This window comes from Malaclemys terrapin, chromosome 3 (assembly GCF_027887155.1).
Source record: "Malaclemys terrapin pileata isolate rMalTer1 chromosome 3, rMalTer1.hap1, whole genome shotgun sequence".
Lineage (NCBI taxonomy): Eukaryota > Metazoa > Chordata > Testudines > Emydidae > Malaclemys > Malaclemys terrapin.
The window spans coordinates 12170878-12283596 of NC_071507.1; the positions used below are offsets into that span (position 1 = coordinate 12170878).

The window sequence follows — 112719 nt, forward strand, 5'->3', positions numbered from 1 at the left end:
AACATTCATATCTAAAAACACATCCCTCACATGCCAAGTTTCCAGCTTCCCCCAACAACATGGATCCACTGATGGGAACTTGTGGGTGGCAGGCCTTGGTAAACCAGTGGCACAAGTTTCTTTGACATTTTCCACCTTTCCAGCATGACAACTTTCGTGGTCCGGGTTGTAATTATTCTGCTACTTTTCAAGAATCTTCTCTTTATTTTGTTTAAAATATTGAACCCTGACATACCAGTAGCTTCAACAGTTACCATCTGTGTTTTTTATTATATAACTTTAAATCAACTCCACTCTCTCAGTTTAGTATTTTGTAAATCCGAAGGCCACTGAACTGATGTTTGCCTTGTTACCACATTTTTACATTTCACTGACACTCTCCAACTCACCCATGCACTTGCCCAGAGACTGAGTACAGGTGGAGACAGCAAATAAGCCTGTTAGGTATGTAGTTAACCTAATTATGCATGAGTGATGGCACTTATGTAGAGTAGGAACACATGTAGTCTGAGCAAAAACTGGGATTCGGTGATTACTATTCATGTGGGCACTTAAGAAAGAAGCAAAGTCCACTCTGCTTATCTGGGGGCTTATGGTATCTGACACCAAGGCAAATATTTTGAAAAAATGTTAGAATCAAATGTTTTCTTGGACAAATTCTTTTGAGAAAGGGGCCTGATTCTGTTTGCTTACACTGATTTTATACCTTATAACGCCACTGACTTCCAGAATCATACTAGTGTTATTGAGAAGAGAATCTGGCCAAAAATGTTTAATTTAAAACATATCACTAGTTATGCTTCTTGGTATTTTTTTTTAATGTCCAAAATATGTGTTTGAAAAAAAAGCTACTTTTCATAGGTTTTTTAAATATAATGTGCTAGTTCTATACACTATTAGAATATCAATGCAATATTTCCAAGTATGACTGTTACATGTAAATGTGTCATGAATACATATGAACACAAGAAAGCATGTTAAAGTAATGTTATATGTGACTTCCCACGTGGTCTCCAAATCAAGGCAAATTTGAGAGAGACTATATCCATTCTGATCAGTGCACAGATATGCAGATCACATGTGCTGCAATACTGAGACACAATGAGATGTATTAATGGATAAAAATCCTTAAATCTGAACTTGTTAGAGTTTGTGGCTTTTAGTCACAGCCTCATTGTTATCTTAATAGAGTTATTTCAGGTCTAGTGTTATTTTATAATTATTCTAATCAGAAAAAAATTCTCAGTGGAAGGATATGAGACTCTTCTGATTCATTCTTTAATCTGTCCATTTACACAGATCTATAAAAGCCACCACATGTCCCGGCAGTTCATCTCACGCCAGTTTTTCATAGGTATGTGTCCTTTGGGCTGGCTGAGAAGGACTTGGTGTATGACTGATGGGGAGAGTGGATTCAGAGTGGTGTAAAGCATCCTAATGGTCTAAAAAACCCAGTCCATTCACTTCAGTGGAGTCACACCCAGTTTACAAGAGGAGATCAGTTTCCTACTATGAGTCTGCAGATTACTGACAAGGGGCCAGACGTTGCTTGCTTTTCTTACTTGAACCATTCTGCTGAGGTTAATGGGACAAATCATGTAAGGCAAAAAGGATTCGGCCATTAGCTCATAAAGACCCTGCTGATAAAATCAGTCAGACTGTAAACCAGTTTTACAAGGACAGGGAACTTCTCCTTGCCTTTCATACCAATAATGCAGTGTAATGAAATTCAGTCTCTCCGCCATTGTAAGCATTTTTTATTTTGTCACCAATGCTTAGAAATACCGATCACTGATATGGCCCACACCTTAACAATATTCTTACATAGGCTTTTTGAACTGCAGAGGAACAATGTCAGAGTCCAATACTTCCATTTTGTTTGGTAACTTTATAACTTCAAAACAAACAACTCACATATTGGGCCAGATCTTCACCTTGTGTAAATCAGCCTGCCTCAATAGGAGTCAATGCAGCTGCATTGATTGACACCACCCTTATTTTTTTGAAAAATGAAAATTAATTTTAACCCCAGGGACACATTTCCCATCAAGGGGAGTATTTTTCCAGGCTAATTATAAATTCCTGAGAACAGAGCAGGGAGTGAGGAATATACAGGGTTTGCAATCTGTTGCCCTACACTTCGCATAGTTATTTGCGCCAGTCCAAAGTGGATATTCTGTGTTGGTGGCGTTTAATACCCACTTTGCTCTGATATAAATGCCGACGCAAGGTGCAGGGAAAAGAGAGAATTGTGCTCACTGCCTCTTTTCCTAGAGCAGAGCAAGGCTGCACAGGGAATCACTGTGGAGCAACCAGCGGAGACACAGGCAGTGGAGAAAAGAGATCGGGCTGCAACAGGAGGCTTAAGAGGGGGAAGGTGGGAGGGGGAAAGGGGACAGCGGAGGGAGAGAGAGCGCAGTATAAAAGCATCACACCCACAGAGCTCACTCCTCTCCAAAGAGAAAGAGGGGGAGAGAAAGCTGGACTGGAAGAAGAGGAGGGCCAGCGGCTTGCAATCACACACACACACGGTGGCAGGAGAGAGTGAGAGGAGAGATGGAGCCAGGTATCCAGCGCGCAAGCAGAGCAGATCGCTAAAGCTCTCCAGTCCAGTCTCTCTGCTGCTGCGGCACCGGGAGTTTAGCTCCGAGGAGGAGGAGGGGACAGGCACCATCTACCCCGGATTAACCCAGCGGGGGAGAAATCAGCAGCGCCCGCCTGCCCACCGCTCGGCAGCGGGATGAAAGGGCAGCAGGAGCCCGCAGCAGCAGGAGGGCAAAGGGAAGTTGCCGCCGCCCTGCCGAGGAGATGAGTGTCCCCGAGGCTGCAGCCCGCAGCACCGGCAGGAAGAGGAGCGGGGCTCTAGCACCTCAAGCTCAGAGCTAACCTCAGCGCTGGGCGCGGAGGGGAGTCACCCCTGTCCGGGGCCGGCAGGGAGCCATTCGCCCTGGGAGCCGGCTGTCAGGCGCTGATCGGCAGGCAGAGGGCACGGGGCTAGCCCAGCCAGAGGCTGGGGGGAGAAAGCCGTGCCTAAGGGCGGCGTATAAGGGGGTCGGTAGGGCACTGCCTGGGAAGGGGGCGCAGCCCGTGGGGAAGACCGAGAGGTCGCGCAGCGGGTTCAGGGGCGTCCAGCCCGTGCAGTGTGAGGGCACCGGGGGACTAGGGCAGCCCGTGCAGTGAAGTGGGGCGGGGGGGGGGCTAGGGGCGCCCAGCCCCTGCAGTGTGAGGAGGGCAGGGGGCTAGGGCAGCCCGTGCAGTGAAGTGGGGCTAGGGGCGCCCCGCCCGTGCAGCGTGAGGGGGGCTAGGGAGACCCAAGCCCCGCAGCGGGGTGGGGAGGACAGCGCAGCAGCTCCCCTGCGCCGAGCCTGCAGCAATAGCCCCCGGCACTCGCCCGCGGTGTCCCGGCGCCGGCCCCAGCCATGTGAGGGAGCCCCGCGGCCGCTCCCCGTTCGCCTCCCCCTGGATGCGGAGCGCGGCCCGGGCTCCCGCCGGCTGCAGGCTGCCCCGCGCGCCTGGCTCCCCAGCCCCCCGCCCCGGAGACCCCCTGGCGAGCCCATGCGGACTCCGGAGCGCGGGGCTGCCAGCCGAGCCGCCGCCCCCTGCACCAGGCCCGGGCCCCGCGCCCTGCTGCCCCGCCGCCTGCTGCTGCCCCGGCGCCTCCCGGCCCGACGTGGCTCCGCCGTGGCCTGGCGGCGCCTCCGCCACCCCGGCCCGGCCCGACAGCGGGGCCGCTGCTCCGGCCGGGGCTGCTCCGGCGGCGGCGGCTCCTCCTCCTCCGCGGCTGCTGCCGCCGCTCCTGCGGGGCCCTAAAGCCGCCCGCTTCAAGAGGATGGTGCGGCTGGCGGCGGAGCTGCTGCTGTTACTGGGGCTCCTGCTGCTCACCTTGCACATCACCGTGCTGCGGGCCAAGCCCGACCCCGCGCCGGCCAACAGCACCCACGGCCAGCCGCAGGTGAGTCCCTCCCGGGGAGGTGCGCGCGGGGGGGGCGAGGCAGCGGCGTTTGCAGCCCTGGCGTGCGGCTCCGGCCCGGGGGTGGAGGGGGAGCCTGCTGGATGCGTTTGGGGGCGGGGCGTGGGTGGGCCGCCCCATTGCCTGACCCCCTCCTGAAGCCGGATTCCCCGCGAAGAGGCAGCCCTCGAAAAGTGCCCGCCTGGGTGGCAGGAAGCCGAGGCTGCACGATGCCCCCAGGGCCATGCTACACGTGCCGGGGTTGGGCCCCGGCCGGCCACACGCCCCCTTAAAGCCGCGTGTGCTGGTGTTGTTCACGTGCAGCGATGCCCCTAGGAACGGGGCGGGGGGAGAGGGAAGCTTGAATCCCCTCCTGCCTGGTTACCCCCACGCCCTATAAATGCCGCTGCCCTCAGGTGCCTGTCACGTCTCCGTCCGTACAGCGGAGGCGGCTTGTTTGAATTCGGGCGAAGTGGCAACCAGAGCCTCGTGTTTGTGCTGAGAAGGTGCGGATTCAGGCAAGCTCGGGGGCCGGCACCAGACCAAATGAGATGTGGGGGCGTCATGAAGCTACCAGGGCCAACTTGGGCTGAAATCTCTGCAACCGCATGCCCCCGTCTTCCCCACCCCATCTTTTCTCCTCCTTCCCAGCCGTCACCCTCCTGCTTGTCACAGCCATTCTCTCCCGACTTGCGACTTGTCCAGCGCTATTCCCAGACACGCTTTTATCAAACTCGGTTTTTAAACTGCTAGTTGCATTTATATTGCCTGGGGATGTGGGCGGGAGTGGGGTGGGGAGAAGTCGATAGAAGTAGCTCCCAGTTTGATTTCTCATATGATTTGGTAAAGTTGCAAGTATTTCAGAAACGTCTGGAGAGAGTTGCTGTACTTTTGCTGATTTATTAATGACATTTTTCATATAAATGATGAGAGCAGACCTCTCCATGTGCCAAGGCTCAAACGTGAGATGTGAGGAGTGGAAAAGACCCCAGTGAAAAACACCTAAAATAATTAAATTTCACCCTTCAGTGTAAATAACACTTTCTCTAGCCCAAGCTTCATGATTCTTTGCTGCTGATGGAAATAATTGTCATTTCAACAATAAAAGGACAAAATATGTGTGTAACACTAGTAACTTGGGACCAAAATGAGTGATGTCCCTGGAAACGATCTCAGTGAATTTTAGAGCACTGTTTCTTGTGCTTTCGTATTCTGTTGACTCTTCTTCTTAACAGTGTGTTACTGTTGCCAGCTATTTACAATGAGTTGAGACCAATAGTGGAAGATGTAAGATTAAATTGAATACATCTTAAATCTCTAATAAAGTGGGTTTTTATACTGATTGGTTAATTTTTTCTGTCTAAATGCAGGTATAGAAAAAGTGAAATATCTTATACATTGTGCAGAGAACTGACAGGAAATATATAACTAATAATAATAAATTTAGGTATAACTATATTAAAACCATTTCTTTCTTCTTCCTAGTTAATAGAGGACAGGGCTTCCTATTCAGCACTCCTTATTCCCCTTGGGTCCTTATTCTGTAATGCTCAATGTGAAATCACTAGCTTCAGTGGGTCTCTGCAAACATAGCAGTCCACCCATGCATTCTACATTGCAGGATCAGGCTGTTACTCAGAACATTTCCTGTTGAACTAAGTGGGAGTCAGAATTGAGCAAAGTGTCTTGAATAAGGTCCATGGTTGTATTCGGTCTTATACACTGAAATTTTATCACTAGACTGACATTCCAGTTTTTTAATATCTTTAAGATTTCTAGTAATAATATTTTGTAAATGATGCTTTCTTTCCGCATGGGTTCATGAAGCGCCTTAAAATTATATTTTGTGGAAAAGTAAATTTGGAGAGGTTTTTTTTTTTTTATGAGGTGTTTGCTATCATTAGAATTACCCTGTATATGCCTTTCCTGACAGGCTAATGAGGAAAACATCTGGGCAAATGGAAACCTTAGGTGATACCATTTCTCAAAGGAGTTCTTTTTAAAGTACTACACAGGGATAAGGGTGAAAGAAAGGAAAAGTCATCCTCTTCAGAAAATTGTAGTAAACGAGTATCTATTTAGTTGACCAGCTGCTGTTAAAATCTGTTGACTTCCAAGAAGTCCCTATATCCTGTTTTATAAAACTATCTGTTATAAAATAAGTCTGTGCCTTTAAGCACATGATGGGTTTAGCAGTTCAGTATTTTTCATAACGTTTTCCCATTTGTAGCATAAAACGTTTTATGTACTTCCCAACTGAATTGATTTTGCAGTTATGTATTTGGGAGAGCATCTCTGTAACAGACATTAAGGGCAGAGAGTATATCAGGCCGTGGTGAATATTTGAACAGATGGAAATTTATCTGTCTGTTGCTTTCATAACTTGCAGGGATTCATCCTCTAGCCAAAAAATATTGTAACCTGCTCTTTAAAAAATTGCATTTCAGAATGTTACTGGGCAGCTGTTTTCATACACGGTATTTTTATTCTTGAAAAGTTTGCTCTGGTATCAATTATTTTGTGCTGTTAAAGCACAAGATGTATGCTGCTCCCTCATTGAATTCCTATGTGAAAAGTGAATGTAGAAAGTAAAGAGAACCATAACAAATAGATCAGATGTTACAAATAAAAGGTAGTCAATCAGGTTGCTGTTAGTTTATAATTTTTTTTTTTCAACTGGTTGATAAAATCCATACATGATGTAACAGCGGTCAGCTTGATTATATGCATAGTTGTTTAGCTTGCTCAATATATACAGTTATCCAGGTTGTTCTGTGATCCTGTATAGTCAGGGGTTATGGAAAGGTGTTCTGAAATCATTCAGTGCTTACTCTTTCTTCTCTTATTGATTTTTGCTATTCTGTCTTTGCTGCTCTGCTAGTGCTGTGAAGAGAAAATAAAAGCTATTTAAGTAGTGGAGCTATATGATTAGATAAATTCTTCTTTTGATAAAATCTGTTGTATGCACGAACAACTTGCCATACCCAAGAAGGAACTTTCTGTGCCACAACCATTTTGAAATGTAACTGAGTAGGAAAATTGGCATCAAAACCTGCAGGTATACCAAAATGTTTAACACTTTAAACTCTGACCTAAATCTTTGGTATCACTAAGAGGGTAAATTAAAATGATATTGTCTACTTTGTTTATGACTAATATCTAAGATAGACTATGACACTTTGGAATGTCAGAACGATTTGAATGAGTCAGGTGAGCATAAATTTGACCCCATATGTGTGAGTGGGAATTCAGGACTAAAGGGAAATGATTCAGTACATTCTTACGTGCCTTTCCTGCATAAGGATGCCTTCTGAATCAGGCCCTATGGACTTCAAGTGTGGCTACAGATTTACAGACTATAAATGAAGGTATTTTATATTTATATGTAAAGGCCTTTTATTCAATCTCTTTGGGAGAATCTATTCCTTCCCTTACCCCTTGCTCTTTCAAATAACGGAAGAGATTCCAGCATTTTAGAAGTGAGGTTTTATGTCTGACTTCTTTTTGCCCTCCAATTAAGTTAACTCTCATCATTAATTAGGTTGGTAGATGAAAGAATTTCAGATAAAATTCTCACCCTAAAACAATTTGCTTCTCCCTCCATTCTTATTTTTACTCTTGCTGTTCTCCCTACATGTGTGTCCATTTCCCAGCCATCTGGTACGTGTTGTGCCTCTGTTGCTGACCACAATGCTCTGATAGCAGCAGCACTGGGGAGAAAACATTGATTCAACCCTAGTCATAGTCACTTCACTGCTCCTGCAAGGGATGTGCTATGTGTAGGAGCACAGGTGTTACTACTGCTGCAAAGAGACAATGGGCCTAACTCACCATTGTATTACTGTAGTTTTATGCCAGTTGGTTTATATTAACTGGAGAAACACACTGGTGATTCAAGCCCTCTTGTGTTCAGGGATGCACTCTTTTTATGGATTTATATTGTGCTTTCACTAACACTTAAGTGATTCATAGGTACAAATAGCTGATGAGTAGCTGTCAGAATTTTTCAAGCAAAGGTAGTTTCATCATACCAGAGACAGATGGGTTATAAGTATTTTATTCTATTCCCTAGCACACATTTTGCTGCTGCTAAACTTAGGACCCGATCCAGCAAAACCTTACTTCAGCGGATAGTTCTTATTTACGCAAGTATCCCCGTTGAAGTAATCTGAGCACTGTTTTACAGGACTGGCTCCCTATTGGCTCATGAATATTCTACAGCAAACTTGATGGAATACGGTGGCATGTTCCAATACCAGTTTCCTTTCCTGTTTCCTTTGGCAGTCCTTTAACATACAACTTATCCTACAACACATTATTAGAATTGCTGTAATTATTAACGGGTGTGTCCATAGATATATCTGCAAGACTGAGCTTGATAAATTTATGGAGGGGATGGTATGATGAGACTGCCTACAATGGCATATAGCCAATCTGTGACTGCTAGCAGCAAATATCTCCAATGGCCGGTAATGGAACACTAGATAGGGAGGGCACTGAGTTACTGCAGAGAATTCTTTCCCAGATATCTGCCTGGTGGGTCTTACCCATATGCTCAGGGTCTAACTGATTGCCATATTTGGCATTGGGAAGGAATTTTTCCCTGGGTCAGATTAGCAGAGACTCTAGGGGAGTTTTCACCTTCCTTTGCAGCCTGGGGCATGGGTCACTTGCAGGTTTAAACTAGTGTAAATGGTGAATTCTCTGTAATTTGAAGTCTTTAATCTGAGGACTTCAGTAACTCAACCAGAGATTAAGGGTGTATTTCAGGAGTGGTTGGGTGAGGTTCTGTGGCCTGTGATGTGCAGGACGTCAGACTAGATCATCATGATGGTCCCTTCTGGTCTATGTGACCGTGGTGCCTGGAGGGGCCATGCTCAGTCAAGGCAAACTGAAAATTATGGGATAGATGATTCCCAAAACTGGTGGTTTATTCTAATAATTAGATTCACCAAGCCAGCAACAAAATAGCTTCTACAACACCTTACTGGTTATGAAGAAACTAAAGCACAGATTTCCTGGGCTTCCTCCCAGATAGCCAAGTCAAATATGATGAGAATTACTTTCAATCTTGTTCACCATACATAAAGTTCTGCCAGTCTTAAGAGATCAGACACATCACCCACCAGATCCATGAGTTTTTACCCAAATATCCATGAGTTTTTACCCGATCTTACCCAAATACACGCTTATAGCCGATTCTTATAAACTAAACTAAGATTTACCTAAAAAGAGAAGAGAGAGAGTATTGTGGTTAAAAGATTGTTATATATACAGCTATGGAGAAAGTTCTTAGGTCAGTTTCATAACAGAGATGGTGAGATTGCTAATTTGTAGAAAGTATTACCAGAATCAGTTCCATAGGTTATAGTCCAGTGGTTCTCAAACTTTTGTACGGTGACCCCTTTCACATAGCAAGCTTCCAAGTGTGACCCCCCCCCCAATAAATTAAAAACACTTTTTATATATTTAACACCATTATAAATGCTGGAGGCAAAGCAGGGTTTGAGGTGGAGGCTGACAGCTCGCGACCCCCCCCCCATCTAATAACCTAACGAACCCTTGAAGGGTCCCGACCCTCAGTTTGAGACCCCCTGGCATAAGGGGTCAGCAGGGGAGGAGGAAGAGTTCTTAAAATGTTGGTGTGTTCTCTGCTGTCTGTTTCAGCTCTTTATAATGTGTATGTAAGCATGCAACTGGAAGGGATAGCTCAGTGGTTTGAGCATTGGCCTGCTAAACCCAGGGTTGTGAGCCCAATCCTTGAGGGGACCACTTAGGCATCGGGGCAAAAATCAGTATTTGGTGCTGCTAGTAAAGGCAGGGGGCTGAACTCAATGACCTTTCAAAGGTCCTTTCCAGTTCTATGAGATTGGTATTTCTCCATATATTGTCGTTTTTACTACTCTTTAGAAATATTTAATCAAAATGCAACAAGATATCCATTCAGATACACAGTAACATACCACAAAATTCTTCAATTGCTCTATCAATCTAAACAGGATTGCTGTGTATTTTTGGAGACTTTTAGGTGAGTTTTTCAAAGATGGCTGGGGATTTGAACCATAATTCCTATTAAATTTTAAAGAGGATTGGGCATCCAAATCATATAGGCAACTTTGAAAATCTTAGTGTTAGATTTTTCCATTGATGGCTTCCAGACAGCCATTGGCCTGTTAAATAAAATGAGTGACAAGCAAGCACTCATCATAAGTGATTTTAAGGCACTAAATCGTGACCTGCTCGATCAACAGTTTTAACACAACACAAATTACTTTTACTAGGCAGTTGGTTTATGAATGAAAGTAGATGATACTTTAAAGACTGAAATCTCTTAATGAAGATATGTGACTTCTTTCTAGTGGACATTGTTCACCTTAAAGCATATGGATTTGACTTGTGCTGTTTGACAATGACCGGCAAATTGCTATCTGTTTACAGAGGGCTTTTTCTATTCTATATAGGTTCTTATACTCGCTCTAATCACCGTAGTATCTGAGTGCCTTCCAGTAGTGCCTGAAGCAACATGACTGACTTCTGTCATGTGTGGTTCATTCTCTCATCCTCTCCACTTGCAAGTGGAGTGTACGTTTGTTTGTTTGTTTAGGTTGGGATTTTTAGTTTTTGTTTAAGAGTACATGCTGCTCTGTGTGTGTTAGGGAAGGCAGATTGAAGGAACGTACCCTACACTTGGAGGAGGCAGTGAGGTTTGTGAGGGTCCTTAGTTTCTGTGGGAGTTTGATGCGCAGATTCGGACTGGCCCTCAGATTGTGTCTCCTGCACAGATGAGCATTATCCATCTGATAGTGTTCCATTGTGCTGGAAGAGTGGAGTTGTTGACCCTGGTCTTCATCCTGGAGCTTTAGGTGATTTGTTAGATATGCCACCTTCAAGATAAATACTGAGACCTTGAACTTGATTTGATACTCTTGGGAAGTTAGTGTAGAGAGCGGGGACAGGTTTGACATGCTTGCCATAGCTTGTGTTGCTGAGGAGATGTGCTATGATGCTCTGTATTAGCTGGAGTTTCCGAAGAGCTGATGTCTTCATGCCCAGGTATAGCACAATATTTTATTCCAGGTAAGGAAGGTGAATATAACCAAGGCTAGGGTCAGTGTCTGCCAGAATAGGACAATCTCCTAGTCAACCTATGATGACCGGAAGTGTTGATTGTGAATGCTGCTTTGTAGAGAGTTTAGCATCAGCTAGGAATTGTGAGCACTCCTGAACTACAGGCAGAATTGACTAACTCTGGATGCATATCATCAGCCAAAGGAGGCTGCACCATGCAATTTTTTTTCCCAAGTGTTTTCCTCTGCCCACCAACATAACCTTTGTCTGGTTCACATTCCGCTTCAGTCAGTTGCCCTTTGTCCATGAGCTGATCTCACCCAACCACTTGGCCATCTTGGTGGTAGTTGCATGGTCATATATGTGGTGAAAGATTAAGTAGAGCTGCATTGTCTGCATAGTACTGGCATTTCAGTCAATATCATCTTGCCAGTTGATTTACTGGCTGCATGTAGATGTTGAAATATAACCAGAGAAAGAACTGGTCTTTTTGGAACTCCACAAGCGCGGGCTAAATCTTGCCATCCGTACTCAAGTTAGTGATCACTTATTCTCAGGAGCAAATGGGACTACTGGAAAGTACCTACCAGCACCAGTAAGGATTCCACAGCCTAGCCCAAAGAATTTTGTGAGCCCATCTGAACTCTGAAAGATAGTTGATGTACTTGTACAGCAATCTTTAAACTTTATTTTTAAAGTATTAATGCCAGAACCTTGGACTTCCTTGGGAATTGAGGGCCCTCAACACCATGTAGGGTCAGACCATTGCTTTTTCTTGTTTACTACATTTAACATACTAAGAATATTGAAGAATGATCACTAGATTAACTAGAACTGTGAAGTGGTTTTTATACAAAGAAAAAGCTTTTTACAGCAGTCCCTTGGAAAGTTTATCTCACTTGATGAAGTATATATACCTCAGTCATGCAAAGAGAAATAACGACTTGTCAATTCTTTCTTTAAGCAAAGTAATTTAGCTTTTTTAGCTTATAAAACATTGTAAGCAAGTTTAATATTCCTGGTGGTTTTCCAGAATAGTTTTGCCAGTGCAATTCATTTCTAAGTTTAAGAAATCCTGTAGTTCTGTTCTTGGGACAACTTTGAAGAGAGAAATAGCTGGCAATGGAGCAAATAAAGACAAGCCCTTATACAGAATCTTCACCAGTTTAACTTAAATCAGTTTTTAAAAATGAATTTAGTTAAACCAGTGCAAACCCTTGTGTAAATGCTCTAATAGGTTTAAACCTGGCATATGTGGATTTAAGCAGCATCTGTACGTTACAGGCATGCTTGGTGCCAGCTGACTCCATAGAAAACCGATTTAAACACCAAAAGTGAAATCCTGGCTCTACTGAATTAAATGAAAAGTTTTATCATTGATTTCAGTGGGGTAGGAGTTCATCCGAAGTTGCTCTGCTTTAACAATCGTTTAAAAACCACACCTTTAGTTAAACCAGTGCAACTTTGTGTGTAGACAAAATCAGCTGGGAGCGTGATTATGCCATTGCATCAAATACCAGCTTACTTCAAGCTAACCAAGAGACTGCCCATGAAGTGTCTCACTTTATACTGATTTTTTTTTTTTTTTTTAAGTGAACAAACATGGGCTTGGAAGAAACCATCACATTCACTTTCATTGAAGCTGTGACATCAGCAAGAATTTAAACAAGAGGTTCTAGAGCTAGAAAGGTAATATTAAAATACTTTGCTCTTCAAAAGGCATTTCCGATATGAAGATCTCAGGTTTTGTTTTTTTTTTTAAAAAAGGTCTAACTAAGCCTCACCTGATCCACATACCTTATATCCTAGAGATAGATTCATCTACCAGTGGAAAGTATCTGTAGTGGGATATGGCAACTGTTTTTAGGACCATGCAACACTCCAACAGTTTAGAATGGGAAGTTATCAAAGAATACTATATCCAATTGAAGCTACAGAGGGCAATGTGAGGTAGGCAGAATGTGATTTCTTGAGCTGGAATGTGGCCAGGACACTAAGATAAACACCCCACTCTTGTCAACCCTCCCTCCAACTCTGCTCTTACCTGTGTCCCGAGATTTACCATGAGATACTCCGTTACCATTGCTGGTCCGGCTTTTGGCTTTCCCTGTCATTAGAAGATCACACCTTCGGTTATAGGGACTTCAGTTCCACTCTGAAGCACTGGTTCAGTAATTAAGAAATGGGAAAGATAATCCAAAACAGGAAGGTATAGTACTTCCCACGTGCCCCCCCCCACCACCACCACCACCACCACCACTTTTTGAAAGAAACAGACTTGAATCTTCTGAAACTAGTTTAAGAAAGACTTTTAAAGTGTTGTAGCATCAGGGTTATCTGAATGAAGGAGAAGAATCAACTTAGCTTACAATCCTGTAGTCCATCCAGAGCCCTCGTATGGCAGGCAGTGCCTGTTTCCATAGGGCCAGCCCTAAAGCCCAATGAAGTATTTTGGAAGGTTTTCCATTAATTTCTGTGGGCTTTGAGCTTATCTTCTAGGACTTGCTACAGCACAGCAGCATTCAAAAACAACAACACAAAAGTTGGTGTTGGTCCTGCTTTGAGCAGGGGATTGGACTAGATGACCTCCTGAGGTCTCTTCCAACCCTAATATTCTATGATTCTAAGCCACAAAACAAAAACATACTTTCTCTTTCCATTTCCCGGAGGCTACATCTACACTTGGAGCCAGGGATGTTATTCCCAGATGGCGTAGATTTACCAGCATTGGCTCTGCTTGATCAAGTGCGCTAAATGTAGTAGTGTACTCAAGCCAATGTGCTACAAGTCGTTAATGCCACAGTAGCAGTGTCAGTGAAGAGCAGCGGCACGGGCTAGCCACCCCAAGTACATACCCATTGGGGTCAGGTGGGTTGCACTCGGGGCAACTAGCCCATGCCACCACTCCCACTGCCCGTGCTACCACAGTTATACTACTATTTTTAACATGCTAGCTTGAATGGTGCCAGTGCAAGTACATCCGTGCAAAGTAGGAATTACACCACTAGCTCCAACTGCCGGCATACCCCTAGTCTCTCTCAAATATATCTTTCTTCATCTGCGCTAATGGGGGAAGGGAAACTCGCTACAATGTTTCTAGGCCATGTAAATATTGTTAGGTGACCAGTGGTGTGTGACATGAGTGGTTGGGCTGAATCCAATTTCCCAGAGGGTAAATGTTCACAATACAGACCACTCTGTCAGTTGGCACTAATTGCCACCGTCAACAAGGGTGACAATGAGAGGCCAAGGATTGGCTTTTCTGTATCAGTGCACTTTTGTGGTATTTTTTTGGAGTAGGGTTTGTATTGCAAGCTCCTGTTCTATGGATAAACAGTTGTCTTCATTCTTCATGGCTGATAGTCTAGTACCAGCCATGAGCACTAAATTGACTGTTGAAAATTAAAAAAAAAAAAAAAACACTTCATCAGTGCACAAAGATCAATCTTTTAAAAAAAAAAATAAATTGTGATGGGTCCCAATACTTTCAAAGCTAATCTAATATTTTGCTTTTGCTACAGCATAATAGAGCATGTGGATTCTCAACCAAAAAATGCATTTTTAAACTATTAACTATTAGGTTTTTTAAATGTTTCTTTTGAAAACTTAAGGGAAACAAAGCAAAAAATGTTACCTCGTTTACAATATTGGTTTACCATCTTCATGTTTCTGTCTGTTTTCTTTCATGTTCAGTTGTCTTCAGTCATTGTGTTTTGATTTGATAAAATAGGGCAACCATTGTACTTTTTTCCTCTTAATGTTTGGTTGTCATTGTTTGTAATGTGGCCCCTGGGGACTCTGGAGACCAATGTTTTGTTTTGTTCATCCTTCACCATTACTTTGTATGTTTTTTTGCATTACCAATTTTGATTGGATAGTTTAGTCGTATGGGGGATTTTTTTCCAAATTCAAATTTTGGTTTTGAAGATTTTTACTAACAACTCAGTGACAAATTAAAAAGAAAAATAAGTCTAACTCAAACTGAAAATTCCTTTTTTTTTAAATATATTTTAATTTTATTTTTCAACCAGCTCAGTACCAACAAGTTAACTGAGGACTTATCACAGGGAATTAGCTCTTCCAATGACATCATGTGTCCTGTTACACAGATGAAGGGCAATGTATAAATAGATTCGAAAAATAATGGCTAGCTCCACAGTGACGTTCTCTAATCTCTTTTTGAGGTGGGTACGCCTAATTATTTTTCAGTAAGCAACCTCTTTCTTTCATGCAGGATCATGAACTTTGTTCTCAAGCTCCTTTAATTTGGTTTGCAAAAGTTAGCTATTCTACCTAAATAACATTATTTCAAGGTTTTATTAACTGGGCTTTTGCTCAGTCTCACGTTTGCTATTCCTTCTTATCCTCTTGGACTTATCTGTAGCAGTTGACTATATCTACCACCTTTCTTCACTATTTCTGCTCAGCTTTTGGGTAGTCAGGATTTTACATGTTTGCCTCTTATCTACAAGTACCTGGTGTCTACTCTGAATGTTGGGTAAGCTTGATAAGTCTTGCTCATATAACTTAACTGCTATTGCAGTGTAGTTGTAGCCTTGTTGGTCCCAGGATATTAGAGAGACAAGGTGGGTGAGGTAATATCTTTTGTTGGACCAACTTCTGTTGGTGAGAGAGACCAGCTTTCGAGACACACAGAGGTTCCTGAAGAAGAGCTCTGTGTGTCACAAAAGTTTGTCTCTGACCAACAGAAGTTGATCCAATAAAAGAGATTACCCCAGCCACCTTGTCTCTTTTAGCTGCTATTGTCAGTCAGGATTCAGTCTTGGCCTCGTCATTGTTCTCTTTCTTCTTGGTGAATGGCAGATAGAGATGAACGACAGATCTGTTTAAGTATCTCTACCTGCTCTTCATTTTCAAATTATTTGGTGCCCAAAATATCACATGCTGGATGCACCAGGATTCTGTCATGACTAACGTGGCCAAAATGGAAATCTTTCTATTGACCATGAACAGTATTATTTCCTTTCCCTAGATTCCACTTCATTGAATGAATAATACAGCCTGCAGTAGTTGTATCATTCATGGATCTGTCCATCCTTTTCAGTAGCAATCTTTTGTTTCTTAATCACACAATTTATGGTCTCTCTGATATCATTTACTCATTATTTCTAAAATAGAATTTTTGAACTTTCTTTGCTCTTCTTTACCACCATGTTGGTTCATGCACCAATTTTCTGTTGCACTGGTTATTGTCAAACTCATTGCTTCCTTTGAAAAAACAAAAAGATTTAAAAATTGCTGTACCTCTAGTTTTTTCAGTGTTTTGTACGGTCACATTACTTTATGTCCTTATTTACACTGACTGCCCATGAAAGTGAGAATCCAGGTTGAAGTTCTGCTGATGATCTTTGTGATTGCAGAGACCGCAACTCTATTTTACATTAGGGAGCTGATTTCAGTGTACTCCCATGGTGGTTTGAATATGCATATCATGACCTGCTACTAGATAATCTACATCTACCACTTGCATATTAAACACACCAAGCTTTTCAACACCTTGCTCCATTCTGGAATTCTTTTACCACAGAGAAATCTGGTTAACCAGCCCAATTGCTATTTTAAATATAAACTTAAGTATTTAACATTTGAGCTTTTGTCTTAATTTTAAGCACTTGTACTAAATGTATATATTTATCAATAAATTGGTGTGAAAAATTCCAGAATGAAAATATTATTCAAAAGTCTGAAAACTTCCTGTGTTTTGTGTTCTACCATCATGAAATTTAAGTACACAAATAACATGAGGTATACAATTTTCAACTATAGATTTAATAATGAATATGATTGACAGATTAATCTAGAAGTATGATGTTAGTATCTTGGCAGACTGCAGAGCAAATATAACTTTTGATGTAACAAGAACATAATGAAAATTGTGGTATGAGTATATATTTTATACATTTCCCCTGGGGAAAGAAAAGAGGAAAAATAAACTGACATTCAGACCAGACATTCAAAATTCTCTGGATAGTTAAATGTGTTATTTTATATATTACAATTTCTCATTGTTTTCTTAGTTTGAAAAAAGTTATTAGAATACAACTAATGGTAGGAAATAATTTTATTGTTATGGTTTAATACAGCACCTAGGAAAGGCTTTGGACTGTGAGGAAACTAAAGAAAACATTCTGCTTAGAAAATATCAGTTTACCCCTTTACCTGTGTAGCCTTTGATATCAGTGCTCAGATACTACAATGCCAGGTGCCAGTAGGAGTACTAGATACAACCCCCCGTAAGGGCGTTGATTGCTTTCCCTCTCTTAACAGTAGAGTTTCTGACAGAGTACAGCCCTGTTCTTAGTAACGACTACTTAAGTCCCAAGCCAATGTCCAGTGAAGCCAATAGAAAGGTTCCCATTGTCTTCAGTGAGTGTAGCATGGCCCTTTTAAAGCCCCATGCTCACTTATGTGCTATGTAAGATAACAAACCATGAGCCAAGCCCCACAAAATCATGAGGGGTTTTTTTTTGTTTGTTTGTTTTTTGTGTTTTTTTTTTTTTTTTTTTTTTTTTAAACTAAATTTGAGATCCTTTTTATGTGCATGATGGGTTTTTGAGCCTTTAGGCCATACTCTGGTGACATTTTTGAGCGTCTCAGCAATCACGTGGGCTAGAAACCTAAAACTGAAAATATCGTGTAAGAACTTGCTTCCAAGAGCTGGTGCTTAAAGAGCAGAAACTCTAAGATGAAGAGGAAGTAACAAACAGAGAGGTACTAGAGTGGAAGGAAGAGTAAAGAGGACACTTTGCTAACGCAGTCATATAGGATACTAACAATACCATTTGAGGATAGTGACTCAGGTTTAGTTCTTCTCTCCCCTTCTCTCTCTCTCCCACCCCCCTCAAAAAAGTCAGATCATTGGCAAATTCACTTTAACATGGACCAGTAATGGAAATGAATATTAATATTAAAACTGGATTCAATACAGTGCATGCATTCTTGTATGTATAAGCAGGGGAATATCAAGTAGGAGCAGGGAGGTTATATTACTTTGGTATTTGGCGCTGGTGTAACCACCAGCGTAATATTGTGGCCAATTTTGGCATCCACAATTCAAGAAGAATGTTGAAAAATTAGACAGGGCTCAGAGAAGAGTCACAAGAATGATTAAAGAATTGAAAAACATGACTTATAATGAAAGGATCAAGGAGCTCAATCTATTTATCTTTTCAAAGAGAAGGTTAAGGGGTGAACCGATTGCAGTTTAAGAACCTACAGGGGGACAGAAATTTGATAATAGAGGGCTCTTGGGTCTAGCCGACAAAGGTTGGAAGTTTAAGCTAACCACATTCAGACTAGAAATAAGGTGCAAATGTTTAATGGTGAGTTAATAGTAATTAACCATTGAAACAACTTACCATGGATTCTCCATCACTGGAAATTTTTAAATCAAGATGGATGTTTGTTTAAAAGATATGCTCTAGTTCAGCCACAGCTATTGGATTTAAAGCAAGAATTTATTCAGAGAAGTCCAATGGCCTGTATTATGTAGGTGGTCAAACTAGATAATCGCAATGATACCTTCTGGCCTTATCTACCAATCACACATCAGCTGTGTAAGGATAGGACACTATCAAGTGTATTCCTCTGATGAGATCTAGTTTGAAATGACAGAGACAGCTTGTTGGGCTAATGCTCTTGTGGGGGTTCCAGATTCAAAGCTTGTGAAATTTCAGTAAGCACTGTGGGGCTGAAACAGATAATAGTTTCTGGATTCTGAAAAATACATAAAAATAATGAGCCAGATTCTCACATCTGATCTGGCTCCTGGGCACTGCTGAGGTGGTGCAAAGGAAGCAAAATCTGTAATTAGCAAGCAGAGACCTCTACTGGCAGGGGGAGCTCTTAGCTTGCATAAAGCAGATGTCTCCTGCCTACTCTCCACCACAACACAGAGTGACGGACAGAGCTCTGTTTCACAAATTCTCAGGTAGCATAAGGTTCTTTAGGAACTACAGTAGAAACTCAGTTACGAACATCAGAGTTACGAGTTGACTGGTCAACCACACACCTCATTTGGAACCAGAAGTACACAATCAGGCAAAAAAGCAAATACTATACAGTACTGTATTAAACATAAACTACTAAAAATAAAGGGAAAGCAGCATTTTTCTTCTGAATAGTAAAGTTTCAAAGCTGTATTAAGTCAATGTTCAGTTGTAAACTTTCAAAAGAACAACCGTAAGGTTTTGTATAGAGTTACGAATGTTTCAGAGTTACGAACAACCTCCATTCCCGAGGTTCTGACGTTCTACTCTATATGCTGCTGGGTTAAACAAGAGCAGCCCCATGGCTGCTCTAACTCATGCTGAGGCTGAGCCAACCAACAATTTATTTGAAGAATAATGCTTTCTTATGGTAGTCAAGCAATATAAGCGTGGTAGCAGACAACCCATTTGTCATGTTTACATTCTAAGGGACTTCACTTTTTCAATCTGGGCTAGAATATTGAACGTTGAGGTGTCGGCCTCAAAAAAAATTCTGGACTAGGTTCCTGGACTGAGATACATTTGGAATTAGTATCTGTCCTATTCAGGTTCCTGTACAGCCCATATCACGGTAGTAATCTGTCACCAGTCCCTTCCCTCTACACATACACCCATTTTTTGGCAACTGTGAGTTCTGTCATACTGCCATGGGGGGAGAAGGGAAGGAATCCTCTGTCTGTACCATCCACTCCTCTGCTGAAGATGCATAGAAAATTCCTGACCCTGTGTTAACCAAAAACCTATTGTCTTTTTGCCTTGTTAAGAGGAAAGAGCTCTGTTAAGAGGGCACAAAACAGCCACAGCCTGACCAAAATAAATGTAAAATGTATTACATTGCTCGTTCGAAGAACTGTTCTACCATTTGGTTAGGAATATTCCTCTGTGCATTAAGAGGTTAATTTTCAGCCTGATGCATTGGATTTAGCTGTTCATCATACTAATGGTTAAATTCTGTATGTATCCTTGAAAATGTATCCTGTTCGTGGGCCAGAGTCTCATGTCACCTGTGTAATATTATTGGGATCCACCAGACAGCACAATTAAAGATAGTCCTAAAGTTCTGCTTAACAATGTGAAAAAGAACTAGATCTCGGTACAAAGGCATGTCAGTTGTGGTGTGGTTCTTTTATAAATTGAGCACACCACCAATAAAGTTGGCGGTATGCACTAGTGTCTTTGTCTGAAATCAGTCTTAATCCATAGCTGATGCCTACAGATACAGCTACTCAAGCAAAACCAAAAGTGCTAGTACGTGGCGTCAAAAACATTACAAGTTACCCCAGTGCAAAAACAGAATGATTCCGCTGAAATCAACAGGAGTTACATTGGATTAATATAGGTGCAACAGAGCATAATTTGAGTCTTTAGCTTTGCCTGTGAGTTACAGCAATGCAATTTTATTAAATCAATTTAAAGTTGATCTAGTTACAGCACAAACCACTAATACAGACATGGTTACATCAATTTAAACCTCACTTAGATCAATTCAATTTGTCAATATATTACACAGAGCTATTCTGAGTTGATTAAAGATAATATCTTTGATAGTTCGAGTTCTTTAATTTCCACTTTTACTTTTTGAATACACCATTTTCATTTAACAGATATTTTTCAAACCATGGACCAGTCTACTAAGAGGCCGTCCTTAAGAAAACTACGATCTCCTGTATGGGTGCATGCATACGTGCGCTCATGAAGGTTGCGACCCATCTGGGTTTTACCCAGACATTCCAGTTTTTGGCTTCTGTGTCTGGGTCCCCTTTAGGGTTGCCAGGTTGTGACGAGCTGGGACTGTTCTTAATGTGGTCTTTGAATGCTGAGTGTTGGCTGGGAAGGCAGGGGAGTGTGGCTAGGGTGGTCTGCATGGGGGGGATGGGAGACTGGCTGAGGGAAGATCCCTGGGCATGTAACATGAGAACCCAGGAAGGGGTTAGAGGCCAGGTGACACCTTTGCCCGGGAAACTGAACAAAGGGTGGGGGGAGAGTTTCAGAGCGGGCTGGTGGAATGGCTGGGAGGCAGACTGGGCTATGACCTCCCAAGGGGGCTGTGGTGCCCTGGGACCCCAAGATGGACCTAACTGAGGGGGTCCTGTTGTCTGTGCCTGCAAGATCTGTCTTGGACTGTGTCCCTGTTGTCTAAATAAACCTTCCGCTTTACTGGCTGGCTGAGAGTCATGGTGAATCGCAGGAAGCCGGGGGTGCAGGGCCTTGTGTCCCCCCACACTCCGTGACATAGGTGATGGGGTTTTCGACTGGAAAACCTGTTCGAAAAGGGGATCTGGCAACCTTAAATGGCACTCGAACCAAAATTCTGGTTACCACGGGATGCGGGGAGGTACCAGGTCATTAACCCATGCCAGCTCCTGCTCAGCTGGGGCCGCCTCCTACATGCAGGCAGGCTCCTTGAGACAACCTAGCAAGCGACAGGGTGGGGGAAAGGAGCAAATGATGGGGGTGGGGCGGGGCCTTGAGGGAAGAGGCGTGGCAGAGGGCAGTGCCTCAGAGTCCAGTTACCAGCAGTTAGAAAGGTGACACTCATGTTTTCAGGGCTGGGGAGAGAATTAAATCAAGATGGAAGCCATAACGTTAGTAACAAGGTATTCAGGGATTAACCATCTGTCAGAGAAGAGTGTATAAGGCAAATATCCATTACCAAAGGTATGTCTTCACTGCAAAGAAAAACCCATGACCCTGAGTCTCCAAGCCCGAGTCAGGTGATTTGGGTTTGTGGGGCTCAGGGGCTCAGGGCTAAAAAGAGCAGTGTAGATGTTCCCGCTTGTGCCAGAACATGGGCTCCGAGACCTATAAAATCGGGACATCTGATCACCCTACTGAATACATACACTGATATTTTTAGCTCTGCAAACTGAGCCTGAGTCAATTGACCTGGGCTCTGAAACATGGCACTGCAGGTTTTTCTTTGCAGTGTAGACAGTAAACCACAGAAATGTAGCCCCAGGTTACTATACAGTGATTACGGAATTATTTTATTGGTCGGGCCTTGATTTTACTGGCCTACATCCTTCAATTCTATATCAAATGTATCCCTTAGATTACATCTGATTCACTTACCTTGTATTTCCTGTGCAAGAGACTAAAATAATTCAGCAATACTACAGCAATGAAAGCCTTTTATAATTTCCCGTTTTTAAGATGACTATAGCATCTGCAAATGTTAGTCTCCTGAGAGTAGCCCAGTAACTAAGATGGATTACATTTCTTATTATATGAAGATGTGATGTAGATGTTGGTGGCATTATGTGTAACTGATTTTAAGATTGGTTTGGACTTAAGAGTTCTGTCAATGTTCACTACACAGATCAGACAGTAACAAAATAGTTAATGATTCATGGGACATGAATGCTGCCATTTCACTTTACCCATGCCCTTCAAATATTTATTTTAAATCTTTTTTTTTTTTTTAATGTTGTTTTCTTGAAACCAGTCAGATTCAAGTGTTAAGCCTAGCTAAAATATAATTCAGTTAGTTCAGTAAAATAGTTATGTATAGTAGAAGCCTTATGGACTATAGCTAGAATGCACGGAGTGTTTGAAAACCTGTAACCACAGTGATATTTTTATAAAGGAATGTTCACCTCAGGGGATTTTTTAAAGGTGTTCTGTTCCCCCCCCAAGTTACAGCTTCACAGTATTGTACGTGATGTCCTATAAAGAAGATATATGTCGTGACTGAGCTTTGAAAAAGGGCCATGGTGCCTATTCCATTTAAAGGGAATGAAGTCAAGCAGTAAATTTGCTGGTCGCCCTTTTCATATTGACTGCATCTCAGCCAGCAGTTGGTCTTTGATGTTGTAACAATAGAGAAGAGGCAGAGGAGGAGGATTATGACCTCCATAACATTGAAACAAGTCTGCATTCACTACAATTGTTATAGATGACAATCCATGTATATCACAGGTCTGTACCATACGCTCCATCTTAACTGTGTAGGGGAAAGAAGTGTAGCATCTTGGGACAAGTAAGTAGTTTGCAGTTTCTCTATTGTCAGAACTACCTTTTCATCATTTCCACCTCTCTCTGGGCTTTAAATATTTCTTTTTTCTTCCTTTTATTCTCTCCTATAACCTAAAGCAGGGGTGGGAAAACTACGGCCCGTGGGCCACGTCTGGCCTGTCAGACCTCTTAATCCAGCCCTCGAGCTCCTGATGAGGAACATGGTTGGGGGTTTGCCCCACTCCAGTGCTCCAGCAAGGGAGCGGGGTCAGGGGCTTGCCCCGCTCTGCGCATGCCGTGGCTCCGCACAGCTCCTGGAAGCAGCGGCATGTCCCTACTCCAGCTCCTACGCATTGGGGCAGCCAGGGGTCTCCACACGCTACCCCCACCCCAAGCGCCAGCTCTGCAGCTCCCGTTGGCCAGAAACCGCAGCCAATGGGAGCTGCAGGGGCAGCGCCTGCGGACGTAGCAGCGCGCAGAGCTGCCTGGCCGCCTCCGCATAGGAGATGGACATGCCACTGTTTCCGGGAGCTGCTTGAAGTAAGTGCCGCCCAGAGCCTGCACGCCTGACTTTCTCCTGAGCCCCAATCCCCTGCCACAGCCCTGATCCCCCTCCCACCCTCCAAACCCCTCAGTCCCAGCCCGGAGCACCCTCCTGCACTCCAAGTCCCTTATCCCCAGTCCCACCATGGAGCCAGCACCCCCAGCTGGAGCCCTCACCCCTCCCAGACCCCAACCCCAATTTCATGAGCATTCATGGCCTGCCATACAATTTCCATACCTAGATGTGGCCATCAGGCCACAAGATTTGCCCACCCCTGCCCTAAAGGAGGTGCATATGTCCAAGGAAAACTGTTATTGTCCCATTTTCCTTTACCGGGGAAGAATTGGGCTAGCTCATAACAGATGGCCACAGAAGGGGTAAGCTTCCCTCAGTCTAGAACTTAAACTTGAACTTTTATACTTGTGAAGAAAATCATCCAAATGGAAAGTGAGGGTAGTCAATGAATTGGCGTCTGCCCGAGTCTTCAAATAGACTGAAGCAATAACTCTAAAAGAAAGAGGTCCAACATTTCATTTACATCAACGGGATGTTAACTGTGAAGCTTACAGACAATTTATCAGCATTTATCAGGTGCAGAAGAGAGGGTCAGGCACATTATGAAGATATGCACAATGAGAAATAGCATCCAATATTGGTATGAATGGGTAAAACTTGAATTGTGGGCAGAGCTTGAGGAAATACGTCTGAATTATATACATTTGTTTCTCCCCCAATCTGACCCCTTTTCCTTCTGCCTGATGTAGGAGAGAATATTTTCTTTCTAGTGCAGTGTCTTGTCTTCAGATGGCCCAACTAGTACAATGTTAGGATGATCAGCAATGGAACTGTTAGTGTTGACATTTAGGTTTCTGTAATTAGGTTTCAGAATTAACACTCAGAAGTTCACAACCCCCAGAGCTATTACTTCAGTAAATCTATTTGCAGGTTCAGGAAGATAACACTGAATTTGTATACACTTGGAAGCTTGTTCCTTGGCCTAGGATTGAAGAATTTAATTTTTTTTTTTTAATTGAAGTTTGGATTTTGAAGTACACTTTGCAGGTACAAAAATCTGGCAAATCATCTAGCTGCAGAATCATTGAAAACAGAGTCCTGGTCATCATAAAAGTATTGCCCTTGCCACGCCTTTAAAAACAAACAAACCATGAGCCAAGCCCCACAAAATCATGAGGGTTGTTTTGTTTTTGTTTTTGTTTTTTAAACTAAATTTGAGATCCTTTTTATGTGCATGATGGGTTTTGAGCCTAAAGGCTCATACTCTGGTGCCATTTTTGAGCGTCTCAGCAATCACGTGGGCTAGAAACCTAAAACTGAAAATCTCGTGTAAGAACTTGCTTCCAGGAGCTGGTGCTTAAAGAAAAAAAGGAGTTGGCAACAGATTTGTTTTTCATACAAGCGTTAGTATTCTAGCACAGTGGTCACCAATCCTGTAGACTCTCCCAGGCAATTGCAATCTCCAGTGCAGTGGGGCGGCTGCTAAGGCAGGCTCCCTGCCTGCCCCAGCCTCACGCCATTCCCAGAAGTAGCCAGCATGTCCCCCTGTCCCCAGGAGAGTGGGGGCAGAGGTCTCCGGGCACTGCTCCTGCCTGCAAGCACCTCCCCCGCAGCTCCCATTGGACAGGAGCGGCGTGGGGCCAGGGCAGGCAGCGAACCTGCCTTAGCCCTGCTGCACCTCCGACCGGGAGCCGAAGTAAGTGCCGCCTGGCAGGATCCTGCACCCCAACCCCACCTCCCGGAGCCAGTGCCCCATACCCTATTCTGCCCCAGCTCGGAGCCCCCTCCTGCACCCAAACTTCCTCCCAGAGCTTGCACCTCTCACCCCCTCCTGCATCCCAACCCCCTGTCCCAGGCTCAACCTGCAGCCCTCTCCCACACTTCAAACCCCTCAGCCCCAGCACAGAGCCCACATCGCCTCCCGAACCCCAACCCCCTGCACCAGCCCGGTGAAAGTGAGTTTGTGTGGGGGAGAGCGAGCAACAGAGAGATGGCGGGGGATGGAGTGAGCAGGGGAAGGGGCGGGGTCAATCCTGGGTTGCCCTTAAATTCAGAAAGTGATCTTGGGCATAAAATGTTTGGAGACCACTGTTCTAGCATGTAGAGCGATAGACATAGAAACCAAACTTTTGGTGTCTGCCATGGGTGTCCGCAACATTTGCTTCCGGATGAGTATCTGGAATTACATTTATAAACATGAATACAAGCAAAAAATATTTGGATCCAGACCCCAAGCACAAAGTTAACAGAACTGCCTTAGCTGAGCATGTGGGGATACTCCTTGAAAAGCAGAATCCCAGCTGATTTAGAGCCAGTTACATTGGGTTTACTCCACCCATTTCCAGCTGCCCTAGCATAGAGCACAATCCTGAATTGCTCTAAAGGGAGGGAGGGGTGCATGGAAGTATGGCTCACTTGAGCATCTAGCCTTTGGCCTGGGGATAGACTCGGCAGCATCCTGGGTGTACTACCTGGAGCTCAGTTAGTTCTAATTGGTCTTATAAAATAATGGACACACCCTTCAATGCTTTCAGTAATTAATAAATAAGTAAGTCTTTACGTGTAAGAAGTGAGTAGGGCTACTCAAGTGATCTTGGTCTCTTTGCATGATTAAGTGTTGGAGGACTGGACCCCTTCTGCTTGTGGAGATTATAAATAATGTGTAGTTAATACTATAATTGGGGTTACATACAGAGTAATATTATAATCCCACTCTTGTTTGCATGTATACTTGCTCACATCTTTCTGACAAAGATCTTCATTTGTGTGTGGTCTCAGCCTGAAGAGAATTAAAAAAAAAAAAATTCAGTCTTCCGACAGTATTTGTGTAAGGGGCAACATATTCCTTCAGTTTAAAACCTTTTCCTCTTAGTAATGGTTCAGAGGACTGAATTCTCAGTTGGCACATGACTGCACCTCGACAATGAATAGTCTCTGCCAAATTTGGAAAGCCGTTATTCAATAAAAGTTGATAAACAATTGGGTGAAATTACAATGGTTGGTGAATGCCATCAGCTGGAAACATAACTATTGCTCATGTCCCAATTTTTGACCTCTTTTGCAAATACGATCACTCATTCATATGGGATTTTTTGCATCCCTTTGGTTGAGTTGACTGGTTCATTTTACAGAATTTCCAAAGTTGCTGGGAGAACTTGGGGACTTTACCTGCAAGTTGGCCTCATGATCCACCTGGCTAGTAAAATGAAGGGATGAGGTAATGGCCAAGATCCTCTTCTACTTCCAGACCATGCCCAGTGCAGCTCAGTAGGGACATATGAAAGTGGTGCTTATGCTTATCTGATCTTGGGCTGGTTTCTGATCCGTAATTTAGAGCCACCGAAAGGCAGCTTTAAATTGCATCAATAGTTCCAAAGGTCAACCAGTCTGGCAGCTGGGGACCAGCAGGGGGTAGGGGGCATAGCTGGGGCAGCACCGGAGCTGCAACACTAACTCTGCATCACTGTGAGGATGCCCTGATCCTGGAGAGAGCCTCATGTGGCTGCAGCACAGGTGTCTTGTACTCAGAAGACCTGGGCTATAGATGGAGATACTAACACTGCCCCAACATCTCTCAAATGAGCAGTCATTAAGCCTGATCATTAACTTGTCCTATCTCTAGCTGCCCGTCTAGTCCAGGCTGCTGAGCGGGCAGGAGTGCCAGGATAAGATGCTATCGAGTCACTAGGTTTCTTGTTGATGTGGTGGATGGTCCCCTGGTTATGTTCCGCAAAGGTCAGGTGACCATACATCTGTCAGCCACAACTACCTCTGACCACCAGGCTTTGTTGACTCAGCTGTGGATGCTGGCAGGTGTGGAGAGCATGTAGAAATACCAGAAGGCCGTGTTGTGCAGTTACTCATCTACCCTGACACCTCTCTTGTGCAGAAATCAGCCAGGTTCAAATCTGCCACCACTCTGATTCAGTCTAGGTTGATGACCATTTAAGAAAAAGGAAACTTTTAGCAGCAATTCACACACACTGTTCCCAACCAAAGCTCTGACTCCTTTATCAGGCCCAGATGACGCACGGTCTTTGGTTTCCCAAGATGCAGACTGATGAAAGCAAACTGGCCAAAGCTCAGCTCAGTTAAGGCAGAGGTATAACTGGCTGGTTAAAGGTAGTAACTAGAGTGCTTAAAGAGGTTTGCTCCAGGGAAACCATTAGATCCCATAGTGCTCCCGAAGTCACAGGTACCTCTAAGGGCCAAAAATACCTTTCTCCATCTTGTTTGTTGTGCACTTGTGACCATTTCTCTTGGATGCAGATGCTGCCATAGTTACTCATGCCTTTGTCCCCCTCCAGGAATAAGATTGTTTTGTTTTGCTGTATCTTTTTTTTTTTATTTTTTTAAATAGCACATTAAAAGTGAGTCAAAAATAGGGCTTTGTATGGAATGACTGTTACACTGAAATAAGATTTGCTTGGCACTTTATATATGGTCAGAGTAAGGTTGAGTTTAACGTTATCCGTGTGATTGCTTTGGGTATTGCCATTTTAATTCTTCCCACTGTCCATTATGGGAGGAATTTACAACTGAAGTCAGTGCTTGAGTTTTTGCATACATGAGTGGGGAGGGGGACTTAAGGGGATACGCCAGGGGTCCCCACTACTCACTTCTGCGTTTCTTAAAAAGGAAGAGAGCTGGAACACCATTCAGCTTCCCCAGAGCCTCTTCCCCACAAGACATATTACCATCTCCGCCAAAATTTGAGGGCTGACTACAATGCTCAATATTGGACATTAATTCCTCCCACTCAAACACAAAGAGGAATTAAACAGCAACAATGAAAGATATGTGACCATTATTCTACTAACACACATTTCTAACTTTACTCTCATGAGTGGTATCGGGGAAGTCAGTCAGACCACCCACATGAGCAAAGTTACATGTTGTAAGTGTTGGCAAGATTGGGGCCTATTTTTTTTGTTTTAAAATTAAGGCCTACATTTTCAAGAGCAACTTGCGGTGCCCAAATGGAGACACCTTAAAGAGTCTCAATTTTCAGAGAATAGGTGCTCCACACTTCCTGAAAATCAGACACCTTTATAAGGACTCAAGTTGGGCAGCCAAGTGTTGTGATCCCAAAAGTCACTAATCATTTTTGAAAATTGAATCCTAAACAAAATAGCCCATGGGAAATGGCTAGAGGTGATCTTACCAAAAAATGAGGCCAGGCTAATGCCCAAATTATACATGATTTTGGCATAACTGTCCAGCCTGTCTCCCCACTGCGCCATTAAAAAAGATCTGCAGTAATTGCCCAAAACATCTGGGGGCAAATGCTAAGAAATTGACCAATGCCAGAATCTCCTCTACTCTTCTTGAATCTCTCTTCCAGCTCAGACAACATGTTAAGTAAGGCTTGATTTTGCCCTCCTCACCAAAGCCACTGAGCAACCTCACTAATTTATCTCCTAGCAGAGTGAAATGGGTGCTTTCCTGACTTCTGCTTCTCTTTCACCCTCTTTGCTTTCTCTCCCTTTTGGGCTTTCACAGTTTTGTGCGCTCCTGACCTTACTGACCGACTGTAGTGGCTTCTCTGCCGGCATCCATTAGGGTTCTCCAGTCTTCTTCCGCCATGCCATGGGTTCCCTAATTCTTTTGTAGTGTAATCTGCATTACTAGAGGGGAGCAAAGAGAGGCAGTCACATCAACCACCTCCCTTTCAATTTGCAGTCACATAATGTCCCTGTGGCAATTACAGACATTTATTTGGAAGAGTAGTATTAGGAAAGTAATGTAATTAAGCAGCAGAAAGCAAGGAAGCGCAAGCAATATATAGCCAGGTAGCTCACCACAGACCACCAGCAAGCGCTTCACAATTTTGCAATTTTTTGCTGTATACACACTGGGGCACCTCATACAGCTCCAATTAGATGCACCTCTCCATCCCAGTCCAGATCTTGTTCACTCTATCCATTTCTCAGACATCTCCTTTCAGATGTCCCACTGCTCTCCACAATTGAACTGCTGAATTCTGAGGAAGTTTTTTAAGATGCCCAAATGATTAGTAAGGGGACACTGGTACCAAGCTTGATAAAACGGTCATCTAACTCCTCAAAAGTAGGGTCTTAAAGCTTGCAGGCTGAGATTAATTCTTGATGGAATTCCACTGCAGGTGATGGATTTATTCCTAGGATGAATTTGACTATCAATGTTACTGCCATTAACATCCAGGTGGCTTCAAGCATTCAGTGCAGCTAATGAGTTTAAAGACTCAATTTAATTTATTGCAAGAGTAACTTAGACTTAAGTAGTGAGCTGCAGGGGGTGGGGGTGAAGAAATGAAGATAAATATTTTTCTTTCACCTACCTGTCTGATTCAGAGGCATCTGCCTTGTTCAGTTCCTATATGGTATTCATTTCCTGTCTGCAGTCTACTGGAATACCCGTTGAGTTGTTTGAAATTGATAATCAAGTCATGCTTCTTTCATCGGCTCTAGAAAATAGTGAAAGAAGAAGGGGGGCTGTTTTTTTAAAGAATATTTTTGTATATAGATGGTGTATGTATAGTATAAGAAGCCTGGTTCTTTTACGTGTCTGCTTCCTCAGTTTCTTCCCCTTGCAACCACGCCTCTCCTCTCACCCTCCTTCCCCCCCCCCCCCCGCAACCCTCCAGGGGCAGAGGGATGACATAGCATCCTCTATAGCTTGTTTCTGAAGCAAGAAAGCTTATTACCATTGTGTATGCAGATGCAAGTTATTCCGTTGGAATTCAGTCACTCATGTGACTCTTATCCCCGATCCTTTCAAAATGGAGACACTCACATTGCATGTCCAGGCTTAAAAATATATTGCTTATATAATGGGCAAGGGAATAGATGTGGTATGTGACCTTGACCTCCTCACTTCAAGTCTCTGCCTCAGTTTCTCTGTCTAAACTGGGGAGGATATTTACCTGACATGACTGTTGCAGTGATTAGTATCTGCACAGTGCTTTGAACATATGAAACACTAATTATTATTGGCAATTGTTGCCTCCTCTTCCCTTCCTCCCACCCCCCCCAGCTGAACAAAAAAGGGGGGGGGGGAGTGGATGGGAGGGGGTAGGCAAGCAGGCTTGCAGTGGTTTGGTGGTGTGTTTTCAGTATCCAAGACGCTAGTGAGCACAGGAAACACCATGTTTTTCAAATATAACACTTGTCTGCTTTCTTGTTTCCCCATTATTAGCTTTTGATTGTGTGATGAAGTCATCCTGTAGCTTGTGACCCACATGGAATTAACACTTCCAAGTCACCAAGGAAAACATCTGCCAGATACCACAGCCAGAATATCAGACACTTCTGTAAGCCCAGGGTGAATATTTAGTGGCCTTTAAGAGGAAGGCATAGATGCAGGGAGTAATTGTTTCTTGGAAACTATAAATGGCTGAAGGCAACATTGAAAACTGTGAATTGTTTTCAAGCAAGGTCATTTTTTCCGCTTGGGAGAGATAAAAACTTCAATTATTAAACCTGGTTTACATCACTGAAATCATAGTCTTAGTGACTGAGTGGAATGAACTTGTGAAAGGTCATCTTAAAAAGCCACGAGAAGAATTTTAGATGTAGGTATCTATTGTCTTTCAATTACACTGATGCCACGCCATAAAGCACTGAATTAAACAGTTTGCACATGTAGATTTATAATTACATGCTAGCCTGTAAAAACCAGATCAAAATATTGCATTCAAACAACATTAGCACTCTGGATTTCTGGATTTTTTTTGTGGCTTTGATTCTAGCTTTCAGCAGATCCTTCCAGTCTGCTGGGACTGGCTTATTGTGTGTAAAAGATGACGTGATTTCCAAATATTGGGATAGACAAAATTCAGCCCTAGTGTAAACAGGTGCAACGCTATTGAATCTTGCTCCACACTGAGATACTGAGATGGCTAAAGGCTTGATCCAGTGCTTGTTGAAGTCAAAGGAAGGGTTCCTGTTCACTTCAGTGGGTGATGGATCCCACATCAGGTGGGCCCCGGTTGGAGTGTTGCGGTCAGTCTCTTCTCAGAAATGTGATGATGAGCAACTTCAGTGTAGTGGCACTGGTGTAAAATCCATACCAACAAGAGCAGAATCAGGTCATTGCCTTTTTTTGAAAGGGGACTTTCACAGTCAAGCAAATATGAAAGACCCCCACTATCTATACAACTGATAGTTTACTTGGAGATTCACCTCAGCAGAGGACAAGATATGTCTGTTATTGGTATTTTGTTTGGATTTAGATTGTAGTCTCTGTCCCAAAGCGATTATCTTTGTTCTGTATTTGTACAGTGCCTACCACAATGGGGTCATGTTCTGTTATAATACAGATAGTTCAGTCTCTGGTCATGTCCTTGGTGATGGCCCCTCAACCCAGGGTAAGGTTGCCAACCCTCCCGATTTCGCCGGGATGCTCCCAGAATCAGGCCAGGTCTCTTTTCTGAGTGATAAAAGCTAATTTAGACCCCATCATTTTGTATGTATAGCTGGGATTGTAGTTTCCAATGTGCATTACTCTGCACTTATCAGCACTGAGTTTCATTGAATTATGTACGTGTGCTAAGTTACCTTGAGTCATGTTTTGGTTGCTTTGGCACTTTGGGCAGTGGGACTCAGATACTATTGGAATGGGCAATGCTACAAAATCGCAAGCTAGCTAGACAGAGGTCACCTGAGCAGCCCTCAGGCCTGACTCCACATCATGAACACAGGGTAGAAAAAGATGTAGCACTAGGCAATGTAAATGGTCCCAGAGGAGGGAATAGCTAGGTCACGTTACAGTCAGTAGGGCCCAGATCCACAAAGATACTTAGGCACCTAAGTTCCAATTTCAGGCACCACTGTGATCCACAAGAGTCCTGGATAGCTGCCATCTAACCCTGTAGGGGCCAATACTCATTAGGCACCTAAACACATAAGTTGCTGCTTCTGGGCATGTTCACTGCTGCCTTACTTTAGGCATCCAGACATCTATGTCCTGCCTAAGCCTTGGTGCAATCCACATACCAGGGAAGATAGGTGGAGGAGTGTCTCTCCTATGTATGGCCTAATCCAATAGGCATGCTCAGAGGCTGCCCACTGAATCATGTCCCAGTCAAAATCTGTCCAGTGGTGGTGCTTTTGTCCACCTTATAGCTTTTAGCCCAGTGGCCAGAATGATCGCCAGGAATCTGGGTCTCCCACCTGCCTGATGGATTTGAACGGGGTCTCCCACCTCTCAGTTGAGTACCAAGCTATGAGAGATTCTGATATGGGGCTCCCTCAATCTCTCCTGAGGAAACTTTTCCACCTTGTATAAATCAATTAAATAATCAGTGGGACAGAGAGAGTGCAAGTGAGAACAACTCTATAGCATGGTGGTCCACTCCTCCTGCTCCAACAACTCCTAACATTCACCCAAGACACAACACAGGTGCCTAAGCCACCTGACACCAGGAGAGGGGTTCTTGGTTGTAGATCCCTAGCAGAGATAGGCACCTGCCTTTGAGAGAGGCTGGGCTTAGGACACACTCCTCACATTGGCATCTCCCATTGGCTAACTTAAGTGGCTCCCTGCCTCACATAATGGATCCCATTGCAAGGCACATTTCTCTCCCCATTCCTTGTATTAGGAGCCTAGCTACCTAACCGAGTCCTTGTAGATCCCATTGTCGTTCCTTTGAATTTTTTTTCTAAGCGCCTATAAGTTAAGCATTGCAATGTCTAAGTCCATTTGTGGAGCCAGGCCTAAATGGCTACATCTCATTGTACTCCACCACCCAGGAGCCGTGATGCATTGATGTCTCTGCACATCTGCTCCCACTCTATGGAGTGGTTCAGCCACGCCGTAAAGCACTGAATTAAACAGTTTGCACATGTAGATTTATAAGATGAGCAAGAGCAAAGAGACAGGAGACGGTATAGAGCTTGCATGGGATGGACGGGGAAGGCAGAATTCGTATTAACTAACTGTGTCCTTTCCTGCTTTGTCTTTTTGGTTTCATTTCAAGGGAGAGTTTTCTTATGTAGCATCCCACTGGTACAGATATTTATGCTGTGTTCACCACAGCACCCAGTTGTTAATCAGTTCAGCAGCACGCGCACACACACATGCTGAGAAAGTATCCCTGAAGCAGTGGCGTCCAACCCTTCCCGCATGAAGGCCAAACGTACTATTTCAAAGCGGTCAAGCAGCCACGAGAAATGCTTTGGGGCAGAGTCTCTACCCCATTCCGCTCAGGTATCAAAAGTCATCTGCAAGTCCTGGACCGGGTGTGGAAAGGAGTCCCTGGTGGGACTAGAGCCAGCGTAGCTGGCTTCTTACACTTCTTTTTGCACAGCTCCTTCAGCAGGGTAGTCCTAGGCCAGAGTGCATTGCACTCAAGTGTTGGCACAAGCTAGCTAGAGCAGCCCCCAGGCTGTTCTAATCCAATTATCACAAAATACCTATGAACCAAGCCCCAGAGAGATAGAGGTTTGGAGGGCATAGTTTACCTCAACAACCAGGGTGTAGTTGCTTGGAGGAGGGGAAGGAGGGGGGCCCAGGCCCACTGCACTCTTTCTCCTGCCATATATAGTACTCTGCCAGGGGTGCTGTTGGCAGAGCTCTCCAGCAGAGTAGTGGGTCTTGGAGTAAACCCACTGAAATGCAGGGGGCAGTTCGGACCTCAGAGCTATTGCTTCAGGTACATGCAGATAGATCACTGCTTTGGATACACTTGCAGTTTAAGATTTTCTTCACAGGCATAAAGGCTAGAAACTTTTAGTAGAAAACAAAAGCTGGGATTCTGGTGTGCTTATGCCTCAGTCTACCCCAGGAAGAGGAGGGACTATTTAAGTTTAAGGTAACAGGCAGCATTGGCAACTGCATCTACTCTTTCTTCATAAGGCTAAAGACTTGAGTTTTGACACGCCACCTTGCCGTTGTACTAACTTCTCACTTAGCATTACTCTCCACCTTTTCTAAGGGCTTGTTGCACATAGTAGTTGATCCAGAATAAAGGTAGAGTGTGGATTTAAAGCAGAATAGCTCTTCCTGATTAACTCCATTGTACACATGATAAAGAGCAGCCACACATGTAACTAATCAGGAATGATTCTCCATGTAGACAAGCCCTAAGCGGGAGCAGGATTGCAGTTTTTGTGCTTGCACAGACATGTGGGTAATTGGGCAGAAGTACTGCAAACTAACAGGCAGTTTTGCAATGCTTTGTGTAACACGGGGCAAGTAAATACTACTTTACTATATTATGACTGAATACAGCAGGCCAGAGCAACAGCTGATGTAAGTCCGCATAGATCCACTGATTTCAGTGGGGGTTATAATGATACAGCGGCTAGAAATTTGAGTCAAAATTTTTTAGAGAGACGCTCGAGAGCATTGCTGCCTTTGCATCTGCTTTGCTCCTTTTGCGACATATTTCTTCGCAGTGAAAGAACAGTCAGACCATTTTTGTGGATCACAGATGGGACACAAATACAAATTTTATATCCATGCAGAGCTATGCAGACAGGATATTTCTAGCTAAAATAAAGCCCTTCCCCTTCCAGGGCAAAGGAAAAGAGTCTAATTTAAAAACACTCCTTCAGTCCACTCCCACTCAGCACAGAGATTTTTTTTTTTTTTTTTTTTTTTACACTCCAGGTGGAGGAAAGTATACCCAAGATTGGGACCCTGAATTGGTAGGCTGCCCTATGCCACTATTTGCCAGAGCCACTTACTATAGTACCTTCTTCCATACACAGAAGCACTTCCTCTTCAATAGGGAAGCTCGGCCAGACACTTCCCCAATTCATAAAGAGCCACATCAGACAGCACAACAAGAAATGGTTCTGCTTCTTATATTTCATAGCAGGTCTACACTCAGTCACCTGCTCTGTCACATGATTCAGTGGGTGGGATCATAGAAACCAGGCCCACGTGAACCCGGTAAAGCCCCAGCTCACACTGTGACAGTGGGTTGTTAAGTCCTGCCTCTCTGAACCTTCCTTAGAAGTTTTAATTTGATACAATGTCATTCTAACCTTACTGTACTCAATTGTTGCATAGCATGGCTTAACACACAGTGCTAAACACCAGTTGTGTTTTAAAACCAGAGTTGGCTGCACTTCAGCCATCACTAGCTCTGAGCCTCTGGAAACATATAACAGCTCTTCAGAATCAAAACAATCTGTGAAGGCAGGTGGGGAATGAAACCTAATGACTAAAATGATTTTCTGTCAAGCCTCTAGGCCTTACTTAGTCTCTGATAGCAATATAATCTTTAATAGCATCTGAGAGGTTTCCTAATAAATAAATGTCATTAGTTCTTGGTGGTTGAGGGTACTGTACAAGGTGCATCATGAAAGTGCAGTGGTGTATTGTCAAGTTTCAGCCCATGATCTTTGAAATAGCTTGTAAAATGATGTTGGCAAAGGAGAATACCAAAAAATATAAATCAGTGCAGCTGAAGAGAGGTTTCTGTGATAAATTTCTGTGCCACTTGGGGGCTGTTTGACTTTACTTCCAAATTCATTCATCTCTAGGCTAAGGAGCTCAAGCAAACGTGCCAAAACTCACTGGCACTCTTTACAGAGCATGGTGTACGCGCCAATGAGTTCTTTAATAGCTGCTGAGTCCGATGCACTAGTGACAGTCCTGTCCACAGATAGATCACACCCACGCACTAGCTATGCTCTGAATCCAAGCAGCAGATTCTTTCCTCCTCTGATGCCAGTCATCACAAATCTCGATCAAGTCTGCCTCGCAATACCTCGCTCCATCTACAAGCTGACTCCGCCAACCAAAGCAGCATTCTGCAGTCCTTTCCCAATCATCCTCAGAGATTCCAAAAGATCTAAAAAGCAACAGAGGATCCTGTGGCACCTGTAAGACTAACAGATGTATTGGAGCATAAGCTTTCATGGGTGAATGCCCACTTCGTATTCACCCACAAAAGCTTATGCTCCAATACATCTGTTAGTCTTACAGGTGCCACAAGACCCTCTGTTGCTTTTTACAGATCCAGACTAACACGGCTACCCCTCTGATACAAAAGATCTAATGGTAGGTCTACACCCAGCCGCTAGTTTGGCGGCTGGCAATCGAAGTTCTGGGTCCGACTTATCACGTCTTGTCTGGACGCGATAAGTCGAACCAGGAAGTGCTCGCCGTCGACTGCGGTACTCCAGCTAGACGAGAGGAGTACCGCGGAGTCGACGGGGGAGCCTGCCTGCCGCGTGTGGACCGAGGTAAGTTCGAACTAAGGTACTTTGAACTTCAGCTACGTTATTCACGTAGCTGAAGTTGCGTACCTTAGTTCGATTTGGGGGTTTAGTGTAGACCAAGCCTAAGTCATCTTTGCAAGCATCCCAAAGTCTGCGCGGCGGTCTGCCTCTTTCTAGACCCTTCATGAGCTTCAGAGTGTAGCACACTCTTCAGGTTCCTATAATCTAGCATTCACTTGACATGTCCAAGCCACCTGAGTCTTTTGTTACTAATCAACATTCCCATGAATGACATACCAGTACCATTTAACACTTCCACGTTTGTTACCCCGTCTTGCCATCTTATTCAAAGAATTTTACGGAAGATCTGATATGAACGTTGTTTAGTCTTTTGGTATGTTTGGCATAAGTCATCATGTTTCTGAGCCATATACAAGAGTGAATAATACATGTCTCATAAATACAGATTTTCACTTTAGTTGACAATTTGTTATTGTTCCAGGCTCTGTCTTGCACCTAGGAACTTTTCTGCAAAAGACCAAAGTTTCTAGCTGCTTTGCTGATTCTATTAGTGAACTCAGCATCAAGATCTATATTGCTGGTAACAGTAAAGCCAAGGTAGCAAAATTGGTCAGCAACATCCAAATGAATACCATCTAAGGTGATATCTGGAACTGGTTCTGAAGAGCTGTAGTGCATGATAACAGTCTTCTTCAAGCTTATGGCTAGCCCAAAGAAGTTGCATGAATCGGAGAACTTGGTTATGAGATGTTGTAGGGCATCAACACTGTGAGCCACAAGGGTTGCATCATCTGCAAATAACAGGTCTGTTATGACGCTCTCCTAAATGCTTTTGGGTGAAAGAAAAAGTAGTTCCTCCAGGATGTCCTATCCTGCTCTGGTCCTTCCCTTTTCTTCTCTGCCTCAGCTGAACTTCCAACTCAGGAGCAGAGGTTAAAATAAGGGAGAGGAAGGACAGCTTCCCTGTCTCTGCTGAAAATATAGAGAGTGCCCCCTTCCTCTTTGGCTGATGCTATTAAAAGTAGAGGGAGTGCTCCCATTCCTGTTTCAATCCCATATTACCTCCCCCTCCCCCCACTAGGAGAGAGTGGCAGTGCAATTCTGTGCTGCTAGCTTCTCGCTGTTGTGGAGGCAGAAGAGCAAGGGGGGAAAGGTTCCAAATAATCTAATTACTAAAAAGTTCCATTGCATAGCAGATAAGGAAATTCTCCTGTCTGTAGGATTATCTCTTGCCCAACACCCTCAAATTCCCGCAGTGTCAAGGTCCCATATGGCTCACCCAACCTCTAAGTCCCATGCAGCGTGATCCCCACTAAACCCCTGTGGAGGCAATGAATTACCATTATTCCCCATTTTAAAGGTGAGGAACTAGAGCACAGCCAGATTAGGGTATGGGATTTTCAAGCACCTAAGTAACTAGGCCATGGTCACATTCTGGGTCTCAGTTCAGAGCCTTCACCACAGCACCATTCTTCCTCTTCCATTGGTCCCCTGCATCACTTGCTACGTGCCGTAGAACTCTGGCAGTGAATGAGGCGGGGGTGCTCTCCATGCTGCCACCAATGACTTAAAAATCTTTCTGCACTTGATCTTTATTTTCTTCACACTGCGCCTAAATGAACAACTGCTAATGAGAATCTGACACCTGGAACTGAGCTGTGATCCCACCCTTATCTGTGATCAGGGCAACAAGGACATTACTGTCTTCCTCAAACAAAAGCTTGCCTTAGTGTGGCAGTCTCTCTCGCTAATGAGCTGCTGGAATTGCCTTGTCATATGGCCATTAGCAATATGCTCCAGTCAGTGTATATCAGGGGTGGGCAAACTACGGCCTGGGGACCACATCCGGCCCTTCAGACATTTTAATCCGGCCCTCGAGCTCCCGCTGGGGAGCGGTAACTACGGCTTGCGCGGCTCCTGGAAGCAACGACCTGTCCTCCCTCCGCCTCCTATGCATAGGGGCTCTGCACACTGCCCCAAGCGCTGACCCCACAGCTCCCATTGGCCGGGATTGCACCTGCAGACAGGGCAGCATGCAGAGCCGCCTGGCTGCACCTTTGCGTAGGAGCCGGAGGGAGGACATGCTGCTGCTTCCACGACCTGCTTGAGGTAAGCGCCACCCGGAGCCTTGTTCCTGACCCCCTCCTGCACCCCAACCCCATGCCCTAGCCCTGATCCCCCTCCTGCCCTCTGATCCCCTGGGTCCCAGCCCAGAGACCCTCCTGTACCCCCAACCACTCATCCCCAGCCCCACCCCAGAGCCTGCACCCCCAGCTGGAGCCTTCACCCTCACCGCCCCAGTCCGGAGCCCACATCCTGAACTCCTCGTTTCTGGCCCCACCCCGGAGCCCTCACCCCCTTCCGCACCTCAACACCCAATTTCATGAGCATTCATGGCCCGCCATACAATTTCCATACCCAGATGTGACCCTCGGGCCAATAAGTTTGCCCACCCCTGGTGTATATTATACATACTTCATTGAGCTCAGAAATCTTAGTTGTTTTCCCATTTTGAAGGGTTATAAATCTATGATTCCACATGGGTTAAAGAGAATTGTTTTAGCAGGTGGCATTCATGCATAAAGGCTTAAAATTATTTTATGAAATGTAAAAGGTGTTGTGGAAGCAGAGGTTTGCTGTAATTGTTTACCTGTAGAGAGACCTGCTTAGCTCTCTCCCTCTGCGCAATTGTGAGAGTTAATAAAGCATCTGACTTGCTGTACCCAAACAAAAAGTGAGAACTGTGTTTTTCTCCGACAATGTGAATAATCCTTTTCAATGAAATGAAATACTGGCACATCTTAGGAATTTAGAGGAGATGCCTCATTTATACAAGAAACCCATCTGCCTGATTGAGAGACTTCATATCGTCAGAGAGACTGGCTGGAGATTGCTATCTCAAATGGCCCTTCTTCCAAAACAAGGCAGGCAGCTATACTTTTCCATAAAGAAATGTGGAATACAAATTGTGAACACCTTCTGCAATGAAGAGTGTTGCGTTTGAATACTTGAAGTTAAGCTTAGAGCTAGTCTACACTAGAAGCGCTACAATGGTGTAGCTGCACCGATACAGCTGCGCCGCTGTAGCCCATCTGGGGAAAACGTTCTATGCTGACAGGAGAGAGTTCTCCCGTCGGCATACTAAATCCACCTCCGCGAGAGACGGTAGCTATGTCAGCAGGAGAAGCTCTCCTGCCAACCACACCAGCACTTATGTCAGTGTAACTTATGCCGCTTGGGGGCGGGGAGGAGCTTATTCAAACTCAAAACAGACCCTATGTGACATGCACAACCAAAGTAGTGACCAGAGCGATGTGCTCTCATCAGCCAATGCTGCTTGTGAGGCGGGATGCTGAGTTTTGGACCAGCTGGAGCTTGTTTTAAAGCTCAGTGCACTCATTCCCAGTAGTAACCTGTGTGGAGGCCATAGAGGTTCAGGAGCTACTGTAACCATCTAATTGTCAGGTAGTAAGTGATGCAGCCTTCTTAACAGTCACAGCTGGAAGCCAGAATTTTTGTCCGCTGTAGCTATTTGAATCTCAAAAACAATGAGGAAACCAGAAGAACTGCCAGGCTATAACCTAACTTAACTATCAAGGGCAGTAACAGGAAATATTATGGTGCTGGCTAAATCTTGAAAGCCATTTCCTTCATCTCACCTGCATAGTCTCTGTGCTGCTCAGGGAATCCAGTCTCCATTTCCTTTCAGCCTTTGGTCTTGGCGATAACTGATGATGGTTTTATAAGGGGGACACCTGCCTGCTAAGGACTGAATTAAAACCACCATTTTATCTTACCTCGGGCACTGAATTATTGAATGGCAGTAAGCCACTCACTCCTGTTATGTGAAGGGTATTAACTTTTGTAACCCCAATTCAGGTCCGGTAGAAATATACTTGAGTCTCTTACTACCAATCCTGTGTGTCACACCTTTGTTACAAGAGCTACAGGTCAATATTGAATTTGAATTTAAACCAATGATACAGAGATATAGGGCTGTGCATATCTATTACTAATTCCCTCAGCTATGTAGTGCCTCTGACCAAATACACAGGCTGCATTAGTGTAGAAAATTAAGATGCTTCTGAAATCACAGGATAAACCCTTTATGAAGTGGATATTTAATTTTGCAATAAAAATCATTGCTAGTATCAGATACCCTGCCCCAAAACAGTATAATGTCACATTTCTTCATGGGTTTCTGTCTGTCTGAATTTATTTTATAGCAGCAATAGTGTTTTTTGTCAGACGTACATGACTGGGAAACTGTTTAATCACAGTGCTCCAAGATACTGATGTAAATTACTCATTATCTAACAGTAATCTAAAGCCTTAAACCAGTATGCCTGTCAGAAACACATACATTAGCTGAAGGTGGCTAGACTTTACAATTAATCTGTCTGCAGATAGATACTATTGTAACTGAATGATTCTCTGAGAGCTGATGCTGAGCTCTTTGGAAAATTCTAGCATTACATTTTACATACTTGGGTGCCTAGCTTTGGGATGTACATGTAAGGATTTGTATGCACCTTGCAGAATGTACAAAGACTGCCTGAGCAATGTTGTCCTGGTATTCTGCTGTTTGCACACGTTGTCTGTTTGATGATCTTCATCAATTAAAAGTTGGAGGTAGGGGTCAGAGTAGCCAAGGCTGGGTTTTATTGTTACTGTTGTTACTAATGGTGTTATCTGATTGTATTCCTTTCTCCCCAGAACACCCTGGGTGCAGATGGCCATTCTGCTCCCCAAACCAGCTTCACATTAAACCCCAAGGACAGAAGACAATATCCTGACCACCAGGCAGCACACAGGCCATTCCCCAAACAGCGATTCAGGCAGGAAAATGGACACACATCATTACAAAGAGATGGACCCAGATCCTTCCTCCTGGATCTCCCAAACTTTCCTGACCTATCAAAAGCAGACATCAATGGGCAAAACCCCAACATTCAGGTACACACTTCATTAAGACTCTGATATTTTACACACTATGGAAAATGACTTAACACAACCACATCCGCTTTAAGCTTTGCTTCAGTCCCTTAGTCACTGCCAGTTGTGCTTTCTTATACGCTTGTTCTGTGTGTTATCCCAACCCATAGTGCTGTTATGTGGAGAGATGGTCTGAATACTTTTTGCCTACCTGGATGTACCGATCCCAGTTCCCCCTGAGCCCCTTTATGAATGCCACTGACTGCACAGAGCTAGAGAGAGAATCATAGTTTTCTTGCAGATGTCTTTCTTTCATCCTCTTGTCATATAGATATTTTCCACTCTTCGGTTTTGGGCAGCGTTTTACCTCTTTTATTTTGTGGCCAACCACTGGCAATGTGACAATCAGGAAACTAGTATCTTGGAAATTATGGTCCGATTCTCATTTGTTACATTAGTGTAAATATCAACTGATTCCACAGATTACAGTGGATGACTGTAGATTAGATTCTCACCTAGAGATCAAAATCTGGCCCTCTGTTCAGAAAACAAAGAATTAAATGTTAATCTTAGCAGCAGCCACCTTGAGTAGAAAGTCCCTCTCTCCACAAAAATCTGATATGTTTTTAGTCAAAATCTTCTTGGTTTTGGAATAACTTACTACAAGTCACTTGCATTAAAGACAGAGGGTTAGGAAGGAAAAAAATAGCAATTTAATTTAGTGTCTCAAAGAAAAATCTGCATTAATAAGAAGTCATGTTTAACCAAAATAATTTAGTGAAATATTGATCTGCCTAAAACATGTGTTTACAAAAACATAATGCACTATTATAACTAGTATCAGAGGAGTAGCCGTGTTAGTCTGAATCTGTAAAAAGCAACAGAGGGTCCTGTGGCACCTTTAAGATTAACAGAAGTATTAGAGCATAAGCTTTCGTGGGTGAATGCCCACTTCATCAGACGCAAGTAATGGAAATTTCCAGAGGCAGGTATAAATCAGTATGGAGATAACGAGGTTAGTTCAATCAGGGAGGGTGAGGTGCTCTGCTAGCAGTTGAGGTGTGAACACCAAGGGAGGAGAAACTGCTTCTGTAGTTGGATAGCCATTCACAGTCTTTGTTTAATCCTGATCTGATGGTGTCAAATTTGCAAATGAACTGGAACTCAGCAGTTTCTTTTTGGAGTCTGGTCCTGAAGTTTTTTTGCTGTAAGATGGCTACCTTTACATCTGCTATTGTGTGGCCAGAGAGGTTGAAGTGTTCTCCTCCAGGTTTTTGTATATTGCCATTCCTGATATCTGACTTGTGTCCATTTATCCTCTTGCGTAGTGACTGTCCAGTTTGGCCAATGTACATAGCAGAGGGGCATTGCTGGCAAATGATGGCATATATAACATTGGTGGACGTGCAGGTGAATGAGCCGGTGATGTTGTAGCTGATCTGGTTAGGTCCTGTGATGGTGTTGCTGGTGTAAATATGTGGGCAGAGTTGGCATCGAAGTTTGTTGCATGGGTTGGTTCCTGAGTTAGAGTTGTTATGGTGCGGTGCGTGGTTGCTGGTGAGAATATGCTTAAGGTTGGCGGGTTGTCTGTGGGCGAGGACTGGCCTGCCTCACAAGTCAGATATCAGGAATGGCAATATACAAAAACCTGTAGGAGAACACTTCAACGTCCCTGGCCACACAATAGCAGATGTAAAGGTAGCCATCTTACACCTGTACCCCAATATAACGCAATCCACTATAACATGTATTCGGATATAACGCGGTAAAGCAATGCTCTGGGGGTGGCGGGGGGCGGGAGGCGCACTCCGGCGGATCAAAGCAAGTTCGATATAATGCGGTTTCACCTATAACGCGGTAAGATTTTTTGGCTCCCAAGGACAACGTTATATCGGGGTAGAGGTGTACATGCTTTCTGCTACTAGAAGCCTCCCAGTTATATATTCATGAATTCCTAGAGGAGGGTAGTCTGGGAAGCTCTACAAAGGCCTGAAGCTGCAGTTTGAGGTAAATAGTGTGCCACTATATGTGTATATATTAACAAATAACAATGTAACCCACAGAATATAGGGGGGGGGGAAATACATTCCCCGGCAGGAAAGTTATTGAATGCTTAAAGCCAAAGAATGGATAAATGAGGAGTAACATTTTCTTGGCTTCCCAATACAAATTAATAATTGTTGTCATTATGAGCTTGTTTTTCACTGGATGATGCGGCGTCTGAAAACTGGACAACACATGGAATGGTACACCAGCAGTGACCATGGGGTCTTGGGCCTGAGAAACTTAGCCTTCTCTCCCAGAAAACATTGGGCAGCAGAACCAAGATTTTATGGAAACAGGAGTCTAACTTTAGGCTCCTCAATTCATTTAGCACCTAATTCAATTTAAGCACCTAAATATGTGGCCAGAATTTCAGGCTACTTACTTAGGTGCCTAAATATGGATTTAGGAGCCCAGCTCTGGGCTCCTCTTTCTGAAAATCTTGGTCCTGCTTCCCAAAGTTTTCTGGGACATATACACAGCCCAATAATAATACCTTTAAAAATGAAGACATTTTCCCTATAAATTGTAGAAGTATACTTTACAGGCCTGAAAGTCAGCCTGTGAAAACAGTTTGAAATGATATTCCCGTGAGCCCTGTTTTATATAGCAATAAAGAAAGCAATTGTTGTATCATGTCATAGTTATGCGCTTGTCCACATTTTTGTTGTTGTTGTTATTCCTGGGGAGGTGGTGTTACAGGGAGTATAATCACAGAGTTAAGAAAACTAGCCCTGCCTCAAGGTTACTACTCTAACTACAGAGTCATTGTTGACTATAAAGGTATTGGATCCAGTGCACTAGAAACAAATAGAGCCACAAAACAGTCAGTTCTAGTTAGAAGATCTAAGCAAAAATTGTTAAATACTTAAAAAAAACCAGCTGCTAAAGTTTCACCACTCGCTGTTGTGATGTATGTAAGCCCTTTGCAAGTAATACAAAAAGGACTCTTACTGGTTTTTCTGTGATCTGCTAGCCCTGTAGAAGTTTGGCCCATTTTTCAACCCCCGCATCATTTCATGCTGAATTTGTACAGTTGTTTAGTATTGGTAAGGCAAGAGGTTGTTTAAGGGAGTAACCACAGCAGCTGTTGCCATTAGTGTACTGTGGCTGGTTTTTAGCTTGGTATCAGAGCTGCAGCCAAATGCACCATTGCACTCGAATAAACTAATTCATTGGAGGTCCTCTAAAATGTGAGGTGCTTTTTAAAATCCGTGCCATATTTCCTTTGGGAGCACCGATTTCTTTTTTTCATCCTCCTCACCGAAAAGCCCTTTTGTTGGTCTCCATTGATTTGACACATGCCAGCTCAGTAACACATGCAGACCTGCCAGTGTGGCAGGGTTACTCAGTGTAAAACAGAATTACTTCCTTCCTTCCCATTAGCAACGAAAGTGAAGTCACATCAAGGGGATGTGGCCACCTATTTATTTTCTCTTTCTGAGATTTTTCTGTCTTCCACCCCCTGCTACAACCCATCCAATGCTACCCAGCTCTGAGGGGGGTGCTGCACTTGGAACCTGATACCCCAGTTTTCATTGGAATGTTAGCTCTCCCCTGCCCTTGAATTTCAAGTCAAAGTTTCCCACTCCTGTGGACCCTAAAGGGTGCTGTACTGTTGTGTCCCATTCTACTGCTCTGCGGCTCCCCATTGCAATACAGACACCTTGGGAGTACAGCAGAAAAGGCTGGTGGTAAATGACACAAGAAGCAGCTAGCAAGGGCAAAATCCTTCTGTCTTGGCAGGTAGCGGTATTTTCTCCTCCTGTGGGAACTTGATTCTTTGTCAAGTTTCATCACACACCAACTTACTTTTTAAAACATTAATGTGAATTTACACAGACTGACAGCTGAATTCGGCAATGATGGGCATGTTAGAAATACTCGGACTCCAGAGTTGGAGAAGTGAAATCTCTGTGGAAGTATATAGTACCAGGGCCGGCTCTGGCTTTTTTGCCGCCCCAGGCAAAAAAGCCTCCCGCCGCGTGCGCCCCCCCCCCCCCCCCCCCAGTGCGGCAGGGGAGGGCACCGAGCCCGGCCGCAGGCCGCTCTCCCCAACCGGCCAGAGTGCCGGGGGGAGGGCGGCGAGCCTGCCGCGGCTCCGCTGGCGGCCGGGGCCCCGGGAGGAGGCCGGAGCGCCCTCTTCCCGGCTGGGCTCTCTGCCCTCCCAGAGCACCAGGAAGAGGGCGGCGAGCCCGCTGCGGCTCCGCTCTCCCCGGCGGCCAGAGCACCGGGAGGAGGGCGGCGAGCCCGTCGCGGCTCCGCTCTCCCCCGTGGCCAGAGCGCCAGGGGGAGGGCGGAGTGGCGGCCAGAGCGCCGGGTGGAGGGCGGCGAGCCCGCCGCGGCTCCGCTCTCCCCAGTGGCCAGAGCGCCGGGGGGAGGGCGGAGTGGTGGCCAGAGCACCGGGTGGAGGGCGGCGAGCGCGCCGCGGCTCCGCTCTCCCCCGTGGCCAGAGCGCCGGGGGGAGGGCAGAGAGCCCAGCCGGGGCTCTGCTCTCCCCGGCGGCCGGAGCCGGAGCACCGCGCCGCCCCCCTCCAGGTGCCGCCCCCAGCACAAGCTTGGTGGGCTGGTGCCTGGAGCCGGCCCTGTATAGTACACACTTTATTAATAATCCCTTTGTATCAGATGGGTTTAACACCTTGCAGTTTGCATTAGAGTGGTGTGTTTGGGAAAACTGCAGCAGAATGGTGAATGACTAAATCCATTTTCCTTAGGCCTATCAGAAAGAATAATATAACTGTTTAATAATTGGTAGAAGTGGAAGATTTTTGTATTTTAACCCAACTTTAAGAAGAAATTAATGCTACTTACTTTGAGATGTGCAATCCTTATTGTTTTAAAGTACCCTGTAATAAGACTGCATAATAACAAACACATTACAAGTATAGCAGGGATAACTAAAAATTCAAAGATCTTTTTATAATATCTTAAAAATAACTTAGTATTCTGAGTAATCTTTTTAAATTAGATTCCTATGGGACTTCAGATTACATCTGCATGATATACCCAGAGAGTTAATCGCAATGAACCGTATTACAATTAAAAAATAGCAAAGGAGGACTGATTTTGAAATAGTCCCTTTGGAAAGTCTTTTTTGTTTCCTTTTGTTTAGTTTTTGCTTTTAAAGTTAATGTGCTTTAAAAAAAAAAATCCTGTTGATATTCAGCCAGTGATAGCACCTTCCAAGCATAGCTAGTTGTCTTTAAACTGCTACAAAGCACCTTGTTTATTCCCACTTATTGGATGCACAACACTGTTTTGCTTGGATCCGTACAGCCCAGGAACTGTCACTTATAGTTTCAAGCATATGAAATCTATTTTAATTCTCAGTTTGTAGAAATTGCACTGAATAATCTGTTGGAGTAATCATTTTGATTCCACCATTAAAATGACAAAATGTAAGACAAACAAAAATATGCTGGACGGTTTTATCTCCTTCCCAGAGACTTATTTTGTTACAGCCACTGCATACCTGGATTGCTTCTTTCTATACAATCCCAGTGGAGCTTCCTAATAGCCTCCCAGTCATTTCGTCTCAATTTTTCTGACCGTAGTCAGAGGGGAAGCAGTGTGTAAATGCAATGGCTTGTTTCTCCAAAAAGGAAATGTGTGCATTGTTTTGTAAGTGCACAACTGCATTCTGCACTACTGAGCTCCAACAGATCTTCAGCTGGAGCCATTCCACTTCCAGTGTAATGTCCCTCGGCAACTCACAAGTAACAGGACAGACCTAGAAAGTACATGAGGTTTTATTTGCCAGAGAGAGAGAGAGTGTATGTTCAGGTAAATTCATGATTTTATTAAAACCAATTTTATGAAACTGTGAACTTTAATCCAATTGCCTTCATGTCCCCAGCATAACAGGCTATTGTGCTTTGTCTGGTTTATAGAAACCCAATTTTAAGAAAGTTCTGTCCAAAAAGCTCTTGTAACATGTAGGTGTATCTATAAAATGTACATACTCACACACATTTTATACAGTAGATATATATGACAGAACCACCTCTACACTCTGGCTCCTTTGGCCAACCCAAAAGTCCAGCTTACTCCGCAAGTTGAACTGGGTTTACAGCTGCATTGCATTCCTGGAGCAGCACAAAGCAGCGAGGGCATACCAATGACTGAACGATAATTTGTTTGTCTATGGTCATACTGTATTTCCATGACACCGGGACCCTAGATTCCTGCTTGCTAGTACCAGTGTCTCTCTAAATACATATGTATGTGCGCACCCAACATTTATTTAAGAATTTCATAATTAATTCATTAATTTTTATGCATTGAAAAGCAGCAAAGGGGTGGGTTATAATTACTATACAGTATTATACAGATTTATTTATATGCATGAATGTATGTGTGGTCTAGGGATTTGAGCAGGGAATCTTGAATCTGGGCTGTTCTATTCCTGGTTGATAGTGGCCTGTCCTACTTTAGACAGGTGATTTAAATGTACCTCTTCTTACCCCTCTGGAAAGTGAGTATAATCAAATCTATTTCAGAGGGCTGTTGTGACAATTGCCAAAAATGCTTAAATCTTCTCTAATGAATAGTGGTATAAAATGTATATTTATTATATTTTGTTGAAAAAATGTTGACAGTCATTTATGATTAAAATCCCCATGGTAACCCTGGATATAAAAGGTATCTCAGGGTAAAAGAAGAATATATAGAAACTGTGGCCACCTACACTATGGTTTCACACGCTAGTGCCAGCCCTAAATATTATAGAGTTGCAATTGTGCTATAGGAAAATCTACTAGGGTGCAAATCGTCTTATCAGCCAGCGACCAGGCCAACACTTGAGCAGATATTTAGCAAGCAAAGAGAATGCAACTGATTCTGTACTGCCTTGCACCTGGTGTAGTTATTTGCACCTATGCAAAGCCAACAACGAAGGCTACCGTTCTGATCTAGCACATTTCACATTCAGGTCCAATGAATTTAAAATGAGTATTTTTTCTTTTTCCTCTTCATAAACTTTTAAACGACTTTTCCCCTGAAGACAGAAAGCTTCACTGTAAAGGTTTAAAATGCAGGTTTGGTTCTTGTTTTGTTCAGGATTTTTGGGGGGGGGGGAAAGAGAGGGGAAAGAGGGCTTTTTGCTCCAAGATTTGACTCAGCAGAGGTGGCAGAAGGAATCACTCAGTTTCTGCATATCTCTGGGCTCACAGTAATCCACATATGGTTTATAACAGGCTAGCCCTAAAGGATTACAAGCCCCTTTTGCTAGATAACATCAGTCCCTTATCTCTGCTGTTTAGAAGATTCCCCACTGATGCATGGACACTCTCTGTGGAGATATCTAGTTTTGGATTTTGCATGCTGACTGACCTGGCATAACTTGAATTCTCTAGGTTACCATAGAAGTGGTTGATGGCCCCGATACTGAACCAGAGAAGGATCTGCACAAAGAGAGCAGCAAGCCTAGCTGGCCAGTCCCATCCCCTGACTGGAGGAACTGGTGGCAGACGTCATCCACCTTGACTCGCATGAGTAGCGGTGACCAGGACTACAAGCATGACAGCACCACCGAAGATAGCAACTTCCTAAACCCTCTTGGTGGGTGGGATAGGCATGCACCCAACCACCGGACTTTTGAATCCAAGGAGCAGCCAGAGTATGGTGAGTTCGCATTCCAGACCTCTTATGGGCACCTTGGGATTGTAAAACTAGTTTGGGGGAAATGAGAATGGAGAGGCATCGCTGAAAGTAGGCCAAGCAAAATAGAGTTTTTCCAACATGTGGCTTTTGTTCATTGGCTTTTAAATACAAATCTGTGCAGATGCACAAACTAGGCTGTGGTAGCCACATTCCACTTGTGAGTCTATAATCTTGAAAATTATACCAGTTATCCTACAAGAAGTTTTTTTTTATTCATAAGTGTACTTTTTTAAACAAAGGAAATACGGTCTCATTTATTTTTAGTGTAAGGATAAGTACAAATTTAGAACCATGTGCAGTGATTTGGAAGCTAAAATGTAACTGGTGGATAAATGAGTGAGAACTACAATGTGGTCATGTTTGGTTGAGATATAAGTAAGGCAAGTTATGTTGACTCATGAGTAGGGAGTGGCATAGATAGCAGGAACACTTTGCGTGTGGAATTCTGTTCCAGATGTATCCTGGGGAAAACAATTATTTTCAGTTTGTTGTATGAAACAATTGCTGAAAACCGAAAGGACGAATTATTTCCTTACTATCACATTGGTCTATAGCTGCACATTTTGGGATGACTTCTGGGACGTGACTTAATATGCACACTATGGGAGTTGCAAGTGGCTCAGAGCCTCTAAGGATGAAGCTGTAAATCAATATATACTGAAGTAAAGCCCTACCAAATTCATGTTGCATCATCTACACAGTAAGCTGTAGCTTACTGTTTCAGCCCTAGTTGCCCTTGTTTTGATTAGGTTTGAGTCTAGAGCCTTAACTTAGAGAGCTTTTTTGCTGAATTTTATATTTAAATATGTACATAAGTACTGAATATTGTGGGCCAGAATTTTAAAGTCCTTTCTTCTTGCACCTGTATCTGTGGACAAATTTTAGTACTACAAAAAGATGTACAGTGCTCTGCCACACCTAGGGGCATCAATGTTAAACGAAGATTTCTATTCCCAGTGCAGATTCTCTAGGCTAAAACAGCCATCTTTAACAGGGTTTATTATCCATGTTTTCTGTCCACACTGGCAATAAAACAAACCATGTTATAACATAGATACCTCTAACCCTGGCAGAAAACTATGCACTAGCGCAGTCCATTACATAGTGAGAGACAGGAGCTTGGTTGGTTTTCTCGCAAAGGTGTAACCCTGAAGTGGCATGTTTGGTATCGGGAGTGAAGGCACACTAGGCAGTACGCTCTATGCTCTGGGCTTCCCAGATTAGTTAGTGGAATATTTCACTCAACTTGGACCCAGTCACGTTCGTATTATTTGCACTGTGGTAGTGCCTAGAAGCCACAGTCATTACAGAACAAAATGCTGGTTCCTGACCCAAAGAGCTTTTAATGGTACAGGATCAGGCCCTCAGTGACAACAGTTGGTCATTTAGTCAGTACTATAAAATGTTATTACCATGGGTTTGAAAAGAACGTGTAATTCACTGCATCAGTGACTTCTTCTATAACAGGTTAGCTCTCTTGCTCTGATGTGTGGGGAGATTAAAGAATGAAACTGAAATATTTCCACATACAATCAACCACCCAAACAAAATCCAACCTGCATTTTGTCCTAAAATCCAGTTACATTTTGAATATCTTTGTGTGCTATAGATATGTTTGGAGGGGTTTATTCGAGGGGTGGAGAGGTTAAAGTAAATGTTTTTATTGCATATCTGGTCGGTTTGTGATCAGAAAGCATATTCCTACCGATGGAAAAATAGTTTAAATAGACATTTTGTTAGTTCATGACCCAGCTTTACAGCTGAAGATTCTCGGCTGCTAAAAGGTCAAAAGAGAAAGGAAATATTTTTTCAAATAATGTTGCATGCACGTCCCTGAGGAGAGTCAAGTGTGAAAACCATTTAAACAGCAGGCTTAAGCCTGGCACTCAGCCCAGATTTCAGGTAAAGACATCTGGATTCCATTCTTGCTATGCCTACTTAATAAAAACCACCATCTATACAGTAGTATGTGGTAGTAGGGTTTTTGTTTTTCATTTCCTTCCTCCTCTTTGTTCCTGTATAGATTATATTGATGGAGAGGGAGACTGGAGCCCATGGTCCATTTGTAGCGTAACCTGCGGGATTGGCAATCAGAAGCGAACCAGATCCTGTGGATATGCCTGCACAGCCACTGAGTCGAGGACATGCGATAGGCCAAACTGCCCAGGTATGGTTAACAAATGATGGTTGTTTTTAAAGAGAGAACCTGAATTGTTAGGAAGATCATTGCACCAGAGGACAGGGCACTGGGTTTGGAGGGCTTCACCATACATGGTTAAAGGCCAGCATCACATTTGGGCCATGGCTGGGTAACAGTGCTATTAAAAAGTGGTGTTCCAGTCCTGAAGGTCACTTATGAAATTTTATTTCGTATGTGAACTACCCTAAAATGTAAAAGGCAGACATAGTATTTTAATGTTAATGTACCATGCCTGTCTTTTATGTTTTAGGATAGTTCTATATTTTATTTTTTATCTTTAAATTAACAAAGAATTTGTTATTAAATCCAATGTTGTCTCCTATAAGGGGTTAAACTTGCTACAGAAAGTTTCAGTCTAAAAGCAAACTTCTTTTGTTGCTGCAGTTACTTCTTGCCTACCCGAACATTCCGCACGTCACAGGACTGAAGCTTTTGCCCAAAGAAATGTGCACTCATTTCACCTAGAATGCATTTGTTTTTTTATTTTAAAACAGCCACATTACTATTATTTGAAAATAAGAACATACATTGCAATACATTTAATGTATATACTTCCCATAGTGTCAGGAATAATGGCTCCATATTAGTTGTTAATATGCCCTTTAAAGTATCATGCCAACTGTCTGCAAAGTGGCTTTAGAGAATTGGTTCTCAAACTAAGGCCACCACTTGTTCAGGGAAAGCCCCTGGTGAGCTGGGACAGTTTGTTTACTGCTGCGTCCGCAGGTTTGGCTGATCGCGGCTCCCACTGGCCACAGTTCGCCGCTCCAAGCCAATGGGGGCTGCAGGAAGCAGCGCGGGCCAAGGGATGTGCTGGCCGCCCTTCCTGCAGTCCCCATTGGCCTGGAGCGGCAACCTGCGGCCAGTGGGAGCCGCGAGCAGCCGAACCTGCGGACGTGGCAGGTAAACAAACCGGCCCGGCCTGCCAGGATCTTTCCCTGGACAAGCAGCTGCCCTAGTTTGAGAACCACTGCTTTAGAGGAGATCTGAAACATGGTCTTATATACTAGATGTTCTACTCCTGGGGGAATTCTGTGCCACTGCACATGTGCAGAATTCATGTCCCTCACAGATGTCTTTGCTTCCCCGCAGAAAAATGACTTTCTGACAGGGAAGCAAAGGGAAGGTGCAAGAGCAGTCACACATCACTCCCTAGCTGTGCAGGTACATTGTTTTACGCACCCGTAGCAGCCAGTGGAGACAGTCAGTGGCTCCTACTCTGAGCTGGGATCAGCTGCTAGTCCTGGATGGGGAGGAGGCAGGAGAGGATGGGATTTTCTCTTCCCCTGTAAGGAGTGGCTGGGGTTGTGTCAGACCCACCCCTAGAAACCTCCCCCAGTTGCATCCTCCCCTGCTTCCTGCCCCCATCACTCCTCAACTGTGTAGGGAGGGGTCACTGTATGGGGAGCTGCTCCCCCATCTGCCCAACTCCTGTGCATCTGGACCCTCCCATTCCCAAATATGCCCCCCAAGCCTCACCCTGTACTCCCAGAACCCCCCTAGTCCTCCATATCCAAGCCTCACCCCATTGAAGCTTGACCCCCTCCCCCGCACCCGGACCATCCCCCACTGAGCTCCCTGCACTCAACCCCCCACCATGATGAGCCCCACCTCCCTGCACCAACCTGAGCCCCCACATTCAGACCCCCATGCCACTGACCCCCAACTAGCTGCACCCAGACCCCCACCCCACCAAGCCCCACTCCCCCAGCATCCATACCCCCCTACTGAGACCCCCACACCCAGACCCCTCCTCTGAGCCCCAACCATTTTCACCTGGAAGCCCCTGCAGAATCCCATTGCCCCTGCACCTGGAACCCACCCAATGAGCCTCTGTGCATCCAGGTCCTGCCCCCACCCCCCACTGAGCTGCCTGCACCCAGATTGTCCCTCACAGAATCCTCTCACCCTCACACCAGGATCCCCCCACACTGAGCCCCTCCTGCCTCGTTAAGCCTGCCTACCCCACATCTAGTGTGCCTTGCTGGGCCCCAGGGTGTTTCTGGGGCAGGCCCAAGCGTCGTGCTGTGTCAGGGTCGGGTGCAGCCTCACCACTGAGTCCGTCTCCTGGGGGTGGGAGATCTCCCACCTTCGTGTAGCCAGTGGCCTGTGCTCCCCACTGCCTTGCTGCAGCCTCTGTGTTTATTTATTGACAAATAAAACTAGCCAAATTTTAAAATATTGTGAGCAGAATTTTTAATTTTTTGGATGACGAATTTTTTAGGCGCAGAATGCCCTCAGGAGTAATGTTCTAAAGAGCTGTTGCAGTTTGAGTCAAGGGATTTTTTTGTTTTAATAGACATTAAACCACAAAGCTCCTGTCTCTTAATACAAACCAGCAAGTCTAGAATTAAGGCTAAAATGCCATCCATCCATATCTCTCTCTGTCCATTTTGCCTACAAATTGGAAAAGTTTCAAAACCAGCAGGCTTGGCCCTTCAATGCCTGTGCACAACAGGGCAGATTAAGGATGTGGTTTTAGCTTGAGCCACTTGTTGAGAGGATTCTCTGCTTATTCATATTAATCCACATTTGCACAACCCATACAGTGATGCAGCACTGAGGGTGATGCATTGGAGCTGTATAATTACACCACAGAGAGCAGTATGGTGCATTCACATTACAGTACATAGGCGCCAACTCCATGGGTGCTTCGGGACTGGAGCACCCCTGGGGGAAAAATGGTGGGTGCTGAGCACCCACTGGCAGCCCCAGTACCAGAACCTCCCCCTCCCCCCCCAGCGCCTCCTGCCCGCTGGCGGGCCTCACCGATCAGCACCTTCCTCTCCCTCCTATGGCCTGCCACAGATCAGCTCTTTCTCAGCGGCAGGAGGCACTGGAGGGTGGGGGAGGGAGGGAGAAGCAAGGGTACAGCGTGCTGGGGAGAGGGGGTGGAACTGGGTGGGAAAAGATGGGGGCAGAGCAGGGGTGAGAAGAAGCAGGGTGGGGGTTGGGCCTTGGGGGAAGGGTTGGAGTTGGGGGCGGGGCCTAGGCGGAGCTGAGGGAAGCACCCTCCAGCAGATTGCATTTCACCAACATTTAGCCACGTTTAGCTTCACAATTTGGAAGGTAAAGGAAGTGAAAGACCTGCAATAGCTATAAAATCCTAAGTATGAGATCAGATGTTGCACTAGGACTATACAAATGCAGCATTGCTAGAGATTTTTAAAGTCACTCGCAAGCAGTGTTTGGCAGTTACTCTCTGACATGCACACCCATCCATCTCAGGATGTTGGTTGCTATTTGCTAGCCACTGCAGGAAACACACACTCACACTCACACTCCCTCAACCCTGAACAACAGTGGGTTAAATCCAGAAGAGGTCACCATCTCCCAGGTATAGTCTCAGGTATTTGTTATCATCTAGAATCAAACCATGGCAGACTGGAAAGAATGTATTATGTCACATTACAGACACCTGAGGATCAGTGAGGAAAATGTAATACACTCTTTGGGTCTCTGCTGGTATTTTTAAAATGACCAGGCCAAAGCTCATCTTCTATTGTTTATACTGTCAGCAGAACCTCTGCAGTGAATGATTCCCTTGGAAGGATTCTGGGGTATCTATTATTCTGCATCTACAGCTGCAGTTAAGGCAAAGCCCTTACAATAAATTATTGTAAAGAAGTCTGAGGCTGTTTTGAAGCTCTGCAAGGCCCTAGTTTGTATGACTGTGCACCAGTAACAAGACCACGATAAAGTTCGCTGGAAAGGGGATGGAAGGGAACCAGGCTCTATTAACCACACCGTTTTTGCATACTGAGAGTTTTCTGGGCTTACTTTTGAAATATATGATGCAATGGAATAAAACTGACATGCTTAAATGCTTCTTTGAAGGGCTTTCATTTAAAGAGAATAGTAGTTCGCTAAATAAAATAGCATCAAAAGGGTGTTCATTTGAGCATAATACAATTAGTCCAGTAATGACCATGTTTTCACACCTTTTTTTGTTAGTCCATGGTTCTCTATGCTAGTGACAAATGCTTTACTGGAGCTCACCAGGCACCCCAAGTTTAAGATTTTTGGACCGTTATCTACATATTTGTCTCTTTCCTCCCAACTCCTTTCACTCCCCTAGCAGCGGAAGAGAATGTAACCGAAGAGCAAAGCACACAAATACATTTTCAGCTTGTTGGGGCAGGCGCTATTGCATTCACTCACTGAAACACATTTGGTATCCTGCCAACAAGTAAACATGAACATATTAGCAAGTCTCCATCAGTTTAAAAGGTGGAGCTGAGGCGGTCTCCAACCAGTCCTGGAGTCTGAAACAGTAGTGCTGGAATGCAGGCCGTGGGAGGCCCTGGAAGGGAGCAGCGGGTTGCTGAGAGGGAACTTGGAGAAAGATAGGGGGAGCTGAGGGAGGCCTGGGCAAGCAGGGAGTGACTCTCCATAGAGCCGGTCCTGTCCCTGCCTCATCCCTACCTGTGCCAGGCTCCTCCCTCCACTATTGCTGTGGTCCTGCTGCCAGACTCCAGCTCCACCCTGGGCTCCTGGCACTCTGTTCCCTGATGCGCCCCTGGCTGGTCCTGGCAGCAGCATCCCCAGCTCCCTCCCAGGCCTAGCATCAGCACCTGCTGGCTCAAAGCCTCTCTGCAGCTGGGGAGAGAAAAGAGCCACTTGACCTGGGACCATCGCTGTTCCAGCTCCAAAACAAAAAAATAGTGCTAGATCAGCATTTTGGAGCATTTCAACCCAGCTGGAGCACGGTCTCCAACGGGTTTCATATTCCACATTGTGCTTTACAGCTTTCACTAAGAAACTTCTCAACAAGTTGAGACGTCATCAACCATCCCTAACACATGCTAGGAAAAAGATATCTGGATCCGTAAACTTGGCCACCTAATCACATGGACGGCTTTTCATTGGGACTGAACACCTGCAGCTTCTATTGGAATTCCTGGGAGTTACTGGGCAGCTTTGAAAAATCAGGCCCCTTAGTTACCTACCTAAATATAGATTTAGGTGCCCTAACTCGATCTAGGCACCAAAGTTTGGAACCTTTGGCCTGGCTATTTAAAGGCCTGCCTAGCAAGTGTACCGGTTATCTACAGGGACTCCACCAGGTCAGCTTGTTTCTCATCATTATATTATTACTGTTTTCCTCCAGCACTAAATTCAACAGAGGCAATGCAGTCAGAACTTTGGTGGTTTGTTTTTCATTGTTGTTTACTGTTAAGAAAACACATCTATTAGTTTGTGTTTGTCTTTAGGGATTGAAGACACCTTCAGGACAGCTGCCACAGAAGTGAGCTTACTTGCAGGAAGCGAAGAGTTCAATGCCACCAAGCTATTCGAAGTTGGTAAGCAGCTGGCAGTCTAGTATCTCTAGAGACAAGCTCCTTTTAGGATTGTTTTTTAAACTATCACTATAAGATTTGGGCTCATAAGCCTCTGTCTTAAAAATGAGTCATATTCCAAATTGCTGTTGATTATTTTATTGTTAAGGAACAGAACTAGACCTTGGAATATCTTGGTTCTATCCCTAGCTCTGTCACAGGATTCTTTTTGAATAACTTTCCACAAATCACCAAGTCGGTGTCTGTGCCTCAGTTTCTCCAGTTGTAAAACAGCGATGCTGCGTCCTTACCTCACAGCAGTGCTATAAGCACTTCGGTATCCTCAGTTGAAAGGTGCTATAGCGGCACTTTATTCGTGATCATTTTTGTAAGAGTTACAGCTGTTGCTGTTGTGAGGTGGATAATTATATGAGCAATAATAGCATTTGTAGCTATGGATGGCAAGATAGGGTCAACCAAATCAATGCCTCAGGGTATGAGCTGATTGCTGTACGTAACTTTCTTCCATTCATGTACAACAGTGCACATAATGGGCCACGTGTACTGTGAGGGTTTATCCCCTACCATAGAAGCATCAGGGATTGGTCCCTTATGGAGGTAGGATACTAGACAGGTTGGATCAACAGTGTTATCCGGCATGCCAAATCCTAGTGTATGCTTGTAAGGCAAACTATAGTACTTGTTGACAACCGGGCATATCACTTAAATGTATGGCAAACTGACCATGAAATCGTTGAGGCAATATGTTTGCAGTATAGCTTTAGGCCGAAACTTTGCTCACCTTCCTCATGTGATGAGACCTATTAAGTGCGGATGACATAAGTAATATAAAATTAAGCCCCTACTTATGGGACCAGACCCATCGTTTGAGATGATTTGGCCCCCAAAAAACCAAAATGAGAAACTTAACTGATTCTCTCCAGTCCCCTTCAACATAATCCATTAATATCAGCTGTAAATGTCCTACTCTGGCCACCCCGCCACCCCACACCAAAATTCATAGGTCTAGTGCCATTTGACCATCCTAATTTACGGACATTGTCTGATGGTACATCATGTAACTGGCTGCTGTAGGCCACTCTCTATCTTCAAACTGCAGCTGCTCGAAAGATCCTTTTGGAGAGGCAGAGGACGTGGCAAGGGAAAAATAAATGAAGTCCTAACCAAAGTATTTTTCATAAGTACAAGGCTATGCTTATCATCTTGGAGTCTTTAGTGTCATTACAAACCAGCTGAGCCTCACGTACCATTTCAGAGCCCCAAGTGGTGGTACAGGAAGGCTGTGAGATCTTGGGTTTTGGAGCTGAGGGTCAAGAGCTAGGGCTGCCAGCTTCTATTCACAATTCTGATTCATTGTTTAACCTAGGGCAAGTCACTTAACCTCTCTGTGCTTCAAGCTCACTCACTTGCAAAACTGGAGTATGTCGTCTATTGTACTTCACTGGGCTGTTGCCAGGTTTAATTGAAGTTTGTAAGGCACTGTGAAAGCCTAGTAAGTGCCAAGGATCCATGTAACTATGGCAATGTAATTCATGGTACGATGGCCTTTTCTTGTCATAGCTTGCTTTCTTGATTATCCAATAACAAGATAAGTCACCACACTGCAAGCAGGCATGCTTTATAGCCCTTACTTGGTTACACAGAACTTTCTGTGGGACAATTACGTTTCTCTCATTGGTTATCTTCATTGTTATCTCTGTAGCTATATCATATTAATTTACATGCTGCGTAATGTACCTTAAGGCATTTTCCTCTCCCCTCCTCCCACAGATACTGATAGTTGCGAAAGATGGATGAGCTGCAAAAGTGAGTTCTTGAAGAAATACATGCACAAAGTGGTTAATGACCTACCCAGCTGCCCTTGCTCCTACCCCACAGAAGTCGCTTACAGCACTGCTGAGATCTATGATCGGATTAAGCGGAAAAACTTTCGCTGGAAAGATGCAAGTGGGCCAAAGGAAAAACTGGAGATCTACAAGCCCACAGCCCGCTATTGTATCCGCTCTATGCTTTCCTTGGAGAGCACAACTCTAGCTGCGCAGCACTGTTGCTATGATGACAATATGCAGCTGATTACTAGGGGGAAAGGGGCGGGCACACCAAACCTGATCAGCGTAGAATTCTCCGCAGAACTCCATTACAAAGTAGACATTTTGCCTTGGATTATATGCAAAGGAGACTGGAGCCGATACAATGAAGCACGGCCCCCTAACAATGGTCAGAAATGTACAGAAAACCCTTCAGATGAAGACTATTACAAGCAGTTTCAGGAAGCAAGGGAATACTGAAGGGATTTTCCTCCTCAGACAGGAAAATGGTACAAAACTGCATTTGTTGCATTCTCTATTTGAAATGGGGTTGGTCAGTATCTTTAGTATGAGTGTATATATTTGTATATAATACATGTGTGTGTAATTTATATATGCCTATATCTCACACACTCCTCTGCATACAAACATACACAAAACCTTTAATGATAGAAGCGGATATAGCAATAAAATGCATTTTATTTCAAAAGAAAGAAAAACCTCCAGGGACAAACAGTGTGAATAAATTCATCCTGAATAAAGAGCTTGATACAGATTTTTACATCAGTGTAAATCAGTAAAGCTCTGATCCTGCTCCCATTGATTTTAAATGATGCACGATTGGTCCCTAATGGCAGGGTAAAACTAGGGGAAGTGAAATGCAAATCAGGCTCGAAGGTCCTGTACAGCAAAGCACTTAAGCACATGCTTAGATCCATTATAGTCAATGCAACTTAAGCATGTGCTTAGAGATAAGCACATACTTACCTGCTTTGCCACATGGAGAAGTTTGGGGTTTTTGTATCTGGGCCAAAGAGCCTAAACTCTCAAACAGTTTTTATATGTAACTTATTTAATATAAACACAGCTGTTAAAAATAACACTTTCTCTGGAGCTGTATTAATGAAAGTATTTAATGGTATCTACAAGAAGAGGGGAAGGATTGTTGGGAGGGAAAGCTATTAAGTATTGGAGGAGAAAACAGGTAGAAATGCTGAAGATCAATAAACCAACACCCACATTAATCATTCTCAGTTGAAGCTCCCCATTGCCCTTCCAGTCACTCAGGTGTTAGCTGTACATATGTAGTAGGGTTTCCAGAAGATGCAGCTGCCATGTTCCTTTGGGCTACACCAAAAGAATCTAAAATAAGGCCTAGGATTCTGCAAAGACATATGAATGTGCTTAACTTCCCATACTGTGAGTAGTTCAGTGACTTCAATGGGACTATGCACAGGGGCGGATCTACAGCTATGAATTATCATAGCTCCATGGAAGAGAATGAAGTTATGACAATTCACACCAGTAGAGAATCTGCCACACAGTGTGTACAAATAAAGAAACTATGTAAGTAAATCTTTGCAGGATCAGGGACTAAAGGGCCAAAATTTGCTGAGGCTGAAGCGTGAAGTTAAAAGGAAAAGAATGTTGACCAAAAAAACAAAGAAATCCTGGTTATCTTCTAATTCCTACATGTAATTAGAAGGGTTCTGCTATAAAGAAAGAAGTGCACTTTTTTAAAAAAGAGAAACGAATTTAGAGTTTTGAACATATTCAGTGGGGTACAATAAGTCACCTTCTTAATTTTTTTTTTCCTTCCAGCATGTCCTGACTGCACAGTATTATACAGAAAAAGCTATTCTTTAAAGAGTTTTTTTGGAGGAAAGGGATAAGGGGTTCTTCTCAGTGATTTAAAAAGCCTGAGCATTATTTTTGTAAAGTATTTATTAAAATGTTGTTATAACTCATGCAAGGGGTGTTTTTAACATGCGGGGCTTCTGTAGTTGGAATGTGATGGCCAGGAAAGAGACTATTTCTAGGCAAATGTTTAACTTGCAGATCTCTATGAAAAATGAATCTATCAATAAAACCACAGTTAAACAGTTGGTACCTGCATTCTCATTAAAGACAAAGAAAATTACAGTGTGTGAAAAGGAGTAATAAACACTTAAATTAGTTTGTCGGGAACTAAATTTAGCTCACTTGAGTCCCAGTCAGTCATACGTACTAAACATGAAACCTTACCACTGGGATTCAGTTTATTGTATGAGGATTAATCAGATTTAAAAAGGAAAACAAGCAGGTCTCTTGGCTTCTCAGGTGCCAGTTGATTGTGATAAAACCAAGAATTGGGTAGTTGATCGGGGCAGGTCATCGTATGTCCCTAAACAAAAGGACTGTTCCTCATTTCAGGATCTGTCCCCTTGATTTTTATAGAAACCAGTTTTTATAAACCCTTGCAAGTCCAGTCCTGGTAAGGAGACTTGAGCCAGCGAAATTGACAGCAAATGGCCTAACATTTAGGCACCTCAAGAATCACCCATTACAGAGGGAGGGAGTTTTGTAAAAATGGACCAGTGTTTTGCCCAGTTAGCTGCCTTGAAAATAGAGGAAGTGATGTAATGAGCAGTTTCTAACAGCATGGGATGAAACCAGCATCTCAGGTTTCTCTGGGAGAGAGATGTGTAGAGTCACACATTAATTATATATTTTAAGATTTGTGGAACTATGGAGAGGTTTTTAATATACCATTAACATTCAATTACACAACAAATATGGTATGTGGGGAAGGTAAATTATTTTAATCAACAAAGTGACACAAAAGCTGTCAAGTCCACTGCTTACAATGTGCCAAAACGAGAAACATTTTGGCAGCCCATTACAAATGTTTTCAGCAACAGTATAAGTTTTCCTAGCACTGGTTCTGGAGCAGAGATCAAGAGGAAAGAATTCTCAATCGCTGCAGACAGTAATAAAAAAAAGTAAAAGCAAAGTTTGTGCTATTGCATCTGAAATTACAACCCCTTAGGTTTTCTATCTTTGCATTCAACAACTGTTAAAGATCACTGTCCAAATGTCTCCCTGATGTAACTCTCCTAACACACTGGCGTTGAGCCAGGCATGGATTTGACTCAGTCTCGGTAATTAAACAGATAGAGAAATGGAGAGATCAGGGCCCTAACTTGCTCGAAACAGTATAAACAGTTATGATGAAATCTTACGATGTAGTTTACAATAGAATAAAGCAGGTGTATAAAACAAAGGGAAACGTAGGGGGAACTAAACCATACCAAGCACCACACACACTGCCTAGCCAACTAATGTTTTGAAAAGATTTTTGACACTGTCCAAGAGATTCTTTGAAGAGTTCTCAGCAGCTATTCTGCCTCCCAGAAAGAATTTTAAAACGGGGGCTATAATATGTTTCTGTGAGGCCCCTATGCCCACTCGACTTTCCGTTAGGCTTTCTCCATGCCGCTAAATAAAAGCCCATTAATTTTGTCTTTTCTTTGAATGGACCTGGCTCTATGTTGCTGTTAAACGGTGAGATTACGTTAACAAAACCTGTAGTGATGATCAGACATTCAGGCTACAGACAATGTGGTTAAACCAGTGCATCCCAACAGTTTTTATTAGCTGCTTATTTTTTCCCCCTATGATTTGCATTGTCAGTGGAATGCAACCCTTGATCCAGACCTCCTTTGTAAAGTGCTTTGAGATCTACTGATGAAAAGCACTATACAAGAGCCCAAGGTATCATTATTAATGAGGTCTGTCAATTAATCGCAGTTAACTCACACGATTAACTCAAATAAATTAACTGTGATTAAAAATTAATCATGATTAATTGCACTGTTAAACAATAGAATACCACTTGAAATTTATTAAATATTTAGAGCCTACAAGTCCACTTAGTCCTATTTCTTGTTCAGCCACTAAGACAAACAAGCCTGTTTACATTTACGGGAGGTACTGCTGCCAGCTTCTTATTTACAATGTCACCTGAAAATCAGAACAGGCATTTGCATGGCACTTTTGTAGCCGGTGTTGCAAGGTATTTACGTGCCAGATATGCCCCTTCATGCTTCAGCCATCATTACAGAGGACATACTTCCATGCTAATGATGTTAGTTAAAAAAATAGTGAATTAAATTTGTGACTGAACTTCTTGGGGGAGAATTGTATGTCCCCTGCTCTGTTTACCCGCATTCTGCAGTATATTTCATGTTACGGCAGTCTCAGCGGATGACCCAGCACATGTTGTTTGATTTACGAACACTGTTACTGCAGATTTGACAAAATGCAAAGAAGGTATCAATGTGAGATTTCTAAAAATAGCTACAGCACTCTACCCAAGGTTTAAGAATCTGAAGTGACATCCAAAGTCTGAGCGGGAAAGGTGTGGCACATGCTTTCAGAAGTCTTAAAAGAGCAACACTCTGATGTGGAAACTACAGAACCCGAACACACACAAAAAAAAAAAAAAAATCAACCTGCTGGTGGCACTGACTCAGGTGATGAAAATGAGCACGCATCAGTCCGCTCTGCTTTGGATTGTTATCGAGCAGACCTGTCATCAGCATGGAGGCATGTCCTCTGGAATGGTGGTTGAAGCATGAAGGGACATATGAATCTTTAGAGCATCTGGCACGTAAATTTCTTGTGACGCTGGCTACAACAGTGCGATGTGAACGTCTGTTCTCACTTTCAGGTGACATTGTAAATAAGAAGCGGGCAGCATTATCTCCTGCAAATGTAACCAAACTTGTTTGTCTGAGCAATTGGCTGAAGTAGGACTGAGTGGACTTGTAGACTCTATCAAGTTTTACATTGTTTTATTTTTGAGTGCAGTTATTTTTTTGTACATAATTTGATATTTGTAAGTTCAACTTTCATGATAAAGAGATTACACTACAATACTTGTAGTAGGTGAATTGAAATATACTATTTTGTTTTTTACAGTGCAAATATTTTTATTAAAAATAAATATAAAGTGAGCACTGTACACTTTGAATTCTGTATTGCAATTGAAATCAATATATTTGAAAATGTAGAAAACATCCAAAAATATTTAAATAAATGGTATTCTATTATTGTTTAATAGTGCGATTAATCACATTTTTTTTAATAATTTGACAGCCCTATTATTAATTTATTATTAAAGGCTATTTAGCTCAGATAAACTGATTTTCATGGTACCATTTCCAATAAGATTAGTGGGAGTTAATTACTAGTCTACTAAATCACTTTTGAAAATGTAACTCTGACTCTTTTGAAAGGTTTACCCAAGATCATTTCGGTACAATATACCAGGATACTAGAGACCCTGCATGGACCAATTCTTAGATTATATAGCCAGAAGGGATCATTGTGATCACCTAGTCTGACCTCCCGTATAACACAGGCTATAGGACTTCCCTGAATGAATTCCTGTTTGAACTAAAGCACATCTTTAAGAAAAAACATCCAATCTTGATTTTTAAGTTTCCAGTGATGGAGAATCCACTATAACTCTTGATAAGCTGTTATCTGATTCCAGAAAAATGTACAGTTCATTTCTCTCAGCAACTGTAGCCCGAGATAGATAGAGAGGGAGGATATACAGTAATTACTGAGCAAAAGAAATTAACTTACACCGAGAACATTTTGATTAATGAAAAGTTACAAACAAACTAGCTAGTTATTAGCCCTCCTGAAAACAGTTAATAGCCACTGCAAGTCCTGTCTAGTTGAGTATTGACGCAGCCTTCTGGTGCATTCAAACCCCAGAAGGCAGCACGTGCTGGCTATACATCAGCCCAGCCGATATGTTGGCCAGGTGCGTAAGTCCAAGGAGGCAACTCCAAGCTCAGGAATTGCAGATCTGCTCTGGGGAGATGCTTGTGTTAATGAGCTCACTTCCTCCCACGTGCCACAAGCCCCTACCTTTGGCTGTCCCCACACTGGGACAGTGCAGAGGTTACAATAGCCCTAGGGCTGAAAGTAAACCCTCCTGCAGTGCGAGCAGCAGTGAGGGGAAGGTCACTGGGTCACAGTCTAATTTAGCTTTTACATTGTTTTTAAATGATATGAATCGGGGGGTCCTCAGATTATACTGGAATGTCAGCGAGAAGGTTCCTAATCCAACTCACTAGATACAGTTGGCCTCTCTCTCTCTAATCCCCCTGCATAGCTGGATAGGCTCCTTCCCCTTCACAGAGTTGTGAGGAGAAGAAATCTAGTCAAAAGGCCCTGTTGTCTCTGGCCGAGCGCCAATGCTGAGCTGGCTGCCAGGGACAGGCACCTTCGGCTCCATAGCTCTTTAAAATTTCTTGCCTGCCTGCCTGAAATCAGCAACCCACCACCCAATGTAATTGCTCAACTGCACTGGGGCTTCCGCCTGCTGGCAGGGGCTTCCATACAGCAAGGACCTTCCCCAGAAAGAAGTCATTTAGGCTGTCTAGAATGCTCATAAAACCCCACTCCTACAAGTAATATTGGGGCCCTAGTTTTGTGATCTGTAGGTACACAGCAAGAGTCTACCTTTGATCAGTACAATTACCCCAGGAACATTCAACAGCAAGCGTACGGCACCTTTAAACTATCCTTTTAAAGTCAGTTGGAAAGTCATGCGAGGGGTGTTGTTTAACATGATCAAATCGCTCCATCTCTCGTGTGTGTTTACACTACGGGGGTGGGGGTTGATCTAAGTTACGCAACTTATGCTATGTGAATAATGCAGCTGAAGTCGATGTACTTAGATCTACTTCACTGCGGTGTGTCAACAGGAGACGCTCTCCCATCTATTCCCCTTGTGCTTCTTGTTGAGGTGGAGTACTGGAGGCGATGCTAGAGCGATTGGCGGTGGATTTATCGCGTCTATACTAGACACGATAAATTGACCCCTGCTGGATCGATGGCTGCCTGTTGATCCAGCTGGTAGTGTAGACAAGCCCTTAGAACTCATAAAAATAAGAAAGGAGGGAAGGGCAAGTGGAGGAGAAAGTGCAGCAGTTTGTGTTGGGATGGGGAGAAAGCCATTTCCAGCAAGCCGGTAAGCGCGTGCATTGGTATCTGGCTTAATGACATTTGTGTGAAAGCTGATGAGCATGTGGGGTTTTTTTTTCCAATTTTTTCATCCATTTGCAATTTCCAATAGAAAAGTGTGTGGGCAGCTTCCATTTTGCCTGCACTGTTTCAGACAAATTAAGGGGTTGACTAAGTAATTACTGGTTTCATACATACGTGTCTATATTTATATTGGTATGTGCGTATGTGTTTGTAAATAAAGGCAGGAAATCCTCTAGTCACTATTTTAGATCAGCCTCAGATATGACAATGGTTTGCAGGACGCAGCATCCACAGAAGCCAAGCTACAGAATAGCAGTTCCTTACTGGACTGCATGGAGGGATGACGTTTAGCCCCAGGTTTGACAAGTCTTAACGCTCTGCAAGGGGATATGGCCAGTCGAACCCGCAGCAGCCATGCCTTGACTCTAATGCGAAAAACATCAATGTTCTGAGGAGCAGGTTTATTCGTTTTCCCTGTAGCCACACTGGTAAAGCCACACATGCATTTTATGACCTTGCTAATTTTCTATCAGTTCAGGGAGTTATAAATTTTTCCTGTATTTGTGCTCTACCTTAAAAAAAAAAAAAAGCTTAACACACAGAGCAGCTTTTCATTCCTTAAACACACCATTAATACAGGATTCAAAATGTCATATTTTGCAAGGGATAGCAATGTTAAATAGACTCAATCAGCCAAACCTAACAGGACCAAGGGTGGGTGGCTCTAGATTTTTAAAGGAGTGATTTGACAGTATTTCCCTTTTAAAACAGAGCAAATAATGTTTCATGTGTTAAACACCAGAGTCACTACTTATTACAGGATTAATTTTGATACCTTTACTCATGTTGGCCGACATGTTGCTCCAGGAGTAGCCCCGCTGACTTCACTGTCTGCTTGTGGAGGGCTCTGTGATGGCTTTACAACAAGCTCCAAGCAAACTGCAGAGCAGTTGTGTGCTGGCCCTGGAACAAACAGGAAGGCAGATTGCGACTCCCCATTTTCCCCTGCTTTGGAGGGAGGCAGTAGGGAAGTTCCCTCTCCTAGTCCTTTACTTGTGCTGTGTATCTCCCCAGCATGATGGTGTAGCTACACTAGCCAGTTTATTGGCCAGCCAAGGTTCCACCCACTCCTCATCCCATCCCACACCTCCACAGAGGACATTCTCCCTCCTTCCTCTTGAATCCAGGGAGTGGATGCAAGAGAGTGAAGGGCCATTGCCCAGCCACACAGTCACAACCTGGCCTGGAATAAGGTGCTACCCAGCAGGAGTCTGGCTATCCAGACCTGGTCTGAAATGGCATGATGTATTCTTGGGGGTTTTTGAACCTTGCAAAGTAACTAGGTCCAAAGAAGCACAGCGTTCCAGCTCCCCTACATACACCTAGGAAACACGCAACTCAAACTGCGGGTGGATGTTGGCAAAGCTGCATTAGAAAACCAGATTCTATACAGGCTAGACCCAGTGAGTGCCCCTTACCTCAATCCAGAGCTAGTGTGCCTCCTCCACTGTCCCAGCTGTTGCTTTCTGCCCGGTTTTAGGTGAAAGGAGTCCAGCCTCTTTGCGCTGGAGACACAACAGTCTCTCTCTCTCTCTCTCTCTCTGGTAAACAGTGAGTCTAGTCTGCCTTCCTAGGACGTTCTGATAACATCATAAGCCTGCTGCATTAAGCAGCAATGAATGTTTGTTGGGCCTTCATTCATCTAAACACATGTACCAGGCTTTTCTCTTTGGGAAATGTTCTTAAAATGGAATCCAGTGCTAGCTTCCAAAGGGCTAATACACAGCACACTCATATCTTCCGTTTTCTCCCTTTCCGCCTCTCTCCTTCATGCGAGTCTAGCTAAACAGAATGGCTCCCAATAAGGCCCCTCCATCCACACTACAGAAATAGCCATTGTGAAGCACAGCTATCACTCTCCTACCTGTGGGATCAGAGCACACACTCATAGCTATGCTACGGAACCATATTGTAAACATGGTGAAAACCTAGTATGAGAATCAGCTCAGAATGAGCAAGGAGAAAACATAACAGGAGTTAAAACAACTCAGTAAGTTGAAGGATGTGGAGATGCAGCTCATGTCAAAAATGGCCACTTTAGGGTTTGCCCAAATTTAAAGGATCAGCCCGGGACAGAGTAACCTGTAACAGAGCCACCTTACAGGGAAGGAGGTCAGTAGGAACCAGGTAGGTACCAAGGAAGGTGCACCTAGGGAAGGCGTTGCTGTCTGTATCATGGCTAGGCTAAGGAAGTCTCCTTCATAAGGTTTTCATATGGATCCCCCATCACCGCCAGGCCTCCTAGGCAAGAAGCCCTGGTTCTAACATGATCTGACCTTGAGCTTCTTTTGCAATGAGGGACGAGCCTACGGAGAGGGGCAGCCAACAGGCAAACAGGGAGCAAAAGGCATCTCAACTTTTTGACACATAAAGAAACCAAAATGGTGTTTTAATCCTTGTCTGCATCACAGCTCTTAACTATATTTGTTAGTGGTTAACATTGGTGGTTAACACGTTTTAATTGGTGCATGGGACCCCCTTAACTGTGCCTGGGTAACAGGTTTGGCCAGTCAGGCATCCTTCCTCCCAGCACCTCAACATGAGGCAGGACATCCTGGAGAGCGCTGCCCCGCATGCTGCAGATGCTGTCTTACGCCCGTGCTCTGTAAGTGCTATATGCCTACTGAGCCTCTATGGGCGAGTTACGAATGCACAGATAGGCAGTGTTTGGGCTGTGGATGCACACACTCATTGGGCCCCCGTGTTGTGAAGAAAGCTGCTGCATGAGCACAACTCGTTCGTGTTGTAACTGAGTTGGACGAACCCACTAGCAATATACAGCTGTAACTACATGGACACTTGGATGATTCCCTTTTTCCACCCTAACTAAAAACAGCATCACACTTGCCTCATCTGGCCATGGGAAACAGCAAACTGGGGGCAGAGAGACAGGAAGGATAGTGTGGTAACTGCTTTAGCACCAGATCCAATGGATGGGAGCTGAAGCTAGACAAATTGAAAAGGAAATAAAGTGCCAATTTTTGACAGTAAGTGTAATTCACTGGAACCATTCATCTCCATCTCTTGTAGTCTAAGCCAAGAGCGGATCTCTTTTTTAAAAAATGGGCTATAGCTCAAACCAAACTTATAGGCGCAATACAGAAATTACTAGGTGAGGTTCTTTGACACGTGTTACGCAGGAGGTCAGACTCGATAATCAACATGGTCCCTTCTGGCCTTAAAATCCATGAACGGAGAGCTCAGTGAATACTACGTCCGATACAAACTGTGGGAGGAATTGAAGAATGAGAATACAGCCTCTGTTAAAATGGGACCTTTGTACAATGCCACTGCTCCTATTACACCTGCACTTCCAGTGGACTATCTTCCCTAAAAGTTCCCACCATTACTACTATATGATAGGTACTTTCCAAACACTTCAGGACAATTCCTACCCCCAGGAGCTCACAATCTAGTGAAAGAGGTCAGGGAAGGGGAACAACAATAGGCAACTTACATACAGATCAATTGATCCACAACCACAGCATGGTAGATGTGGGTCTTTCAGAGGGACTTCAGAGTAGACAGAGGCACAGGTATTGGCAATGTTGGACCATTTACGGGAGTGCCAGTGTGGGCCAACTGCCAGCATTTTAACCACCATGTTGTCTAACTCCTAAAAAATGCCAACAGCTGCTGACACCTTGTCTACACCAGCACTCCCATTGCTGCTACTTCCAGTGGAGCGGCAACAACTGTGGGCAATTTTAATTCAAAGTCTAGTACAAAGCCAAAGGAGTGCCATAGAAGCAGCTGGGACTCTGGTTTTATGTCTCATCCAAAACATCATCTCCTCCACCGCGCTGGGGCATTGCTTCAATGCTAACTCAGCTGCCACCTACCAACCTGCCAACACCACGTCCTCCAGCACCTTGCTGTCTTCGGAGGTTTCACACCCAACCGGTCACAGAGCTCAGTGCTGCTTCACTTACAAGATTTGAAGGAATCACCACATGGCTAAGTGTGGCTGGCAGTTCCCATTTCACAAGTGTGACATATCACAGAGACTTCCTTTAGAGCACCTGGCTGGAAGTGATTGCCACTTCCTCGTCCGGCACAAGTAAATAGGAGAAAAGAAAAAAAAAAAACACAAAAAGCAGTTCAGCATCAAGAAAGCATAGCTAAGGGATGAGAAGAACTGATCTTCATCTAATGAGACACCCTACACAGGAAGCCAAACAGATCAAACCATGATGCTTTTTATTGATCACTGTGTCAACTTAAGACCAGGTCTGTTTGAGACGTACAATCTGCACAGGGACACACACCTCTCTCCACCCTCCTCTTCGGAGACCCAGCAGCCTCGGAACCCTTCGTAACATTCCACCCTCTGGGAGATGCTGATGGGCACCCTCGGGTATATCACAAAGGGAGAACATGATTTGAAAAGTCCACAACGGCATTGGAATAAATACAGCACAGCTCCCAATGCTCTGTGTTATTCAGTGAAGTTTTTATAGATACAAACCTCTATTGATCTCAGATTCTTGAACGCTTTTCTTTTGAAACTGTATATGACAAAAAAAGAACGGCTTGGACTGGGAAATAATGGAAGAAATTCAGATGTGTGGGACTTCATTGTATATTGGAAGAAAGGAGGCCCTGGACTAACCTTGTGTGTCAAGTGAGAACTCCTCACTCGTGAGTGTGTGTGTGTGTGTGTGTGTGTGTGTGTAATGATTTGCTTTACTAACGTTTCCCATTAATAGAAATAAGATGTGTAATAGACTGACATGGCAAGTCAAACACAGCAACCTGCAAATGGCACTATCACCCAGATTTCTCCTTTTCTATGAGCTGTAAAAAACAACTTGCATACAAACAATGGGCCAGATCCTTCACTCACTCAACGCCATGGAAAACCTCTCGTCTTCAGCCAGAGGAGGACTGGATCCAATGTGTTGTTTTTACTCTTACCACACAGCAACAAGCAAACTTTTTCCATTCTCCTCTCCTTTTGGCATGGAACAAGAGTAGCTTGTAAATTGCTTCCAGGGATTTCAAGTCAACTTCAGGGAAACAAGGGAACAAAACTATCAGCAAGTATCGTGTCAACTGTTTCACAGGAAACCAGTTATGAGACAAATAAAGGTTCTAAAGAACTAGAATCTTTCCTTTTCGTGATAGTCATACTATGTCTTAGGCTAATTTTCCACAAATTAAAATACACAAAATCTAGTGTCTCTCTTTTGCAGTAGTTTACCCTACTGTAGAAGCTTCCTTCCAAGGGCCTCACAGTCCTTTACAAACATTTGTGAATCAAGCATTGCAATGTCCCTCTGAAGTAGCTGTTTTATGAATGAGGAACTTGAGGTTGTTAGACTTGCCCCATGTCACACAAGAGTCTCTAACAGAGAATAGATTAAAATATAACTCTGATATCTTGACTCCCAAATCTTGTGCTTTGACTCCAAGACTATCCTTCCCTCCATATAGCCACATATACATACTACTCCCCTTGTATTGCACTGGTACTATTATTTACTTTGCCCATGCTTGTTCTATGTTTGTCCTAGAGTCTATGTTGTTGTTTGTTACAATATAAAAAGAAAGTTTAACATTAAAAAAAGCAAGCAATTGCTAAATTACCCGTTAGGCTTATAAGAAAAAAAAAAGGAGATAAAGTGCTTCGGCACTCCTGTAAAGAAACATTTTGCATGGGGGTGCTAGAACGAGTCTGAGTCCACAACCTTTTACCTGTAGGTCACCATTTCAAATCCTGCCCAAGACATTAGTGGTGAAATGTCATTAACTATCTGATGATGGGTCAATAGTGTCAGTTGAGTTGCTCATAGACAGGCATCCCCATCACAAAAAGCACAATCGTAATTGGTTCCATGTAGACAGATTCACCCAAGAACTCAATGACTGAATGAGCAAGGAGACCATAGTGCCCTCTAGTGGTCCCACCTGTATCTGGCTGAGGCTTATTGGTAGGTCACTTGTGAGGAAACTTGCACTACCATTGCCTGTGGTATGCATAAACTGAGAACTTCAGCAGGTTACTAGTGTATACTTAGGGGACTTCAGGAGACTGCTAGCTAGTAGCATAACTACTGTCGTATAGTTAAAATGGTAGAACTTCCTAGTGTGAATGCAGTTCCACTGCTATAAAGTTGCTTTATGCAGCCATAGCGATTCCCATATGGGGATGGAGAATAAGCTATCCAGGTTATAAGACACCTTTATACCAGTGTAACTGCACCCACACTACAGGCTGTAATGGTATAACCATTTATTTAAAATATTACACCGCTAACCAAAATAGCGCTATCCCCCAGGTCTTACTATCAATGCTGTGACTGTCAAGCCAATACCTTTCACAAGTAATAAATTCACTCAATTTTTTCCCAAAAGTTACTATGGAAGACTCAGGGGCTGCAATGTCATCACCTCACAATGAGAACAGTACCTAGTTCCAAAAACTGAGGATCTGTTTGCAATTTTAGCTGGACGGCAATTGCTCACAAAGTTAGATATGAGCTGGACCTACCAACAGATCATCCTGGAGGAAGCTTCCAAGCAGCACGTCACTGTTAATACTCACAAAAGACTGTTTAAATACAATCGGTTACCTTTTGGTGTGTCCTCAGCCCCGGCTATTTTCCAAAAAAAAAAAAAAAAACCACACACACAACCCTGGGGGATTGATTCAGGGGATTCCACATGTACCACATACACAGAACATTTACAACATTTAGCAGAAGTGCTAAACAGTCTAACAGAAGCAGGTCTGTGCCTAAAAAGGGATAACTGTTCCTTCCTGGCACATGAAGTGGGACATAAAGTGAAAGCTCAGGGACTACAGCCAGAGAGAACGAGAGAAAGTCAAAGCAATTCAGGATGCCCCTGCACCCAGGAATATTTCAGAGCTGAGCACTTACTTAGGCTTGCTGCATTATTAGTTAGTTTTTGCCAAAGTTATCAACACTTCCAGTGCCTCTGTATATGCTACTCAAAAAGGGGGTTACATTGGAAGTCAGCTCAGGAACAAATGTTTCAGGATTCTAAACTCTTGTTGCAGGCCCCAGAAGTCCTGGTCCGTGATCAAGCTAAGAAAGAACCGATCTTGACTTGTGCTACATTCTTTATGGAACTAGTGCTGTTTTAGCTCAGTGGACCGAGGATGGGTCAGAGAAACCAATTGCATGTGTGTCCTGGACACTGCCTTCTGCTGAACATATTAGATCAAGAAGGATTAGCGGTTATCTTTGGGGTGAAGAAGTTTCACAAATATACATATAAGTTATGTTTACAATTTGCAGCTATCACAAACCCGTGATCTGATTGTTTATTGAGATGAAAGCTGTGCCACAAATGGCAGCACCCAGAATCCTGAGATGGGCTATGACAATAAGAAACTAAGAATAGACCATTGAACACCAGGCCAAAGCTGGTAAGACACTGTGAAATGTAGATGCTTTAAGCTGTTTTCCTTTACCAAACACATATGAAGAGAGAATGTTACCAATGGACTATCTCGATACACTTTCAGTGATACATAGTCCTGCGTCCAGGAAGATTTTGTTCTCTGTGGGATGAAACCTAAGCTTTCATTTCATTAACTGTAATCACAGAATTCACATGGAGGAGGCACAAAGACCGCATAAGTGTGCATATGGTGAAAGACCAAAGAACGTGATTGTTCCTCACAAGCATTTTCTTGGCGCCTCATAAAGCCGTTATGAGCCACCTATAAGAGGAGTTCTATTCTTTGCAGTGCTGCACAGCTCAGCCATGAGGTGGCTTATCCCAGCAAAGCCTTGTACACTATATTCAGACAGAGATTGAATAATAGGGCCCCGTTTTCTTAGCCAGATCCCAAACTTCGCCTCTGATATTCTGGATACAATTTTGCACCCATAATTAAGTATTGATTCATAAGAACAACCGTACTGGGTCAGACCAAAGATCCAACTAGCCCAGTAACCTGTCTTCCGACAGTGGCCAATGCCAGGTGCCCCAGAGGGAATGAACAGAACAGGTAATCAAGTGATCCATTCCCTGTCGCCCGTTCCCAGCTTCTGGCAAACAGAGGCTAGGGACACCATCCCTGCCCATCCTGGCTAATAGACATTGTTGGACTTATCCTCCATGAATGTCCTATCCTCCATGAATTTATCTAGTTCTCTTTTGAACCCTGTTATATACAGGGAAGTTAGATTTCTAAATGGGCATAAATTGTGGGTACAAATATCCATACCTGCATTTCTGGGCACAAAACTGCATCCACAATCTGGAGGAACATTTTAGCTTTAGATCTGTTCCTTTGGTTACTGTCCCATTGAGGCAGTCTTGCAGAAAATTGCCTTTAGCCAAACAATAGTAACAGCAAAGGTGCAAATCCATTCCTGCATCCCCTCAGCTAAGGTGCAAACTCTACTCCCCAGCCCCATTCATATCAATGCTGAGTGAGAAGCATTTATGGACACGTGCGGTTTTGTACCTTTCCTTCAGTTTTCTTTACAAAACTGGCAAATACAAAAACATGACTGCAATGCATCGACTCCCGAGTCTGTGACTGCTCCTCTCCTGCTAAGCAAATATGGGGACCCCTGCAAAGCCCTCCAACTTGCCTCTTCTTTTCCCCACTAGTGATATCCCAGATTCTGTCAGTGACCTCCCCCTAGACCATCACAGTAGCTGGCTCCCATCTCACAGGTGATATGGAGGAGCACATCAGAGAATGTGTCCAGAACTGGGTCCAGTCAGGCGTGTAGCATAAGCATGTTTCCCATCAAACAGGAGGATGAAATCTAGAAAGTGCCATAAGCAAGGGCTGCAATAACGAGGGCTGTTACAGAGCCGTGCAGCACAGGAATCTGGGAAGTAAGCGTCATATTAGCATCTCAGTCACCTCCTAATGGGGCTGGGCTGCCCCCACAGCTGCAGGTTTGGCAGTATTTTCTAAACTCTCGCTCCCCATCAATGACAGCAAGGAAGTGCTGAGTGGTTTGTTATTTCATTAGGAGCCACCGAGTACAAAGGGAGCCCCAGATAGTCCTCCTGCTGAAAGAGAAGGAGGAGAAACCTGCTGCTGTTCTGCAGTTGGACTGAGCCAGCAGCCTCCACGTTGGAAAACTACACTGGCCCAAAGAGTGGATCCTAAGGAAACAGCTGGTGCGGCTGCTACCTATGCAGTGGCTGCAGCATTTGGATTGAGCCTGACAGCTGAGAGAGGATTGACTGCAACCTACTGAGCCTGGAAGAAAAACAAAAGCTGCTACCATCTTAAAATGGAGTTCATGTCGCTTGCCATTACTTTGCCCTGGCTGTAACATTCATACCCCTCCAGATGAGGCGTGAGATCACAGGTTTCTGCCAGGAAGCCGAGAGTTCCTTAGACACCAGAACAATAATGGTTTTTATTTATTGTACTTCTCAAAGATCTGCATATACCAAACACTTGGTTCTTACCTTAGAGACTCAATATTTCAGATTTCTATGAAATGCCTGTTTTCTTAGGTAAAATTTAAACCTATCCCCCACCCCCCCACCCCAGATCATGCACTCCCCCCTTTGATCAAATGGGGATGGAAGAGTTTCCTTCCCTGAAGTGCTCATGAACAATATTCTGTCAGAGCAAATCAGGTATCTGACTGGAAAAATAGTAGTAGTGGCACTTTTCTAAATTCCACCCACAACCATCCACAACCCAGGGTCTGTCCACTTGTGACACCAACATGAGATGCAGCTAACTGTGCAGATCTTTAAAATATGGCAGCCACACTCCCCTCTCCTACTTACAGTGAAATAGCTAACCTTTAAAATAGTTATCACTAGGCTTCAGAATCAACATCCCTATTGAGTGAATGAGAGCATTTCACACCTCGCTCAGGGCTAGTGTGTCAGTCTGTCTCCAGACTCAGGTAGACATCTCCCCGTTTACATGCTGAAGGTTTTGTTTACCTCCATAAGGGCCAGTTCCTCAGTTTTTTCTTTCAAGGCTAGTTTAGTTTCTGTAGCACAAGACTGAAGCCACCAGAGAAGTGACCAAGCCACCACAACTCTACCTAAATTGAGCCTTAGAGCCAAGAACTCTCCTCAACCAGTCTAAGCATGCTGTCTCTTTTCCTATTATTTCCAGGGAGTTTTCTTCCAGCTGAAAAGTTTTCATGAGGACTTTCTGGATTATTCTTTATGAGTCAGAAGAGGATGACAATGTAACACTGGCCAATAACACTGTAGGCTGGGCTGGAAGTGTAAGTATCTCATTATGTAAAAGATCTGAAACTCAGTGGAATGTGTAATTATGAGGATGCTATGAAAAACACCTGATGGGATGCTAGCAAAATGATTGGCATGATCTAATTGCTCCTGTTGGTGTGAAACCCGGCTACCATTTCATTGAACAAGGCACCAGCCCTAACAAGGTACAAAATAGAATACCCTAATTGTACATAGTACTCGGACAGCCAATCTAAAGCCTCGGAGCACGCCAGCTCCAGTGTCCTCATTAACTTTCAGAGTTCTACTCATCTAGTAGACCTGTCCTAGTTCCTCTGCATACTACTGAATGGATTTTTTTAGTTTCCCCTTGAGCTTCTCACAGCACCTTAAAAAGCTTCAGCTGGCTACAAAATACAGTTCTGCCTCGTTCAAAAAGGAAGTTCTGTGATGTCCTCCACAACCCACACAATTAATCCAATTCTACGCTCCAGTGTAAATCCAGAATAGCACCATTGACACCACGAGGGTTACACCAATGCAACAGACCAGAATTTGGCAACAATACCGTAGAGTTTTATTTTAATGAGCACTTTGGTAATTTAAGGGCATTTAGTCAGGGAGCTAAATTAAAAAAAATCTAACGTGCTTATATATTTGCAGCAGTTCAATGGACGCAATAGCAATCTGCCTAATTTGATAAGATTGTGGGTTTTTTAATACACGGAAGTATCTGAGCCTTTGGGTACGTCTACACTTCCTGGTTCGGCGGCAGGCAATCGATCTTCTGGGATTGATTTATCGCGTCTTGTCTAGACGCAATAAATCGATCCCGGAAGTGCTCGCCGTCAACGCCGGTACTCCAGCTCGGCGAGAGGAGTATGCGGCATTGACGGGGGAGCCTGCCTGCCGCATCTGGACCCGCGGTAAGTTCGGATGAAGGTACTTCGAATTCAGCTACGTTAATAACTGAATTTGCGTACCTTAGTCCGAAGTGGGGGGTTAGTGTGGACCAGGCCTATATGACAATCTGGCACTTGAGCTGTTTCCTTTAGCATTGCAGATTTCACAAGAGACATGAAAGATTTCAGCGGGGCTGGAAAGTCACTTTTGATGAAATCACTCGTAGCTCCAGGGGTTGCATTCTTTACAATTTGTGCATACTGATGATATGTGTCTTCAGCTACATTTTGGCAATCTCATGCCATTTTCAGAAATCCATCTGCGATTTGGGAACAAAGTAAACACACGAGACCACGAGGAGGACAGAACTGGCCCAGCTACCGGTGGGAATTTCTTTAAGGAAACAAAAGAGCTCTCTTTCATTTGATGGCAAAAGCATTAGGAAAGTGATGATTCCTTCTCCCAGTGAATGGAGTGACATTGTTAAGCCCGTCAGACCAGGTAAAATTCATCGCAAAATTTCTTTGTACTTATCTGCACTGTGACTCTCTCCCAAAACATGGATCTCTGCACTCATTTCACATGCAGAAATTCCATGGATTATCAATGAAAGGTCAGAGTGTGAAATGATCACTGAGTATGCAATAAGTTATATGCTGCTAACTGCAGTTTGCAGCGTGCACTGAAATCCAGATTTTGAAAACTGCTGTACTTTTTGAACACGCAAACTGGTGAAAGAACAGATGGGTGTAAACTGATTTTTCTTTAAAGTTACTCATGTCTATTGTACCAGATTTAAAAATTTTATTAAGATGATGTTTTAAAAAAAAAAGTGAACGGTACAGAGTTCAAGCATAGAAGTTTCTGGTTATCAGGGAATAACGTACAGATTATCGAGGGGTTTGAAGTTCGGTTTAAGATCAGGTGGCATAAGGAATACATAATCTGCAATACCCCGATTGGGGGTAAAAGGTTGATGGGTCAAAATACAGACATTGAGATATGAGGGTATGAAGTTCATATAATGGCTATATTCAGTTGTGGAGTATAATGAGTAGATATGATGATAAGGATGGATTGACCCCTCATTTGGTGAGATTTAATGTTCAGGGAGTTTATGGTTCCAGTTCATATGATCCAACGGAGAAGGTCACTTAGTCCCTTTCTTGTAGTGGGAGAACGAGGTCACTCCAGCTCACGCCTCCTGGTACTGTCGGTGGCCGGTGATATGTTCGATGTAGATGTCCCTGGACCATCGGATGGTGTCTGAGACCATGAGGCGCCGCATGAGCTGTGCATAGCATCGACCAGTCCCGCAGGTCCACAGCACACGCTCATTGCAGGGGTCCCAGGTGCCCAGGACTCGACGATCAGGGCATCCATCTGCACCTCATAGCCTTTCGCTCTCAGGGTGTCGGCCAGGGGGGAGTACTTTTCCAGCTTATGAGCTTGGGCTTCGCAAAACGCCGGGGTCCTGTTCTCAAAGGAGACCATGACGTTGACAAGGATGATCTTTTCTGGGCCTCGTCGGTGACGATGATGTCAGGTCGCAGCTGGCTGTCGGTACCGGGTATGGCACAGTTCATGGAGATCTCCCTCAGGCGTAGTGCGATGGCTTTCACCAGGCGGTTCTGGATGGCGTTGTGGCACAGCTGCCAGGCTCTGGAGAGGTGTTCGCAGCTGCACAGTGGGGCAGGGTCTCATTGGAGTAGCCACACTTCCTGCAATGCTTGTCTCGGTTCCTATGGCGGACGGCTCCATTGAACAGGACGCAGTTGAGCCGGGCAAGGTGGATGAACCGCCAGTTGGTGAAAAGGGTGAGGCTGCCCCTGGCGAGGAAGTCTGTTTTATTATGCAGAGCACTATGAGTGCATTGGCTCCTCAAAATTTTGCAGTGCTATAAATAGGAAGAAGCTTATCTGCTCTATGACTTGGCAAATGACTTCTGGGGAGGGTTGGGCCAGATAACTCCTTTCGAATTGCACTTCAAACAGTAAAGTTACCAATGGAATACAGCAAGTGAGACAAGATATACATCAGTTGATACAATCATCTGTTAAGAGAGGCAGCCATCACCTACGGACAGGGCTCCGTGTCTGTCATGGAGGTCACGAAAGTCACTGATTCTGTGACTTTCCGCAACCTCCGTGACGTCTGCAGCAGCCAGAGTGGCTCATCCCACCCAAGCAGCTCACCCCGGGGATCACCTGAGCAGCGGTCCTGGGGGCGGCAGGAGCAGCTGCAGATCAGCAGCCTCTGGCAGCGGTCCCAGGTGTGGCTGGAGCAGCTGCCGGTGGGCAGCCCCGGGGCAACTGGCCCCGGCACCCCCCCAAGCAGCGGCCCCCCCAGCTAAGATGTAGTCAGGGGTATTTATAGTACAAGCCATGGACAGGTCACTGGCTGTGAATTTTTGTTTATTGCCCCTGACCTGTCCATGACTTTTACTAACAATACCCATGATTAAATCGTAGCCTTACCTATGGATGGTGCTGTTAGAACCCATGCGCCTAATAGGGGGATATCTCTTTAAGAGATCTTTTTTTGGGGGGGGGGGGATAGGAGTGAGTTGTGTCTGGGTCAGTGTTGCTAGGCAGATTTAGCACTCCACATCCAGAAGTATCTGGAATCGGGTGTGGTAGTTTGGGATATGCTCCATAGGTTCCCTGGAGCAGGACTCAGACTCAATGAGGGCAAGCAGTCAGGGCAGCTGCTTTACAAAGGCCATGTGCCCTGTGTGGGCTCATAGATTCAGAATTTGAGGTCAGAAGGGACCATCATGACCATCTAGTCTGATCTCCTGCACATTGCAGGCAACAAAACCTCACCCCTTCCTCTAATAGACCCCTAATCTCTGGCTGAGTTACTGAAGTCCTCAAATCATGGGTTAAAGCCTTCAAGTTACAGAGAATCCACCATTTACACTAGTTTAAACCTTCAAGTGACCCCTGCCCCATGCTGCAGTGGAAGGCAAAAAAACCCCATGGTCTCCTGCCAATCTGACCCAGGGGAAAATTCCTTCCCGACCCCTAATCAGTTGTCTCCTGAGCATGTGTGGCAAGACCTGCCAGGTCTGGCAGAAGCTCAGCCCGGGAGCAGAAAGCTATACTTAACTGGGTGGTTGGTTAACCAGTTAGCTGACTGGATAACAGTGATTTCAGCAGAGGAAGAGGAAGATTCTGCATGGATTCCAGCTGAAGATTCCTACAAGCAAGTGGAGGGAAGATGTTGTTTCTAACTCAGCAGACTGTATAGATTTGGTGACCACAGACTAACTGAGACTTAGGTGAACTCAACCTAAGCTTTTGGGAACTCTGAGTTTCTTCTCACAGTGTTTCTGTGGGGACTGACCTGTTGAGATTTAATTTGTTTTCTTTATTTATGTTTATGCATAATGTGAAGATCATGTATGTGGATTATAAAATAGCCATGTTATGTTATAAAAATTAAGTTGTTAGTATTTATTATGTTTCTTTAGCATAAGGTTTTATAAAGTTGATATTTAGTTAAGTTCAGTCCTTTTGTTCTTTTTAGGACTTGAATGTGGAGAGATTGACCCTGTGCAATCCTTACTGAAAATCCTTAAAGACTGAATTCTGGGTCTGCAGCTGCTTTTCTGGGGGAGTTGGGTTTTAAGGCAGTGGAGAAGGGCAATGAAGTGAACTCTAGTCCACTCAAAGGCTACACTGTGACTCTAGGCCACAGTGTACTCAAACCCAACACACTACTGCAACAATACATGCCTACCCCGATATAACGCTACCCGATATAACGGGGAGGTGTGTGAATCGAAGTTGCTCCATTGGAATCAATGAAATGACGCCGATTTACACCGGTTGACAATCTGGTCCGGGAACTTGAGGCAGCAAAAGCAGTAGAGCCGGCCCTGAACTGGGGTCACCACTTGTGTAGGGAAAGCCCCTGGTGGGCCGGGACAGTTTGTTTACCTGCCGCTTCCGCAGGTCTTGCCGATCACAGCTCCCAGTGGCCGCGGTTTGCTGCTCCAGGCCAATGGGAGCTGCTGGAAGGAGCGTGAGCCGAGGGACCTACTGGCTGCCACTTCCAGCACCTCCCATTGGCCTGCAGCGCAAACCGCGGCCAGTGGGAGCCGCGATCGGCCGGACCTGCGGACGGGGCTGGTAAACAAACCGGTCCGGCCCGCCTGGGGCTTTCCCTGAAAAAGCGGTGACCCCAGTTTGAGAAACACTGCATTAAAAGAACTTGCCAAGATGGGCAGCAAGAGTGGCAGAGATCAAAGAGGAGAACTCTGGAGTCCTGGCTAGCTGACCCTTCACTCTCACCAGACAACACCATTTCTGTTACACCTGTTTCGGACTACCTTTAAAAAACTCAGAGGAACCAACAGCTGGGAATATTTTCTAACCTCTGTTAAAGGGAAAGAAGCAACAAAAATAAAATACCAAAGTGCCACATGAACTAAGGATATGCCCAGAATTTATCCAAATAGGAAATTACAAATTCTTCCCACCTTGCGTGACAACCACAAACTTTCAGAGCAGAGAATACACGGAGACGTACTTGTTGCAGTCATTTCCACCCTTTCAGAAGCTTTTCCTGTCCCTTTTTGGCCACGCACAAACACAGCTCCCATGTCTGGCAATTTTCTCCAGATGCCCATCAATTTCTTACAAGAACACTGTGTCATTTAAATGATGTGCCCTGCCATGTCACTCTTTCATTTGAATTGTTCAAGACCCAAAGAGACACAGGGCATAACCAAAGGCAAAATAGAGCCCTCAGTGTAAAAGTTGGAGGTAAAGCCTTTGGAAAACGATCCAGCAGCCGCAGAACACTGGGGCATTTGTTTGTCTACACTGAGCACATCAGTTCCACTGTTCCTAAAACTCCTAAGTGCTGTGTTCACTTCCCCACATTCCCCCCGCGAAGCAGAAGAGGGCATTCAGCATGGTTCAAGAAGTAAAGACTGAGCCATGCCAGTCTCTTAATGTAAAAACACTCAGCTCCCTCTCAGCCATTAAAATGAATGAAGAGCAAGAGTGTTTGGATAAACATCAGCCAAAAGAAACCTTGGAGGCAGCTAGAAGGCTACTGCTTCATACAACATAGACCATGTTTCCAAATACAAATATTACACTTGGCAAAGACTGCCCTTTACTTCATGAGTTATGTTGCTTTTTTTTTATTTTTATTTTTTTTTTATCATCTTTGAGTTCGTGCAAGAGGTATAAATAGCTAGGCTGGTATTAAATGACCTTTTCATTTTTTGCAAAATGGGTCCCAATCCCTGGAACAAATGCACACAATGCTCTTTTGTGCCTGAGTTTTCGGTGCTCGGTTTCTAACAGTTACAAAAACCTACCACATAACTGAAAAATCAAGTCCAAGGGCCAAATGTAAAAAATAGACCTTTCCTCTATGAAATCCTTTCCAGAAAGCTGTCTGTAGAAAAACACATCTGGATCACTGTCTTATTTACATGTGTACATACAGGCCAGCTTACCTTGCAAAGGAACAGTTAGTTACTGTTCTTAATGCACTATGGCCCAGTCTACACTACAGACATCTGCTGGCATAGCTGTGTCGCTCAGGGGGATGAGGAGTGTAACGATCTTGGGGTTCATTACATAACAAACCAGGGAATGAGAAAGGAATACAACTTGAATAAAACAAACTAGAGAACATCTCTGGTGAACTGCTGCACCCAGCCGTGCAGTGTTCCCAACCTGGCCTTCAGGGCACATCTCCAAATTCCTATGTTTCTAAAACTGCCCCTTATGAGGGAGTGTCTCTAAATTATAATCTTCTACAAACACAGCTCCATATCTTCCCCCTTAAAGAAAAACAAATTAATTCATATATACATATATCTATGAAACAGCTAACCATCTAATAACAGGGATCGGCAACCTTTGGCATGCGGCCCGTCAGGGTAAGCCCATGGCGGGCCAGGACTGTTTGTTTATCTTCAGCGTCCACAGGTTCCGCTGTTCACAGCTCCCAGTTGTCGCATTTCGCCGTTCCAGGCCAATGGGGGCTGCGGGAAGCAGCGGCCAGCACATCCTGCAGCCCACGCCGCTTCCCGCAGCCCCCATTGGCTTGGTGTGGCGAACCGCGGCTAGTGGGAGTTGCAATTGGCCAAACCTGCGGACGCGGCAGGTAAACAAACGGTCCTGGCCCGCCAGGGATTACAGGGATCAGCAACCAGCACGCCAAAGGTTGCTGATCCCTGTAATAACACATGCATTAAATTCTTAACCCATGTAGTACATTTCCATAAACCTTGTGTGTCAACCACCTAGATAGGAGAGGTTATCAGCACATCACTTTTGGTTGAGTCTTTACCACTCACTTTTCTCAAATACTCCTTCTCCAGGCAGATTTGCTAATCTCTAGAAGTCTTTCAGGATATTTAATTTCCCACTATGATCTTCTCAGTATCAGCCTTTTATTAGAGTCTGAGTTGCTCTCTTGTTCCTTGACAGTTTCTCCTTTGCATTGATGATAAACGATCCGTTAGATAGGAAATGCCAGAGTCCACATCTACTGTCAATGTTGGAACTTTCTGGGATTACTCATAAATCCCTTCAATTAAATCGAAAGGTGTCTCCCCCCCACACACCCCAGTCCAGTGGTGGGCAATGTGCGGCCCATCAGAGTAATCCGCTGGCGGGGCACGAGACAGTTTGTTTACATTGACTGTCCACAGGCATGGCCGCCCGCAACTCCCAGTGGCTGTGGTTCACCATTCCCAGCCATTGGGAGCAGTGGTGTAGCCAGTTTCTAAGAGGAGGGGGAGCAAACATAAAAAAGGCACCCCCCTTGGCTCCTCCTCTGGCCACGCCCCCCTTGGCTCCTCCTCCGGCTGAACCGCCCCTCCCCCCCATGGCTCCTCTGGCCCTGCCGTGCCACCCCCGTGGTCCCCCTCCTCGCTCCTCCGGCCACGGCTGCCGGCCGCCATGCTGCGCCCCCCCGCTCCTCTGGCCACCCCCACCGCCCCCCCATGGCTGCCGGCCACGCTGCGGGCCGCCAGCCTGCACCCCCCCTCGCTCCTCCGGCTGCTTTTGGAAAGCGGGGGAAGCGGCTACTTCCCCTGCAGCCCGCTAGCTACGCTACTGATTGGGAGCTGTGGGAAGCGGCAGCCAGCACATCCCTGCAGCCCGCGCCGCTTCCCGCATTTCCCATTTGCCGGGAATGGTGAACCGCAGCCATTGGAAGCTGCGGGCGGCCGTGCCTGCGGACGGTCAATGTAAATAAACTGTCTCGCGGCCCACCCGCAGATTACTCTGCCGGGCCACAGGTTGCCTGCCACTGTTGTCTGTACTACATAAGACCTTGGAAGCAGCTGATTTTGAGTGGCACCTCTTTGGTATTGGAGGTGTGACACTCTGGGTTAAGATATGGAAGATCACAGGCCCTTTTGTCAAAATAATATTTCTGCTTCCACTTCTGATTTTCTTTCCTCTTCTGTATGATTTATTGGTACGAGATTTCAGCAAGGAGATCTGATCCTTCTTCCCATTAACAGCTGAGCTGGAGAAATGCCATTTTCCAGGAGTGTACTTCAGTAAACCTGTAACGCTTTATACAAATCATTCCTGCTGTCAAAAGTCTTTTTCATAAGGTTCTTTACTGTCTGTATAGACCTTGCCACAAATCCATTTGATTGGGGGTAGTTTGGACTTTGGGATTTTCATCAGAAATCATCATCTATGGCAAATTGCCTAAAATCTTCACTAGAAAATTGTGGTCCGTTATCGCTAGAGACTTCATCTGGAATTCCACATATAGAGAAGATTCCCCTCATGCTGGCCATCACCGACTTACTGTTAGTACTGTGCAATGTGCACAGTTCTGGATACAGAGAATAATAATCTTTAGCTATTAAATAATCCTTTGATTGCCAGGTAAGTGCAGGCCCGGCGCTTCCACTAGGCGACCCTAGTGGCGGCAGGATTTGGGGGGTGGCATTGTGCCGTCCTCAGTGGCAATTCGGCGTCAGGGTCCTTCCGCTCCGCGTCTTCGGGGCACTTTGGCAGTGGGTCCTTCACTCGCTCTGGGATCCGCCGCCGAAGTGCCCCGAAGACACGGAGCAGAAGGACCCCCGCCACCGAATGCTCTGAGGAGGAGCGCTGCTGCCTAGGGCGGCAAAAACCCTGGCGCCGCTCCTGGATAAGTGAATGCCTACCTTCTTATAAGGCCTTTGTGGAACTGGTTACCACATTAGTGATATCATGATTGATCTGCAGTCAATACAGCACCTCTTGTGCTTATCACTTCTCAATTCCTAAATGACCCTCGTGGATCTTCCGTAGCATTTCTTTACAGAGGCTCATTCCACTGCCCTGGAAAATCACCCCGTCTATCACAGTAGGTTTGTGTCTGCAGTTTCAATAGACTCTTATACTTAGGCTACATCTACACTACAGGGGGGAGTCGATTTAAGATACGCAAATTCAGCTACGTGAATAGTGTAGCTGAATTTGACGTATCACAGCCAACTTACCCCGCTGTGAGGACGGCGGCAAAATCGACCTCCGCGGCTTCCCGTCGACGGCGCTTACTCCCACCTCCGCTGGTGGAGTAAGAGCGTCGATTCGGGGATCGATTGTTCCCTATTAAACTGTGTTTACAGATGTGTTCAGAGACTTTTAGGTGGCATTAAGGTTGAGCTCTAAATAAATATAGGAGCCTTCCCTCCTTACTGCACATGAATTGCTGCATTGTTATTCAGTGCCCACAAACTCATGTGAGGGGAGAGGCTGGAAAGCTATAAATCTTTACAGAACCTTGCTCATTATTTTGGGGGTATCTTCTCTTGCATCAAGACACAAGCTAGGGAGGAATATTGACAGTTACTGATACTGATCCTCACGGAAGAATATAAGAAAGGTTTAACCAAGCTCCCCCCACAGGAATGATGGCTAATTTTAGCTCCTTACACCGCTGTATGGGTGGTGGTGTGCATTTCAGGAAGTGCCTGGCCACAATACCATAGGGTTGTTATTACTGGTCAATCCTAATTAAAAGGCTTCCTTGCATCTTGCAATCAAGGGTTCTTGACCTCACTTTCAGATCACATATTTGGCTGTGAGAAGCTGCCTGTTTTCCTGCAGCACGATGAGCCCCAGAAAATTTTCTTAGAGAGGGTTAAACAAGATGCTTTTATTCTGCTTCATGCTCATTTTATATGAAAATAGCTATTCCCAAATGAAGGTGCGAGACAAAGAAAATACACCACGGATTAGGAAAAAGCCACATTCTATGTGAAAAGCCTACAGCCACTGGCCATTTGGAAATGCTTATATTTTTAACACCACCCAATTAGTACTGGGTGGTTAGCTTTAGGCTGTCATTAGAGGTTGCCAAATGATCCAAAGTCTCTTCTGTAAGTAAGCAAATAGGGGTATTAAAGTGTTGAATAAACAAGCAGAGCGACTGGGGTGTCTGTTGGACTCCAGTGTGGTCTTGGTCAATGGACTGGGAGTCAAAAGAAGATTTGTGCTATTTTCTGTTCTGCCATTCTACCAGACCTAGGGGCGATCTCAGTGTCAGCAACTCTGATCCATAGCTCATTTCAACCACAGGCCCCTTTGAGTAAGAACTTTGCCGGAGGAGGCAATGGGTGTTTAACTTGTGGATGATTTCGTGCACATCTTATAGAGTAACACAAGTCTGCTGCAGCAATATGCAAGATGCACACAAAGGGAGTCCAGCCACTGGCTGGGCACTCCACTGCTAATTAGTGAGACCCTGCCACAACCAAGTCCAAAGGTATACAAGCCAAGAGGCACGCTGACTTTCCTTGTTTTGTTTTCTGTTCCCTATCATCATGGTGTTACAGGGTCATTTCTATCCTGACCAGGGGAACGGGAACAAAGCTGCTGCAGTGACTTGTAAGCACTGCTGCGGAAAGGTAATAGATTGGGGGGGACCACTGAGAACAGCTGACACATTTTGGGAGGGGAGAGGTGAATGGTGTCAGGGTAAATGGTGCTGGGGGATGGGGCAGCTGAAGAGGTGACAGTGGGTACATGGTTATTGGGAGTAATTAAGTATGTGTGACTAAGTTGGCAGGGGGTGGTGCATAGCAGGGTTATCTTGTGTGTGTGAGAAACAGGTGTAACATGAAACAGAGGGAGAGCAGTGATATGTGTCCAGGGGTGCACACTCATGCGAGAGGGGTGTGTGTGTGTGTGTGTGTGTCCGTGTCCAGGTCTGAGCATGCAAGAGCACTGTTTGAGCTGGATTAAGCTTCATTGAAACGGGGTGTAACCACTCTCCTTCAGTTAAGAGAGTTGTAGGAAGCCAGTAAGAGGCTTTATGGAACCAAGAGCCCAAACAGCAGGGGTCTCCACCCCAAACACGGGCACTTGTCACCGCCCAAAACAAAGGCATGTGTGGCTGCTCAGGAATTTAAACTATGTAAACAGAGGGGCGTCAGTCGATATTGTTTTGAGTAGAGGGATGTGCAGGAGAGAGAAGCTGAGAAAACCACCACAGAAATAGTCAGGGAAGACAGCAAGAAAGCATCAGCCACAGACGAAGCAAGCTCTAAGAGCATGGCCCTGAGAAAAGCTGAGAGAGAGAGTTCGTTTTGGGGCCGAGTGGTGTCTGAAAGGGGCTTGGAACGGTGAGCAAAGAAATGGTCTCTTGTTTGATTCCTGCTGTATTCAGGGAAACACGACTTTATGGACATTCTTTGTAAATCAATGAAACGGCATCACAGAAATGCCTAACTCCACCACCAATTTCTTCTCCTATTTGGAACCACAGGCAAGACCTCAAATTTTTGGCTAACCACTCAGGTCAAAAGGAGTAATAAGGCGTCTTGAAAATAAAGATGGCGATTGTGGTCAAGAGCAAATATATGTCCAGGGCCACTGTGTGGGAACAGGCGGGTGATTGAACATTTATTTGTCCAGAGGTGCGTAAGTTTGTCTGTGTGAGCAATGAGTGAGAAAAGGCGCATGTCTATATTACGGCCACCATTGTGGCCAACAGACTGGGGACTGAACCGGGGATCTCCAAAGCTAAATGTTACATCTTGAGCTAACGAGTCAGGGCTCTGTGAGAACTTACATCCTCCGAGGATTGGCACAGAGGGGGACCTCTAACACACATTCACCAGTGGATTACATATACACAGAGTGTAAGCATATGTGAATGGTTGTATGGGCATAAGGGGGGGGGGAAGCTGTGTAACTATAGTAAAGTTGGGCTAGCAGATTGTTGTGTGGGCTGGTAGGTTCTCCTGTCAGTTTTACAAGTCTAGTTGTATCAGTTCTCTCTCACACACTCACACTCTTTACTGATACACAATAGCACTTAAAAGAGCTGCTTCTCAATAAGGTCCTCTCAGGTCAAATGAATATCAACCGCCCTTACCACACCTGTTCGGTTAGCAACCTCTCCCGTTGATCTCAGACTTAATCCAACTACTTGGGAGATTTCTTTCATTTAAAAAGTACTACCAGCATTCCTTCCGGCATGAAAACCTGGCTCATACACTGAGAAAACGTGTAAAACGGTGTGTAACAGTGTACTATGTAGTCCTGCCTAACCAGCCCTAAACCTCAGCCTTGTTAATACATGGGAAGCAGGGCAGTCCAGCCAGGAGTAAGCATCTTGCTTGCCTCTGGGCCTAACCTCCACCCCCAGCAGTCCTAGTTTACTTACTTTCAGGGCAGGCCTCAAGGCCCATTTCTTTCCCCCCACTGGGAGGACTCTGGTGGGAGATAGGAAGACTTTAAATATGTTTTTGGCTATTGTGTTATATGTTACTTATTGGTCAAAGTGGGGTTATTGGAGCAATTTTATTAGTTTTTTTTTTAACTTGTCAAAGGATAACCACTCTTACTGAATGAATGCATCAATAAAACATTCCATTCCTTTTTTGACACATCACCAATGATGTCTAAGGGCCCTAGAGAATTTCTGACAGTGATTCCCACCGAGCATGGAAAAACAAGGGAGATGGACCGGAATTCTTTCAGGCATAACTTAAAAGGAGTAATAAAGTAACAAATTGTTATTCCTCAATTTAAAACCTCACTGCTGTTCACTGTTCTAAAATGACTAGTGCCTCACAAGACAGCCGGTCGTGAGGTTTTTTCCCCAAATAATACTGACACTCTTCCGTGTAAAATAAATAGTGGAAAGCAGCCCCTAGGCTCCTTCCAGCATAAAGTGGATCCACAGATGAGAGCTGGATACAGGACTGTTGCTTTTCAGAGGTGAGATGTTTACTTTCCATGGGGAGGAGGAAGTTTCCCCACCCTCTGTATACAGACATCCATCTGTCAAGGAACTGTGTAAGAACAGCTCCAGAGGCCACTGTGTGCCGCCTCTATCACTCAGGCCCCTGGCAACTGTTGTAAATTATGTGTAACCTGAGGATGATTCGAAGGTTTTTGCCTGGCATGACTCTGAAATGGTTTATTGCATAGTTGTGCTGAACAAACCAGCCAGGCAAGAAGTTTATTATGCAGCCATGAATCCAGTTTGGCAGGACACTGAACTGTACCTTCGCTGACTTACATCACTGCATAACTCACTCACCCCTCTAGCCTCCTGTAAAATGCTACTTCGGCTCTTTCCTTTAGGCACATCAGGCTCGAGTTCAGCCATCTCCCAAAAGCCTTGTGCTTTGTAAAGGGGGGTGGGTCCTGTTGAAAACACAGGGCTTATATCCAAGAAGGCCTGATGTGCCCCATTCCTCGCTCTGGACTTCCCTCTTTGCCCCATTAAGGTGTGCAACACTATCTACCCACATGTTCACAAATGAAAGAAATTTCTATGAGACGATAGAGGGTGCAAGAGAAATGCACAGCCCAGGATTTAGTTGGTGAGTATGTAATGATTTATAACAACATTTAAGACAGGTCATTAAATGCGACCTCCTTGTTGGATACCCTGCTGTGCAAGATATTTTCTTGTAAATGATTTGCCAGCGAGCTTTTCATAACCAAAGTCAGACTCATTGACTTAATGCCCAGGCCCTTGTCTTCACCATTTTAAAAAAACAGTAAAGCTGCTTATTAATTAGTTTGGGGTGGGTAAGAGGAGAAAAGGGGTTATGATGTTCGTTGAGGTAAATAAAAAAATACAGATTATATGGATTTCCCTAGTCTGATTTTTACTTCATTAAAAACATGTCCACGAGCTCTTGGGATGGAGATTCTAGTTCCCCACTCCTCTCTTAACATCATTCTTCATTTATAAGATTCTCCACAGACTTGATCTTTCCCTTCTAGTCAACGTCTTATCCTGCCCTCAACAACATGCTATCCAAGTACATTTTAAGCAATGTGACTTTGTCTCTTTACATTTTCCAGCCTATGCCCTATGGCACATATTACGCCTAAATTATACAGCCACACCCTGGGGATTCCGCAGCAAGCTGACAATTACATAGCAATGTTAACAAGTTACAGAATAATCCAACAACCTAGTTTCATTGAGAAAGTCTAAAAAGGCCCTGGGTGAAACTGTGACAACTGCCTATTATTCACTTGTGCTGTACCAGAGGATCAGAGTGTCACCTGGTCTATGATGAATCACTGCAAATCACCCCACTCCCGTGGGGCCAGCTGGGAGACAAGGAAACGCAGCTTGTTAGTTGAAGGCCTTTGGGAAGGAATGAGAGTCCACATCAGTGCAGCAAAGCCCTCACCCTGCCAGCTGTGTGACTGTGAACCTGGCCTTCCTAATTCTTTCTCCTGCCAGATCCATGACTCTCTGAATGCCTAGACAAGTTAAGGAGAGAGAATGGTTGGTCTGGTTAGGACACTGGAGAGGGACTCAGGAGATCTGGGTTAAATCCGCAACTCTGCTACAGAATTCCTGTATGAACTCGGTGCATCTGTCAAATGCAGATAGTATTTCCTCTCCCCACCTCGTTTTGAGTGCATGTGTGTGTGGCATTGAGCACAGTGGGACTTTAATCCCAGAGGGGCCTGTAAGTGATGTTATAATGCATATGAATTCAATGAGGCCAGAGTTCCATTGGCCAAGGGAACCGGCAGCATCACAGCAGGAAGAAAAACACTTGATTCCTCAGAGTCCTCATGACGTGGACTGGCTTTAATCCCCTTCTCCTCATTGGTCTTCTACAGGGGACACCTATGCAGATCTTCAATGAAATTGACAGCACCTCACCTCTCTCTCTTTTGTATCTGCAACCTGGATGCAAGCCAGCTCCATTCTCTACCAAAACCTGAGAGCAAAGGTCTCACATAGGGCCTGGTAACTGCAATGCTCGCCCATACTGACTGAGGTGAGAATTGGAAGCACATCCCCAGTCAGGTTTGTGGCTAAATATGCTTCTTTTGTCAAAACGCTATCAGACAAGTCTTCCAGCTCACCTTTGCTATTCAATCTAGGTGCTTTCCGCCTCCTCAGGGACCTCTGCTGTTCCCGACTATCTTGTCTGGGACTGAAGCAAGATGCATTGCTGCCTCATTTCCTCTCTGGATTCCCTAGCCAGCTTCTCAATTAATGGGGGATCCCTGCAATTTTTCCACTCACCTCTTACAAAAGGGCCTTCATCTGTATCTGCCTCCTGCCTGCCTGGGATCGGGCCTGCTTGATTTAGGCTCTTCCTGGTCTTGCTGTGGCAGCTGCTTCTGCTTGGTAGCATGGGGTTGTTTCATCACCACTCTACCATTCTGATACCAGTATCACCATTGTAGCATCAGGGGTTCCCAAAGGAATGAGCGGAGACCAAACTGTCAAGAAATCCAAACTTTAATGCAGGCAGAGGCCTCACTGTCTGCCTCTACTAGGGCTGGCCAGAGGCCGTCCCGACCACTGAAAGAACATTGTTTCGATTCCCATTTCACCAGCCTTTTGCTCAAATCACGCCCCCCTGTAGCCCAGCTAACAGGGGGTGGAGGTGGGAGGGAGCCTGTTATAATATAAACCTACAGCATCTCCATTTTACTACGTACTTGGTAAAGAACTGTGGAAAAATGATCACAAGGGATAGATGGAAATATAATTTACACAGAAAAGGGTAATGCAACAAATAAGCATTAATTTGGTTAATAGTTGGCAGTCTTGGCTTATTGGTTACACTGCATGTATATTATCAAAAGGTGGGTCATGAACATGCAATGCCATCCAGTGTATCCCCCAGAGTAGGAGTCAATGTGTTATCCCCAGCCTATACCTTTCTGAAAGGGCTAGGATTAGGGTTGCCAAGCCGCCAGGCTTGTCCGGGAGTCTCCAGGAATTAAAGACTACTCTTTAAACAAGGATCATGTCATTTGATGAAACCTCCAGGAATACGTCCAACCAAAATCGGCAACCGTAGCTGGGACATACATTTGATTCAATTTCAGTTCTGTTAGGATTTTTAAATTCTATTTTTTATTTAAAAAGCCCTTTTACAATTATAATTTCCTAACATCAGGGTTTTACAACAATATAGCCTCAGAAAACATAGACCAAACTGCAAAGCCTGACCCCTAAGGAAAGGGAGTGGGAGTAGCTTCGTGTACACAAGCAAAGGAGGAAATAATGGGAAATCTTATCTACAATCTGTTTTCCCATTAGGAACCCCAGCGCTGCAAACACTTCTGCACGGGCTTAACCTTTATGCATGCAGCGTCCCATCCATGGGAGTATCCACATGCACCAATTTTTGATGGATTAAGGCTACAGTTTGCATAGTCTCATGTAATAGCTCTCTTCTTTTGAACCCTGTGTTACTGTTCTCACTACAGCCTAAATGACCAATGTACTTTACTGTGGGAAATCTTATTTCCAGTGTCACAGTAACATGTCTCACAATAGTTTATTATATTGATAATCTGCTCTCTTCTATAGCATTTTGCATCCAAGTGTCTCCAAGGGCTGCACAAATACTAAGCCCTGGTCTACACTGGGGGGGGGGGACGACGACGATCTAAGTTATGCAACTTCAGCTACATGAATAACATAGCTGAAGTCTACGTACTTAGATCGACTTTCCGTGGTGTTTTCACTGCAGTGAGTTGACTGCTGCCGCTCCCCCATTGACTGCCTGCGCCTCTCGCCGAGCTGGAGTACAGGAGTCGATGGGAGAGCACTCGGGGGTCCATCGCATCTAGACTAGACATGATAAATCGATCCCCGCTGGATTGATCGCTACCCGCCGATCCGGCGGGTAGCCTGCCATGCACTAACTAGCCGTGTGGACCCTGCTGCGGCACAGGACAAGTCCCATAGTATACTTTGCTGTGTGGCTGCTTCAGAGAGCAGTAGCATGAAACCCACTACAGAATTTTTAATGTGAGGTAGCAGGGTCCAAACAGCCAATTAGTGCTCGGCAGGCTAGCGTGCTGTACATTCAGACCCGGCTTGCCCTGCACTGACTGACAGTGTACACAAGTCCTAAGTGACTCGGAAGTCAGTTTTTCAGTATTAAGATACTGTTACTAAGCTAATGGTGGCTATTAGGATTTAAAAGACAAGGGGGGTCTAATGTTACAATGTCTAATTTTGTTGGAGAACATGGCTTGTGTGTTATACCACAAAGGCGCTCCAAATACTTACGTACCTCCTAAAACCCTCTGCATGAAGAGCCCTTCAGCAGCTTGACTGCGGAAACGACTGTCAGAAGGCAATGCTAGGAAAGAGGCAAGCGTGGTGCTCACCAGAGTTAAAAAAGGATTCAGAAATACTTTTACCTGGGCAATCACTAGCTTAGTGTTAAAGCCTAGATCATAAATTCTACTCTCCACCTTCTTGGACATAATTGCGATTTTGTAACCTTGTAGGAGATCCTGATACAAATGTCCACTGGAGTCAAGAAAAATAATCCCATTGAGTTCAATGGGTTTTGAATCAGCCCCATCAGTATCTGGGGGACACCCAAAAAACCTAAGTAAGTGATTTTAATATGTTAAATAAAACTGAGCAGAAAAGATACAGTCATCTCTACCTTTGAAAAATCATACTGCATCTGGTAAACAGCGTGGAGAACAGATTTGTATTTATTTAATTAGCAAATTACTATTTCCACCTTTGCTTACAAAGAAAGGGCCTTTTTGCCATAGTTCAAAAGAGAACTATTTACTTTCATCATATAAACTCTTTGCTTTGACGTCTGAGACTATTTCTGAAGATCAAGTAGCTGTTTGAGATGAGAGGGAATACGTTTAAAAGGCAAGGAGTAAGCAGAGAGTTGGCCTCATTCTTGCTTTAGGATCTGACCATATGCAGGGTGTTAAAGCTGTAAATATAATGGGCCAACTTTTGATACGAGAGAACAGAAGAAAACTGGATAGCCGCCAACTCCCTTTCATGAACCGGCATAGACTGGACGGGATTTGGTACCACCCACCCAAGAAAATTAGTAAACATAAAAACCAAAAAGCATTATCCACAGAACAGGAATGGGAGAGTAGTTCAGCAGTCAATGACTTCTGATAGTATTTCCAATAAGGGTGTAAGGGCTTGATCAGCAAATAAATACTATGAAAGTTTAGTCGTCTCCAGACAGAATATTTTATCTTTTATCTACTTATTCATTTATTATACAAAAATGTAAATGAAGACTTACAGCAAACCCAGATTCCAACATGATCTTTCTCCAAAGGAATGCTCTACAAGGGTAAAAGGAAGGACTGAAATATTTATCCTCTAACAAGAATTTAATGTATATTAGGTGATGCATGGGATCTCATGAAGCACCAGGTGCCTACTTCAGAGAAGGCAAAATTATGGTGTTCTGTGATCCATTACAACTGGGAAGTAACCAGTAATAAAACAAATCTCAACTAACTGGAGAGAAACTTAAACATAACTTGACATGAAGAGAACAAGCCAGTTCTTATTTGAGGGATTTTTTGTCTTTTTTTGGGTGGGGTGTTTTGGTTTTTGACTTTTCTCTCTTTCCTTCATGAAGGGTTTTACTGAAAGATAGCCAAAGGAAAAACTGCAGACAGAATCTTATGTCCAAAAGTCATATCAGACAAAGAGAACACATCTGTTTTAAAGAGATACAAGAATGCACTGAAGACCACGTGGCCATATGACAAAGTTACTTGCATGACTATACTATACTGCTCAAGAAGAAGGCAAGTGAGTGCTCACAGGAAAGGAAGATCTTTTATATACAATTTGTAGGCCTGAAAGACTCCTGAATTTACACTCTTGAAACAGTGGAGAAGGTTGCTTTGCCCTTCTGCTTAGGTTCCCCATCTAACACTAAAAACACGTCAGATTTTATTTAGCGTTTAGTTTTGTATAAACAGAGTTTGGATGTCCCAACCAAACAAATGTGCAGAGGTTTCACCTTACTGTGAGAAGGCCCCCAAACTTACTAACTCTCCTTGCCGATGTACTTGTGGCAAAATGTTTTTTCCCGTTAGCAAAGACTCCTCCATATTTTCAAAACAGAAGGTTCAGAGGTTACCTGAAACATCAGATTGTTCTATTAGCCTCCTCACATCATCTCAGGGCTGCAAAAAAGCACTAGAAGTGGAAGAAATAGGTGACAAGGCTCCTAACATTGAAACTTGGACCTTCAAGAAGCTAGAAGTCTGACCCAATCAGATCCCATCTAGAAGGAACTCCAGGATATAGGTGGTTGTGAGAAAAAACGGGATGCAGGTGACCAATAGTCTACCCTTTTGCTCAAATGTAATTGGTTTTAATCATTAGATGCCTTGTTTTGTGGGCTTTTTGGAGAAAAGACTGTCCTTAATGAAGGCTTGGTAAGCACCCAGCAGGTACTACTATAAACAATGTAAATAATAATCAGCAAAACTTCCTGCTCCAGGAGCAAGAGAATTTCCCTTGCTTCATTCAGGACTTTTAACTTGTTCCAGCCTGGAAGGGCCAGTATGCCCCGGAGCTCTCGTTGCTCTTAGCTTGCATGGCAACCAAGTCCAAAGAGATTAAGAGGAGAGAGAACTGTTCTAGCCACTTGGAACTCTAGGTAGTTGTCCAGAAGAACTTCCTGGGACAGCCATTCGCCTTGACTTGAATGGAGCCATTCTGAGCTCACACAGAGGTGCAGACGATAAACTGATTTCTAATTCTGGAAATTCCATGGATAGTCAAGAAAATGTGTACAAAACAGAGCAAAGTAACAGTTTGCACATCTGGTCACAGTCATACAAAGTAACTAGAGACCCTGAAGGGAAAATACTTGAGTTCCTCAAAGAAATATAGATTATGAAATATTTCTTTGAGTAACTGGACTACAATCAGGAATGCCCAGAGGTGGATCAGATGCTGGAGGCATTAAGGAGGTCCTCTGAAAACAGATGAAGAAATCAAAGGACTCAAGTACTTTGAAAGGTTTAGTCAGTATGAACAGATACTATGGGCAGGCTACCAACATGCCATCTTTGACTGTCATAGACTGGCCAGAGTTATCATCTGACTCATAAAAAAACAAAAACAGGAGAGAAGCCAAAGAGCCAGGGACTAGAAATGGGTCTGCAAAGCTGCAAAATGCAGTTAGCTTGAGTGGCACATGCAAACTGGCACAGGTTTCCTTGAAGGACTATGAAAATCCTGAGGAAAAATCTGTCAAAAACCTAGATTCCATTCAGAAATGGGCTTTGCCCCATTAGGCTAGACAAAACTAGTACTGGGCAAACTGTGTGTGTTCTCTTTCCTACCTGGCAGAGTCTTAGTGAACATCCTTCCCTCTCCCCCAAACAAAATAACCACTCAGAAAAGGAGCAATTGTTTTTGATGAAATTAGGTTCACGCGGCTGTCCTTCACTGCCTGTTCACTGGTGAAGAGGAAGGGTGGCTGAAGGAGGGCAACTTGAAGATCGATGGAAAGATTTGGATGATTTAGAGAGCCCACCTACCTGATGTGAATTTTTTTGATTTGGAAGGATTAAAACAAAAACAAAAAGAAAAGCCTCGATTCTAAGAGAAAAATAGTAAAAAACCCTTTTGGGCTCTCTTTTCTGCCCCACCTCCCCCACCCCCGTTCCCTTCCCCCTCCCCTTCCCCCCCACCCCAAAGGCAGCTTACTAAAAGACTGAACTAACCACCTCAGAAATGGCAAAGCCACTCCTAATCTACTGGGCCCCCCAGCCTGACAGTTGAAAAGACTCTGCTGAGTTGGGCATGAGCGCTCTCAAGTTCACGCAGTAATACTCTGAGTTTTGAAGCCTGCTGAAGTAGTTTTACAGCCATGCAACAAAATGGTGCACTTTGAATGCTGACCTTTTAGCCCTGGATCACAGCTATTGCGACTGTCCATTGGAGCCGGCAGGCTCATGCTGTGAGCAACGGGCTACTATCAGCAACATCTGAAGAAAACTGCTGTCAGGCTAAAAAAAATGGCACACTGGGCTGTTCTGGCATACGTGAAGGAAAACTGGAAGAACTGTCACTCTCCCTGTAAATTCCAGCTAGGGTGGTCTGTTGGCACACGCAGGCTGCCAGTCTGGGCTGGGCTGCTCCACTGCCTTGGTAAGAAAAACAATCGGCAGGGGTGGTTCAAACAGAGTAGGCTGGGTTAGACTGGCACTGATAGGCTATGCTGCTCCACTACATCCTGTTAAAACAAAGCCGTGGTAATGTGGAGGCCTGGACTATGCCCCCCTTTCCCCCACCCCACACACACAAACACAGTCTCTTGCCAGGGAGCCACATTGGCAGACTGGGCCCACTGCTGTGCTGACTCACTGAGGAAAAGCCCGGGATAGAAGTAGACAGATCCCCTCAGGCTACCAGGATGTCATGGTAACTGGTGCCAAATATAGGGAATCTGAGCCATTTCCTTTTGTTTTTAACTGTACTTCTGTTTTCAAAGCCTGGGGGAGTCCAACGGCCCTCAAAGAAGGTGGGCTAAAAGAACAATTGAGACGTCTGGGGTGCAAGACACCAGATACAAGGACTAGCAAAGGCCCCTTCAGGACAACCAGGGCAAAAACACCTGGTTACTGTATCAGACGGGAAGTAGTTAGGACAGGGGTCCTGTTTTCCTACCCCTCTGTCTTACCAGCCTCTTGGACACACTTCTGGATGCCATATTTCATCCCAGTCAGCACAGACCAGTCAAGACCTCTGGCTCATGGCTTCCAAAACACCTGCTGCTGAATTTCCACCCCAAATGGCTTATTAAGGCTTGCCTGCTACACGGCTGCTGTTGGAATCAACTCTTCCTTCCATGCTTCACCTTGACCGAGAGCACCATGTAGCCAGGGACAACTGGCCTGGTGATTCTGCAAAGCTGTTCAATTCCTGCCCCAAGCAGCAGAAGGCTTGTAGAGTGGGTAGTGTGTGCCTTACTGAATATTTGGGTGGTGTGCCCGGGCCCCTTTGATCTCAGCTGGGCATGCCAACACTGCCAAGTTTTCTCCTCAAACACCAGTTTCCTGAAGACTCCTATTCTCAAAAATCCTCTCTGTATTGAGCCTGAAAGAACGAAAGAAAGTAAAATAATAGAAAAAGCTCCTGCCTGATCACAGAGAGGAGAGAGACCCAGAGATGCTTCCTGCTTTGTGGAGCAGAAGTGAGACACTGGGGAGTTAGGCACTACAAACAATTCTCAGAACAGCCCCACCTGCTGGCCTTACAGAAGTTAGACGGGGGGGGGGGGGTTGGTTGGTTGGTTGGTTTTTAAAAGGAATCTCTTAAAAGGAGTCTCTGTATGCATCCGAAGAAGTGGGCTGTAGTCCACGAAAGCTTATGCTCTAATAAATGTGTTAGTCTCTAAGGTGCCACAAGTACTCTTGTTCTTTTTGCGGATACAGACTAACACGGCTGCTACTCTGAAACCTCTCTTTGCTTGGAAGATTTGGAGGAATAACGCAGTTGTAATTTGTCACAGAGCACCAGGTGCCCAAGAAGGAGAAATCTTTTATAAAAAGTTTTCTGGACTGCATTGAACCTTCCCTGGGAAAAGGCCAGCCTCAAAATTTAAAATACACGGACCTAGATTTCTACAGAAATCTCTGAAAGGGTTATTTGGCTCCGATAAGTTTGAAGTTAACATTCTCCTGGAATTTTACCCCTCTTTTTGTAACCTGTTTACAGCACAATAAAATCTTATTTTCAACACTTACAGAACTCTCCATCCAAGCACTTTCCAAGTGCTTTACAATCATTCCCCACAAAAACCCTGCACTGGCTTGAAGACTTCATAGCCTTCCAAGAAGGCTAGCCTCAGAGCTTGAGGAACCATTCCTTGATCAGTTCAAGAGCTACACCCAAGTAGACTTGACTCTTGTAACATTATATAGATACTGTATAGCACACACAACTATTTCTCTAGGGTTTCAGGTTTCTGCTATGGCTCCCAGTAAAACCAGTCAATCGTGCATTTTTTATTTATCTGCAACAACTAATTGAAACTGGACAACATGAGCAGCATACATTAAAAATAATTCTAGTTAGTACAGTGAGTAGGCCCCTCATTTGCAAGCTTTATCCAGCATCACTTTACTCTTGAGTTCAGACTCCAACCACATTCAAGCTGCAGTTGTGACTGCATGCCAACCATAGGGTTTCCACCTGATCATCCGTTTTGTGAGAATGCTCCCAGGAAATATGTAATGGGGCTCAGTACACATTGACAGCTGTCCAATTGTATAGGCTCAGGATCATCCCTGATGTTCCCATGTTTTGTACCTCAACTGACAGACAGTATTTAGTTCCAGTCCTTAATGGTCCGAAGGTATCAGACTTCAAAGTCTAAGTCTAAGTCGATTTTAGGTCATTTGGAGAAGTTTTAAATTATATCTATTTTATCTCCTCTAAGCCCTGTATATCGGGATTCACACTAAGACATCTGTCTCTACAAGTGGAAGGATGCAAGAAATGGTTCCAATAGCATTTAAAAAACATTCCTAATAGCATTGTTACATACGGGGTAGGTACAGAATACATGACGGTCAGTGGTGGTATCATGGTTTTATTAGCACTCACTTAGGATGCTGGTGGTTTTGCCACTAGTGAGTAATATAACAATTCAAAATCGCACAGCAATAAAATGTTTGTATTACACCATACCGTGTATTCCATATATATTTTCAAAATGGAAGACAAAAAGAGGATTGCTTTTTGAACAAGAGCTCAATATGTTACCACCTTTGTAAAAATCTGCTCAAAATGTTTGGCTCATGTAGATTTTCCTGAAGTGTGAACAAATCTAGGTCTGGCTTCATTAAATCATTTGCCTTGAAGATGCTAAATTCTAATTTTTAGGGCTTTCCCCAAAAAAACATTTCTGAACATAAATCAACCAATACTGATGCCCAACAGAGAATAGCTTGCAATCTCCCGCTCTCAAACAGTTGTATTCAAGTAGAAAGCAGTCAGCCATAATCTCACAGGGTCAACCAGATCATCTGCATAGACCATTCTCTTTCTGGTACATTCCAAAATACCCATTGCGCAATAAACTATTATTTATCATTATGAGTTGCAAAACATGATTGATATTGTTGATATTAAAGAGCTAAGACTATTTGTCCCTTCTGAAAGAATTGCCTCAAGGGTAAAATCCTGGATCCGCTGAAGTCAATGGCAAAGCTCCCAGTGATTTCAGTGGAGCCAGGATTTCACCTCAAACATTCACCCTGATGTGATCCTTCCGAAAGACTGCGTGTTAGCAAATCTCAGAGGCTTTTTCTTTTAAAAACATCAGTTTCTATAGTCTTAAAAAACCATTTATAAAAAACAAATGTTTATCAACATGAATAACAAGGCAGCTTGTATTACTCAATATTAGGGACATTACAAAAATCCCCTCACTATACACACACACACACACACACACACACATATATATATATCCCATCTTGTGTCTGGCATAAAGACCTTGCTAACCTCGCTCACCAATAAAAAAATTTCTCCTTCTGCCCTCACTAGGCAGTACATGATCCAATACTTCAGAAAACATCCTTTTAAATAAAAACCCTGGCCTAGTAAACTAGAGGGTGCTTTTCTTGTTCCTGTGTTACTGCAGAGTCACCATCAAGGATGAAGGAATCAGGTTGTGGTCTCGGCTATTCTGGGCCATTTACAGTAAATAAGGTAGTGTACTCTAAACCAATGCTTAGTCAAGCTTCTCTGATCTTCTCTCAGTTATGTCCTAAGCTTTCTTCTTTGTGCTATACCGTTAATTTTACAAATCAGTTTGCTTTCTTTCTGCCCACAGTAACTCCTCTTTGACTCCTTTTCGCTCTAGTTCTTATTTTTAATCAATTTGCTTGCTCTGTCTTTTGAACAGAGCCTTTGTTTCCCTACTCAGACACATTTTAACTAACTTTTCCTTCAACTGCCAGCCAATCCAGGATCCTTGACTACATAGTACAGCATTGCCCTGCCAGTACAGTTTGACCAAGGAGCAGAATTCTCTCTTGACCTATAAGGTCACTCTGAACAGAACGAGAAGGCTCTGATAAAAAATGCCCTAGCTCCAATTACAGTAGCACTTCCACTGTAGTGACCACTGTTGGAGTTGTTGCAGCAGGGAATTACAGGTCCAAATTTTGCTAGTGTAGACAAGTCTTCGAGAGCCAGAAGCATCTTTTTCCAGTAGAGCTGGGTAGGACACTGTAGTGTATTGGCTGTGGGCAAAGGTTAGCTATTTTCAGACAAACATAAATCTCCATCCTCTCAATAGATTTTGATAAACGGTCATCAGTCATCTTGGCACATGGTGATTGGATCTCAGTTTGTCTTGTTCTTTAGAGTAGACATGACAGCTAAAGGAACTCAAAATAATTCCACTGAATATTCAAGTTATTTTTCTAAAAATAAATCTTGAATAAACTTTGTTGATGGATCAGTCCATGGGCTGATAAAAGTCCATTTACTGCTATCACCATTAGCATTTTCTCATTCATTTATTACTTAAACACAGGTGGCATTAAGCAACCACAATACTTTTTAAAAATAATTAATTGTATCAAATGTAGTTCAGATTTACAAAGTTTTTTTGTTTTTTGCCAAACAGAACATTTGAAGATCCCTTCAAGAATGCCACTCCAACTACCATACTTACTCCCCCTTTTCTCACCTGCGGGGACCTTAGTCAAAATTTTCAAACCTGAGTGCCTGAAGTTGAATTTCTAAATCCATTTTTGCCACCTAAATATATGTAGTCCAATTTTCAGAAATGCTCATTATCCAAGCGCCATTGAAGTAAATGAGAGCTGAAGGTGCTTTGCTCCAATTAACAGGGCTATTTTGATTTGGTTCTGAAATATGAATTTCAGAGTCCAACTTAAGACACCTGATTTGGAAGTTTTAGCGCATTCGTCATTAGTGGCATCTCTCTCCACAGTGGTTAGTCAATCCAGCTCAAGACTCCTCTTTTCCCAGGCATATAACATACATTCCTTTCTCTAATAAAAAATGCTTTCAGAGGTTCCCATATGTAATTGTTTCTTCATGCACAGACTTCATACTGGCCCTGAAGGTAAAGTGGTTTTTGGAATAAAAGGTACATAAATATTGTGTAGCTACACAGCACCTTAAAACAGGATGTCTATAAAATGAAAATCAAGGGTCAGTTTAGAAGTAACCCCAAGACGGGTAATGAACTCCATAGCTGTCGTAGATGTCAACAACATTATAGATCATTCCATTTTCTCCATTGCCTTGTAAGGACTGCTGCCAATTGCCACTCTGAGAAAATACCATGTAATTTCGAGGCAGAGTTTATGATAATCCTCATTTAACTGACTTCCCAAACTCTGGCTGCAGCCAGGCAGCTGTTCTCCCTCCTAAAGTAGCAATCACTGTGGTCATTTTTCCTTACGGTACCTCCCAGTTTGGCCATGATGAACCACCTTTGGCTTGGCTTTAGGTTTTCTGGATATTGTAAACACTAACATTACAGTTCTTCAGAATATGACCAAGCCAATTTTATATTTAATCCTTCCTTCTATTGTAGATTTTACAGCCAATGGCATTTTTGTGCCGAAATCCCACATGGCCAGACTAGGGGGACTTTTATTTGTTTTGGCCAGGGTCTGGAGGTGTTTAATTACACCCTTGAAAAAGTAAATACTCATTGTGTCCTATATAGTTTCTGTATCAGAAAATTTGGTCCTTATAGGGTTAGGAAGAAAGAAAAGTTTATTGGACTTGGAAGACAGACATTACTATGAAGAATTAGGAGAACCATCACTTGTCAGCTAAACGGAAAACACGGTGACATTTTTGTGTCATTACTATCGGTCACATTTCAGGGCAACTGCTTCTGTATTTCTCCCTCTGTGGTTCACTAAGGAAACCCACTCTAAGCTCCCAGCTCCTCGGCCATCACCTCTCCTGGATAGAGACATGCGTCTCTTCCCATCTTGACCAGGGGTTTTGCAGGCTACGCAATTCCCTGCCTACATTTCGATATTCCCAGTAAGCCAGACCACCTAAACAGGCCAGTGTCTGCACTTTGCTTTCTCTCCAAGGACTGTGATCAACGTAACTGCCAGTAGTTATGAGTCCCACACCGCTCTTTCTAAGAAAACACACACATTCTAAAGGTGAAGGCATTACAGAGAAAACATCTTTAAAACATTAAGAGAATCTGCACATATCTTAATAAGTTTATAAGAGATCATCCATGATCTCCAACAAGGGCTCTGGTAGGAAACAGTCCTTCAAACTCCACAAAGGGTTTTTTCGGAGGTTACCAATTCCTAACAGCTTTAGGTCAGAACAAACACCCCCATGAATAGTTCAGTCTTTCCTTTATACAGTATAGGGCCCTATCAAATTCAGGGACCATTTTGGTCAATTTTATGGTTACAGGATTTTAAAATTAGTCCATTTCATGCTTTCAGATATTTACATCTGAAATTTCATGGTGTTGTAACCGGGGGGTCCTGACCCAAAAGGGAGTCAGGGGGGCTCACAAAGCTGTTGTAGAGGGGGTGTCGCAGGATTGCCACCCTCACTTCTGCGCTGCCTTCACAGCCCAACTGGGTTCTGAAGGCAGCACAGCTATGGAGCTTCCTGCAACTGGGGGAGGTACCCAGAGGTGGGTCTGATATCCCCGCAAGAGCAGCTGGGGGCGCCCCCAGCCCTGCCTCTCTCCCTCTCCTCCAACAGCTAGATCTCATGGGAGGCGTCTGATTTTGCGGTCTGTAACACATTTTTCATGGCCGTGAATTTGGTAGGGCCCTATTTATAAAGCTTGAGCCTTTGAAATCCTGGCCTTATGTAACATTGGATCACCAGACAAAGACCCACTCCCCAGGGTTTAGCTTCAAAAGGCTGGTGTTTTGCATAACTGGGGGTGGGGAATTTCCATTTACCTTCCCCTAGACATTTTCCAGGAAATCCACTTCATACATATTGTCCCAAAAGACCATTCTTGTCTGCCACATTGTTCAATATAGTCTTTTGATCATCCAGGCCCACAGTAATACATAACCTTTGCAAAGATAAACTTAATTCAATAAGTTTCAGAGTAACAGCCGTGTTAGTCTGTATCCGCAAAAAGAAGAACAGGAGTACTTGTGGCACCTTAGAGACTAACAAATTTATTAGAGCATAAGCTTTCGTGGACTACAGCCCACTTCTTCGGATGCATATAGAATGGAACATATAATGAGGAGATATATATACACACATACAGAGAGCATAAACAGGTGGGAGTTGTCTTACTAACTCTGAGAGGCCAATTAATTAAGAGAAAAAAAAAAAAAAAAAACTTTTGAAGTGATAATCAAGCTAGCCGAGTACAGACAGTGTGATAAGAAGTGTGAGAGTACTTACAAGGGGAGATAGTCAACGTTTGTAATGGCTCAGCCATTCCCAGTCCTTATTCAAACCGGAGTTAATTGTGTCTAGTTTGCATATCAATTCTAGCTCTGCAGTCTCTCTTTGGAGTCTGTTTTTGAAGTTTTTCTGTTGTAATATAGCCACCCGCAGGTCTGTCACTGAATGACCAGACAGGTTAAAGTGTTCTCCCACTGGTTTTTGAGTATTTTGATTCCTGATGTCAGATTTGTGTCCATTAATTCTTTTGCGTAGAGACTGTCCGGTTTGGCCAATGTACATGGCAGAGGGGCATTGCTGGCACATGATGGCATAGATCACATTGGTAGATGTGCAGGTGAACGAGCCCCTGATGGTATGGCTGATGTGATTAGGTCCTATGATGATGTCACTTGAATAGATATGTGGACAGAGTTGGCATCGGGGTTTGTTACAAGGATAGGTTCCTGGGTTAGTGGTTTTGTTCAGTGATGTGTGGTTGCTGGTGAGTATTTGCTTTAGGTTGGGGGGTTGTCTGTAAGCGAGGACAGGTCTGTCTCCCAAGATCTGTGAGAGTAAAGGATCATCTTTCAGGATAGGTTGTAGATCTCTGATGATGCGCTGGAGAGGTTTTAGTTGGGGGCTGAAGGTGACAGCTAGTGGTGTTCTGTTATTTTCTTTGTTGGGCCTGTCTTGTAGGAGGTGACTTCTGGGTACTCGTCTGGCTCTGTCAATCTGTTTTTTCACTTCAGCAGGTGGGTATTGTAGTTTTAAGAATGCTTGATAGAGATCTTGTAGGTGCTTGTCTCTATCCGAGGGATTGGAGCAAATGCGGTTATATCTTAGAGCTTGGCTGTAGACAATGGATCGTGTGGTGTGTCCTGGATGGAAGCTGGAGGCATGTAGGTAAGTGTAGCGGTCAGTAGGTTTCCGGTATAGGGTGGTATTGATGTGACCATCGCTTATTAGCACAGTAGTGTCCAGGAAATGGACCGCTTGTGTGGATTGATCTAGGCTGAGGTTGATGGTGGGATGGAAATTATTGAAATCATGGTGAAATTCCTCAAGGGCTTCTTTTCCATGGGTCCAGATGATGAAGATGTCATCAATGTAGCGCAAGTAGAGTAGGGGCGTTAGGGGACGAGAGCTAAGGAAGCGTTGTTCTAAGTCAGCCATAAAAATGTTGGCATATTGTGGGGCCATGCGGGTACCCATAGCAGTGCCGCTGACTTGAAGGTATATATTGTCCCCAAATGTGAAATAGTTGTGGGTGAGGACAAAATCACAAAGTTCAGCCACCAGGTTAGCTGTGACATTATCAGGGATACTGTTCCTGATAGCTTGTAGTCCATCTTTGTGTGGAATATTGGTGTAGAGGGCTTCTACGTCCATAGTGGCCAGGATGGTGTTTTCTGGAAGATCACCGATGGATTGTAGTTTCCTCAGGAAGTCAGTGGTGTCTCGAAGATAGCTGGGAGTGCTGGTAGCGTAGGGTCTTAGGACAGAGTCTACATAACCAGACAAGCCTGATGTTAGGGTGCCAATGCCTGAGATGATGGGGCGTCCAGGATATCCAGGTTTATGGATCTTGGGTAGCAAATAGAATACCCCTGGTCGGGGTTCTAGGCATGTGTCTGTACGGATTTGTTCCTGTGCTTTGTCAGGGAGTTTTTTTAGCAGATGGTGTAGTTTCTTTAGGTAATCTTCAGTGGGATCAGAGGATAATGGCCTGTAGAATGTGGTGTTAGAGAGCTGTCTAGCAGCCTCCTGGTCATATTCCAATTTATTCATGATGACGACAGCACCTCCTTTGTCAGCCTTTTTGATTATGATGTCAGGGTTGTTTCTGAGGCTGTAGATGGCGTTGTGTTCAGCATGGCTGAGGTTATGTGGCAAGTGATGTTGCTTTTCCACAATTTCAGCCTTTGCACGTCGACGTGGAAAAGCAACATCACTTGCCACATAACCTCAGCCATGCTGAACACAACGCCATCTACAGCCTCAGAAACAACCCTGACATCATAATCAAAAAGGCTGACAAAGGAGGTGCTGTCGTCATCATGAATAAATTGGAATATGACCAGGAGGCTGCTAGACAGCTCTCTAACACCACATTCTACAGGCCATTATCCTCTGATCCCACTGAAGATTACCTAAAGAAACTACACCATCTGCTAAAAAAACTCCCTGACAAAGCACAGGAACAAATCCGTACAGACACATGCCTAGAACCCCGACCAGGGGTATTCTATTTGCTACCCAAGATCCATAAACCTGGATATCCTGGACGCCCCATCATCTCAGGCATTGGCACCCTAACATCAGGCTTGTCTGGTTATGTAGACTCTGTCCTAAGACCCTACGCTACCAGCACTCCCAGCTATCTTCGAGACACCACTGACTTCCTGAGGAAACTACAATCCATCGGTGATCTTCCAGAAAACACCATCCTGGCCACTATGGACGTAGAAGCCCTCTACACCAATATTCCACACAAAGATGGACTACAAGCTATCAGGAACAGTATCCCTGATAATGTCACAGCTAACCTGGTGGCTGAACTTTGTGATTTTGTCCTCACCCACAACTATTTCACATTTGGGGACAATATATACCTTCAAGTCAGCGGCACTGCTATGGGTACCCGCATGGCCCCACAATATGCCAACATTTTTATGGCTGACTTAGAACAACGCTTCCTTAGCTCTCGTCCCCTAACGCCCCTACTCTACTTGCGCTACATTGATGACATCTTCATCATCTGGACCCATGGAAAAGAAGCCCTTGAGGAATTTCACCATGATTTCAATAATTTCCATCCCACCATCAACCTCAGCCTAGATCAATCCACACAAGCGGTCCATTTCCTGGACACTACTGTGCTAATAAGCGATGGTCACATCAATACCACCCTATACCGGAAACCTACTGACCGCTACACTTACCTACATGCCTCCAGCTTCCATCCAGGACACACCACACGATCCATTGTCTACAGCCAAGCTCTAAGATATAACCGCATTTGCTCCAATCCCTCGGATAGAGACAAGCACCTACAAGATCTCTATCAAGCATTCTTAAAACTACAATACCCACCTGCTGAAGTGAAAAAACAGATTGACAGAGCCAGACGAGTACCCAGAAGTCACCTCCTACAAGACAGGCCCAACAAAGAAAATAACAGAACACCACTAGCTGTCACCTTCAGCCCCCAACTAAAACCTCTCCAGCGCATCATCAGAGATCTACAACCTATCCTGAAAGATGATCCTTTACTCTCACAGATCTTGGGAGACAGACCTGTCCTCGCTTACAGACAACCCCCCAACCTAAAGCAAATACTCACCAGCAACCACACATCACTGAACAAAACCACTAACCCAGGAACCTATCCTTGTAACAAACCCCGATGCCAACTCTGTCCACATATCTATTCAAGTGACATCATCATAGGACCTAATCACATCAGCCATACCATCAGGGGCTCGTTCACCTGCACATCTACCAATGTGATCTATGCCATCATGTGCCAGCAATGCCCCTCTGCCATGTACATTGGCCAAACCGGACAGTCTCTACGCAAAAGAATTAATGGACACAAATCTGACATCAGGAATCAAAATACTCAAAAACCAGTGGGAGAACACTTTAACCTGTCTGGTCATTCAGTGACAGACCTGCGGGTGGCTATATTACAACAGAAAAACTTCAAAAACAGACTCCAAAGAGAGACTGCAGAGCTAGAATTGATATGCAAACTAGACACAATTAACTCCGGTTTGAATAAGGACTGGGAATGGCTGAGCCATTACAAACGTTGACTATCTCCCCTTGTAAGTACTCTCACACTTCTTATCACACTGTCTGTACTCGGCTAGCTTGATTATCACTTCAAAAGTTTTTTTTTTTTTTTTTTTCTCTTAATTAATTGGCCTCTCAGAGTTAGTAAGACAACTCCCACCTGTTTATGCTCTCTGTATGTGTGTATATATATCTCCTCATTATATGTTCCATTCTATATGCATCCGAAGAAGTGGGCTGTAGTCCACGAAAGCTTATGCTCTAATAAATTTGTTAGTCTCTAAGGTGCCACAAGTACTCCTGTTCTTCTTAATTCAATAAGGTGTTGCAAGGATATTGCAGAAAATTGCCATATTTGTTACACCGTCATCAGCATAAATGTGTGTTTGTTGCCAGATGATCTGTAATTTTACAATACACGAAATAGCCAAAAACCACAATCTTTGGAGATGAGGATGATTCCATAGAGCTTATTAAAAAATTTAAAAGGCATGATCTGAACTTCATAGAACCATGCTATGTATAATTCAAATTTAATTTCAATTCAAGTGTATTAATTCACTATTAAAGGTGCACACCTAGGCACCCAAAAGGAACTGCATACATTACCAAAGTCCAATCTTAAACAAGTTCTGAAATATAGAATCAGTCCTCAGTCTTTAGATACATGTGAATCGAAAACATGTTATACAGTTAAAGACTGTAACCATGTATATGCATAACAGGGCATATTTACAGTTAAATATTCAAAATGCAGGTTGAATATTCAGTTGCGAAACCTGAATGCTGCATTATTTTCCCCCCTAACATTTAATTTCTTAGTTTTTTTTTTTTTTTTTTTTTTAAATAGGTGAAAGGAACAAAAGTAATCTCATAACAGGCCCAAGTCTGCCAAGGTCAGCTGGGGTTTATCAACATCATCTGTAAAACGTATTATTGTAGATTTAAGAAGCACAAGTCAGCTGAATGGCAGTTAAAGTTAAGGTCTTGATCCAGCAATGCACTTGGGTAATTTCAAGCACAAATAGTCTAATTGCTTTTAATAGGACTAAGCACAAGCTTAAGTGCTCTGCTGGATGGGGGGGGCCATATACATTCCCATACATGTGCTCATATATACATCATATAAATGTTGTTTTAAAAAAAACCCTTAAGGCATATTAATCCCTTCCTACACCCTCGAGAGCCGTCCAGCTTCCTTGTCTCTCCGAGTTGTGTTTTTTCCTCCCAGTTTAAACAGATGCAAGGCCATTACAACTTTCTCTTTCATTTGCAAATAGAAACACACACACACAAATATGGGGGAGGAGGAGGAAAAGGGGATCGGAAAGTGCAGGCTAGATGATGAAGTTGCCAAAATTCAACTGCTGCCTTAAATACTGTACAACATCAATCTTTAGATTTTGTTCTTTAATATGGGAGGCATAAGTTTACCCAGCATGTTTGCGCAACACCTTTAAAACCAACCAGACAGTGGTGCATCAGCTCACAGGTGGAATATGTTCTTCATAACCATAAATGCTAGATTTTTTTTAAATGAAGACTTAAATTCTGTAGAAAATGATGGCGCTGAGAAACGCTGGTATGGCGTATCATTGCTTACCGGCAGCATATGATCCCTCCAGGGATGTTAAATCCTGCTGCCACTGACTCCACAAGGTATTAAGAATGGGACTCTTCCTTTTTGTCTTGATAGCTCAACACTTGTCCATACCTGCTCACCTCCCACCTTTATTTCTGCAGCATCCCACTATTGGTCTCCCTGGGTCCATGGCTTCCCCCTCCAAGTCCATCCCCAAACACAACTGCTAAAATTATCTTCCTCATCTAATCACATCATCTCACTTTCTCCAGCTGTCCTCTCCCTCCCCCCAAACCACAGCAAATTTAAATGTCTAGTCCTCTCCTTCAAGGCCATGCATAGCTCCAGCCTACAACTAGATAACATTTACATTATCCTCCTTAGTCCCCTTCTCTGGGTATGTCTACATGGCAATTAAAAACCTGTGGCTGGCCCATGGCTCAGGCTTAGGGGCTGTTTAATTAGAGTGTAAACGCAGGCCTGAGCCCAAAACTCAACATCGCAATTAAACAGCCCCTTAGCCCGAATCAGCTGGGATGGGCCTGGTGCAGGCTTCTAACTGCAGTGTAGACATACGCTCTGCATCAGAGATGCCAGCGTTGATGCCCCTTTGGCCTCAATATCCCACTCCCATCTTCTTCCATTCACCCCTCTGTGAATGGAATGGTCTACTAACTTCAGTATGTCTGGACTCTACCTGCTTCTTATTCAAATTCCTTCTCTTCCACAATGCCTACGAACATTAAGCTGAAGTGGTAAAATGCCCTCTCTACCCCCAAACACACACACACACACACGCGCACACACACACACGTATATATAATATTACAACGTTTAATAGAATCTAAGGGTTTGTCTACACTTCGAAGTTGTTGACAAAACTTTTGTCTTTCATGGTTACTTAAAACCGCCCCCCTCCCCGCAAAAGACAAAAGTTTTGATGACACAAGTCGCAGTGTGAACATGGCTTTGTCGGCCAGAGTGCCCCCCTGCCGACAAAGCTAACGCCGCTCCAAGGGCTGGAAGTATTTTGTCGGTAAAAGTTCTAAGTACTGAAAAAAAGCATTTACACACGCTGACTTTTAGCGACAAGCTGTGTCATTAAAAGCTGTGTAGTGTAGACAAACCCTTAGTTACCACTTCTAGGTCTCCAAGTGTGAAGTGCCTCCTCTCTATCTTTTAAATTGTAAGGCTCCAGGGTAGGGACTGTTCTTGCTCTGCCATTTCTACTAATATTTGCTACAGTCAAGAACAATTTTCCTTTTCCTCTTTACAAAATAGAAAAAAAAATCTATTTAACATTCACTGCTTGTTCAGCCCAGTATTTGGATTAATACATCTGTACCTTGGAGAAGAGAAAACACATGAACATTTAGGGCACTATTAATGCAACTGATTTTTCATATTCTAAAGACTACAAAGTATTTTTCATTTATTTTTTCATAAAAGGGGATTCATAAATGTTTTAAGTGTGAAACTCAAAATATGAGCAGATAGAAGCAAAAGATTATAGAAACTGCATTTTGAATGAAATGAAGATATTTCACTTTCGTGGGGTTTTTACAAAAAAAACAGCACTGGCTTAATTTAAATGAGTTTAGCAAGACTTTGTTAAACTAGAGCAAAACTTCATGTGAACACTTACTTTTCTTTACGAGTATCTTACTTCAGTTAGATCAACTCTGTAAGGAATTGAGTTAGCTTAAGTCAATTTCTTGCAGACTTAAGCTAAAACCAAACAAGCCACTGGTAAATTAAAATAGAAGTGCACATACACTGTTTTACGCCAGTTTTGCTATAGTCTGTTTAAAAACACCTCTTTAGTGAAACTGGTGCAAATTTGGAGGCAGACATGGTGATCGTTTTACAAGATTAAGGGTAGGTCTACACTTACCTCCGGGTCTGGCAATAAGCAATCCATCTTCTGGGATCGATTTATCGTGTCTAGACGCGATAAATCAATCCCAGATCGATCCTGGAAGTGCTCGCCGTCAACGCTGGTACTCCAGCTCGGCGAGAGGAGTACGCGGCATCGACGAGGGAGTCTGCCTGCCGCGTCTGGACCCGCGGTAAGTTCGAACTAAGGTACTTTGAATTCAGCTACGTTATTAACGTAGCTGAATTTGCATACTTTAGTTTGAAATGGGGGGTTAGTGTGGACCAGGCCTAAGAGTAGCTGCTGTCAGAGAGTTCAAAGAGCATGGGCAGTGCGAATATTATATATACACCTAACCAAAATAAAAAACTACGGTGTTTGCTACTCAGTTTCTGCTTGGGGTTTGCAATTTTGGTTTATACTAAAAAGAACACATGCCCTTCACTTGCTCACTAACAACAGCAACAAAATCACATAGGGAGCACTGCCCATAGGTTTATTAACATGCAACATGTGAGTAAATGGGTCGATACCCCTACATACCAGACTATTAGGCTTCTAGTAGCAAAGGCTTATTAAGAAAAAAGAGCAGCTACCATGGCACCAACCTGTCTACTAGAAAACAGCCTTATGAGTGTAATTGTGTGTTTACTGATTTATATTAATCAATTTCCAGTTTGCATTTACATGCACTTCATCTGGTTGCTTTTTCTTATAATTTTAACCATCTATTGCTGTCAAGTGTATAATTTCTTTTGGGTCTGTATCACTTCATGCCCAGAGCCATGAATACATGGTGAAGGGGAGTTTGTGGCAAGCTTTGTTGCGATGCAGGTCTGTCTTCAGCACTTATCCTCGATAATCCTCCTTTCTTCTAAACTAAAAAAGAACCAAGTATGGGCCTGATCCTGCTACCAATTAAGCCAATGCAAATTTTATCATTGCCTTCAGTGTGACCATGATGA

At 44.0% G+C, this 112719-nt stretch overlaps 1 protein-coding gene across 1 annotated transcript; it reads left to right on the forward strand.

The window, feature by feature from the left end:
- Nucleotides 1–2216: 2216 nt before the first annotated feature.
- ISM1 (isthmin 1) lies at nt 2217–60766 on the forward strand. Its single transcript, XM_054024440.1, has 6 exons — nt 2217–3952; nt 41431–41670; nt 49047–49314; nt 51377–51520; nt 56767–56856; nt 58624–60766. The coding sequence occupies exons 1-6, from the start codon at nt 3464–3466 to the stop codon at nt 59139–59141; spliced, it is 1749 nt and encodes a 582-aa protein (XP_053880415.1). The 5' UTR covers nt 2217–3463; the 3' UTR covers nt 59142–60766.
- Nucleotides 60767–112719: the final 51953 nt, after the last annotated feature.

Coding starts and splice junctions, on each gene's coding strand:
- ISM1 (XM_054024440.1), top strand. CDS start 3,464: ATGCGGAGCGCGGCCCGGGCTCCCGCCGGCTGCAGGCTGCCCCGCGCG. Junction 3,953..41,430: donor GCACCCACGGCCAGCCGCAG/GTGAGTCCCTCC, acceptor CTTTCTCCCCAG/AACACCCTGGGTGCAGATGG. Junction 56,857..58,623: donor CACCAAGCTATTCGAAGTTG/GTAAGCAGCTGG, acceptor CTCCTCCCACAG/ATACTGATAGTTGCGAAAGA.